General features: G+C 39.3%; 2 protein-coding genes across 3 annotated transcripts in view; both read left to right on the forward strand.

Moving 5' to 3' along the window:
- Positions 1-37,295: 37,295 nt before the first annotated feature.
- On the forward strand, positions 37,296-102,521 carry gabrr2a (gamma-aminobutyric acid type A receptor subunit rho2a). The gene is made up of 9 exons (XM_067479433.1): positions 37,296-37,756; positions 45,518-45,624; positions 63,061-63,128; positions 68,721-68,944; positions 74,967-75,049; positions 90,853-90,993; positions 92,243-92,395; positions 95,158-95,366; positions 102,183-102,521. The coding sequence occupies exons 1-9, from the start codon at positions 37,635-37,637 to the stop codon at positions 102,516-102,518; spliced, it is 1,443 nt and encodes a 480-aa protein (XP_067335534.1). The 5' UTR covers positions 37,296-37,634; the 3' UTR covers positions 102,519-102,521.
- A 28,407-nt stretch (positions 102,522-130,928) lies between these two features.
- Positions 130,929-144,179, forward strand: part of syne3 (spectrin repeat containing, nuclear envelope family member 3) — a 42,448-nt gene continuing 29,197 nt past the window's right edge. For both annotated transcript variants that reach the window (XM_067479430.1, XM_067479431.1), the window contains exons 1-6: positions 130,929-131,064; positions 135,511-135,668; positions 136,742-136,914; positions 137,583-137,892; positions 140,870-141,025; positions 142,009-142,368. In XM_067479430.1, coding sequence (XP_067335531.1) covers positions 135,525-135,668; positions 136,742-136,914; positions 137,583-137,892; positions 140,870-141,025; positions 142,009-142,368 — 1,143 coding nt within the window. In that variant the 5' untranslated portion in view covers positions 130,929-131,064; positions 135,511-135,524. The remainder of the gene's footprint in view (positions 131,065-135,510; positions 135,669-136,741; positions 136,915-137,582; positions 137,893-140,869; positions 141,026-142,008; positions 142,369-144,179) is intronic.

The following is a 144,179-nucleotide window of genomic DNA, read 5'->3' on the forward strand; positions in this document are numbered from 1 at the left end:
AGGAGATGCAAAGCAAAAAGAAAGGGCTAAAGGAAAAGGCATATGATGAGATGTATGAGAATAGATGAACACTAAGAAAGAAGAAAAGAACTTGACTGCCCAGAAAGAGGGATCAAGCTGGGAGGGATGTGATGTCACTCTAACCTTAGAGTGGTAAAGGATGCAAATGGAAATGTGCCGATAAGCTAAGAGAATGTGTTAAACAGGTAGAGGGAGAACTTTGAGGAGCTGAGGAATGTAGAAAATGAGAGAAGGTCTGAGGAGGCAGATCAAGTGGAATCAAAATGGAAATGTTTGAGAGATGGCAGTGGAGGGACCAACCAGATTGTTTAACAAAACTCTGCAAAATGAGAGAATCAGAATCAGAAATACTTTATTAATCCCTGAGGGGGAAATTGCTTTCATCCCAGATGCTCCTTGCCAGAGTAGAAAATTGTGCATAGGAACATGAAATATAAACATAGAAAGAGAATAAGATAAAAAATTAAATACGCCTGAGGAGTGCACAAGACTTGTTACAATTTTTAGAACTAAAAGGGAAATGTTCAGAGCTGCAGCAACTACAGAGGCATACAGTTGATCAGACACACCAGGAAAAGAAGCTGTGAAATGTCGTAGCAAAAACTGTAAGGCAAGTTAGGAGGCAAAAAGGCAACTTACAAGTGAATGATAACGGTGAATTTAATCAGCAAAATAGAGAAACATGCAGAGCAGAACAGAGCTACACTCTAGAGTGGGCCAGTCTGATTGACCAAGATGTGTAGGTTGTTCAGCCTTTTATACATACAACTCAACAGCTGGGTTCACACAAAGAACAAAGGGATGAGTCAATGCAAATCAACCTTCATACAATGTGGTCAGGAGTCTTAATTAATAAGTTCATGTTACTTTGTCCTTTTGTCTTCATTGTCTTTTTAAGTTCTTGAGATCGACTATTTGTGCTGGTTCCCGTGGGCTCCCTTCTGGGAAGCAAATGTTCAGGTGTAGGTAGTTTTATAGTTGATATCTACCTAATCACTTCTTTGTGTGGCCAGAGACATGATGGCTTACTGGGGAGCAAAAGGTGAGGAGGCACTGGTGTAAGCAGGTTTGATAGTGGGTCTGCCAGAAGTGTGAAAACAGTGAAACAGTGTTACCTAGATTTTGAAATTTCCCTCACACGAAAAAGAGTAGTGGAAGCCAGAGGAGAGGTGATCATCAGTGAGAAACAACATGGTTTCATAGCAATAAAGAGCAGCACAGGTGCAAAGTTTGCTTTGAGAGTGTTGATAGAGAAGTACAGGGAAGGTTAGAAGTAGTTACTTTGTATGTTTTTGGACATAGAGAACAGATAAGACTGAGTACTAAGAGAGTAGTTGTGGTACCATATGAAGAAGCCGGGAGTACTGGGCAAGTATGCAAGAGTGGTACAGGACATGTATAAGAACAGTGTGACAGCTGTGAGGCATTCCCTAAAGGGAGCAGCTTGCCAAGATGAGTAGGTACGGTGTCAAGGAGAGGAATGTGGAAGGGCAGATGGTGGTGGACTTTGCAAAGGGTTAGAATGGCAATGGTGAATATAAATTTTAAGAAGAGGGAGCAGCACAGGGAGAACAACAAGAGTTGCAACCTGAAAGCCATCAAAGACTGAAAGGTGGTGGCAGGAGATAGTGTAGCACCAGATGGTGGCAGTGACTTTGGAGGTGAGGAGGAGAAAGAGAGTGAGAACTGAACCTAAAATCTCATTGTGGAAACTGAACACGAGGAAGCCGGGAGTACTGGGCAAGTACAGTATGTGGGATTGGTACAGGACATGTATAAGAACAGTGTGAAAGTGAGCAGCATGGTCTGGCTGGTCAAATTCACTTCCTGTTCTGGACTTTTATGTTGTAGCCCTTTTCCCACTTCCCATTCCTAGTTGATTCCACTAGTTTCACCACTTGTCACAATTCTTTACACCTGTTTCCCTGGCTATTTAGACCCCACAGGTTCTTACCAGTTCCTTGTCTTTTCTCCCCGATGGAACACCCTGACTTCTGGTTTGCCTTGCCCCGAGTTATTTGGACTTATTTGTTCACCATTGGTCTGAAGTTTGGTAGTTGTGTTCTTTATTTACTCTGTTGTATGCTTTGTTTAGTTTGTCATCGTTAGTCATGCTCAATCTGTCCGGGATGTCCCTACACCTGTTTTATTTTTTTATTTCTGTTCCAATGGCCTCAAAGCAAACCAACCCTTATTCAGTCCTATCACATATACCGTGTCAGCGAACAATATTTTAAAGACAGATTTTTAGGGATTCAAACGAGCCATCCAGCTGTGTTTTTTTACTGTGTGGAGTTTGCATGTTCTTTCTGGTACTCCAGTTCATTCAATTAACCAAAGATATGCAATTGAGTTAACTGGTGAAAGTAAATGTTAATAAAATTGTAAACCACCTCTCACTGGGGGACTGACACAGGAGATACAGGAGTCGTCCACCAATGCCAGGGTTGTTGGTTCAATCCCTTGGTCCTTCAGTCAAATGTCAAAGTGTACTTGACCAAGACACTGAACCCCAACTTAGTCATTCCTGGTGAGTGTTGTTGTTCTATCGGTGTGTGATTGTGAGTGCAAATGGGTGAATGAGAAGCAGTGTAAAGTGCTTTGAGTACCCATAGATAAAATAAGAGCTATATACTGCAAGAGTAGACTATTTACCATCCACCCAATGCCAGCTGGGATGGACTACAGCACCTCTGACACCTAAACAAGATAAGCGGTTTAGATAATGAATGTATTGATGAAGTACATTTTATGGGCAAACACAAAAAGTTATACTATGATACTATAAACAAAAAGTAGAGATGGTGATTTTTACTTAGTTTAAAGTTCATTTTTGGGTTATTTTATGGGTCTATGGAATCATGTTTTCATTTATTTATTTTATGTTCTCAGATTATTTTGACATGTTATTTTTCATTACTTTGAGTTTTGTTTCCCCTTCTCTTTTTTCTTAAATTAAAGCGACTCGTGTGGCAACTAATTTCCTCTGCCTTTTTTTGTCTTAGGGAACAATCTGAAAAAATATGCTGGGGGGTTATGGCCTAGCCCTGCAAAACTATTCAACACCAGAGCAAATATGATAATGCTCATTCACCAACACTGTATGTAACAGAAATAATCCACTAAATCCCCCCACACACACATACAAAATAGCTGCATTTTTCTTTAAACCATGTCTTTATTATACTCTTATAAAGCCAATTTTACTGCAGATGCTCAGCACCATATGATTTTGGTGTGGGAAACATACAGAGAGAAATCCAATTTAGAAGAGAGAAATACCAATTTCTGCACTAATGACTGTTGCACATGCAGATTGTATTTTGACAGACGTGCTGTGGATAGCACTGTATGTAAATTCCACTTCTTGTTCAAGCAAATATTTTGTAAATGAAACCATAATACAGCAAAGTTCTTCCTCTGCCCTCAATTTGTCCTTGCTGAAAAAAAAATCTTAATACTTTCCCAATATGCTTTTCACTATAAAGAGAGATATTCTGGGAAACCTAAAATCTCTCACTGACGTGGAAGGAAATAAGGAAGGTTGAGGGACAGTGGGTAAAATGAAAAAGTAAATTAAAGCACTTAATCATAACTCTTGGACATGAAAACTCATAGGCTAGTGATGTCTAACACGCACCCTTAAGTGCAGTGAGCAGAGCCAGAAAGGTGACCTCCAGCTGTGATATGAGGAGAGATTTTAGTCATAGCTCTCTGCTTTGGAAATAAATATAGCCACACGGCTGGGGTTCATGTTCAACCGAGTAGTATTTGGCTCGCTCATGTTCCCTGCTGCACAGCTCCAGGCCTGAACAAAGCTCTCAGAGGAGGAGCACTCATCCAGACTACTGAGTAGGTTATTGTCACTATGGGAAACACTGATATGATATGTATAATGCTTACAGGATAGAGTCTTACAACTAGAAACTGATTATACAACAAGTTATCAGTTAACCAGCACCTCTTTTGGTATGTGGCAAATGTCTTTGACATTTTATTCAACAAAAGTTCTTTAAAACGGTGGATTAAGAATTTAGTGTAGTGCACTTACAGCTCAGTTTAACCAAAAAATTTCATAGATTAATATTTTAGATGAACTTTTGATTTAGTGTATTTCGTACAACTAAATTGTGTTTTCTAAACAACAAATTTGTTAAAGTTGTCACTTTATGAAACTTTTTTGCATTTTAATTTACTTGAATAGCAGAATAATTCACTGCTAAAAACCTGTTACTCATGTTAATTCAGTGCCTCAAATTTCTATTATGCAATGATATTATTTTCATTCTCATCCCCTTTAATTGCAATTCACTACCATACATTACGGTAGCAAATGCAACCACGAGGTTGCAAGAACCAGTGTCCTATTGTGCCAGTCCCAAGTCTGGATAAATGCGAAGGGTTGTGTCAGGAAGGGCATCCAACATAAAACACTTGCCAGATTAAACATGCGTTCTAATCTTAACTTCCACATTGAATCTGACTTCCATACCAGATCAGTCGCAACTTGGGTGCCGCCAGTGCCGGTTAAAGTTAGGCTACTGTTGGTCAAAGAAGGAGAGGTGAGTTCATAGGCAGAGAGACAAGAGGAAAGCCAAGAGTGTAGGACTGACAGTATGGACTTTGAATGTTGGGACTATGACAGGAAGACTAGAGAGTTGGTTGACATGATGCAGAGAAGCCAGGTGGATACTGTGCATCCAGTAGACCAGGTGGAGCGGTAGCAAGCCTCAGGAGCAAGGTTCAAGTTGTTTTAACATGGGTCAGATAGGAAGAGAAATGGAGTAGGAGTTATGCCGAAAGAGGAGTTTTTGAGGAATATTCTAGAAGAGAAAAGAGTATCAGATAGGTTGATGAGTCTGAAGCTGGAAATTGTTGGTACAATGTTGTTAGTGCTTATGCAGTGTAAAGCACTTTAAGTACCAATAGGTAGAAAAAGTGTAGACCATTTTGGAATAGGGAACTGGTGTGGACCAGTAAGTACCAAAGATTAGTAAGAGTGAAGTGAGGAGGGCTATGAAGATGATGAAGAGCTGAAAGGCAGTTGGTCCTGATGACATACCTTTAAAGGGATGTTTTCTGTTTTGGTTTTGTTAGGTTAGTTGGATATGTGTTAGGTTAGTGGGTAAGCCAGAATCAGATGGCCCTTTGTGTGGCTTGGTCCGGGGTTTCCCTGTATTTTGTTTCTTCTGGTCAGGGCTCCCGTTTACCCCTTTTATTTTATATGTTATGTGTTCCTCTGAGCCATGGTGATATTAGAGCCATAGCATTATGTGATAAAAGAGTATCAGCGAGAATGAAAGGAAAGGTTTTCAAGACGGTGATGAGACCAGTAATGTTTTGCTACTTAGAGATAGTGACACTGAAGAAAAGACATGAGGCAGAGCTGGAGGTAGCAGAGCTTAAAATATGTTGAGGATGGATAGGATCAGGAATGAGTATATCAGAGGGAAAGCTCATGTTAGATGTTTTGGAGATAAAGTCAGAGAGGCCAGATTGAGGTGGTTTAGAGATGTTCATAGGAGAGATTATGAATATATCGGTAGAAGGATATTGAGGTTGTAGACATAAAGTTATTTGGCGTAAGAGAAGATATAATACATTATAATACATACAAGTATAATACATTTCTCTATTGGCCATGATACAGATAATCTAAAAGGGGCTTACTTGTAGGCGGAGACAGCAAGCAATAAAGAATACTGAGTGTAGTTGGAGGGAAAGGTGGGTGAGTCAGGAGCCAGACAGAAGGGGAAACCAGGAGGGAAGTTAAACGAGGGATGACCAGGCAAGTGGTGAGGAGAAAGATATTGGGGCACCAGGAATGAATGGCAGGATGCAGGTGCATAGTTCCTGTAAAGGAGCTCAGGATATGTTTTTTCATGCAGGACAACAGGTAAGTAACAAGTAGTAAACATTCAAGTCATCACAGTACCAGAGTAAATGTCCAACACAGAATCCCAAGATTCAAGGCTTTCGTAATACAGGATCCAAATAGACTCAATGACACCTAGAGAATGATACTATGAATGCTAAAGAACCCAGACTTCAGCTGTATGAACAGTCTCCTCCATCTCAACTGTTGTAGCTTGTAACTCATTCCGATGAGTCTTAGGTGGCCTCCGTTACCTAGTCTCCTTCTTTTACAGTCAGTCAGAGCCATTTTTGATGAAGACCTTATGTGCCATATTCCTTCTATTTCCTCCATGAGATATTTAATGACTAGGAAAATAAATGTATCCATCCTCTGACATGTGTTTTTCAATAATTTGCTTGGAGGGTTCTTTTGTCTTAATGGTTTAAATTTTGAGCAGGATATTTATTCATCACTAACTGGACCTTCCAGGTATATGCCACAATCCTTTAAACACATTCCCTGTGGGACTGTGGGAAACCAAGTCGCTGCATGAGTGACGACTTAGGTGAGTTACACTTTACACAAAGCGGTAAATCTTTATGCAATCACTTTTTTCAGATTTATATTTTTAATAATTTAGATTGCATTTTAGAGGTCTGTTTCACCTTTTTTGTCTTCCTGTTTGTTATGTAAAAAAAGGAAAACTAAATTGATGACCATGATTTAATGTTGGAGAAAACTTAAAGGTGACAACTTTCACTTATTTCACTTATTAACCGGTCGAGGCAGATGGCCGTCCACCCTGAGCCTGGTTCTGCTGGAGGTTTCTTCCGTTAAAGGGAGTTTTTCCTCTCCACTGTTGCCTATGGCTTGCTCCAGGGGGAATTGTTGGGTTCTCTTTATATATCTTTATAATCTTGACTTTATTCTGTAAAGTGCCCTGAGATGACTTTGTTGTGAATTGGCGCTATATAAATAAAGTTGAATTGAATTGAATTGAAATGCTAACGGAGACAAAGATGAGCCCATGCTGAGCTAGAATTGACAATCAAAATTATATTTTTTACCAGTCATAAATTAAGAAAAAAAAAATTACTCTTTTTTTCCCTAATTGAATTCCCCAATTTAAATCAAACTCTAAACCTGTGAAAAGTGGAAACACTTTCCATTCATTAAGGGTTTGTTTCAGTTTTATAATTAATGATATGATTTATTTTTGACAACATGAAATAAGTAGATCTATTACTGCAAAAATAAACTTACCTTATTAACTCTCAAGTTTTAGTCGACTGCAGCTTTGGAAACCGTGGGAGAAATGTGAAATACAAAATGTGTTTTTTGAATGAGTGATTACTGAAAAAGGGTTTGTTTCAGTTTTATAATTAATGATATGATTTATTTTTGACAACATGCACTTTTCCTTTATGCTCTCTCTGTTTGCTCCATTACAGACCGCATGTATTGTGTTTTTAAAAATCAAATAATGAGCATATTATCAGCTGTAATCTGCTACTCTTTATGTTCTCTGGCTACTAGAATCCTAACTGCAGCCTATACTGTTTAGGCTGGTTAAACTTCAGGCCATATGAAACTTAAACAGATCATGTTCTTGTCTCTAGTTTCTAGCTAATAGGATTTAGCTTCCCTGTATACAATAAAGAAAACAAATAAAGAAAACCTTTCTTCAAAGAGTTTTGTCAGAACTTCTTGTATCAAAAAATTTATCACCTCAAGCACTGAGTAGGTGCAGGAGCTCTTGTGCCCCTTTCACTATCTATTGTATTTACTTGTGTTACAAGTTAATTATCTATCTATCTATCTATCTATCTATCTATCTAAGATTCAACTTGTCATTACACATGTACAATGCAACGAAATGCAGTTTAGGTCTAACCAGAAGTGCAAAAGCAGGATATCCAGTTTTTGCATAAATAAATAAGGTTAGTATTGTACAGTATTTTGCAGATGGATATGTACATAAACAGAAATTTAAAGAAAATTGATATATACAATGATGTACAAGGCTGTGGTGAGCTAGATAACATACAACGATAAATAAGCCTATGATGGGCAGTAATGCAATGAATATAGTGCGAATAAATTATAAACAGAGGCTTTAAAGTAATAGTAGTGCAGTGTAAGTTATTGCATGTTTTGTAAGGTTGAGTAGTGACTGTAAATGAACAGCTGGCAGTGCAAATAAGCAGTATATATATATATATATATATATATATATATATATATATATATATATATATATATATATAGGCGACTGTGGTGCAGGAAGGTAGAGCGGTTGTCCACCTCACAGTTGTTGGTTCAATATATATATAGAACTATGGCGCATATTTACAGTTAGTCACGAGAGTGTGTAAAGAGCGAGCTAGACCTTTTTGCCAAACTCTATATGGAGAAAAGTATTGAGAAATCCACGTATGTTGAAATCCCACCGCTCTCTGTGATAATGTCCGGCGGACCTCTGGCATTCCACATTTCATCAAGCGGTGAAGATTACCTAGACTTAAACAATACATCCCAATACACCCGTGTCAAAATCACTAACCCTCACAGATCAAATATTGCAAACGGGGTAAACATAGGATTTGTAAATTATCCGGGAGCATCCCTTTTTTCACAGGTTGTTATAACACTGGGGGACCGACTTATAATACAGTCCTTCAACACTTATCTATAAAGCACTCTGGAAATGCTTACAAACTATGAAAAAGAAACTCTACACATGGAATTCAGTACAGCTCTGTTTTGCATGGATACTTCTAATAACATGGACAATGCAACCGCAAGTGGGCACAAGCCAGTGTCTTCTTGTGCCAGTCCCAAGTCTGGATAAATGCAGAGGGTTGTGGCAGGAAGGGCATCCGACGTAAAACACATGCCAAATCAAACATGCAAAGACTTCCATACTGGATCGGTCGGGGCCCGGGTTAACAACGACCGCCACCGGTGCTGTTGACCTACAGGGTACCGGTGGAAATTGGACTACTGTTGGTCGAAGACGAAGAAGAAGAGGAGGAAGATGTGTTCGTAGGCAGAGAGAGAAGAGGAAAGCTAAGAATGTAGGACTGACAGTAGGGACTTTGAATGTTGGTACTATGACAGGGAAGGCTAGGGAGTTGATCGACATGATGCAGAGAAGGAAGGTGGACATACTGTGTGTCCAGGAGACCAGGTGGAAAGGTAGCAAGGCTAGAAGCTTAGGAGCAGGGTTTAAGTTGTTTTACCATGGGTCAGATAGGAAGAGAAATGGAGTAGGAGTTATATTGAAAGAGGATTTTGTGAGGAATGTTCTAGAGGTGAAAAGAGTATCAGACAGGTTGATGAGTCTGAAGCTGGAAGTTGAAGGGGTGATGTTCAATGTTGTGAGTGGTTATGCCCCACAGGTAGGATGTGAGTTAGAAGAGAAGGAGAAATTCTGGAGTGAGTTAGATGAAGTGATGCAGAGCATCCCCAGAGGTGAGAGAGTTGTCATTGGTGCAGATTTCAATGGGCATGTAGGTGAAGGGAACAGAGGTGATGAGACTGTTATGGGCAGGTTTGGTGTTCAGGACAGGAACGCAGAAGGTCAGATGGTGGTTGACTTTGCAAAGAGGATGGAAATGGCTGTAGTAAACACTTTCTTTCAGAAGAGGCAGGAACATAGGGTGACGTACAAGAGCGGAGGGAGAAGCACTCAGGTAGACTACATCTTGTGTAGACGTTGTAATCTGAAAGAGATCAGTGACTGTAAAGCATTGGTAGGGGAGAGTGTAGCCAGACAACACAGGATGGTGGTGTGTAAAATGATGCTGGTGGTGAGGAAGATGAGGAGGACTAAGGCAGAGCAGAGGACAAAGTGGTGGAAGTTGAAAAAGGAAGAATGTCGTTTAGTTTTCAGGGAGGAGCTGAGACAGACTCTGGGTGGTTTGGAGGTGCTTCCAGATGACTACTACAGCTAATTTGATCAGGGAGACAGGTAGGAGGGTACTCGGTGTGTCATCTGGAAAGAGGAAAGCGGACAAGGAGACTTGGTGGTGGAACGAGGAAGTTCAGGAGTGTATACAGAGAAAGAGGTTAGCTAAGAAGAAGTAGACTGAAGAGAGTAGACAGGAGTACAGGGAGATGCAGCGTAAGGTGAAGATAGAGGTGGCAAAGGCCAAACAAAGAGCATATGAGGACTTGTATGCTAGGTTGGACACTAAAGAGGGAGAGGTGGATTTGTACAGGTTGGCCAGACAAAGAGACAGAGATGGAAAGGATGTACAGCAGGTTAGTGTGATTAAAGATAAGGATGGAAATGTGTTGACAGGTGCCAGGAGTGTGATGGGAAGATGGAAGGAGTACTTTGAAGAGTTGATGAATGAGGAAAATGAAAGGGAACGAAGAGTAGAAGAGGTGACTGGTGTGGAGCAGGAAGTAGCAAAGATTAGTAAGAGTGAAGTGAGGAGGACATTGAAGAGGATGAAGAGCGGAAAGGCAGTTGGTCCTGATGACATACCTGTGGAGGTATGGAAGTTTCTAGGAGAGGTGGCAGTAGAGTTTTTGACTAGTTTGTTTAACAAGATCTTGGAAAGTGAGAGGATGCCAGAGGACTGGAGGAAAAGTGTACTGGTACCAATTTTTAAGAACAAGGGAGATGTGCAGAGCTGTGGCAACTACAGAGGAATAAAGCTGATGAGTCACACAATGAAGTTGTGGGAAAGAGTAGTGGAAGCTCGGCTAAGGGCAGAGGTGAACATTTGTGAGCAGCAATATGGTTTCATGCCTAGAAAGAGTACAACAGATGCAGTATTTGCTTTGAGGACGCTGATGGAGAAGTACAGAGAGGGTCATAGGGAGTTGCATTGTGTCTTCGTAGATTTAGAAAAAGCGTATGACAGGGTGCCGAGAGAGGAGCTGTGGTATTGTATGAGGACGTCTGGAGTGGCAGAGAAGTATGTTAGAGTGGTGCAGGACATGTATGAGAGCTGTAAGACAGTGGTGAGGTGTGCTGTAGGTGTGACAGAGGAGTTCAAGGTGGAGGTGGGTCTGCATCAAGGATCGGCTTTGAGCCCCTTCCTGTTTGCTCTGGTGATGGACAGACTGACAGATGAGGTTAGACAAGAATCTCCCTGGACTATGATGTTTGCAGATGACATTGTTATTTGTAGTGAGAGCAGGGAGCAGGTGGAGGAAAATCTAGAGAGGTGGAGGTCTGCTCTGGAAAACAGAGGAATGAAGCTTAGCCGCAGCAAGACAGAATACATGTGTGTCAATGAGAGGGACCCAGGTGGAATGGTGAGGTTACAGGGAGCAGAGGTGAAGAAGGTGCAGGACTTTAAGTACTTGGGGTCAACGGTTCAGAGCAACGGTGAGTGTGGAAAAGAGGTGAAGAGGCGAGTGCAGGCAGGTTGGAACGGGTGGAGAAAAGTGTCAGGTGTGTTGTGTGATAGAGTATCAGCGAGAATGAAAGGAAAGGTGTTCAAGACGGTGGTGAGACCAGCAATGTTGTTCGGCTTAGAGACAGTGGCACTGAAGAAAAGACAGGAGGCAGAGCTGGAGGTAGCAGAGCTTAAGATGTTGAGGTTCTCTTTGGGAGTGACGAGGATGGACAGGATCAGGAATGAGTACATCAGAGGGACAGCTCATGTTAGATGTTTTGGAGATAAAGTCAGAGAGGCCAGATTGAGGTGGTTTGGACATGTTCAGAGGAGAAACTGTGAATATATCGGTAGAAGGATGCTGAGGTTGGAGCTGCCAGGCAGGAGGTCTAGAGGAAGACCAAAGAGGAGATTTATGGATGTAGTGAGGGAGGACATGAAGTTAGTTGGTGTGAGTGAAGAGGATGCAGAGGATAGAGTTAGATGGAGGCACATGATTCGCTGTGGCGACCCCTGAAAGGGAGCAGCCGAAAGGAAAAGAAGACTTCTAATAACATGGACGACTCATTAAAAGAAAGCATCCCTTGATGCAAGGCCTGATTATACCCTAGATATAGTGGAGTTAATAGCCCCAATACATGTAGGTCTGTTCTTTCAGGATAAATTATTATTGAACGGAGTTGATAGAATAATAAAATGTATAGGTTCAAAAAACGAATTCTGATGACGTCTACAGACACTCAGTTTAATTTCATTTGTTGACAATAAGGCTTTCACAGGGAGCTATGCTCACATTTCATTTAACTTCCTACATTGTGATGTTGAATTTATGAGTCTTTATGCTGACGGGATGCCATCCACGGCAAAAGCGTTTCAGCCATTGTTTAATAGGGGCCAGTGGGTTCGCAAGTACTATCAGCTGATACAGACAACAGGGAGACACCTAAAAGACCGTTTGCTGCCGGTAGAAATGTCAAAAGCTGTATATAAACATTATTAGATAAGAAATAATAAAACAAAATACACACATACCACAGAAATAGGCCACAGAAATAGGTTACAATATACAAATGTTGAAAAAGAGACATTATATTACAGAATACAAATAAATCAATAATATCTACACGTAATAAAAAATGTAACCATACGTGTTTATTCTTTTTACGCCCTGGGGTATGGCTTGATGCAGGATTATATTCACTCAAAGACATTTTAGAATGTGGTGTTTGACAATCACCAATTTTGATCCCTGTAATGAGCCGTCTAACCTGAGTGTCAGGGATGGATGATAACGGCACATTGGGAGCAGCTATGACCTGCAAACACTTGTCCCAACCCAGAGGTCTTTTGTCATCAGAAACACCCTGAAGCTGTGTAAGGCTTTTTACTAAATCATATATGTTCGAACCCTTTAAAACCTCCCCTTCAACAACAAGCCCCCCCTGACCAGTCCATTACACAGAGTTTTTAGCAATGGTGTCATAAAATATCCTCCAGCAGTACTGCTGGCGTCAGCAGTATCACATAGGTGCACATAAAGCCTAATGTCACAACATTAGGAGAAACCCTGTTTCAATAGTACTTCAGTAAAACACCACCGTACTTTTTGGCCTTTTCATATGAAAACAGCACTACCACATGGAAGGAGATAAGGGTTAGGCCATCTAACGGTCAATGGACACAGAAACGCCCGTCGCTGTTGGGATGGGGAACAAACAGGCACTTAACACGCATGTCACATGCACGCGCTTTCCTACCAGTTTTATACTACTAGCCACTGACGCTGTGTTCTGTGGATGACTGCCTTACCAACTAAGCTACAGTTGCTCCTCAGCATATGATGATACATCGTCATATGTTGTCACTACCTTTAGGAAGGAAATCTGTGACATGAATTTGCATATTATAACACTACAATATGTATAACAAGCTGGATTGTAAAACAACTCTTCAAAGACTGATTCAAGAACCAAGGATTCGGCAAAAGTCTCCAGTATATTATATTTTTAATTAGAGTTATTTGTGAGCATTAAAGGATGCACCATTCTGCACACAATAATAATGTAGATAATATTGTAGATGACAAGCTGAGGTACTTTATGAGTCCAACAGAAATGTCTGCAGCATGGGATGATATGTTAAGTACCTGTCATTCAAACAGTCATTCACCATTTAATTAGCATTAATACAGTGTAATCGATCTGATTGGAGTGTCATTTAGTGGCACATATTATGGTCTGCCACACAGATAATTAAAAATTCAGTTTGTGTTGAGAGGAGCACGCTGTGGCAATACCGAATGCACTTGAATGGGAAAACAAGTGAGCTGGAAGCCTTCTGAGAGAGGACTCTGGGTGTGCACCAACCCTAATTGTACTTTGATGGTGGGCAATTTTAAAAGGCCCTATGTACTCATGTAACAGTGCAGCAGAAAGTATTCTTTTGATCTGATCAATAACACTGTATTACTCGTATGGAGTAATAACTGCCAGATGTGCACATGGAGCATTTATAGAACAAATCTGTTTTCTAAGCTGATTAGTGTCTTTCTGTGTATAGTCCACTGAATAGCAAACACACCTGAGATCCCCGTTAAAATAAATTCCTGACCTACCAGTTTTAAAATGAGACAGTGGATTATTCACAGATGTGTAAGTGGAAATGAACATCAAATATAAGAATAAGATTCAGCCATTCCAGCTTCTCCAGACCCCCCTCAGCCAGGAACCTCTCTCCAGTACCACCCCAAAATCTAACTCTCCAGTTATACCAGCTCCGGACGCTAACACAAGAGTTTCAGAGTTCACAAGCTGTCCACCTGAACCCGCTCCAAGTTTGGCCAACACCCCTGAGACTGCTTCTGGTCCTGACTCTGACTTAAACCGTCTTCTGCCACCTTCAGTCGCACGCATCGAGGTGCCTAGTCTTCGTTGCAGGTCTCTAGCTTGAGCCTGCTCCCTTCACCCATGTCCAGCTAGATCCTAGCTGACCTATACATACTGAACGCATATTTTACCTGAGCCTATCAATCCTGACTCCTGAGAATCGGACTCTGTTTTCCCAGCAACTTTTGGTCTGAGGTTCGGCTTGCTTCTATTCATTTATTCCTAGTCTCTCCCTAGTGTTAGTCTGGTTTTCAGTTGTAGTTTAGGTTTAGTGGGTTTAATGTTATAGGTTAATGTTATAAGAATTGTTACTGGTTTGTTCTTGAGAGTTCTTTTTTTTTTTTTTTTTTTTCCTAAAGGGTAAAACTACAAGATTGTTTGTCAAGTGGAAAATAATTTTCCCAGGCAGCACATATAAACTAAAGCATAGAAAATAGAAAACTCTCCCCTGTGAAACTCTTTAAACAAATACTGAACATTGTCACCTTCATGAAGGAGGAATTAATGCAAGACTGTTGGATTAGAGTGACTTAATTTTATTTTAATGAACTAATAAAATAATCCATTAATAAATACATCAATCACAACATAGACTTAATCCTGAATTGAATCCTGACATTAATTACTGGATAAAGTTAAAACATATGAGCACTGAAATCACTCACTGATCCCTGTCTGCTGCTGATGGGAGCTCACTGCTGACAGGTACAGCTGATACAGGTCTACTTCCGTTTTGGGAGTTTGGAGGGGCTGCTGTTCACCACAACTTTCTCAGTTTTAAGATATGTGGTATTTTAGGTAGATGTTAAGTACCGGATATGCAGTTTTGCATAACCCACTGCTTTAGCAATAGTTAGCAGCAATCAGCTTATTGGGTTGGATGTGGAGACAGCAAGCAAAGCTGAAATTACCTTCTTCTGGACGTTAATGATCCTTTTAATGTGTGTTTTGGTAAATTCCTTTTATTGGCGTTTTACTCACTGAGCTTTAATTATTATCTATAGAAACTCAAACTACACATAACCTAATAACTGTTTATTTGGGTATCATGTAATAAGATACTGTTTTTGTGCAAATGATAAATTACATATATTGTAATACCTTGTGATAATAAATGCAAATGTAATGCTTATGTCCAGTGTGGGAATTATTTCATACAAAGCCCTATTCCCATCCAAACCATCATGACCTGCATGTGTAACATATGTTTTCAAGTTTAGTTATGAGATTCAAATGCAAAACACTTACAAATGTACAAATACCCTTAATGTGCCTTTTAGAAGTGTGTGTGTGTGCTGATCAAACAATTGGAAAAGACACTTAAGAATAGTTACAGTTAAGCGATAATGACCTTTTTCTAGCCTCCGATTGTGATGACGTGTGGTCCTTGTACTACTTGATTTAACTGGTGCATTTGATACAGTGGACCATGATATTATAATCTCCCGCTTAGAACAGCGGGTCAGTAAAAAGGGCTTAGCTCTAAATTGGTTAAGGTCCTACTTAAAAGATATAACTTTTTGTGTCCAACAGGGTGACTTCAACTCCTCTTCTGCTCCTCTGTCCTGTGGGATTCCACAAGGCTCAATCTTAGGCCCTATCCTCTTTTCTTTGTATTTGCTGCCCCTGGGCTCCATCCTCAGAAGACATGGCATTTCGTTTCACTGCTATGCTGATGACTGTCAGATCTATGTTCCGCTCATTAAGAAGAATGAGTCAGTTCATTACTGGAATGTTTAGAGGCCTGGATGGCTCTTAACTTTTTACATTTTAACGAAATGGAACGAGCTGCCCTTGCACAGTAGACAGGCATCCTTACCTGTTTTTTAAACCCCTTCTTAAAACCCACTTGTTTTCATTGGCCTTTGACATAGTCTGAGTTGTTGACATTATTTTATCTGTTCGTTGTATTATTCTGCCTGATTTATTGTTATCCCATGTGTTATGCTATTGTATACTTATTTTATGTTTTTGACCTGTACAGCACTTTGGTTAACCTAGTTGTTTTAAAGCGCTTAACAAATAAAGTTACATGTTACAAGATAACATGTTTTCTTGGAACCTTTAGAATTAAAATTTGTGTATGATGTTCATAACAAGGATGGGACAATCAAGTTTGTTAGGCCTGATCTGTTATTTGCATATTTTTACTCTTTCACACTCAAATACTAGAAATTTCACCCCAGTTTACTGCCATGGAAGACAATTGCTACACCTTTTTCCTATCTCTAAAATCTCTGCTTCATTTCAAGCAAACACCTCTTCACTACAGAAATGGATAAATGAGATAGTATCCTATAACAGAAAATAATAAAAAAATATATGTCTTAATTCCTAAATTATTTTCTTATTACTTAAAAAATAAATGACATTAATTAAATGTACATTTGACTGTATTATATTATCTACCGAACATAGTAGATAGTATCTTATATCTTCTAGTTGATTTAACACAGCTTGATCCAATTTTATCCAATCTTGATCCAAGTAGGGCATGGGTACTCAGAGGCAAGGGTTGGGAATCACTGCTTTTCTGCACAGGCATTTAACAGCAGTCTTTACTTAACTCTTGAGGAGGTAGACATAGAATTTTCAAAGTCTACACTCTCTTGACGGCTTAATGAATAAAATGCAGAAGCTGCATTGGTAATGTTCAAGAATAGAGTGGCTGGATTAGAAAGCCCCGGAACATTGACCAAAAAGATTTACTTTGTCCACAGTAAGTTACTTACCAAATGTATTAAACTACATTATTTCTCTCTCCAAAATCACTTCAGAAATAAAGTCCCAGCGCATGTTTTGTGCACTGAGATCAGTTGCATAGCCAATATTTTGAATGAACCATTCAAAGGAAAATAAAGAATATAATAGGAATATAATATAAAGAATATAATAAGTATCCAACTGATAGCTTATGAAAGTGGTCTAAAAGAAAAGAAAAGGGAGAAATTAACTTGTAATGAAAGATATTTTAACAGTGGTTAACCCTAACCCAACCCTAACCCTCCGTGCATTAGATTACACTGATCACAACAATTTATTACAGGGACTGGAACATGAAATTGGAATTCAAAGAACTGCACTAGGTTGGTTTAAATCTTATCTGATAAATTCCAATTTGTTCATGTTAATGATGAATCCTCCAGTTAACAAGCTTCAAGCTTCTCTCCATTTGCTTCCCATTAAATCTAGTATAGAATTTAAATGCTTCTTACATATAAAGCTCTAAATGGTCAGGCTCCATCATATATAAATTACCTCACAGTAGCATATCATCCCAGTAGACTACTTAGGTCTCAGAATGCAGGCCGAATTATGGTTCCCAGAATTTCCAAAGGTATAATGAGAGTCTGAGCCTTTAGCTATCAAGCTCCTCTCCTTTGGAACCAGCTCCCAGTTCAGATTGCTCTTTTCTTTTCTCCACTTTTCGCTCACGGCATGCAGTCAATGCCACCCTGAGCCTGGTTTTGCTGGGGGTTTCTTCTGTTAAAGTGAGTTTTTCCTCTCCACTGTTGCCTAGGGCTTCCTTTAGGGTGGAATTGTTGGGTTTACTCTATTAATCTTTTACAGTCTTGACTTTATTCTGTAAAGGGCTTTGAGATTACCTTGTTTTGAATTGGCGCTATATAAATAAAGTTGAATTGGATTAAATAGAAGTCGCTGCTTTCTGATTTTTCTCTCTTTTTCTCTGTGTGTTTGTGTGTGTTCATGTCACAGCTGAGTGACAGTGCAGAGGTCGAGAAAGGAAGCTGATCGACAACTGTCCACAGAGGGGAGTGACTTTTTTAGACTTCTATGAGACATTTTGTGACATTTAGTAAAATTTTCCGTCAGACCTTAGGCAGACTTTGTTTTAATAATGAGGACTCATTAACCCGTTAACCAGTTAATAATCTCAGCTGGATGAACTTTATTGTCTGCAGCCTTTGGTTATGCACTTGCACAGTTGGAGAAAGCTGATTAGAAACCTGGTTACAGGTATACTGTACATGGTAGTTTAATCTGCGTTCTCTGACAGAAATCTACCTGTGGAAACCAGGTTTCCCTAATCCCCTACCCCGATTTCAGAAACAAGCTTTCCTATTTACACTACACTTAAAAAAATCTGCTTTATCGATAAAGGAGACCGTAACTTGGTTACTTAAGCCCATGTAAATGCACTCAGTAATTTGGCAACAGCCCGTAGACCTGTACACTAAAACCACAGATTACTCTTATTCATGCTAAAAATTTCCATCGTCTCTCTCTGAAAAGAAGCCTACCAGTCAGTCAGTTTAGGAGATATAATAGAAATAGTCACAGCAATGAATCCTATGAAATAAAAAAGATAGAAAGAGAAATTGGTTGGCAAGTCCTGGCTTAAGGTTCTGAAACTGCATAATGTAGACTACCAATAATCATGTATTAATAACAGGAGTAGACCTCTACACTACTTATACTACTAAAACCAGAGATATTAAAAATGTTTTGGAATATTGGCACATTTAACAACAGCATGCACAATTTGAATGAGTCTGTGACATACCAATTATCACTTTCAAAAGATGAAAGAATATAAAGGATAGAATTGTCAAGGTGTTTTCACAACCTCAGAACAAACAAAAAAAAGTTTTATGTGGCTGGCCAGTTGGAAAATTCAAATATGGAAACTACATGAACTACAGATTTACCAGCAACACTAAAACCTTTATCCATCCAGTCACAGGGAAAATAAAAAAACCTCAATGTCTTTTTTATAAAATTTTTACAGATGGCTTCCTTCTACAGTCCATAGACATGCACATTAGGTTAATTGATGACTCTAAATTGCCTGTAGGCGTGAATGTGAGTGTGAATGTGTGTTATGGACCAAGCAGGTAGACACAGGACACAGGAATAAAGTGTCGAAGGAAAATGAGTTTTATTTACCCAAATGTAACATATACAAAGAAATTTTAATTACTAACAAAATGTGGGCCCTAAAAGAGGTCAACAAAAGTTAGCTAAACTCAAACTAACAAACTGAAATTACAACACAAGTTCTAACCACAACAGAGATAAAACTGAGGCACAAGGGGCAACATATAGTATACTGGTTGGCCAAACCAATATAACACACAAGGGGTAGACATAACTGTTTCCTAACATTGTCCAATTTCCTAAATATGCAAATGCAGTAAGAAAATAATGAACCAAATAAAGTTTGATAACCTATAACAACTAAAGAAACATTTTCCCCATATTATTCCCCTCCCTGCATCAAATGGGGAACTTGTCACAGTCTGTTCGCAGTAGAAAGTATTTAAAGTTGATAAGGACCTCAATCCAATCATTTATTTGGATGCCAAACACCCCCAGACTAGCAGAATGGTAACTCAAGAAAAAGAGAAATTAAATTAATACAACTTAAACTTAATAATGGGAAGAAACTAAACTTAAGTTTAGAGAGGCGTTTCAGGCATACATACAGCGGGATATCGCCCCACTAACAAGCGCTCTCAGAAAATCCATTTGATTTCCATGTGCAATCAGTGTACACAGGAGCTACAACTTTATATAAAATTACGCCATCAAGACGCCCACTTGCTCGCTTTTGGTCCTCCCAATGATTCAGGACAGATCAGTATGTTAGGCTAGGATAAAGTTTGGGCTCACACATGCACCCCCTCCTGAAGTCAGGATAATATGAGAATTTCAGTGCATTTCTCAAAGGGGCTTATATTTTTATGTGTTAGCCATGAAATAGACTGGAGACCTGTCCAGGGTGGAACTCACCTCTCACCCAAAGACAGCTGGGATAGACTTCAGCCCCCTGTGACCCTGATCAGGATAAGCTGTTACAGATAAAAAAAAATGGATGGATTGATTGGAGATTTGTCAGGGGAACTTAGGAAGAGTCCCATTTAAATATGCTAAACATTCAGGACAGTACTGGTTGATGTAATGAAGGCCATGCAAAGATAAATAAATTTGTGCTAATCAGCTCTACACATTTCCAAACATGCAGCTATTGTCAGCTTCATTCTTAATTATGGAATGACAAAAATGTGCTGGTTAAAAAGGGCGTTTTACTTCGTGCCACCTGCAGTTTGTCCATTTTTGTGCCCATACCTGTGATCCCAACTTTACTCTTATTAAGTTGGCTGACAGTCCTGGTGTGTCAAGATTTGCATAAGGACTGGAATTAGGTATTGGGTGAAATAAACAGGCTCAAATGCCAAATGCGAAGCATTTCTGGAGTTAGTTGCATACAAGTACATCAATAAATGTGCTTGCTCTGGAAGATAACCAAAAAAAAGATAATGGAACACTACTAACCTTTTTCACTAAAGGACATAGGTGGTAGAGCTGTAACAAATACCAGTATGGCTCTGTTCCATTAAGGTATGTCAGTGGTATGCCCATTAACTGACATGTACAATTAACAGAGCCCTGGACTTTCAGGTGTTATTATTGTTAGTAATGTTTGGGTTTTCACAAAAATGAAAATAGTTCTCTTACACCCAGACTCCAAAAACAGGTGACGACACACATTACAACAGTATTTATGAAGATTTTATTTTAAAATCAAACCACAACATGATAGATCTAAGAGAGTCAACAGTGCTGTGTTAGTATCATTAAGAATAAATCTAGCTTATTTTCACCATTTGAGGAATAATTACAGCTAATTAAAGGAAAAGCGCATATATCATATTATATATCATATTTCTGTGCCCAGGGAGCCCAGGGAGCCATTGCCTCTTAATTCAACCTTGTAGTAGAGTTTCATGAAAAACACTAATGCTTAATATACAGTAAAATTTATGATAACTACATGAAATACTCCTATGGCATATTCCAAGCTGCATGTGTCATTAAAAATTACTTTGTAATTTTTTCATTTATTCCCTCAGGTTTAACTCTACAACAAAGAGGTTAAGCATGGAAGTGTGATAATGTCATTATGATAAAATCAATATCAAACATAGCTATGACCACATTCGCAAAGCAGCCACCTAACATGAAAAGATAATTATATCAATGTAGAACATGTACAGCATTATTATTGTGTATCTAGGCTCTTACCTCATCACACCCCACAGGAAAACACAGGGGTCATCACAGCAGAGAGAGATTTCTTTCCTAAGGATACCTGCAGTAGATCCAAAGCCTAAAGGTGGATGAACAGCAACAACAGTGTTCGTGAACAGTGAGGTACCATGCACAGCAGCTTTTATGAAACAAAAAGCACAAATTAAAAAATCAGAGAGCACAATCATCAAAATAAACAAATGTTGTGACCTTGGTGGTAACTGTATTTCATCTGGTTACATTAGCATTATGCTAACAGCAGATCATTAGTTTTACAATGTGTCATCTGACCAAACTCTCAGTATTGTGGCATCTATGAAACTCTGCATGCTCAGCAAACTCACTCCAAATAATAAAAAAACTGCTGAAAACTCTTCCGCACCTTACTACTTGTACTTAAATCTATTTTTAAAAAGCATTAGTCTATACTTTTTCTGTTAGATCTTAATGCTGCATTTGACACCATTGATCACAATTCTTCTTTTACACAGAAGGAAAAATTTATTTGTGATTAAAGAAACTGCACTAGGTTGGTTTAAATCTTATTTGTCAGATAGATTTCAATATTTTCATGTTAATGATGATTCTTCCATGCACACAAAAGAGAGTGATTAGAAATAATAGCTAATGCAAAGTTATCATAAGCAACATTCTTTCTGCTATTTTTTGCACTTGCATCTCATCAAATGTAAACACTGTTCTGATGGGACTTTGCTTTGATGTTTTGCACTTGTGAGTCGCTTTGGATAAAGGCAGATTTACATTTACATTTAGTCATTTAGCACAGTGTGTCAGATTTTAATCTAAAGAACTAAGATATGCTACAATTTTAAATAACAGCCCTTTACAGAGAAAAGTAAAGGATACATGTAAATAACTGTAATGAACAAAATTACACTTTTACCATTATGGCAATAATTAAGGGGTGGGTCAATCAACAATATAATTGTGAGAATTGAAAGTGACAGAACATGGAAGTTATCTTACAGTGAGGGGATAAGTGGTCCCAGTCTGTGAGCAGTATTAGAGAAGGCTCAATGTTTGGACTTTGACTTAGAAGTTGGACCTGATCCGATGATCTGAGGGGTGTGGAGTATGGACTGAAGAAATCAGAGATTTTAGGTAATGCATGTCCATCCCAACTTTTAAAAAACAAACTGATCACTAGTCAACTACTGGCGAGAATGTTATTCACCATTGGGAATAAAATAATGTACATCAGCAAATTAAAATATGTGCTGTACAATGCATGCATATTTTTAAATGGAATAAAGTGTTACAATCCAGCTGACCTTTAGAATGGTAGTAGAAGAAAATAATATAATTTACCCATTAAAAATGTAACAAGCAAACATTGTAACATGTAAGACAAGCTTGTATTAAAACAACTTCAGGTCAGGTTTGAGATTTTAAAAATGTAGTAGCATTTTACCTGCACAAACTAACAGGTAAATTGCAGGTTGGAGGCTGTTTTAAATGGCTCATTCCACATTTTGGGGCAACCAAAGTTCAAATTCACACGGAATAATGAAGCTTGAACCTAAAAATCAAGATATTTAAAGAAAAGTAACGTTTTTAGTTTAGTTTTTTAAAAATCCTTACAAAAATGTGCTTTGTTACAGTAACCATAATTAATGTAATTTAAACATGAGAGAAGTGTTTTGCCTTGAATGCCTGATGAAATTCTTCTTTTACTTTCAATATTGACATATGCTGAATTTTTGATTTAAAAAAATCCGAGTCTTCATTACAATTCCTCATTATGCGCTGGGCTTTACACCAGCAAACTGGCCTATTAGTGCTCTTAATTGACACAATTGAAACTGACACAACATTAGATGAGGGTTAAATGCCAAACATAATAGTCCTGTGGTCATAATGCATTAGATTGTGTCATATTCTTTTAGCAAGGGGGTTACTAAAGGCAACTGGTTCCAAATGAGAGCAGAACCAGTTCACTGTCGGTCAAAAAGGTGGGTGTTATAATTATTCCAAAATACTTGATTGAGAATTTTTATGAACTTGTTGACCTAAACTCTCCAAATCACCATAACTTTTTACAGTAGTCTCAAGTAAGCCAGTCAACTGTGCATGTGTAAGGCCTCACAAGATCTTGGAATTTAAAGATTTTTGACAAAGCATTTTAGAGTAAGTCACAGAGTGGAGAGGTGTGTCTGGCTGATGTGATTGAATGACTGACAGACTCTAAATGTGAGTTAAGATAAAACAATGAGGGGTTTAGTGTCTTGTGTGAAAATGTTAAGAATATGATTAGGTTAAAAAATGACTATACAAAGTAACTTGTAGTATAATACTATTATATTATTACAGTATTTAAATAATATTATATGGTAAATGGTCTGCACTTATATAGCACTTTTCTACCTATTGGCAATCAAAGCACATTACACTGCTTCTTATTTACCCATTCACACTCACAATCACACACACACTCATACAATTCAATTCAATTCAACTTTATTTATATAAATTCACAACAAAGTAATCTCAGGGCACTTTACAGAATTAATTCGAGATTATAGAGAGAACCCAACAATTCCCCCTGGAACAAACCAAAGGCAACAGTGGAGAGGAAAAACTCCCTTTAATGGAAGAAACCTCCAGCAGAACCAGGCTCAGGGTGGACAGCCATCTGCCTTGAACGGTTGGGGTGAGTGGAAAGTGAAGAGAGAAAAGAAAAAACAACAAAAAAAACAACAACAACAAAACATCGGGCAGGTTGGTAGGACCAGTAGCTGCACTCTGGAAAACACACAGCTTCAAAGCCGGGGGACACCTGCAGAAAGGGACAGGAAGAGGGGGACAGAGAATGACATAGACAACTACGGGAGAAAACACACAGAGTTAATGACATACAATGGTGACAATTGCGGGGTGAGAGGAGAGGAGAGAGGGTCAAGAGGAGGAAAGGAGCTCAGTGCATCGGGGGGGTGGGTCCCCCAGCAGTCTAAGCCTATAGCATCATAACTATAACTAAGAGGAAAGTTTTAAGCCTAGACTTAAAAGTAGAGAGGGTGTCTGCTTCAAGCAGAGTTTTAAATTCTATTCTACATTTAATGGTAAGCCAATAGAGAGAGGCTAGTAAAGGTGAAATGTGATTCCAGTCGGCACTCTTGCTGCAGCATTTTGGATTAATTGCAGGCTCTTTAGGGAGTTAGTGCGGCATCCTGAAAGTAGGGAATTACAGTAGTCCAACCTAGAAGTAAGAAATGCATGGACCAGTGACAGGATGCTCCTAATTTTGGCAATGTTCCGTAGGTGGAAGAAGGCTGTTCTAGAGATTTGTTTTATATTTGAGTTAAAGGACAGATCCTTATCAAAAATAACTCCAAGGTTCCTTGCAGTAGTACTGGAGGCCAGACTTATGCCATCTAGTGTAACAATATGGTCGGACATCATATCTCTGAGATTTTTGGGCCCAAATACTATGACTTCAGTTTTGTCTGAGTTTAAAAGTAAAAAATTGTGGGACATCCAGGCCTTTATATCTTGTAGGCATGCTTGAAGCTTTATTAACTGATTATTTTCATCTGGTTCCATAGATAAATATAGCTGGGTATCATCAGCATAACAGTGGAAATTTATGGAGTGTTTTCTAATAATGTTGCCTAAAGGAGACATATATAAAGTAAAAAGTATTGGTCCTAACACACAGCCTTGTGGAACTCCATAGCTAACCTTTGTGTGCATGGAGGATTCATCATTAACATGAACAATTTGAAATCTATCAGATAGATAAGACTTAAACCAACCTAGTGGAGTTCCTGTAATTCCAATTTCATGTTCCAGTCTCTGTAATAAAATGTTATGATCAATGGTATCAAATGCAGCACTAAGATCTAACAGAACAAGTATAGAGATGAGTCCAGTATCTGAGTCCATGAGAAGATCGTTGGGGTCTTTTACCAGTGCTGTTTCTGTACTATGATGAACTCTAAATCCTGACTGAAAGTCTTCATACAAATTATTCCTATGAAGGTGATCACATAATTGTTTTGCGACTACTTTTTCAATTATTTTAGAAATAACGGGGAGATTAGATATTGGTCTGTAATTGGCTAAAACACCTGGGTCAAGACAGGGTTTTTTAAGTAGTGGTTTAATTACAGCTACCTTATAGGCCTCTGGTACATAGCCTGTTTCTAAAGATAGATTTATGATATCTAATATGAATGTATCTATTAAGGGTAAAGCTTCCTTGAGCAGCTAGTTGGAATAGGGTCTAGCAGACAGGTTGTTGGTTTAGATGAGGTAATAATTGAAGTTAGCTCAGAGAGATCTATGGGTAAAAAGCAGTCTAACAGGGATTGGGGCCTTATTGATGATTCTAGCACTGCTGTACGTGAAGATCTATCTGTAATTTTTGGGGGGAGGATCTGGTGAATTTGTTCTCTAATAGCTACAATTTTATTCATAAAGAAGGTCATGAAGTCATTGCTGCTCAAAGTTAAGGGAAAACTAGGCTCAACAGAACTATGGCTCTTAGTCAGCCTGGCTACAGTGCTGAACAGAAACCGGGGGTTGTTCCTGTTTTCTTCTATTAATGATGAATAATATGCTGTTCTGGCATCACTGAGAGATTTTTTGTACATTTTTAAACTATTTTTCCAGGCTAAATGAGATTCTTCTAACTTTCTGGAACAACACTTCCTTTCTAACTTTCGTGTTTCCTGTTTTAAGTTGAGTGTTTGTGAACTATAACATGGAGATGACCTCTTCTGGTTTACTGCCTTCTTTTTAAGAGGTGCAACGCTATCGAGTATTGTACGTAGGAGGCTGCAGAATTGTCAACAAGATAATCTACTTGTGCAGGAGTAACATTAAGGAGACTACTTTCCATTGTATTAACATATGGTGAAGCAAATGATGAAGAAATAATTTCTTTAAATTTGTTGACAGCTTTTTCACTTCAGCATCTGCTATAGTGGAATTTTTCCCTAACTGCTATATAGTCCGTTATTGTAAATTCAAATGTTATTAAAAAATGGTCAGACAGAAGAGAGTTGTGAGGAAATATGGTTAAATTATCCGCTTCAATTCCATACGTAAGGACAAGGTCTTGATGATCACTTATTAAGTCATTTACTAACAGATTTAGAAGAGAGAGATCTGATATTTAATAATCCACATTTAATAGTTTTGGGGTTTTGTTCTGTAAGAGGAGTAGTCTTAACTTTTATTAGGTTATTATGATTAACTCCTCTTGTTGTCATATTTACTTTATGTAATTTAGGTCGGGGAACAGACACAGTCTCTATAGGTATGTGGGAGTTGTGGGGGGGTGACGGTTGTAAGGACACTGCAGAGAGGCGTGTAGGACTGGATCTCTGCATCCTAGGCTCAACTCTGGATTGTCATTCTGTTGGTTGTCTAATAAAACCAGCCATATTTCTGGATAAGAAAGCTGCACCATCTAAAGTAGGATGGATGCCATCTCTCCTAATCAGCCTAGGTTTTCCCCAAAAACGTTTCCAATTGTCTATGTAGCCCACATCGTTTGCTGGACACCACCTAGACAGCCAGCGGTTGAATGACGACATGCGGGTGTACATGTCGTCACTGGTCAGATTTGGCAGGGGGCCAGAGAAAATTACGGAGTCCGACAATGTTTTGGCAAAGTTACACACCGATTCAACATTCATTTTAGTGACCTCCGATTTGCGTAATCGGGCGTCATTAACTCCCACGTGAATAATAATATTACTGTATTTACGTTTATCCTTAGCCAGGAGTTTCAAATATGATTCAACGTCGCCCGCTCTGGCCCCAGGAAGACATTTGACTACGGCCGCTGGAGTCTCTAACTTCACATTTCTGACTATGGAGCTGCCAATTACTAGAGTTGGTTTCTCAGCGGGTGTGTCGCTGAGTGGGGAAAATCGGTTAGAAACGTGAACCGACTGGTGGTGAACCTCGGGCGTCTGTTTAGCATTAGATCTCTTACGAACCGTCACCCAGCCGGACTGGCTTCCCGGCTGCTCGGGAACTGCCGGGGGACAGCTAGCAGGGGCTACGCTAGGTCGGCCCGCACCAGCTACCGGGGCCTGACTAGCTGAGTTGTTTTCCATGGTGCGGAGCCGTGCTTCCAATCCCGTGAGCCTCGCCTCCAAAGCTGCAAAAACCTTACACTTATTACATAAACCATTATCACTAAAGGAGGCAGAGGAAAAACTGAACATAAGACACACCGAGCAAGTGAGAGAAGGAGAAACAGAGGGAGACAGAGAAGCCATTGCTAATGGATAACTGCTAAGCTAACGAAGCTAATATAAGTGAAATGTGGAATTTGTAAACTTTAGCTGGTTATGTTTTGCAAAAGCAGGTGCTTGTGTAATACAAGCATATGTTACGACTAAGTATTAATTCTTGTGTGAAGAAATCACTTATTTAAGTAAAAATAACAGCTACAATTAATCAGTAAACAATCCTTCGGTAGAAACCCAAGAGTGTGCAGAAACAGGAAGTGACGCAATACGCTTACCGCACGAGCAGCCGATCCCGAGTCAGAAACCACTGCATTGCCATGGCAACTACCCTATTTTTACATAAACACCATTACTCAAGTGAGTGAACTGTTAGCATAGGGCAGTAGGAAAATGTCAATCAATGAGTTAGCAGACACAGCAGCTTCAGACTCCACTTCTCTCACCACAACCTCAAGCTCCAGTATCTCCTCTTGGCAGCAAACATTTGCAAATGCAAGATAGCCAAATAAAAAAAAGTGCAATGAAGGAGAATAATGGACATTGCCTTGAAGCTACAGGAAAAATAACTAAACAACTAAACAGTTAACTATGGTAGTGCAACAGGCAACTCTGCTCTTCTAATGTTTTACACATTACCATTTTCTGCACAGCCCTTCAGGTACTAGTTATAATCAAATTACTATAAATAAGAAGATGGAAAAACTCTTTCTAGAAGGGCAAAGCCTCACTCCAAATCTTTAGACGTGAATATCTAAGCACTGAGTCTGGATCACAGAGGGTGTCCAGAGCACACAATAAGTTTAAAAGAATGTAACACAAAAAAACTGGCATCAAAATATATTTAAAGGACCACAAAGAAAAGTGTTCAATTTCAGAATCATATATACTGTGTTATTGGATTACTTTTACTGGATTTCATCATCTTTCCAGTGGCTAATGGTGGGGCTTGTTTTAACTACTGTACTGTTTGATAGCATAATCTATAATTATACATCATAATTAATCATCAAAGTAATTAGTAACTAAATTTAATCTACTACTTAATGGAGTAAAAAAGTACAATATTTGCCCCTGGCATGTAGAGTAGAACTTTGAATTATGGAGAAAAATGATTACATCTAATTTATTAACATTCTACCTGATAATTACAGGTGTCATTTGTATTGAAATCTATGATGCCGACATGCCAACTTAACTGGGGACAGTAGTTTGTTTGATCCCCGGCTCCTCCTGTCACATGTCAATGTGTCCTAACTTAGATGCTCCCGGTGACTGTTGGCCAGCCGCATAGTAGCTCCTCCATTGGTGTGTGGGGGATTGTGAGCCCAAATGGGTGAATGGGAAGCAGTGTAAAGTGCTTTGAGTACCAGTTGGTAGAAAAGCGCTATATAGATGCAGGCCATTTACTAGTGGAAAAGAGTCTGGAGTCCTGCACTAAATCAACCCATTTTACACTGATCTGCTGCATTTATATCTCACTGAGATATAAATGAGTTCACTGAGTTCTCCTTTCATTTGTACGCATAGGAGGCAGTTCACCTAATACAAGCCTCAAAAAATAACTGGCTAAAAAAGAATCATGAGTTTTTGGTAACTTCCTCAACCCATCATCCTAAAAGAATTGAGGGTCTAAATCAAGGTGTTAGAAGTCTGTCGTGAGTTCCCCAAGAAGATTCATAGTTGTAATTGCTGCCAAAGAGGCTTCGACAAAGTATTGAATTAAGGGTCTGATCACTTGTAACTGAGAGATTTAAAGTTTAGATTTTTAATTGATTTGCAGTTTATTTATTTTTATAATGTCATCTGGTCTTTATAGCTTTGTGGGAAATAACGTTTTGTTTTTAATGTAAAATGCAGTAAAACATGCAAAAGTTCAGGGGTATGAATACGGGTATGTAGTTGTGAGTGCGAATGGGTGAATGAGAAGTGTAAAGCACTTTAAGTGCCAATAGGTAGAAAAGTGCTGTATAAGATCAGACTATTACCATAACTGTTTGCCTGGCTCGGAGTTAGCCAATGTTTTGCTGGTTCAGGCTCTTGTTCATGAGACCATTGACAACCTGCTGAAACTTGCCCCTGCCTTGGTCAACAACCCTGAGAGTGCTTTGGGGCCTGCGTCTGTCTTGGTTCCTGGGTCGTCCCTTCAGTGCCAGTGTCGGAACTGGTCGGCCACTGGTGCCGACCAGTGCCTGGTCCAGTGGGAAACAAGATCTGGAAGGAGTTTTGCATTTTAAGTTAAAGTAGGAGCTTGAATTTGGTGATGCTCTAGCATGAGTTGGCCTGGTGTTCAGAAATAATTAAACATATTTGAAACTTAGCCCTCATTCATAAATGCAGCGGAATACTGATATTCTCTGAGTTTGTCCAGAGGGGCTATGTGAGTCTGTCTGAGATGCTCCCGAAATTATCTAGAGTTTATCCTGCGAGGCCCTCACTTACATGTAGAGGTGATCTTACTTGAATCCAATGCTCCTGACACTCCACAAAATACTTCACTCCGGAGATCGTTGCTAGATAAACATTGAACATTTATTGTACTTGCTTCTCTTCCTGCCCTAAGCTTAGTTTCTCGGTGCTCTAGGGCATTTCTTTGCCTTAACACTTCTTCCCTCGCCAATAGCTGAGCCAAACAACATCTCTATTTAACAAACCCTTAGCATTGCATTGTTCCCACTGGTCAACAAATTTAAAGTGTAAACTATAAAGGCAACCATCAAAGGCAACTATCAAAGCTATATGGCGTCACTAATGACATCATAAGTACACAGACACATTTCACAAACACACATTACATAAAACTAAAAACTAAACTGAGGAACTCTTGATTTGCTCATACGCTACAAATTCTGTATTATGTGAGTGAACCAATGTGTGGAGCACACTGCTCTGTCCTGAATTGTTCTCCCCGATTGCACTGTGGGGCTCAGCTTTCTGATAAAACAGTAAGTCGGACTTTTGAGCTGTCTGCTGTAATAAATCTGACTCGAAGAACATTTAGACTGTACCAACAAAATAGAGTTGTGAGCTGTGAAATGACAACAGGGAGATGAGTTGAATTGTATAATTTAGTGATAATTTAATGAGGGTAATGTTGATGTTTGAGTGTTTAGAGCTTCTCTTGACAAGGACTCATTGCATACATTGTAAATCGCTTTGGATAAAATCACTATACAAGTGGTTAAAATTTTTGTTAACATTTCATGCAGTATTTTTCTGCAATGTAAATGCTGCAACTTATAGTATTCATCATCATGTTTACACTTTGCCTTTCATGGCTCCACAAGAACACACTTTAAGCTTCCAGCATAGTTGTGGTGTGGGTCATAGAGGTGAAGGTGTTTCTATACCTAAACAATAACATTCTCCTTGTCTCCTTTGACATCAACAATTCCAGAGAAAAAGATCCAATCACACTACAAGACACAATTTCAAGGTAGAGCAGCCTCAATGTGTGAGTGAATGCACAGTGCGTTAGGGTGAATGTGTTAGACAGAACAAACAATATGGGAATGTGGTGCAGAATCCTAAGAATATTAAGGATAAAACATCTTGCTATTAACAAATCTGAAAGTAAGTTACACTGAGTATTGTGCAGTAATTTACCAATTACTTTGCCCTAGAATCAGACTCTCTATTCAAAACATCAATTATATTGCAAAATTACTTTTCAAATATTTATATTATAAATAATAATATTAAAAAAAATTCAAAACCATGCACAATCTAACCAACCTAACGTATATATTTAGTGTTTTTAAACTGTGGTTGTTACAGACAAATATGTACATTTGTATAAATGCATAGGATTTTTTTCACAAAATATCACCCTAGAAAGAGTTGCTGTAGCTTCTTGCCAGTCACAGATCCTCATCCAATGTCTGTATTACATGAAGAAAAGTGGTAGTGTAAGTGGATTATATTAGTTGAAATAAATTAAAGAAAATATAAAGTCTTATGAATATGAAGTTGTTGTGCTCTTTAGAACCACATGAAGTAGTCTCAACATTCTCCCTTTTCCCTCCAATATCATACAGATTCTTAGCTAATATGTGTTTACTTTTTGTATGTCAGAACATCTATTTCTGTAGGTTTTGTTATTCTGTGTCTGATTACATAATCAAATAACTATTACTGGGTTACTTAGATACTAAAGAAAATTTAAAACCTGAAGATTTTGAGGTCCTGAAGGGTTTTAATTCCTGCTCAATTAGTCAATTGAAAGTACGTTTCTTAATATACCATCGTTAAAAACCAGATATCACAAAGTGAAATGATCAATGGTCTGCACTTGTGTAGCACTTTTAGATTACTCGTACTCAAAGTGCTTTACACTGATTCTCTTTCACCCAATCACACTCACAATCGGATGCACACACCAATGGGGCATCTGCTTACACTTAGCCTGGACTGATGACGAGCAAATGCTAAAAAAGAAGTATGAGTGAGTGTGAGTGAGCTGCTTTTTGTCGGTGTCTACAATCCACAACCCACACTTCTTGAATCCAGTGGAAGACAGTTTCAGAGTTGAGGAGCTACAACCAAGAAAGTCTCCTTTTGTCTTGAGCCTGAAGCAAGGGACAACCAACAAACCCTAATCTGACAACCTGACATTTCTACCAGTGCTGTAGTAGCTCATTAATCTAGGCAGGAGCCTGACCATGTAAGGTTTCAAATGTTATAACAACTATTTTTGGATTCTAAATTTGAATGGAAGTCTGTGAGAAAGAAACAAAACACAGTAGGTGTAGGTGTGACATGAGACATTTTTGAAGACTTTGTCAAGAGCTTGGCTGCAGTATTCTGAGCCACCTTGTGTTCGATCAAGGAAGGCAAATGAAGGCATGAATAATCATCTTGCTTTATGTCTTAGACACAGTAGGTCTGAGCTTGGCAATGTTCCTCAGCTGGCAGAGACAGATACGATATCTTAATCTTAAAATAACATAGCCTTCTTTATGGACCAGACTTTGATTTCATAAGATTAACAGAAGATGGCAGAAATTTAAACAACGGACTTTAGAACAAAACCAGCTGGAGCAGAGAAAAGAACTTCTGTTTTATCTTCATTTACCTGTAAGAAAATTATTAGCCATCAATTTTTATAGAACTGAGTCAATTACGTAGAACAGTTTTTCAGCTTATTGGAAGCTGAACAAAGGAAAATGTATCATAATTATACCTAAGACAGGGGGGCAGAGCAACGCAAAGCTTATGCTGATACATTCAAAGAAAGGTGCAAAAAAAGGTGTAGGTGATAAATTAAAAACCAACAACAAAATGTCCTGAGAAAGTATTGGGCAAGCTTACCTTAGCATTTATTATAATTATCTAGAAGTCTACTGGAGAGTTGAACTCCTTTCCTACAAAAAATATTCATTGATTTGATCCAGAACCCTCTAAATTCCCCTGGGTGCTCATTTGGGTTGAGAGTTGACGACTGTAAAGGCCATAGCATATGGACAAATATGCATTGTTCACAAATTTTTAATTTGGACTATGCAGGGCATATGTGTGGAATCATCTGCATTTTTTATGTTACTTTATTTAAATCTTTGTCACCAGTCTGTGGTTTTTAATGGTAAGCTGAGACAAGAACCAATCAAGGACAGATCCAGAGATGCAAACCCAGGAGGTCTCTCAACCAGGATACAGTGGTTGACTATCAAAAGCAACACTGAGGTCTAATAGAACCAACACACAAGCATCATCAGTGCATCAGTTTGTGATTTGAGAATCTATAGAAGAGCTGTTTCTCTTGCGGGAAATAACACTTTACGCTTAAACCACTTCACTGGGGCCTATCCCAGCTGTCATAGGGCGAGAGGAGGGGTCTACACTGGACATGTCTCCAGTCTATAATACTAAATATTACATAAACATGAGTGAATGTTGGTGACACATTTTAAAGACAGAGGTCGGGTGGCTTTGAAAGCAAACAAGACATTGGTTTGCATACCATTTGTAATTAATAGTAGATATTCCTGTTTGGACTTTATGTGTTCATAAATGTGTTCAGGTGTGCCTAAACCTGACAAGGTTGTAGCTCAGCATTCATTTTGTAACTCACGGGATAAAGCCGAAAGGAGAGTAGTAGTAGTTCATTTTGTAACTGTAAGAGCAACGTTCACACCATCACACGCTGTTTTCTTCAGCAAATACTGTCAATTTTATTGTAGTCTTCAAATATATTTTCATTTCTTTTTAAATTTTCTTCAAATGCTTCAAGAGAAGGGCCTCTTTGACCAGTACAGAAACTACCTTGAAAAAAGCTTTTTTTAGACCTTTTGTCAAATAATAATAGTTAATATTTAGTAGCTGCGAGCTACACTTGATGGTGGTGGCTAAATAAAAAACAATTGCTAATAATAATTTGCTAATCTCTTTTTTGGGGGAAACAGGTTGTCAGATGAGACTCAATCATATGTGCAATCCAAAAATGTTCCTCATTCACACTGTTTTGATACTTTGATACACAGGGAAATACTGTCACAGTCCCTGGTTTTGGACTAGTTTTGTTTAAATTGATTTCCTGTTTTTGGCTTTTATTTTGTTGCTCCACCTTTGTCTTTTCCTGTGAATCTGTTTAGTGTCTTTACCTTCCTCGTTTTGTTCTAATTGGTTTCACCTGTTCCCCAGTTTATTTATACCCAGCTTTCCCTGCTTCTCACTGCTAGATCATCTCACCTGCTTCTCTAAAGAACTTACCTTGCGAATTACCTCTTTGGACTTTGACTTCCCTAGAGAATATACCTTTTGATTACCTCTTGGACTTTGCCCTCTCGTCCCCACCTATTCCTTTAGTTTTGGTCTGAGGTTTGGTTTTCTGTTTGTTTCAGTGTTTAATGTTGTTCCTAGTTTTCCCCTCGTGTTTGACCCTTGTTAAATGTTTGAGTGTTTGTCTGCCCCTTTAGTGTGGCAGTGCCTTATGTTTAGTTCTTCCCTGTTTGCCTTCCCTTAGTTACTGAGTTTATTCCCTGCACCGCTATTAAGCTTATCATACCCCTCCAGAGTGTTTAAGTTGATGTTCTGTTTTACTTTACTTTAGTTATTGCTGCAAGTGTTTTTCCTACCTTCTCACGAAGTGATTTTCTGTTGTTTGCTTTTCTTTAAATAAACTTTAAGTTACTATAACCCCTTCCCTTGCTGTCTCCTCCTTTTCGGGTCCTACAAAAATCAAAGTAACACACTATTGAAAGTGTGACAAATACTGCAGGCTAGGGTATCACAAAGAACTACAGTGCTGCATCAGTAGCAGGCTGAGGTAGACCAAACCGTAAAGAAATCAGCCCAGATTTAGTAGGTTTTATGCCCTGATCCACCCTAATACTCATACTTATCATTGCCCTGGGAAATCTCTAGATTAGTCTGCACAAAGGCACTCAAAAGCTCCTGTTTAAGTAACCCTTTTTAAAAGATTTATTAAAGAAAATTATACAATTGTGGGTTGTTTTGAAAGATGTGTCTTCAATATAAAGCTATGGCTGAGAGTCAGAGAGGTCAAAGAAATCAGTAGAGAGCAGACAGAGAATAACAATACATTTACTGAGACTGAGCTAACAATATGTCGTCACATAAAGTACTATTTGTTTGTTGTACTGTAGACTACAACTTTACAAAGTGTGATGATTTGATGTTGCTTACACACACACACACACACAAAGTATAACCTGCCCATAATTAAGGATTAAATCCTCTACAACCATTAGATTTATTGTCATCCATAAGATTGAAAAGACGATATGTAAATATGACCAAAGCAGAGTGACTTGTGTAGTATAAAAAGAAAAGAAAGAGACAGTTTAGAGAGGAGCTCTGGGTGAATGAGTGTGTGACAACAGATCATTTCCCACCTTGAGCGGACTAGATTTTTTTAAATATTGTTTTATATTTTAATTTTACCCAATTTGCAACGTTTTCCTAAAACTAACCCAGATGTTTTTATGCCTAAACTAATTAAGTGGTCTTTATGCATTAATGTAACTGTGTAGATTTTAAGAAGATATGCACAATAAAAAGCCCCCCCAAAAAAAAGCACAATAACAATCTACTGAATCTACTAGGAAATAGTTAGTTACCAACTGAACTATAACTGATGGGCTGATAAGATTTGATAACAGCGCATTCAATTGTGGGATAACACTCACCTGCATATTCAGTGTATTTCTAACATAATATCAGGTGTTAATAAGTCAAGACCTCACAAACATCTTCAGGTCATGTATGAATTGCAGCCGAAAGAGGAAAAGATAACTAGTAAAGGCTGGGGTCAGGTTATGTGTAACACATGAGTGGTTGGGCTAACAAAAGCAGACTTCCTGCTTTGGTTGCCTTGTTCCTAAAACTTGCACTCTATAGAGGTCCTTTACAGATATCCTGCTTTTGTCTTATAACACAAACATAGCATCAAACAATACTACACAACACAACTTTGCTTGAGTGGGAGTTGTGGTATATGCTACTTGTCCTCCTACATATCTGGTAAAGAAAAAAACTGGTTCTGTGATCTCATTTAAAAATACAAAATGTGGCTGTGGGACTAGTATGACACTCTAAGTTAGTCCACTTAAGCCTCAAATACTGCAGCTGTCTCAAAGCCTGCGGCATCTAAGAGATACAGTACGTGCAACTTCTCCTTTTGCACTTGTGGTGCACAGGGTTTCATCGTGTCTGATTAGTTAGACAGACGAGACTGTCTCAAAAACCTTAAGAAGAGGTTGTCTCTGCACTGCAAGGTTTGCAGAATATCTCAACTAAAGTATTAGTGAAAAGTTACCTACTGTAGCTTTAATGCCTAAAAATGTCACAATCATTGCCCCCAACCTCCATTTTATACATATATCAAACTGGAACAGACAAGGGAAATTACTACCTCCCACACTTGCATTTTAGTCGGTCAACAATGACACCCCCTCCTCCCCCCACCCCCACGCCAGTATACTGTATATAATAGTATGTATAATAGCCATATTTAATAGAGGAAAACATGCCAGCTAATTCATGCAATAATCCCACTGGGGGCGACTGTGGTGCAGAAGGTAAAGCAGCACCAATCCAAGGATTTTTGTCAAATGTCGAGGTGTCCTTCAGCAAGACACTGAACCCCAACTTAGTTGCTCCTGCTGAGTGTAGGCCAGCTGCATTGCATCTCCCCCATCGTTGTATGAGTGTGTGTGATTGTGATTGTGAATGGGTCAATGAGAAGCAGTGGAAAGTGCTTTGAGTACCAATAAGAAAAGCATTATTTAAGTGTAGACCATTTACCATTTACCTTGAAAAGTCAGTGTAAAGAGGGCTTGTGTTCAGCATCATCATCCCTCCCATCCTTGATCCCTGTGTAGATCAGGGGTGGGAGGGGCACTCCAGAGGAGAGAGATGAGTAGGGACCCTAAGGTTAAGAAGGAAAACTAAAATAAAGAAGATCTTTTTTGATCTGCTTATATCATCACTTTAAAATATGAGTGGATAGCCTGATACTGAGCCTTAGGATCAGCTCAAAACAACTTTATACAAGGTAGAAATGACTTCATCCATTTGTAATGGATACACATTGACCATGAGAGCAGTGTCCAGTGCTTTGAACAACAAACACATTTATGCGGCCATAGCGATGGAGTTGCCGTGTTACACATTCTGTTAAGATGAGCTGGGAATCAAACCAACAGCTGCAACTGTGAAAAAGTGTGTATGAATTAATCAAAACGTTCATACAGTATACTCCACAGGATGAGAGATGAAGGATTCTGTCCATGCCATCCAGAAATGCTTTTTCTGGCCCTGCACTGTGGAGAAGTGAGGAAGCATTTAAACTGCTCCTTCATGTCCCTCCTTCATGCTGAGTGAAACGTGATTTCTATGTTGAAGCTTTTATTTACAAGGGGGAGGAATAATCCGCCTCTGGAGTCGTGTCATGCCAGCCTGCAAATAATCTGTGTGTGTGTGTGTGTGTGTGTGTGTTTATTTTCCCTAGGAGCATTTAGGCTACAGATGTTCATCCTCTCTTTCTCTGTCTCTCTCTCCCTTCTGTCTGTCTGTCTCGTGAGGGGATAAGTGCAGACAGCGCAGAGGAGCGCGCGCATACACGTTTCTCCTGCAGCCTCGCGCAGCAGAGACGATGCCATGACCGAGGAGGTGTCCTTCCTGAGCTAAGAACCATGCACTGCCGGCTGAGCCCTGCTGGAATGAACCGACTGAAAGGAATTTTCAAGGGACTCACCTGTGGATTCGCGCCATCAAAATGCCTTATTTGACCAAACCAGTTATTATACTTCTGTGTCTGGTCGTCACCGGTGAATGCCGTAAGCACGGACACCGGGAGCGGAGATGGACTGGTACTGTGGAGAGCGAGAAGCATGGCACGTAAGTCTTAACAAAATTTATGGGGAAATGCAGAGAAATTGGCACACATTCATCAAATGACAGATTTACTTAACATTGTTAAGTGAATACACATTATCTCAATATTTGCAGGTTAATGTGGACTTTCTTTAACTGGGGTCAGTGGAACAACAGGTTTAAAAGGAGTAGTGGAGCTGGTGGATCACTTTACAATAGTACTTATTTGTGGAAAAAAAATCATTTCCTATAAAAAAATACAATTGTAAAAAACTCATTATGAGACGTCAAAAGGAGGCTCCCCAAGCTCTATCCACTGGATAAAACGTGAAGATATATTATATAGTATATGCTGGGTAAAATGTACAAAGTCATAGCTGTTTCTATTCAATTGTCCACTTAAAGTATATCCAAAAAACAACAGAAATTTCCTGTCTGTGTAATTGAAGAACCGCCCCCCAAATAATCGGCTGCATTAACTTCTCTCTAGAACTGAAAAAAACCTGATGATAATCACCTTGATGAAGGAGGGTTTATCATTATATTAGTCTGCATTTGTTTCAGCCTAGCATTTAAAAAAAAAACAAAACAAAAAAAAACTCCTGAGTGGGTGTATGCATAAACAGAATATTCTTTATCCATAGAGTCAGATTGAACTGGAACTTTTTGGAGACCTATGTTGATCTTTCAGTGTTACTTTAGTCCCTAAATGATGTAGCTTCCTGTGATCCACACAATGTGATTTTATGTGAGGCATGTGAGAGGTTAGAAAGAGGCAACAGATAACAAAATCTAGTGCATTTTAAAAGGCAAATGGATTGGACTTATTACTGTTAAGTGCTTTGGCAAAGATTCACACAAATATTCAGTACACTGATGGGGGTGAAAGTGCCTGCAAGGCATTGACCTGTTCAATAGGAGTGGTTGTGGGTTCAAAAGGACACTTTGACATGCTGCCGGACAGTGGCCACAAAACAACTCTAGTATCCATCATTTGTTCAAATGCCTAAATCAGGCAGCATTAGATTTTATCAGACACAGACAAGTAAAGTAAAGTTTGTGTGAATAACTGAGGTGGAGTCAGTGACACTATCATGCAGCGAGCAATTAGGGTGGAGGTAAGTGTGACACCACTGCTCTTTCTTTTGACTTGTCTTCTCTGGTTTCTCATAACAATGGCCACTCTCATTTACATTTACATTTACATTTAGTCATTTAGCCGACGCTTTTATCCAAAGCGACTTACAAGTGAGGTACACGGCAAGCAAAAATCTAAGCTAAAATCATTCCCCAATACCTTAACCAAGATGTTGTTTTTTTACATTGTTTTTTTGACATTGTTGTATGTTGCAGCAGTCATATGGGATTTATGAGCATACACCAGAGATCAGAAAAAGCAAATATGAGTCTTTTTGGAAGGCAGTGACTCACAATTTCTGTTGATGCTTGGTTTGGAGAATTGTACTGTTAGGAGGAGCTATGAATCACTGCACTTCCAGTTTGTGTCTTTTTTTTTTTTTTTGCTTTTTCAGAAAATGCAAAGAACAACTAAACCATATTTTAAAGTGAGACTGACTGTCTTTACAAATGGGTCCTACAGGTCATCTGTGCAAGCAGGTTATTTTCAGCTCATAACTATATTGCCAAACAGTTGCCAAAAGAAAGTTTACATACACTCGTTATAAACATGACAGTAGAGGCAATTTTGGGCTTTTAAGGATTTCTTTTAAGTATTTTTTTTTTCCTTTTGGTGAAGAAGGATGATTTAAAAGACAATTTAATTGGGTTGAGCTCAGGACTTTGGGAAAGTCAGTCCATTTTATCCATTCCACAAGAACCTTCTTTCTGTGCTTGGGCTCATTGTCCTGTTGTTTTCTGTCAGAATTAAAAAGAATCATGAGTTGAAGGGCAGTACTGTGGGCGTGTTCAAGCTGTCCATTGTAATTGGGCTATGTTCCACTCCCTTTAACTGAAAAAACCTCCATCAGAACCAGGCTCAGGTTGGGCGCCCATCTGCCTTGACTAGTTGGGGTTAATGGAAAGTGGAGAGAGAAAAGAAAAGAGCAACAAAAAGCAACAGCAAAACTTTGGGCTGGTTGATAGGACAAGTACCTGTGCTCTGGTAAACACATAGCTCAAAAGCTATGGACATCTGCAGAAAGGGACAGAGACAGGGAGAAAGAGAAGTAGAAAGACAACTACAGGAGAAAGAACACACAAAGTTAATGTCATACAGTGGTGACAAGAGGAGGAGAGTAGCTCAGTCAGTCGAGGGGTGGGTCTCCCAGCACTCTAAGCCTATAGCATCATGTGTATAACTAACTATAAGCTTTATCAAAGAGGAAGGTTTTAAGCCTAGACTGAAAAGCAGAGAGGGTGTCTGCTTCCTGAATCTGAACTTGGAGCTGGTTCCACAGGAGAGGAGCTTGATAGCTAAATGCTCTGCCTCCCATTCTACCTTTGGAAATTCTGGGAACCACAAGTAGGCCTGCATTCTGAGATCAAAGTGGTCTACTGGGATGATATGGTGCTATGAGATCTTCTATATATGATTGAGCATGACCATTCAGAGCTTTTTATGTAAGAAGCAGGGTTTTAAATTCTATACTAGATTTTATGGGAAGCCAATGGAGAAAACCATTTTGGATTAATTGCAGGCTCTTTAGGGAGTTACTGGCGCATACAGAAAGTAGGGAATTACAGTAGTCCAACCTAGAAGTAACAAATCCATGGACTAGCTTTTCAGCATCACTTTGAGACAGGATGCTCCAAATTTTGTCCGTTCCATAGGTGGAAGAAGGCTATTCTACAGATTTGTTTTATATGTGGGGTAAAGGACAAATCCTGGACAAAAATAACTCCAAGGTTCCTTGCAGTAGTACTGGAGGCCAGAGTTATGCAATCTAGAGTTACAATATGGTTGGATAGCATATTTCTGGGTTTTTCAGGCCCAAAGGGGTTGGCTGTAGCTCAGTTGGTAAGGCAGTTGACCATGTTCCACAGGGTCAGTGGTTCAATCCCTCCTCCTGGCTACATGTTGAAGTGTCCTTGGGCAAGACGCTGAACCCCAAGTTGCTCCCGGTGGGTCAGGTGAGCACCTTGCATGGCAGCCACTGCCATCGGTGTGTGTATGAGTGTGTGTGTGTGTGAATGTGAATCAACATTGTAAAGCGCTTTGGATAAAAGTGCTATATAAGCAACTATTTACCAAATACTAAGACTTCAGTTTTGTCTGAGTTTAGAAGTAAGGAATTGTGGAGCATCCAGGCCTTTATGTCTTGTAGGCTTGAAGCTTGATTAAGTGATGTTTTTTTCAATGGTTCCAAAGATAGATATAGCTAAGTGTTTTCTAATAATGTTGCCTAAAGGAGACGTATATAAAGTAAAAGGTATTGGTCCTAACACAGAGCCTAACTAACTTCGTAGCTAACCTTTGTATACATGAAGGATTCATCATTAAAATGAACACATTGGAATCTATCAGATAAGATTTAAACCAACCTAGTGCAGTTACTTTAATCTCCATTTCATGTTTCTGTCTCTGTAATAATATGTTGTGATCAATGGTATCGAATGCAGCCCTAATATATAATGGAACAAGTATAGAGACTAGCCCAATATCTGAATCCAAGAAAAGATCGTTGGTGGCGATATTGGTCTGTAATTGGCTAAAACAGCTGGGTCAAGACAGGGTTTTTTAAGTAGTGGTTTGATTACAGCTAATTTATAGGCCTGTGGTACATAGACTGTTTCTAAACATAGATTGATTATATCTAATACAAACATGTCTATTAAGGGTAAAGCTTTAGCAGTCTAGTTGGAATAGGGTCTAGCAGACATGTTGTTAGTCTAGATGAGGTAATAATTGAAGTTAGCTCAGCGAGATCTGTGGGTAAAAAGCAGTCTAAGTGGGATTGGGGCTTTATTTGATGATTCTAGCACTGTTGTACATAAGGAACTATCTGTAATATTTGGGGGGAGGATCTGGTGAATTTTTTCTCTAATAGCTACAATTTTATTCATAAAGAAAGTCATGAAGTCATTGCTGCTCAGAGTTAAGGGAAAACTAGGCTCAACAGAACTATGGCTCTTAGTCAGCCTGGCTACAGTGCTGAACAGAAACCGGGGGTTGTTCCTGTTTTCTTCTATTAATGATGAATAATATTTTGTTCTGACATTATGGGGGACTTTTTTGCACATTCTTAAACTGTTTTTCCAGGCTGAACAGGAACGCCACTAATCCTTTTTCTTGCTAACTTTCGTGTTGCGTGATTTAATTTGAGAGTTTGAGAACGATTTCATGGAGATCGCCTCTTCTTTACTGCTTTCTTTTTTAGATTGCCCCTTTACACTATAGATTATTGTACGTAGTGAGACTGCAGAATTGTCAACAAGATAATCAACTAAAGTGCAGGACTACAAGTTAAGGTGGCTACCCTTCATTGTATTGTTATATGGTGAAGACATAATAAATGCTGTAGTCCCCTTTTCATACTCAGACCAGTTATGCTTAAGATTTCTTTATCCCTACGTAAATGCTAAAAGCAATTAAATTAAAGTCTAGAAATGTATCACAGCAAGCTGACAATTAAATTCCTTGTAACCTCATACTCTAATTATTCTATTTTCACCACTTGCTCAGCCTTGTTCAACTAAGTAGTAATGACAGGAGGAACATCAACTCTGTATGTCATATCCATATTTACGTTTTCCAATATTTAAAGTCAAATTCATTAGTCCATTATCTAAACTGCTGTTTCTCTGACGGGCCACAGGGTACTGCATTCTAGTTTCAGGAGTATTGAAACCAGAGTACTAAGAAGAAACTGAAACTCACACAGGCATAGAGAGGACCTGCTTCACAAAGAAAAGCCCTCCACAATGCTGTTTTTTTTTTTTTTTATAATTATTGCCCATCATGACAAACTCTTCATGATGCAGCTCATCTCATTTTCAGATTGTAGCAAAACTTTGTTACATGAATTAAGGTGGCATCTAAAGCGCTGCTAAAAAGGATGATTAGACATATTAGATTTGGAGTTTGTTTTGCATTTTTATTTTTAAATGTAGTTGATTTTAGTGACCACACAGCGAAAGCTCAAATTCTCTGAAAAATCTAATAGGATTTCACATGTTTTCAGGTTTATGTAAATTGTAGTTTATGTACTGCTGAATTTCTAAGCTATTTGTGTTACTACTATTAGAAAGTTATACTATGTCAAGTATGGCACATTGTGTTCTTATTATCAAAATAATCAATAAGCTTTATTTGTTCTTGTGTGTGACCCTTCTGAATATTTCACCAATTATTTTGTGCTTTATTGTTACTGAGAAAAACTCATTAAAGTAAACCATGTTTACACGCACTGAACTGGAAATATATGCTTCATTTAGTTTCAATATATGCATATAGTTTTCGCTATTTTTTCAGACTGGTCACATCCAAAAACAGTATCATTACTATTGCATACCAAAACTATAGATTTTTATATCCCTTATGCCAATACAACAGGGACCTGGTACAAAACTATTTTGGGACCTTTGGAAAACTATTATGATTTTACATTTAACATTCTCATCCACTGATTGACTTGGAAAACAAACAATAAATGAGGAACCTTCCATTTCCATAGACATGTGCTATTGCTAACTTCATGTATTTCTATAATTCTCATTTTAATTATCAAGTACATTGTTACAGTCCATGTATAGGTTAGAAGCCTCTGGTCAAGTTTTGTCCTAAGGGAGATGGACGGCAGTTTGAAACAGTTCAGCTCCAAACACACCCACCACACTGCTCTTCAGCTCATGGTACTGCTATCAAAACTGACAGAAAACACCACATTGCTAATAAATGAGGGTAAAATGGTCAAGCCTATGACCATACAATAAATGAATGAATTTTATGAGGAAGAATGTTGAGCAAGTGGATCTTTAACCACTGTATGAGATGCTGAGTGGCTTGGAGATTCCACCCCCTGATCTATACTGTTTACATTTAAATGTAGCTCTACGTTAGACAGTTTATGGTTGATGCTACATTTCTGTCCATCTATCTATTATCTGTGTTCTCACTGTGCTTGTTTGGGAATCCTCCAGGTACTCTAGTTTACTTCTACAGCCCAAAGACCTGCATGTCAGGTTAACTGGTGACTCAATATTGCCACAAGGTGTGAATGTGAGTGTGGATGGCTATCTGTCTGTGCATGTCTTTCTATGTTGCCCCAAAGATAGACTGGAGACCTGTTCAGGGTGGACGCTGCCTACATTAAATATCTTATTTGTCCAGAAAATCTGCGTCAAACCATTTCTGCCCAATGACATTGTCAAAGCCCAAAAAAATCCATTCAGATAGAATGCAACTGGGCATGGTGGATGCAATTGCTTTTGGCATCAAATATGTCCAATATAGATTGTGAAGTTAAATCTACCATCCTTTCTCAGATCTGCTGTAAATTCCTTTTATTTTCTGATTGTGTGCTGATCAAGTCAGTGAGTGCTTTCAAAGTAATTATTTTATGTGGCCCAGAAAAGCCACCTGCTGTAGTCAACTATGATCACTAACAGGAAGTTAAGAGACCTCGGGGTTGACAAATTAAAAGATGTTTCAGATCTTTCAGCACAACTAAAGTAATTTTCTGAGTGGGTTTATGTGTAGTTTCAGCACTGTATGTATAACTTTGAGACTGTGTTCAGTCAGAAAAGGGAAAATAAATTAAACCCTTTGCACCAAATTCTGCAATAACAGTCGTGTCCATCATAAGTGTATGAAAACCTTTGTACAGAACTTTAGCTTATGTCAGTTAAAAAGTGAAAAGTCTTTAACTAAACATGGTTTTAACATGGAAAGTGTTGTAACAAAAAAATTGTTTCTATTAAACTGCAAATGCAAATTTGTTACAGTAGAAATTAGTGTAATGTTTTTTAAAGTAAAAGAGTTTGTCTTTATGAAGGACAGATACAAATGACATGTTCTGTTTTGTTCTGAGGAATTGGCATCAATTATTTCTCAAAATTCTGATAAAACTCGAGGAAGGTCTCACATGATAAATAAATGTCATTGTCAGGCTAATCGCAACAGCTACAAGGCAGCTGTTCAAAGACTGACAGATATGCATTTTTTTGTTCCAGCCTCTTCACTACCACTGTTAAACACTGTGCCAGTGATAATTATTGTCTCACAGCATGACATTGTGTTCAATCAGAGACACTGATCGGGTTGCATTGCTTAATCTAAAATTTCTAATATGCATTGAACATCCACAATATGATGATTAGTTTGCATGTTAAATTCAATCAACGTCTTTCAGCACAGCGGAACATGTTCCACATGTTGATTTAGCACATGTTTTTATGCTGGATGCCCTTCCTGCCGCAACCCTCCCTTTTTTTTTTGTCCGGGTTCAGGACCGGCACCAAGGTTGCCCTTGATGGCTGGGTGGGGCCACACCTGGTGGGGTGGGATTTGAACCCACTGCCTTCTGCATCCCAACAAAATTCTCTACCACTGAGACACCATGCCCCCCATTAGTTTGTATGTTAGTTTCTGCTTATTTGAAATGCAGATTTTCTGAGGAAAGAGAGAATTATATTCAGTCTAATACACTAATACAAACACTGCAGGTAAGAAAAAAAGAAATGATTCTATGTAAATGTTCAATTTATGCAGGTTCTGTTCTCACTTGTCACAGCAGATTGAATTGGTATTCCGCGTTGTTGTCTCTTTAAAGCCAAACCTGTCTATGAGCCGACTGTGCTTTGACATTGAATGTCACCCTGCTCTAGCTCTCTGACAAAGAAGCCTCCAGATGTTACCAAGTCCCGCAAAATGAAGACAGAACACCTGCTCAGAGTAGATGATCATGACTTCACCATGAGACCAGCATTTGGAGGTAGGTGTGGAGCATATGCATTATTTTCTCAACATGCATCACCAACAGATGTAGACACAGACTCTGTTCTCTTGAGTTTTCCAAACACATGTCACCTGCTTATTTGAGATGCTAATGCACAAATAAATTTAAGATTTTTTTAATCCTTCTCCGCTTTAAGCCATTAAATGTTGGTCTCAAGGGATTCAGAATTCAATTTATTTGTAAGAAAGGCAGAATAAAAACATTTTAAATGATTAAACATGTTCAGATAATTCATTTTTTAATAATAATTCATTTTATTTATAAAGCACTTTACATTTGCTAACAAATCTCAAAGTGCTACACAAGTGGATTAAGACCAAGAATAAAACATAATAAACATGTAAAGCCTAAAAACATATAAAACATAGAATAACACAGCATTAAGGTAAAAAGTAATGATCACTTTAAAATGTTTTTCTAAACAAAAAAGTCTAACTGTTTTTTAAAACAGTCCACAGTCGGTGGTTCCCTCAGGTTCTCAGGCAGAGCATTCCATAGCCGTGGAGCAGCTTCTGAGAAGGCTCGGTCCCCCATTGTATGGAGTTTGGATCTGGGGGGGTAGAGGCGATAGGTGTTGGTGGAACGGAGGTGTCTAGTTGTAGATTGCAATGTGAGGAGTTCCTTAAGATACTGTGGGGCATTTCCATGAATGCACTGGTGGGTGAGTAGACAGACTTTATAATCAATGCGAAGGTGGATGGGGAGCCAGTGAAGTGTCCGGAGGACAGGTTTTCGAATGATAGGTGGGGGTCGAACTTGACCCCCAGGTTGCTAACAGAGTTGGCGTGGGTAATGGTGTGACCAGAAAAGGAGATACAATTTATGGGTGAGGAATGAAGCTGATGAGTGGTGCCAACTAGAAAGGCTTCGGTTTTTATGCTGTTTAGCTGAAGGAAGTTCTCTGTAATCCATGCCTTAATGTCCTCCGGGCAACAGGTGAGAGTTGACGGAAGTGTCGGTGGGGTCGGGCTCAGTCTCACGTAGAGCTGAGTATCATCAGCATAGCAGTGGAAGGAAACTCAATGCTTGCCAATGACGTGGCCCAGTGGGAGCATGTAGATGTTGAAAAGAGTCGGCCCAAGAACCGACCCCTGTGGCACCCCACAGGTGACCAAGTGTAACTGAGATTTGGCGTCCCCTAGGACCACACACCCAGCTGTATTTGTGAGATACGAACTGAACCACCCTAAGGCAGTGCCAGTAAAACCAACAGTATGCTGCAGACGATGGAGGAGAATTTTGTGGTCAACTGTATCAAAAGCGGCAGTGAGGTCCAGAAGAATTTGAAGAGATACGAAGCCCTAGTGACCCTGACCAGGGTTGTCTCTGTGCTATGGAAGGGGTGGAAACCGGATTGAAATGTTTCAAACAGATTGTGTCTTTTGAGGTGATCCTGAAGCTGGGCTAAGACAGATTTTTTTCCAGGACCTTTGATAGGAATGGAAGATTGGACATTGGACGATAATTTGCCATGACTTCAGGATCCAGGGAGGGTTTTTTTAGACGTGGTGTAATTATAGCGGTTTTCAGTGATGTAAAATGAGAAAATAGTTATTATATTTGAGTAATATTGTGATCTGGCAGTGGCAAGTGCTTTGGAGTAGTTTTTTTGATGATCCCGGTAGGCAATTTTATGGACAGTTAAGTTGGTTGAGACAAAGCGACGCTCAAGGGCCCGCCCAGCTGTTTTCATCTGTTGGAGCTCCCTTGTAAACCACGGTGCAGATTTGGAAAAAGTGACCACACATGATCTTAGAGGAGCATGGGCCTCAAGGATATTCTGGAGGCTGTTGTTATAGTAGTCCACTAGGTCTGTGACTGAGGGGAGTTCCGGGACAATGGAGAGATTTTTGATGTCAGCATTTAAGTGAGAGAGATTTATGTTTCTCAGATTCCTGAACCGGATACAACGCTGTGGGTTTGGAGACAGTGTAGACGAGGGGAAGTCCATTGAAATGATTTTGTGGTCCGAGACACCCAGGTTGTATACTTGGAGGTTAGAAATGAGGATAGAGTCAGTAATGACTAAGTCGAGGATGTGGCCCTTATGGGTGGGTACCTCAACTTTCTGCTTCAGGTTTAAGCAGTCCAGCAGTTCTAAGAACTCAGCAGCAGAATGGTTGGAAGGTGTGTCCACGTGGATGTTCAGATCTCCCAGTATCAAGACGTTGGGTGATGATGTGCTGAAAGTTGAAAGGACTTAGTACATTTCTGTGATGAAACCCGGGTGTTGCTTTGGTGGCCGGTAAATGAGAAGTATTACTATAGAGAGTGGATGTTTACATTTCATTGCCAAACATTCAAAGGTAGACAGTTAAGGAAGAGGGAGGGGTGACAGTTTCAGATTATGACTAGGCCCCCACTGCGGCCAGTGGTGCGGGCTTTTTCAAGGTAGGTATATCCGGGGGGCAGGACTCATTCAAAACTGAGTAGGCCTCGGGTTTATGCCAGGTCTCAGATGTTGCATCTCCAACGTGAATATGTGATTTAAGCAGCAGAACATATAAAAGTTTGATCAAATATCTCTCTTTGAAAGAGTTTTTTAATGATGTGTACTGTGCTTTTTTATATTATAGTATATTTTTGTTTTATTTTTATGTAACTTTCAGCAATATAAGTGGTGTACAATTCTCAGTTTTTACTTTAAACCAATACATTAATAGGAAATGTCTACTTTTATGTAAAAATTCAAATGCAGCACCCATTTTTTGTTAACCACAGAGCAGTAAAATATCTCCAGAGATTCTATTCAAACTGTTCATGTTATGGCTTTGTATAATAGTACAGTATAGTATACAGTTTAGCACAGTACAGGTTATTTAAATAATAAAACAAGATATTATGTTGCATATGTTGCAGGACTTCATGTGCTTGCAACTAACTATAGTTATTTTGCTGATTTGGCTACATTTTGGTTGGTTGTCATGCTGCAGAATGAATTTAAAACAGATCAGACATGTTCTTGTTGGTATTGTGTGATGGATTAAAATCCAAACATTTGAACGGCTAAAAACTTTTACACAGTACTGCAAATGATAATATCACATCATCATCAGGATAATTTTCTCATACTTGACAAAAGTTGCTAGGTGTTCAACATGACAAGTAAACTGACCTTTATATGTAAAGATTTTGCCCCTTTTAGCCTGTGATGTTAAGCAGAGATTTAGAGGCAACCTCCATGGGGCAGGAATGTGTGTGGTTGACCTGAGTGTGTCACAGGTCCTCCCTCAAGCCTAAAAACCAATTGCATTTCAGCATTTCCATCTAACCTCATGTCTCATAATTGATTGGTCTTTTGTGTCCAGAACCTCTGATATGAAGGGCTCTTTGATGTTAGACCAATTGAAAGTATCGACCCCTCTTTTGGAATAATTGCAAAGTATGAAGCCTCTCCAGTCTACACCCTCCACATTAATCCTGTTCACTCACCAAGCTGGAAACAGACAGGTTGAATAAAGTTTTAGATCAAGACTGGAATTAACATGACATTCTAACCAGTGTCTCAGTCTGGGTCAACAGGATGACTTTCTTACTGCTGCACTTGTATTAAGAGATTATTCTGTAAGTTACAAAGCTTTTAAAAAATCTCCCACCGGAGTTATTCCATATGCGAGCTAAAGGCTTACAAGATGTTTTATACACTTCAAGCTGCATGTCTTAATATCTTTTCAAGGCATGGGTAATTCTAAAGATAGTAGTGTTTTATCAATGTGCTATGTCAGAAAGTAGCTCAAGGCTAGGTCTTTGTTAATATGCTTAGATGTGTAGGTCTCTTGTGTCTTGTTTGTGCAATCAGATGAAACTTGTAGGATGTGCTCAAAACTCAACTGAGCTTTCATACTAATATTCGCATACTAAGAGACACCTCTTCTTCTTGAAATAGGATTGGTAAATAATGCATTTTCTTTTTACTCAGCTTCTTCATCTGATGTTGTATCTTGTTAGGAGAAGAAGATAAAATCATCATTAAGAGGAGTTGTGTTTCGGCTGTTGAATTGATTGGTACGTTGGAGGTGGAGGTGGGACTAAAAATAGCCTGGTTATAGACACAGAGTACCAGAAGAGGAAACCTGACTTTAGTCATATTAGTATAAAAAGTCTTATTTTCTACCTTTTTTCCATACAGCTGGCCTTTCTCTTGTCTGTAAGCCCATCTCTTTTTTATATTCAATTATACTTAAACATGGATTTTTCACCAAAACAGATCAGTAACCTACTGGCTTAGCTGCATCAATTAAAGAAGCTATAAATTGAAAAGGCCCCTGACAAAACCCGCAATTCCTCCATATGAGAAGCTCTAACGGCAGCTTCTTGTTGACCAAATTTAAGAGTGAATGTTTGTGAGTATATTAAGTTCCATTTAATGAAGTAAAAGTGTTTGGTTATTCATACTTCTGAATCCACACAGTCATCAAATTGTAAGAGATAAATGACTGGGTCAGAGCACCTCCAAAACAGCAGGTCTGGTGGGGTGTTGCCAGTTATGCAGTGGTCAGTACCTACCGAAAGTGGTCCAAAGAAGGAGAACCAATGAACCTGACAGGGTCATGGGTAACCCTAAGGTTAAATGATGCATGTGGGAATGAAGGATAGTGCATCAAGCTGGATTCCACAAAAGAGATATCAGAGGACACTGTCAGAGGTCTTCTGGAATTCATCCCTTGATTTTAATGTGACTGATCTGTGTAACTGCTTGACAAAAAACATCCATTATTGAACTCCATAGACTAGTTTTACTTGAAATGTCAATTTCTTCTATTGTTAGCTAAGGGAAAATCGTTACCTAGTGTAAGCACTGGTTGAAGGAATAAGCCGGCTGTTTTTATTTTCAGTAAGCCATGAATATTATATAAAACAAACTATCATAAAAGTGGATGTCAAGGCATCTTGCTCAGGCTCAAGTGTTAGACAATGGATGATGAATATGTCCATCCCCAGGACAGGATTTGAATACACCCAATATCAAAGATAATTTTAATTAAAGGGGTTCTCTAGCAATTGAGTATATAATTCTGTCAGTTTTAGGCCACTCAATGCTCTCACAAGAGTCATGTATTTTTGAAACATGGTCAAAGGCAAACTATCAAAGGCTAAGATAGCATGACTTTAGGTCCCTACCCAATAACACCCCCTCCTTTCCCCACGTAGTAAACATCCACACCTTTAAAATCTCACACTTCCAGTATATACATATACATGTACTGTATACCCACTGCATATTATTACATAAATTAATACATCTATGAGGTTGTACACATACACATTCACAAAGATCTAAATCAAAGTTAGAAACATGCATGCATTTCAGTGGACAAAAGGGACGTAAGGCTGTCTTATTGCTTTTAATCCATGGTAATATAACACATTAAGCTTCTAAATCCTCCAGAATGGAAGGAGAGAGGAAGCCCGTCAGCCATACTATATCATTTGATGCATGGGTTTGTGGCTTTGGTAAACAGTTAACAGATCATAACATGACTCACCGTATGCTTTTCAGAAAATGTGCTGGCTTAGCAAAGCTATGGATTGACACAGGATCACAAAGTCAGATGTGGTGTCATTTCATGCAGCCTGTAGCTTTAATACATTATATCACACACTGCTGGATTTAATGAAAGTAACTCTGTCTTCAGTTGAAAAATATCCAGTAACACAAGATGAATAGAACTGTTTTAGACCTTTCTGATGAATACCTTCTTTTATTTGACCTAAAAGCTCTAGCCTTCATAATAAAATGGATCAGATGATATATTTCTGTTCATTCACAAAAGGGTAACAATGCAATGTGTGAAGCAGTAATAAAAAAAGTAATATTTGATAAGAATATAGATGTATACTCTCAGCAGTCACATTGCTGGTCTCACTCTGACACATAAATCTGCAGATGGAGGAACATGGTGTAAGTTGCTGCTAATTGGTACAATAACCTACATGATCAGTCAGATGCCAGGTTTACTACATTTCACCTAGTTAATGTTTACATGATATACAGTAGCAGTTGATGTATATGGACACTAATGCACTTGAAAAACAAATGTCACTTATGTATGAGTATTGAAGAGACTTCTGTAATATCTAGTTATACTAAAGCTGGAATCACACACACAGTTGCAATGTATTGCCTGTAGCTGGTTTCTGGTGAAGCTGCAGGTCTGTGAGTGTCTTTGGCTGAGCATGTTATTTGCATGCTCTGCTCTGACTTGGGAGTTGTGGTTTCCGCCACCACCAACAAGGTGTGTTCAACATGTTACTTTCTTAGCATGTTAAACCCACAACTTTAATGATCAAGAAATCACAGTAATCAGCTTTTTCTCTTTTTTATTTAAACTGTAATTTCCCAAAGTGAGTAGTAAACTTTCTGCTTTGGTGTCTGCTGTAATGAAAACCCGTTCCAGGCTGTATCAGAACTGTCTCAGAGCATATTTACATAAAGTTCAGCTTTTTTCAACTTTCCCCTGTTACACAGCACCTGAACCACACAGCAGGGGCTCCTCAGCAGCACAGCTGATTTTCAATTGACAATGAATGGGCAGCTTTAGCTGGCTTAGACTTTTGTAGTCGTATTTGTAAACACCCAAACACTGTATGATGTATTTAAAAGTGTCTGAGGTTAATTTTTAAGAGCTTAGTTTCATTTCATGTAATTTTATGTACAGTAGGGCCCAGATTTACATACAATATACTGTAGGTCCTAGTTAAAAAATGTAGCTTCTACTGTGCTCATTGTTTATTTTTCTACTATCCATGACTCCAAAACAGCAATAAATATTAACTGACAAAATCTCCAGAATTTCCATGCTGCTCACAAATTTCTAAGGTGATATGTCAGATTATGTGTTTTCAGCTTGTTCTCCCATTGCTAAAGTAAGCGTCGAAAAATCTATAAATGCAGCTTTAACTTTTAGTTTATGATTAAAGGCCAAAGGACAGTGGAGATAATCTTGATAATAACTTGAAGATTTGGCCTTATGGAATACTGTATAAAAAGGAGGGGAAAACACCACAGAAATTCTAAATGCTTTTTTGTTCTTCCTTTATCCAGAGAAAGTCAGTAGAGCTCTGGGTCTTTTCCAGCAATCCCCTGCTGCCCCTTCATCCACACATTCATTCTGGGAGCTTTGCCACTGAGCAGTTTCTAATCTTTTAGTCTTGATGAAGAGGTTAAAGGGCCTTTGACGCATCACTGAAATGCGCAGAAAGCCATAAAAATTTAGTATTCCATTTAGAGGCTCTTAAAACTCATATTATAAATGAAGTGATTGAATATTATCCCCTGCAAGTCTTAAAATAACATGACATGATATCCACCATACATCAGGGCTATGACTGGTGCTGTCATAGTTTGATGTCAGGACTGTAGAGATTCAATTAGAAGATTGTATCAAGCTTGCTACATCAAAGGAAATTGCAGTAATCCATTGATTTAGGCCCACTGCTGCTTTATTACTTCCACCCAAATTAAATGTTTTCACTTTTAAATATGTGCATAGTTGAAGGCTTTGCTTATGAAATGTCAGAAAATAGTTTTATCCAGGAGAAACAAAGTGCCATGCTGTCTCCACCTCTAAACTCAGAGGAACATCACCATAATCACCGAAGTTTTGTTTTCTCTTTTGTAGCTAAAGATTTAAGCAGTGCTCGGTGATGGATGGGTCACTATCACCCTGATACCATCTGGAGATGTCAGCTTAATTTGAGGTGATGACTATCGTGTTAGCCGCTAGTTCTGCCCATTTTATTTCAGCTTGGCCTCAGTGTTAGCGTAGCATAGATCTGCCTCGCTGCATGGCAGGCCCCACTCCAGCAGTGATGAGCAGATTAAGCTGGCAGTGGTTCCTCCTGCTTACAGCTTAGATTAGCACAGGCACCAATCTGTTACGCCATCAAACAGCTGTTACCCAGCAACTGACACTGTGTCCAAACTAAAGAACATATGAGATGATGTCTAAAAGATACTGTAAAAGTACACTTATTATTACTGAAGATTCTTTAAAATTCTGTATACTGTTCTGTATTATCACCCGAGCTGTATATATTTGTCCATTGTGATAATTGATCTTGATAACATTTTACTCATAAATTTCTGTGTATCCTCTCATATTGTATTCAATATGTGTTCTGTGTCTGTTTTAGTTTAGGATAATTTATTTCAAATTTAAAGTTATTCTAAAAACTAGCTTACTCTCACTTAATGTGATAGGTCACACCACATGATGTAACCACTGGTGGTAGGCTGAGGCCAGGTACATGTCCTTCTTTAGTTATGTAAAACGAAGCTATAGACATTTTTCATGTGAAATCAACAGGTCACATGAGACCTCAATGTCCCGCCACATAAGACCTGTGACCATCTGTCCTGACATTCTGCTGTTGGTACTAAATATGTAATGCTGCATATTGCTGGGTATTTCTCTATACATGTGAGGTTAAAAGATCTTGTGTTCTTTTTATAACTGATTTGTGTATGAGGGTTGTTGAGTCAGCGTGTTCCCATTCTCAAAGCATCAAACATTGCCACTTTGTTGAGTCCCTAATGCATTACATGCTGATGCTTAAGATAATTGTTTGAATCCGTGATTGACACTCAGAGCTTCCAGTGTAGTATAATGGAAATCCAGATGCCTTAATATTTCACACCTAAAGCAATGACATAGAATATTAAGTGGAAAAGTGTCATTGGGAGGTGGACGGGTGGAGGATGGTATGACTTTTTCAGAGTAGTCCAGGGTTCGACTCTAATATGAGACTTCATGGACTTTAGTGAAGATGGTAACAAAACGTGGCCGTTTGGTTACTATAGTAAAGAAGTACTTGTGTGCTTTTTACCTTACCTTGAAGTTTTTGTGCCTGCACTAACCCATGTTGTCCTTTAGCGTATAGTTAAGGCATTAAGTTGTTTTCCCTAACACTAACCAGTTTTTTTGTGTATATAAAGTTGTTCCTGTGGCCTCAAATGGTGATGCTCCTGGAGTATCCAAGAGTAACACTAGGGTACCTGTGTGATACGCCAAAGGATTTCAAAAAGGCATCATTATCTATACTGTGGGATGAGAGTGTTGGTTGAGCATGACAAAATCATACTAATCAAGGTAGTCAAAATATGGTACATCTGATCATTTCACAGAATTTCAGTAAGTAGAAAGGAAAAGATAGGGGTCATCTTCTTTAACTGTTTGAGGTTGAGTGGTTGAGTTTTTCCCCATATCTTTGCTTGCTTTCACCATTCAGATGGATGATGTGGGTGACTGTGGCACAGGAAGGTAGAGCGGTTGTCCACCAATCTCACAGTTGTTGGTTCAATCCCCGGCTCCTCCGGTCACATGTCGAAGTAAAGACACTGAACCCCAACTTAGTTGCTCCCGGTGAGTGTTGGCCAGCTGCATAGCAGCTCCCCCATCGGTGTGTGTGTGAATGGGTGAATAAGAAGCAGTGTAAAGCGCTTTGAGTGCCAATAGGTAGAAAAGCGCTATATAAGTGCAGACCATTTACCATGATAAAAGTAGAGAGTTCAGCCTTAGTTAGTAACGTTAATCTCCCAAGAGGTCCATGCAATAGTCCTTTGAGTGATAATTCCCATGCCACAAGTAAATGTGAACCACAGGTCAAATAACTCAGCAGACAGTGCAGCCCAATCAGCTATATGTCCAATATGGCAGCCAAAACAAAGTATCATGTGACTTGCTGAAATGGATGAAACATTTTCATAGAGAAAGTTCAGTCAGGAGGACTTGACTGTATACTCCTCCAGTTTTTCTCTCATACACTCCAAACTTAAACAGCCTATCAATATTGGGCACTAAAGCCACCAAATTCTGCCATGTCCTCTGTGAGTCAATCATCTCACAGTTGTCCAGTGCTTAAAAATGTTCCTCTCTTTGATGATGTTCGCTTTTGTTTCATTATCGGATGAGTATACACAGACAGTGTATAATAATATACTGTCTATAATCATCACATAAGACAGACCAATTTTTGTTGAGTTTTAAATAGTACTATGCTGGTCACAGCCACAGAATAAGGCTTGTAAAACACCAAGTCATTTAATCCAAAGTGATACATTTCATTTCATAAAAAAAATAAAAAAATTTGAAAATAAACTCTGTTTATTTTCCCATTCAACTGAGTTGTTGTTGCCTCAGCTCTTCCCATTGTTCCCTGGCACCTAATTCTCCACACCTGACTATTCTTTTCTGTCTATATTTCCTGATTAGTGCCAGTCCAGCTCTGTTCTTTCCCTGAGAGATTATCTATTGTACTGGAGCTTTCCAATTTTTTTCTGCCTGATTACCCACCTGTTCCAGCCTTTTTCATTAGCCCATATTTTAAGGCGTTATCTAAAATCCAATTCTTAATACAACTGACCACCCCAAATTCAGTTTACTAAAAGACCTGTAGTCTACATCATGATCATTTAAAACAAAGTTATACCTCAAATTCTGTTCTGGCCAAATGTTGACACTCACATTGACATTGGTCACTAGGTACCGAGGCTGTTAGCATTTATCAGCCTAGAACAAACACTGTTAGATATGTAGTGGTATAACAAGCAGTTTTGATGGCATCTTTGTTTGTTCAACTGTGGGAGACAGAAATATATTATCTCTATTTTTGAGAACAGCCAACAGACAATGCAGTCATGAATTGGTAGTTTTTCTAGTAATGTCAACAAGACTCTTAAGTACAGCTTTTCGTCAACGTAACAGAACGTTCTTCAAAAATCTGTTCAAAATGTGTTAAATCTGTTAAATGTCATGTTCCTCAACAAAAACGAATACCTCACCTTAATTATCTGGTGAAAGATTTTACATACATGTACTAAATCATCTTTATTTTTCATTCTTACTGTTTGCGCGTCCTGCTACTGTACAGGTCTTCGACTTCCTACTAATCCTTTTCCATTGCATTATTTATCCCTTTGTCCCCTGTCTTCTGATCTCTGGCAACCCCCCCTATTGTAACACAAACTGATGCTGAACATTAAGACCCTCCAAAAACGTCAGTGTAGGATGAGGGGACACACTGATGACAAAACTCCTGTTGGTTTCTCTATGTGTGTGTTTGTGCGTGCGTGCTTGCGCGTTTTTGTGTTTGTGAAATTCGAGTAATCAATGGCCAAATGGGTTTTTTGGTCATTTCTTGATCAAGAGAGAGCCTACTGTCTCCAATTTGATGTGTGGTAAACGTAAACATGAACCTGCATAAACATTCTACAAGAATAGGACAGCAAAGCCTTGTCCTGCTCGTCATTTCACCAGAAAACCGCCATGAACAGCCTGAAATCAAACAAGGTTCTTGCTGCAGTCTTGCAGTCCTCTCAGGAGATTGAGGAGGATGTTACCAGCAGTGAAGATTTATCTGAGAGCCAGGAGAGACCCGGGGAGAATTCCTGCCAGGCACAGAGGGCCCTGCAGCTCGGAGCAGGATGAGGAAGAAGAGGAAGAGGCAATGGAGTATGACACCTCTCCATGGAGATCAAGAAATGGTGAAATGATTTTTCTTTTGCACTTTTATGGCACCTGCTCTTGCCATCGGCAGACATGCAGGTGGCCCATGTGCCTGCTCTACCACATGATAGACATATCATGCTATAATTCCTATGTCCTGTTCTCTTCAGCTAGAACAGCGGCAAGTGCTTCTGGGCGCGTCTCTTCTTTGAGCAGGTTGGCAGTGCTCTCACTGCTCTGGCCATGGCAACAAGGAGCAATTTGCCTAGAGCCAGGCCTGGTCGTACACAAGCCAGGGCCTGGTCCATGGTCAGAAAGAGTAAGAGAAGGAGGAGGAGGAAAAGGAGGAGCCACAGCCAGTGACCTTTAGAAAGCAGAGAAAGTATGTCCTGTGCCCACAGCGCAGAAGGGTGTGGTAACACTGCACAGTCACATTGAACCAGTGTCACCTCACAGTGACCTGTGGTTGAACATACACACAACACAACACATAATATTGCATATTTTGTGTTTTTACCTTTGAAAAATTCAGGGGTTTTTATGAATTCTTATATAGGTCTGAAATTGTTGAAAAGATTTGCTACAGTGAAAGTGAAACAAAATATATATCATTTTTATTACACTTTTATGAGAGGGACTACTTTGGGATCTAAGGGTAAAAAAGATTTTTTTTTTTAATAAACGCTCATAGCATGTTGTTATCAATTACCTAGTCAAAGCTGTTTAACCTAATCCAAAATATTCCATATTTAGTGTGAAAAAAATGCTTGTTATGAAAAAAAAGGCAAAACATAAAAAATGTAGTAGTTATATTTATGGTTAGAGTTGAAGTTGTTGAAAAGTTTTGAAAAAAAAAATTTTTTTTAAATAAACTTGGGTGTAAATTTGGGGGTGAAAAGTGTAACTTCTGTTTTAAGTTGCCTCGTGGCTTAATATTATGGGACTTGTGGGGCTCTATATACCCTTCATGTCTCAGGGCAGGTGTGGTTCAGTAAATAGAGCATGTTGTCAAGAAACTGCAGGATTGGTGCTTCAGTCACTGGATCCTCCTGTTCGTATATGGTAGTGTCCTTAGTTAAGGCGCTAAACCTCCCAAATAGTAGTACTGTAGTAGTAATGCGGTCAGCTGTCCTGAATATTTATCTTGTTTCATGCCAGTTCAGTTGCCCCAGCTGACTGAACTCAAGCTATTGGGGGCGACTGTGGCGCAGTAAAGGAGAGCGGTTGTCCACCAATCTCACAGTTGTTTGTTAAATCCCTGGCTCCTCCGGTCACATGTCGAAGTGTCCTTGAGCAAGACACTGAACCCCAACTTAGTTGCTCCCGGTGAGTGTTGGCCAGCTGCATAGCAGCTCCCCCACCGGTGTAGGAGTGTGTGTGTGATTGTGAGTGCGAATGGGTGAAGAAGAAGCAGTGTAAAGTGCTTTGAGTGCCAATAGGTAGAAAAGCGCTATATAAGTGCAGAACATTTACTAAATTGATATCTATATAATCACACAATTTAAATCTCAGGTAGAGACTTTGCACAAACACTGGGCATTGCCAATACACTACAGAAACAAAAAAAAGGAACCACTAGTTTACCAAGTAAAATACACACTACTAATCAACTTTGTAAGAAGTGTGAAGAAAAACTCAAGAAACATAGTGAGATCACCAACAAATGCGAAGCGAAGGCAGACTGAAGGGACTGAAAAAGGCTCCAGTAAATATATTTTTTTATGTAGCACCCTTAGCCTTGCCCTGTTTGCACTCATCGGCTTCTGTGATGAATTTATCCCAGGCTCATTTATGGCCATTTTGTGGAACTAGATCAGACCTCTCCTTGGGATGTTTTCAATGTCCTATGATTTAATAATATTCTGAAATTCATATTGACCCAACTTCAATTATTTTCTGCTATCTCTTCAACGACAGGTAAATTTGTACCTTTGCATGCAGACCAATTCCTTAAATCCCTATTGCTATATTTAACCATCAACATGATATGATACAGATTACCTGGGTGGTTGTAGCAGGGCTGTCTATGACAGCTTTACAGGCATCTATGATCAAACAACAGCTATTTCTGTACTGTTGTTTCAGCGTCTGACTTTCACATGAAAACATTTCATGAGATATTATTTGTCTGAATAACATTTACCACTACCATGGTATCACTGCACATTTATTCATTTAGAAATTTGTGATGCTTCATAGTTCTATATTAAGAAATGCCACCACAACTTTTCCTTTGATGGGTCCCTTTTTATTTTGCATAGTTTTGGCTCATATCAAGCATCTGCTGTAGCAGTAAGGTTTGGGCAGGACTTAGACTCCATCCAAAGCATAAACCAAATACCATAGTTTTTAACAAACCAAAGTCAAATATCAATGCAATTCTTTCAAACTTGTTTTCATGTTGCTTTTGCTTATTTGGCTTCACTTTAGCATGTCACATCACAAAGCTGCAATCTCAGAAGCATTTATATTTCAGATAGGCTTTCTGTTTTACAAAATACTTTTTGCTCCTCTAGATTTACTGAACATCTGTACTTTTAGTCCCCAGTGGAAGCCCTCATACAGTATGGTGACTAAGTAAGTAACTATATAAAATATATCAAATGTAATGTGCACATTGGTTATTAATCTTTTTAGGTAGACTGGAATCTTTTTGGTTGCTAGATTTCTTACCTCAACATACATAAAATTACCCTGGTTTTCCTTCACACATGCCCATGTGACACTGACAGATTTACTTTCCCAACATGTAAACTCTGAGGAAGGGTTATTTTTTGCTCAAATGTGCAGCTCTGATTACCTCAAATGACCGTACCATTTCAATCAGTCATTGTCACCTGCTGAGCTGAATCACAGATTTCCTGAGGCGTCTTGTCTTGTGATAAGATTTTGGATCACAGAGTATTGGGCTTTTGTTACATGATGTAGAGCCTTTTTTCTCTGAAGGTTACTGATATCAAGCTATTAGTTCTCTGCCAAAGTTGTATTTTAGCTGTACTTTTTTTGTAGACAGCTCCTCTAAAGCAGAACAGATGGAAATGTCACAATCACTTTCAGCCATGTCTGTTGCTGCACAATTAATATAATGACATATTTTATTTATTTATTTATTTTATTTTATTTTTTATTTTTTTCTTTGTTTTTCATCCTTTCTCTGCCTCTTTGTATTATGTTCATATGTTTATATGTTTACTTTTTTCTCTTATTTTTATACATCGCACTTCATCGCAATTAATTTATTGCTTTATTTTTGTGTATTTTACTAACATTAAAACTTTAATAATTTTTTTTTCTTTTAGATGAAACCTGGTCTCAGCGCTCTATCCTTCTGAGCATGATTTGTTGTCAGAATGTGTACCTGACATGCCTGACTTTGAAAAAAGGTTCAAAGAAGGGTGTTAAGAGTAACCATAGGTTATAGAGTCTTGCAGAGGAGCTGACTCACACCTCCCAAGTCTCTACAGCACATAGTGCAGACCTGTGTGTTAAGCGAGCTGATTGGTGGATCCAACATCCTATCGGAGGGTTTCCTTTGTTTTTAGCAAAGCATAGGGAGGTGATTCCTTTTGTTGTCACGTTGTCATTGTCCCATCTATTCCCTGAATGACTGGCTTTATATTGATGAGGTCACTGCTGGGGCAAAAGAGCATTTTTAATGTGACAAGAAATGCATCACAATTGATGATATTGTTCCAATAAGTGAAGAATAATACAACACACAAAGATCCTCCAAAACCCTTCATCTGAAGGGCTTTGGTAAATCTAATCTAGCATTTAGCATCTGTGTTAATCTGTTTGGATTACAGACCATATAGAAATGTGATATAAAGTGGTTCAAATAGTCTGTAAACCTCAACTCCTCTTTGGATTTATCCATGCAGTGAATCTGAGGGAGGATCACATGTAATGATGTTACCTTGTGTAGAGTGTCTAGAGTTCATAACAGAGATGATAAACATGGTTAACATTTATAAGAGTCCAGTTACTGCAAAGCTAAACATGAAATTATAAATTTGTCAAATCATATAGGTACTGTTTATGGAGTGGTTGTTAAATTAAACAGACATAAAAGAAAAACAACTTGACCCAACTTGTAAAAATGTAATGATGCAACAAAAGAAATCCTAAAAGTTGATGCGGATAACAGTTAATGGTTGCTGCCATCAAATTCAAAATGTGCTAATTTTTTTCCATGAAATAGCAAAATATCTGTTTCAACATATGAAATATTGTTTATGTTCTATTGTGGAAAAAATAACGAGATTTGCAAATCATTTCATTCTGTTTTTATTTAAGTTTTACACATCTTCCCAGGTTTTTTGGAATTGTATTTTGAACTTTGTGTCTATGTCTACTGAATGTCGTGTCTATATCTACTGGACATTCAGAAGATGTCCTGAAACCTTTCATTTTGACTACTCATGAAGGCAGCATAGAAAGTTGTGCATGGGTTTTTTTGGGGGTACTCAGTTTCCCTCCCACAGTCTAAAGACATGCATGGTAGACATACACAGACAGGTAACCATTCACATTCACATTCAAACTTATTTAGAGTCACCATTTAACCTCACATGTATATCTGTGGACTGTGGGAAGAAACCTATACAAGCACATAAAGAATGTGCAAATGCCATACCCAGTGGGTAGATATGAACTGGTGACCTTTTAGCTGAGCATTAACCACTCCACCATCATGGTGCCTCTTAAATTACTTGAATTGGGATTGTGAAAGTTTTGCAACTTTTTTGGGACATCTTCTGAACATGTACACATCCACAAAAAGTTCGAAATAAGCATTTTGTGTTAAATTTAATCATCCATAGGACATCCACAGCGGTGTTGTAGGAATGTGAGTTATCGATATTACTATTTTAATAAGCCAGAGCACCAGAGCATCAAAATAATGTAGCAAACATGGACATAAACGAACCAATACCAAATTTAAAAACTGGAAATGATGTAACTCTGCCAAATGTTTACCAATTGAAGGCAGATCTTGCAAAAATATAAGTCCTCGATAATTTAATCTCAAACAGGAATTTCTATTAGGTGAAGAAGAAGTTACACTTGGCTTGCAATAAAACCATACAAATTCAACAAAGGACAAGCATAGGGTTCCAAAATGGTCCTAGTGAGACATCCTCGTAGATGCAGAGGAAGAGGAAGATGCAGAAGAAGTAAGGCAGTATTATTAGGAATTTATTTAATTTCATCTCAGTGTTTGGAAAATGTTATTTTTTTTATATTCTAATAATAATGCATTTATCCAATCTGAGTGTCATCCATCTTTAGCCAAGGGATAATAGTTGCTACACTATAGCCATTTTTACACATGCAGATGAACCCTGAATTCCTCTAGACTTTACCCCAGGAGATGCATATGACAATGCATGTGAAACCTCAGACGGCCCAGAAATTAATCCATAAACTGTAACCACCATCAGCTTTGACATGAACGTCTTGGTAATGTGAGCGGGCCTGTGTGGAAAGATCCTGTCACTCTCTTCTAAAACTTCTGGAGTATTTAAAGCAAGCAAATGGGTGTGTTAACCTCACTTTTGGTATTGGCAAGAATTGTTTGTTTTTGAGCATGAGATTTGTGGGCCATAACTATTTTTTTTTTTTTTTTTGGCCACAGCTCGATATGTTGTGGTCTTGATATGTAGTATACTTTTTCTATCATGTTGTGCCTCCAGTATGCCCTGTCCACCATCACTCCTCACTGAAATCACGTTTCTCCATGTGAGACACTTTGACTCAGTCTTCAGCTGTGTCCTACAAATCACTACTTGTCTGGAGTTCATATGTAAAAAAAAAAACAAAACAGGATTATGTGTCTCACTGAAATGACAAAAGTAGCTTGATGTTAAACTTTACCAAGTTTTATAAACCAGATGAACCACATGCTGCTATATGACAGTGTGCTTTTACATTCTTAAGTTCATGATGTACTTCTTTTTGGCAGGTCCAGCAATTCCTGTTGGAGTAGATGTTCAGGTGGAGAGCTTGGATAGCATCTCTGAAGTTGATATGGTAAGCATGTCTGTGTAGGGGGCAAGTTGAGGAGGAGGGATGAGTTGGAAGAGAATTGGAAGGTAAACATCAAAGTTGTTTGTTTTAACCATGACCATTTTCATTATATTTTCTCATGTGACAGTTTCAAATGTTTTTCCTAGCTTAAAATGAGAAGGAGGTGGTACCAGCCTGATCATGTGAACTCAAGTATTTGCATGTATGTGCATGTGTCTTTGTAATTCTAAACTCTCCTAAAATAAATGTTATATAAAAACAACTTTGTTTAATATGTATTTACAATCATATCTGCTCACTTTTTGGACAGTTTGGAAAGTTCACAGCATGAATTTAATTCTGGTCTACACTCATTAGCCACTTTATTAGTTACTGTACACCTGTACAATCCAAGGCAATAGCACCTCAGCCATAAAGTCTACCTTTTTTTTGTTTTAAGTTAAAACAATCATTAAGGTGATAATTGTATTTTTGGTTATAATTAAGGTCACAGCCGGTGGTGGAGTGCAGTAAATTTTGAGGCATTTTATTAAGAATTGGTGCTACAACATCAATAATAAACTTAAAATTATTGGCTTGAAGATAGTTTCAACTAAATGACAGTTTCAACCTGAGAAATCATAATCCTGTAAAAGTAGAATTCATGGCAGAGCTGCATTATGTTGTACAACTGTACAACTGTATTGTGAGAGAAATTTCAAAATCTAGGTAACAGTTTCATTGTTTTCAAACTTCTGGCAGACCCAGTATCAAACTTGCTTACACCAGTGCTTCCTCACTTTTTGTTCCCCCGCAAGACATCCTGTCTCTGGCTCAAAGACGACGAAGAGTGTTAGGTAGACGTCAACCATAAAACTACCTACATCTGAACATTTGCTTCCTAGCAGGAATCCAGTGGGAACCAATACAGATGATTAGTCTTAGGACTTAAAAGACAAGGAAGACAAAAGGAGAAAGTGACAAGAACTTGCTAATTACACTCCTGACCACATTGTATGAAGGTTGATTTGCATTTACTTATCACTTTGTTATTTGTGTGAACCCAGCTGCTGAGGTAAATGTTTGAAAGGCTGAACAACCTACACAGCGTGGTTAATCCGATTTGGCCTACTCTTTGTTTTGCCATTTTGGTGCTTAAATTCACCTTAACATTTACTTGTGAGTTGCCTTTTGGTTAAATTAATCAATAAATAATGTCATTTATTTAAATGGCTGATAGTACTAATTGATTACGGATTCATAACTGATTATAATTTAATTTTATTGACAGAACTGCACCATCAGCTCACCGATGCACTACGGGAGAAACATGATAAAATAGAGGTAATACGTAGAAAATAAAGCCCCTCATTTCTTCCATGTGTGGTTCTCTCTTACACACCCTAGCAAGGCTGGATGATTAGAACTTAAACAAAAAGAGGTAGGTAGAGAAGAGAGGCAGTTTTGAGTGGCAGCTTAATAGGTGGTCACAGCCTGCAGCTACACCCTAATAATGAGATCAGACTTAACATCCCCAAAGAAACATGCATTTACACATTTACAGCCCACTTAATTTGGCGAATTTTATTTTTAACTGCTCCTTGCTCTAAATACTGAAGCTCCTGTTTCAGAATTAAACACTGATCTGAAAAAAAATATTAGGAGTTTACAGTACAGACAGTGGTGTGGTCAGCTTTTCCACTGACTGACAGAGAGAGAGCAGACACATAAACGGCTACTTTGATAGTCACCTCACATCAGTTAAAATCAGAACTTATGTTAGTGACACACAATTCAACCTGCTGACATTAAGGTGCAATATGAAGGATCTGTTTTTGTATTTTTGTAGTTTTTGTGTGAGGACCCAAAAGCAATGCAGTGAAAGGGATGTGAAATATAAGTTTATTTAACCGGGATAACAAGAGATGAACAATGAATAAGCTGAGTGGGCAGAGAATACAGAATATGACATGAACCAAGGAAACTGGGTGACAAACAGCTAACAACATAAACAGTGAGACAGAGCTAAAGTAAAGAAGGCAAAACAACAACCAAACCTCAGACCAAGATGCAGGTGACAGACGTCCACATGAAAAGAGCCAAGAATCCAAGACAGGAAGACAGGGAGACAGGGAGACAGGGAGACAGGGAGACACGGAGTTACATGCCTGAATAAGATGAAACAAAGAAGATGATCTGACAGGGAACAGAGGTGAGCACTTACTAAAAACCAGAAGATGCTAACTAAATGTTTTCTCTTCCACAGAGCTTCATTAAAAGGGGAGAAACAGAAGTACCTAATAACTCAAGACTATAAAAAGATGATGTGAGCAGTAGCAGCATGATGTAACATCTGTACATTACTATTACTGTAACGCAGGTGAAGACGATGAACATTACCACTGACACTTGGAATAGGGTAGACATTAGTTCCTAAAGCTTGGGAGTACAAGTCATAATGGCATATCATGTCATGACCAACCATCCAGTACTCCTCCCCCAAATGCAGCTCAGCAGCAACTTGCTGCTGTTGTTCTTCTTTCATGTGCTGCTGTGGCTCCTGTTAGTTTCACAGCAAATTGCTGTACCACAATCAGATGACTGCAGACTCATCAGCTGAACATGATTTCTTATTTTTATCTGAAAAGTAACTAGTAACTAGAAGTACAACATTTCCAGCAAAGTATGGAGTAAAAGTATAAAATAGCACATTAGAACACACATTAGAAATACGTAATACACAAAGTTCCACACTGCAATTCTGCATGTGCTGCATGGAGTACATGCTGCTTGGTCATGTGACATAACGTTGTGACTTACATACTCTCGAGTCTTAGCCCCACATCCACAACACTCTACACTAATCTGTCAAATGAGTGAGTACTTCCCGAGTTCTTCCCAAACGCAAGTGTTTCTTCTTGTGTTGTGTTTAAGTCACAGTCAGCCAGATACTAATACCGGATGATGTTAGTCACAAGCTATTCTCAGGTGGAACCTCCAAAGATGGTGTGCTGAAAGTTTACAATGTGATAAATACATTAGGAAGTATAACTCCAGCACAATGTTGGCAGTATGTGATCTTTGTCTGTGCCTATGTCCCTCTTGGAGGCCAACACTCACCGGGAGCAAGTAAGCTGGGGTTCAGTGTCTTGCTCAAGGACACTTTGACAATGTGACCAGATGAGCCGGGGATCAAACCAACAACTGCGTGATTAGTGAACGACTGCTCTGCCTCCTGCACCACAGTAACCCCTAATGGAATAGATTGGAAAAAACTTTGTGAAGTGGCATCCCTGAAAGTACTTCGCAACTTCCCACAGTCAGCTGGTCAACTCCAGTTGTTTTGTTGCCCCAAACTATATAGCTATATATTATTATACAACTATACTATATCTTGTCTAAGTGTTGTTGTCCAGTCTTATCTCCCAGTCAGCAGCTGTTTTTAGCTACTTATTATTTCACAGCAGCTTTATTTCTGTAAAGACTATTACAGTAGTAAAAAAAATTAGTAAATGGAAACATTTGTGATTCAACAGTGGAGTTAAATTTTATAGGAATTCTCACAATATTACTTCAGAGGTAATTAGATGATTAGCCTTGGTAAAATTTAATAAAAGCTAAAAGGCTAAAATCAAAGATACCTAGGTTTCATACAGAATTCTAAACATGTTGGAAAGGATTATGTGTGCAAATGGTCAAGGCCAATAATAAGAATATATGGTTAAGCTTTTGGAACTGCTGTATTCTATTTCAAATTTACCTTATTGTGACTTTAAATCCATACAACTTAACACATGGGATTTGTTTGGAGTGTAGCAACTGCTTATAACACAAACTCACCAGGAAGGGAAGCTCAGAGCAGTTATTATAGCTGTCTGCAGCCAAGAATACAATTATACTGTAGTAAACAGCATCCAGTGATTTTAGGGGAGTAGCAGCAACAGCATGGGCACAGTTGACATCTCCATAAAACCAAAAGTATGATCATCGCATAGTGTTTTTTGTGTGTTTTCTAAGGGAAGCAACCTTACTTTTGGTATTGGCAAGATTACAATTACAATTGTTTGTTTTTCAGTATGAGTTTTGTGGGAGAATCCTATTCATTCATTCATTCATTTATTTTACACATACAGTTTGTTCTATTACTTATCTTATTGTGGAGAGGTTCTCCCTATTTAACCAGTCAGAATATTTTGACTATTTCTGCTTGATTAATAGGTTTTGTACCTACTAATTTATTGTATTTTCGTTAATGACAAATATCTGAAAGTGTAACAGGTGGTAGTGGAGCAGGTAGTGGGATCACTGGGAGCCTCAGTAGTCTGTTTTTCTGCCATTGTTCACATTTAGTCTCTTTGGAATTAAAATAATTTATTTAAAAAGAGAGGTCTGTAGGTCATTGAAAGCAGTCTTTAATCTAAAGAGGATCTGGTTTGTTTAGGGGCCAAAGGCAAAAACGATGATGGTCATTTGCATCATGTGACTTAACAATGTCCTCCACCACAACAGCTGTGGCAGTTATTGTGCTATGAGCAGGTCTAAAACCAGACTGCTGAAGAAAGTTTTTTATCCTCCAGGGAGTTCACTGGTGAATCTAGGACTGTGGACAGATGGGACAGTGTGGATATAGGTCAGTAGTTTGCCTGAAGCAAAAGTTGAATTATAAATATATACAAGTGATAAGGCACGGTGAAGCATTCATAGGTCAAAGTCAGTCCTTGCCAACTCTGACGATGGAACAATTTTACTAACACATACAGACAATAAATAAATAAATAAATGATGGCATTTGTGGCTAAACTGGTTGAAATATCCCTCAGAATTCAGACACTTTTACAGCAGCAAATTGTTCTATACCTCCTTTTGCCTCTCAACAGCTCAAAGATATGATTTTCTTTAATTAACTTTATTAAATTTTCTCTGATTTCCTATTGTTTTTTAGTTACAGTATTTATAATCCCTATCTCAATGTAATGTTTTGCTTTAGGTCATTGTTACTGTGATTTTTACTGTGATTTGTTTTTAATGAATCAATTTATTGTCGCTGATGCAGTCAGTTGGCCTGTTGTTTAATAGTCTTCATGTTAAACCTGTAGGGGAGGATCGCACAACTGTGAATCTGATGGTCTTATTAGGGTGGAACGCTCCTGAAAGCACATAAATGAAAAAAAATTGTTTTGGCACTGCTGTGTTATGTTGTGAAATATCTATAAAGTTAAAACAAAGTCAAACCAGTGTGTATTTCACAAGGCGGTATTTTCTGTTTTCTGCCCCACTCCCAATGCGTTTTTTTTTAAGCAATTTACTCACAAAATGTTGGTAAATGGTGGGAAATTCAGTATGCCATTATCCTACAGCTGTGCCCACAGTGGTAAATGAAAGCTGAACAAGTGGATGGAGGAGGGCAATTTCATCAAATCATCAAGAGTCGATACTCGAGAGCTCGAACATGGGACATTTATTTTTCTTCCTTTACTTTATATCTTTGTTTAGACAATACAATTTCCATTACTAACTAAATGCTCTTTTACATATGTTCATTAAAAAATATAATGATAGTGTATTAGTGTTTTACATGAATATGAGTCTACAATACAGTCTTTCTTATGCCACCAGGACTTCACCATGACACTGTACCTGAGGCATTACTGGAAGGACGAGCGTCTGTCATTCACCAGCAGCACTAACAAGAGCATGACATTTGATGGTCGTCTGGTGAAGAAGATCTGGGTGCCTGATGTCTTTTTTGTTCATTCTAAGAGGTCCTTCATCCATGACACTACCACCGATAACATCATGCTACGTGTCTTTCCTGATGGGCACGTCCTCTACAGTCTGAGGTGTGTAGCATTTTAGCACCTGACTTAATGACATAAATGTGAACAAAAGTTTACATACACACATCAGCCATATAGCTCGTAGTTTGAGGTTATGCTAAATAGTTCTGAGGTATATCTTTCTCATTGTTTCATCCACTCTGCACAATGCACCAGGTTCTTTAGAGGCAAAACAGTCTCAAAGACGTCCTGAAATCTACCATTGTCTTCTTTAGGTCTGCACTTAGTATGTATGGATGGACTTTCCCATGGTAGTATCTGTTGGTCAATTCAATGAGTGCAAACTTTTTTTTATGTTGGCACAGGCCTTGAATCTCACTTCAAGGGAGGCAAGGACAGCACTTCCCCACAATAAGACATACTTCAACTAAAAAATAATTGAAAAAAGTTGCATACTATGACGATAACTGCGTTGATCTTCCTCATGAGACCTTTGCAGTTTAGTAGAACATTTTAAAATAAAATTCCCTCACAAGGTAACCTTCTTCATAAACATGAAAAAATGAAGAAGCACAGGTCTAATTAATAACTAGAAATTGGCTCAGTTTTAATGAATATTTTAGAAAGTGATACCACTGAGCCAGCACAACCACAGACCTTTCTGCATTAACATAATGTTAAACGGTAAATGGTCTGCACTTATATAGCGCTTTTCTACCTATTGGCACTCAAAGCGCTTTACACTGCTTCTTATTCACCCATTAACACTCACAATCACACACACATTCATACACCGATGGGGGAGCTGCTATGCAACTGGCCAACACTCACCAGGAGCAACTAAGTTGGGGTTCAGTGTCTTGCTCAAGGACACTTTAACATGTGACCGGAGGAGCCGGGGATTGAACCAACAACTGTGAGATTGGTGGACAACCGCTCTACCTTCCTGCGCCACAGTCACCCCTAACAATCTGTCTCTCTTTACAGACAGCAAAAAATCTTGTTCTGTGGAATATTAAACTGCCACAGTTACATTAATATTTTATGGTAATGCTGTGCCAAACAATAACACTCCAAATATTAATTTTCATTAAGGTGGATTACATCACTCTAGCAGGATATAACAAACTGCTGATGATTTCTGACCACTGGATTCCTGCAACCTAAGAAAACATATGTATAGCACTTCAATACAATATATACAGTATACAAGATTTGTAGTACAAATTCTAACTACTGGTGCAGTTGTTAAAATCCAACACTTATATGATGCCATGCATCAAATTTCAAAACCTGCCTAAGTTCACCCTGGTTCAGAGCATATTCGACACGATGTTCAGAACAGACATGATATTGTCCACATTGACAGCCCAAGCCTTCATTTTGTGGCCTTATTCCCTCCTCCTGTTGGGTCACTGTGTCTGAAAAGGCTGCTAAGCCTAAAAGAATTTCATCAGCCACAGCTTTATTAGCTAGTTTCCATCACTGTACAAGTGCCATTTCAGTGGCTCTTACATCAGTAACATTTCATAGACATTGAACTTGTAATTTTTCCTACCACTGAAATTGTGTCATGGGAAAACAATGTTGACACAAAACAATGTTTACTTCAGACAAAGGTTCCTGTTTTCATGCTGGCAAGGTCTGGCAGGTAATTGTATCTGAATTGAGTAAATGATTTCCCACTTCCAAAGCCACCTTGTAATTTAGCAGTTCACCATGACATTGTTTGTCACACCAGGAGGAAGTCAATACACATCAGGCTGTCCAGTACATATTTGCTTCTTAAAGATGTTTACAAAAATACAACTTGGAGAGTCATGTACAGGAATCGTTGTACTTTTTGTTTTCAGCTGGTAAATACTGGGCAAATACTCTATTTAAGAGCCATCAGATATAAAGTAAGTGGAAAAACCACTTTTTCGTATTAATGCAATGGTTGCTAATGGCTAGAACTAAGGATGTCCAAATACTGACACCAGTGCTGTGTATTAGGTCAAATACTGCCCTTGTTTACTCGTACTTGGACAACTTCTTTGATACTGCACCCAATAAAACATTAACTCAAGATTTTCAAGATTAATTTAAACTTGTTTATTTTACAACTGACATCGGTGTGGACGAGCTACAGGAAATAAAACTTTAAAACATAATTTTACCTCTATATTCCCATATAGACCTTACCGTTCATGTTGTCCTCAACTATCAAGTAAGATGTCATCATAAATCTGTGCTTAGTTTGTATTGTTATTCTTTTTGTTTTATTTTTTGAAAACATTCTTCTGTTTATAAAAATCCAGTTGCTGCCATATTTGTTTTGACAGAAGAACATGTGAGAACATCTGTGGAAAATTTAACTGATGGTAAACAGTTTAAAAAGATATACACCCTGATTTCTTTCAATTTTGAAATAAGGCTGTAACATAACAAAATGTGGAAAAGGTTAATACTTTCTGGATGCACTGTATATTAAAGCGCCAACACAGCTTAAACTGCATCTGAGGACAAAAAACTAAACAAGAAGACTCAGAGCTGTAAGCACTGTGGAAAGGGTTCTACAAAATACTAAAGGGTCTGAACCCTTATTTCTTATTTCAGCTTTCAGCTTTCAGCTTTTGAAACAAAACAATAATAAATTAAATAAAACCCAGTGTGCAGAAGCTGAAGGGGTGTGAGTTTTTGCTGAAGCAAATGTTTACTGTATGTTTTTGCTTAGTTTCTGAAACCTATTTCATCACCGTTGGGCAGCATTTGGAGACTTTGACATTTTATAAATAGATGGACTTGTTGTTGTTACACACCCAGTAGACCAAGAACAACATAAGTGTTGGTTTAAAATCTGGTTGTGTCCACCTGATCTAAGTCTATCTGAGAACAGTTTCTATCTTCTTAGCTGATAAATGGTCCTATCTCCAGCCAGTCTCTTTGCCACCACAGTTAGTGGAGTGTGGGTTCATCACTGCTTTTTCACTGTACACAGCTGCTTACTGCTGCTCCTGCTCAATGTAGGCTTTGCTGCTGAAATCATGAGTTGAGCTGTTCCATTGATCCATCATAAGATAACAGATTATATGATTATGTGAGCTTAAACTACACAAATTTACTGTATCTGAATCATAATTGTACAGACAACAGAACATTTTAACATACTGATACTTAACATTGCATGATTTGTGTTGATAGCTTGTTGATATGCTTAATGTATTTGTATGTATTTTTGGGTGTAAATCTTTTCCTCTTAACTCATTTGATACATATCTTGATGCCAAAACCATACAGGTATGAAAAATACAAACACAGTACAGTAGAAGAAAAACAGCAAATATATATTAGTGTGTGTCAGATTCTTCCTTTTTCATAATGAAAGATACATCTCTGATATACACTCAGACATAGTCTTTAAACCTATCCCCTCTGAAAGACCAAACCTCTCTGCATCTGGAGCTGCCTGGAAAAATTTTGTATTTAAATTTTTAGTATTCATGGGTAAATCTCACAATGTTAAATTTAGCAGTTATCATACTACAATAATGTGATTGTAGTAAAAGTGTTCGGCCTTACTTTTATGTTACTCATCCCCTAACTAATGTATCTAATAACTTTCTTTTGACAGTACTTTTATTGTCTGGAGTCTTGTTCTTTATTTAAGATATGGATCCTGTTTTGGATAAAACTGATGCCATTTCCACAAAGTTTGTTGGAGCAATGCACTGACCCCATAGAAACCTTCAGTCCAGCCACAGTGAGACTCTTAGAAAGACCCTTTTTGCTTAGAGTAACAATCAGACTTCTGAGACTTTTAAATAGTTTGTGTGTTTTTACAATGCTGCTTAGTCAGCAATATTTTACAAGTGAACAATAGCTGCAGGTTGATTTCACTGAACAAGCTTCTCACGGGTCAATCAAAACTACCAGGGTGTCATCTGAATGCCAGCTTTAGTAGATTAACAGAAGAACATCTAATATTTAGCACTAAGGAATAAAAATGATTAGTACCACAAATTTTCTTTAATTTTTGCTTTTTTTTGCTTTTTGCCTGACTATTATAAAAATAGTGTAGAGCCTGAAAATGTTCCTGTCTGATTTTACTTGTCAGAACTGCTTGTGTTACAATTCCCTAAATGTTTTACACTTTACTTTTAAGTGATGTCTTTATGCCTTTTTAAAAGATCCTCCCACAGGGCAAAGCCAGGAAAAGATTGAAGCGATGAGCAAAGCTATGCAACAAAGTTTCCCCCAAAAGTGCCAAATAACATATATAACCCACTTACATTTGAAATTAAAGGTAAAGTATTTGATTTTTTAATAGGTTTTTACAAGAAGTATGTTCTATTACCTATGTTAATTTAGGGGTACTGTCAGCTCCTCCTGTGTCCCAGTCTCACTGAACTACAGTGGCAGCAGTGCAGATATTCACTTCTAAATGTTTTTGACAAGGCTTGCCCTTCAAACCAGAGAATTTCAATTATTTTTGCTTTATCAGTGAGTGTTGCAGCTTCTTATTTATTGTAATTTAACTGGCAGAGTATAGCACAGTTTACGAGAGCAGAGAGATTTCTTCTATTCTTCTATTTCTTCTACAATCATCACTTATTATTGAAGTACGGTAAACATATCACTCTTGAACATACTTGAATATAATATAAATAGAATATGGTCATAAATAACATTAACAGCAACATTAACATTAGCATTTTCTTCCAGAAGTAAGCTGTAACACATCACATCTTCTATGAACACAGTTTTTGCAGACATTGTTTGTGAATGTTATGATGACAATGTCTGTGGCATCTTTGTGATTTTTTATGTTTTATTTTTATTTTAGTATTTGCAACAATCTGGATACAACAGCATCTTTGGTGGGGGCATAGAGTAAATTTAGTCATATGGTTAGGTAATTAGCAAACAAGAAAACAAGATGGGCTTATTGAAGAGGTCACAAAGAGGACAAGAGGTCACAGGGTATATCATGTTTAAAGGACTGCTTAAGATCACCTTTGGCACTTTGTTGTTATAAGACCCAAAACAATGTAGTAGATAGTGGGTCCTGGGGTCACAAGATTTACAAGAAGGTCCAATAAAAGGATTTTATTGCTCCACAACTGACATTAACAGATAAGCTAAAAAAGGACAAGAATGATGACTTTCAACTGCGTGCACCTGGTTTATTCATTCATGTTTTGTGAGGGTGGTTCCTTTCTTAGGTTTGAGTATAAATTGAAGTTTTTTGAGAGATACAAGTCAGAAAACATTCATGTGTTGTTCTCCATGTATTAAACTGAGGTGGTTCATCACGTTTTGTTGTCAATTCTTCCAAAATCTAGTAACACTTGACTAAGAAGGTGGGAAATTTTCTATCACACTTTCACAGTGATTTGTCTTGTGTGTTTATTCACATGTCTTTTGTGGTAGAAAAGTGGTAGAAAAGTGTCAGCTAATGTGTTTTGTGTGTTCCACCACAAGGTTATACTGCATGTGGTGTAAAACATGTTATCCCTGTTTTCCTGTAGAGCATCAGGAAATTGCCTTGCATGGACTGATTTTTCTAGCAGTTACAGAAGTTACCTGCATATTAATTGCAGCTTTCTGACCCATGCAATTTACATTTACATTTACATTTAGTCATTTAGCAGACGCTTTTATCCAAAGCGACTTACAAGTGAGGTACAAGGCAAGCAAAAATCTAAGTCAAGGAGAAAACATCAAAGCAAAGTCCTATCAATTCATATACAAAATGCAGGAAAGCAGATATTTATTCTCTTTGTGTTGTAAGTCTAACATTTGTCTTTTGCCATTGTGTTTCAATTTTAAGAAAGCAACATGGTGTAGTGTGCTGGATGCTCAGAGACAGTACAGAGTGTAGATTAATAGTTGCAGTGATTGAATAAAATTGCAAGGTTGCCCAGAATTCACAGGGATTGGTTGGATATGCGTTACATGTTGTGATCCAATATTCAAATTCCTGGAGGGTCTGATAATATATTACTCTGCTGAATTATTTGCACAAGTACAGTAAGTAAAAGCTAAATAAAAACGTGAGAGATGTTGACACAATGTGCCTCTTTTTGTATCTCTTGTTTAACAGAGTGACAGTAACCGCAGCCTGTAATATGGACTTCAGCCGCTTTCCTCTGGATTCTCAGACCTGCTCATTGGAGCTAGAGAGCTGTAAGTAAATATTTCAAATATGACTTTGAAAAAAATAATGGGGTTATAGACTGTAGGCCCGTCAGTGGCATAATTAAGGACACAATTACAGTATGACTCAACACCTAAATACACACAATTCAATTCAATTCAATTCAACTTTATTTATGTAGCGCCAATTCACAACAAAGTCATCTCAGGGCACTTTACAGAATAAAGTCAAGATTATAAAGATGTATAAAGAGAACCCAAAAATTCCCCCAGGAGCAAGCCATAGGCAACAGTGGAGAGGAAAAACTCCCTTTAACGGAAGAAACCTCCAGCAGAACCAGGCTCAGGGTGGACGGCCATCTGCCTCGACCGGTTGGAGTGAGTGGAAAGGGGAGAGAGAAAAGAACAGAGCAACAAAAAGTATCAAAACATCGGGCAGATTGGTAGGAACAGTAGCTTCACGCTGGAAGACACACAGCTTCAAAGCCGGGGGACACCTGCAGAAAGGGACAGAGAGAAGGGGACAGAGGAGGACAAAGACAACTACGGGAGAGAACACACAGAGTTAATGACATACAGTGGTGACAATTGCGGGATGAGAGGAGAGGAGAGAGGTCAAGAGGAGGAAAGGAGCTCAGTGCATTGGGGGGTGGGTCCCCCAGCAGTCAAAGCCTATGGCAGCATAACTATAACTAACTATATGCTTTATTAAAAAGGAAGGTTTTAAGCCTAGACTTAGAAGTAGAGAGGGTGTCTGTTTCCCGAATGTGAACTGGGAGCTGGTTCCACAAGAGAGGAGCTTGATAGCTAAAGGCTCTACCTCCCATTCTACTTTTGGAAATTCTGGGAACCACAAGTAGGCCTGCATTCTGAGAGCGAAGTGGTCTACTGGGATGATATGGTGCTATGAGGTCTTCTATATATGATGGAGCCTGACCATTCAGAGCTTTATATGTAAGAAGCAGGGTTTTAAATTCTATTCTACATTTAATTGGAAGCCAATGGAGAGAAGCTAGTGAAGGTGAAATGTGATCTCTCTTGCTAGTTCCATTCAGCACTCTTGCTGCAGCATTTTGGATTAATTGCAGGCTCTTTAGGGAGTTACTCTTTAGGGAGCATCCTGAAAGTAGGGAATTACAGTAGTCCAACCTAGAGGTAACAAATGCATGGACCAGTTTTTCGGCATCACTTTGAGACAGGATGCTCCTAATTTTGGCAATGTTCCATAGGTGGAAGAAGGCTTTTCTAGAGATTTGTTTTATATGTGAGTTAAAGGACAGATCCTGATCAAAAATAACTCCAAGGTTCCTTGCAGTAGTACTGGAGGCCAGACTTATGCCATCTAGTGTAACAATATGGTTGGACATCATATCTCTGAGATTTTTGGGCCCAAATACTATGACTTCATTTTTGTCTGAGTTTAAAAGTAAAAAATTGTGGGACATCCAGGCCTTTATGTCTTGTAGGCATGCTTGAAGCTTTATTAACTGATTATTTTCATCTGGTTCCATAGATAAATATAGCTGGGTATCATCAGCATAACAGTGGAAATTTATGGAGTGTTTTCTAATAATGTTGCCTAAAGGAGACATATATAAAGTAAAAAGTATTGGTCCTAACACAGAGCCTTGTGGAACTCCATAGCTAACCTTTGTGTGCATGGAGGATTCATCATTAACATGAACAAATTGAAATCTATCAGATAGATAAGATTTAAACCAACCTAGTGCAGTTCCTGTAATTCCAATTTCATGTTCCAGCCTCTGTAATAAAATGTTATGATCAATGGTATCAAATGCAGCACTAAGATCTAACAGAAAAAGTATAGAGATGAGTCCAGTATCTGAGGCCATGAGGAGATCGTTGGTGACTTTTACCAGTGCTGTTTCTGTACTATGATGAACTCTAAATCCTGACTGAAAGTCTTCATACAAATTATTCCTATGAAGGTGATCACATAATTGTTTTGCGAATACTTTTTCAATTATTTTAGAAATAAAGGGGAGATTACATATTGGTCTGTAATTGGCTAAAACACCTGGGTCAAGACAGGGTTTTTTAAGTAATGGTTTAATTACAGCTACCTTATAGGCCTGTGGTACATAGCCTGTTTCTAAAGATAGATAGGTAATAATTGAAGTTAGCTCAGAGAGATCTATGGATAAAAAGCAGTCTAACAGGGATTGGGGAAAATCTGTAATTTTTGGGGGGAGGATCTGGTGAATTCGTTCTCTAATAGCTACAATTTTATTCATAAAGAAGGTCATGAAGTCATTGCTGCTCAAAGTTAAGGGAAAACTAGGCTCAGGGGTTGTTCTTGTTTTCTTCTATTAATGATGAATAATATGCTGTTCTGGCATCACTGAGAGCTTTTTTGTACATTTTTAAACTGTTTTTCCAGGCTAAATGAGATTCTTCTAACTTTCTGGAACGCCACTTCCTTTCTAACTTTCGTGTTTCCTGTTTTAAGTTGCGTGTTTGTGAACTATACCATGGAGATCACCTCTGCTGGTTTACTGCCTTCTTTTTTAGAGGGGCAACACTATCGACTATTGTACGTAGTGAGGCTGCAGAATTGTCAACAAGATAATCTACTTGTGCAGGAGTAACATTAAGGAGACTACTTTCCATTGTATTAACATATGGTGAAGCAAATGATGAAGAAATAATTTCTTTAAATTTGTTGACAGCATTTTTACTTAAGCATCTGCTATAGTGGAATTTTTCTATAACTGCTTTATATAGTCTGTTATTGTAAATTCAAATGTTATTAAAAAATGGTCAGACAGAAGAGAGTTGTGAGGAAATATGGTTAAATTATCCGCTTCAATTCCATACGTAAGGACAAGGTCTAACGTGTGACTAAAACAGTGAGTGGGTTTATTTACATTTTGGGAAAAACCAATTGAATCTAAACACACACACAACTATATAATAGCAAAAGGAGATAAGGTGCAATAGAGGGCCACATCCAACCAGATAAGGCCAGACAAGAATCCATGATTGCTTCATTTCACAGTTAATCTAGCTAAATGCTTACAAAAATAGCAAATTAATTAAAACCTGGAGGCATTAGCACTCACTCAACACTGACAAAAAGAGCACAGCTGAATAGATGAGGATAGGTGAGAAAAATCAGGGAAAAAAACAGTGCAGTTTAGCAGTTATAAAATCCTAAACTGAGAGGTACAAAGTCAAACTCTACTTTTCATAAAAATTTAAATAAAGTTCAGACATACTCAGTAGCAACTGTCTAGTAATACCCAAATATTTATCTAATAAATCAAAACACATGTCTATCATGGCTATGGACTGTGCCAAACCGTTTTGGCAGAGAACACTACTAGCGGTAACACAGACATTGATTTTGGAATGGTGTGTCTGTACCCTAACATTTATTACTACCAACAAGACCTTATGTCACACATGTTGCTAGGCAAAATACATATATTTGAGAGTTAGATTGTCATGATCCTGCTCCTTCAGTTGAGTTCAGTTTGTCTTCTTGTTTCTGGCTTTTATTAAGTGAGCCTCCTAGCCTTTTATTTCTTGAGAGATTTGTTCCTGACGCCAGGCCTACCTGTTTACCTGCCTGCCCTGTTTGTAGCTGTCTGTCTGGTCTGCCTCTTCTTTGGACTCCTGTTTGTTGGAGTGTGAATTCTCTTGTTTTTTGCAATGAGGTTTGGTCATTTGTGTATCCCTCTTTTTCTGCCTCTGTTTTGGCATGTGATTTGAGATATTTTTTACCCCTAACCCTGGATATTTTTGTATGTGTCCCCCCTTTTGTTAGTTATTATTATTTATTAGTTATTGTGTAGATCGTTAGTTTTTGCACCCTCTCTTCAAAAAATCCCTTCACCTTTATACCTACTCTTGCCATCTCCTAGACAACACTGTAATGTTAATCATATTAATACTATCTACTACTACCTCATTTGTACAGTAAGTATAAGATCAAGCTAGCAGCTAAGTTAGCTTCCTAATAGGTGAACAAACAGACTTACTACAATATAAAAATGTTGCTTTATGATGCAGCTGCCCATTCAGTGTGGGTCAATTTTGTATCAATTAAATGTAACGTATGATAATACCTACTACTACCAATGACCACTATGAAAAATAAGCCACCAGTCCTAAGCCCAGATCAAATGGGAAGGTTTGGGCAGGAAGGGCATCCGGCCTCAAAACACTCATGCTAAATCACCATGCAGAATTCCACTGTGGCAACCCCTGAAGGGACAAGCCAAAAGCCATTGATCTTGAAATAAGAAATAACATTCAATAATCCATAGTATGTTGAATAACTTAAAAAAGACAAACCAAAATACAAATAAAAATATAATAATTTAAATAATTAATCAACATATGTGAACTGAAAAAATAACACTTTTGGCTGAAATTGAAGTGATTTAAGTATATGTTACTGTGTAGTCTCAGGAGCTCACACACCCGCATGATAAGAATTAGTTAGATTTAAGCAGTGCAGGTGGTGTGTGACTAACGCAGGGTTTCTTCTTTGGGCTGGCTGTAGCTCCATTTAACTGCTGACACTGTTCAGTACTACAAAGCCATACTGACTCAACATGGCTGCTGCCAGTACGAGCTCTTGTACAGGTTTCCTATACTCCACACTTCTTGTACATGCAGAAGCTAACCATAAGCTGAAGAATATTGAAGGGAAAACAACCTAAGGAATTCAACCACCAGAATCACAGTAGCTAACTCTTTGTGTCCCAGAGTCACAGACTTGGTGGTTAAGTAGCACAGCTTTTAGTGTTAGTGGTAATGATTGTTTGACAGTTAGATGAAGTGATGCAGAGCATCCCCAGAGGTGAGAAAGTGGTGATTGGTGCATTTTAATGGACATGTTGGTGAAGCGAACAGAGGTGATGAGAATGTGATGGGCAGGTCTGGTCTTCAGGACAGGAACACAGAAGGACAGATGGTGTTAGACTTTGCAAAGAGGATGGAAATTACTGTAGTGAATAGTTTCTTTCAGAAGAGGCAGGTGACATATAAGAGCAGAGGTAGAAGCCATCAGGTGGACTACATCTTGTGTCAATGTTGCAGTCTGAAAGATATCAGTGACTAAATATTTGTAGGGGAAGAACATTGCCAGACAACACAGGCTGGTGGGGTGTAAAATAATACTGGTAGTGAGGAAGATGAAGACGATTAAGGCAGGGCAGAGGACAAAGTTGAAAAAGGAAGAATGTTGTGTAGCTTTCAGGGAGGAGTTGACACAGGCTCTGGGTGGTCTGGAGGTCATCTGGAGGTGCTTCCAGATGACTGGACCACTAAAGCTAATGTGATCAGGGAGACAGGTAGGAGGTTACTTGGTGTGTCTTTGGGAAAGAGGAAAGTGGACTACGTGGTAGAATGAGGAAGTTCAGGAGTGTATAGAGAGAAAGAGGTTAGCTAAGAAGAAGTGGGACACTGAGAGGACTGAAGAGAGTAGACAGGAGTGGAGGGAGTACACGGTGGTGAGGCAGAAACATAAAGATGAGAATGATGTGCAGCAGTTTAGGGTGATTAAAGATAAGGATGGAAATGTATTGAAAGGTGCAAGGAGTGCAATGGGAAGATGGAAGGAGGACTTTGAAAAGTTGATGAATAAGGAAAATAAAAGGGAACGAAGAGTAGAATAGGTGACTGGTGTGGAGCAGGAAGTAGCAAAGATTAGTAAGAGTAAAAGAGAGTGTGATTAAAAAAGTATCAATTCAATTCAATTCAACTTTATTTATGTAGCGCCAATTCACAACAAAGTCATCTCAGGGCACAGAATAAAGTCAAGATTATAAAGATGTATAAAGAGAACCCAACAATTCCCCCGGAGCAAGCCATAGGCAACATTGCAGAGGAAAAACTCCCTTTAACGGAAGAAACCTCCAGCAGAACCAGGCTCAGGGTGGACGGCCATCTGCCTCGACCGATTGGGGTGAGTGGAAAGGGGAGAGAGAAAAGAACAGAGCAACAAAAAGCAACAACAAAACATCGGGCAGATTGGTAGGACCAGTAGCTTCACGCTGGAAGTAACACAGCTTTAAAGCCAGGGACACCTGCAGAAAGGGACAGAGAGAGGGGGGACAGAGAAGGACAAAGACAACTACGGGAGAGAACACCCAGAGTTAATAACACAGGGTGACAGGAGAGGAGAGAGGGTCAAGAGAAGGAAAGTTGCTCAGTGCATTGGGGGGTGGGTCCCCCAGCAGTCTAAGCCTATGGCAGCATAACTATAACTAACTATATGCTTTATTAAAGCGGAAGGTTTTAAGCCTAAACTTAAAAGTAGAGAGGGTGTCTGCTTCCCAAATCGGAACTGGGAGCTGGTTCCACAGGAGAGGAGCTTGATAGCTAAAAGCTCTACCTCCCATTCTACCTTGGAAAATCTGGGAACCACAAGTAGGCCTGCATTCTGAGAGCGAAGTGGTCTACTGGGATGATATGGTGCTATGAGGTCTTCTATATATGATGGAACCTGACCGTTCAGAGCTTTATATGTAAAAAGCAGGGTTTTAAATTCTATTCTAGATTTAATGGTAAGCCAATGGAGAGAGGCTAGTAAAGGTGAAATGTGATTCCAGTCGGCACTCTTGCTGCATCATTTTGGATTAATTGCAGGCTCTCAAGGGAGTTACTGGGGCATCCTGAAAGTAGGGAATTACAGTAGTCCAACCTAGAGGTAACAAATTTTTTTGGCAATGTTCCGTAGGTAGAAGAAGGCTGTTCTAGAAATATGTTTTATATGTGAGTTAAAGGACAAATCCTGATAAAAATAACTCCAAGGTTCCTTGCAGTTAGTACTGGAGGCCAGACTTATGCCATCTACAGTAACAATATGGTTGGAGAACATATCTATGGAGTGTTTTCTAATTATGTTGCCTAAAGGAGACATATATAAAGTAAAAAGTATTGGTCCTAACACAGAGCCTTGTGGAACTCCATAGCTAACCTTTGTGTGCATGGAGGATTCATCATTAACATGAACAAATTGAAATCTATCAGATAGATAAGATTTAAACCAACCTAGTGCAGTTCATTAGTTGGAATAGGGTCTAGCAGACAGGTTGTTGGTTTAGATGAGGTAATAATTGAAGTTAGCTCAGAGAGATCTATGGGTAAAAAGCAGTCTAACAGGGATTTGGGCCTTATCGATGACTCTAGCACTGCTGTACATGAAGATCTATCTATCGGGGGGAGGATCTGGTGAATTCTTTCTCTAATAGCTACAATTTTATTCATAAAGTCATGAAGTCATTGCTGCTCAGAGTTAAGGGAAAACTAGGCTCAACAGAACTATGGCTCTTAGTCAGCCTGGCTGCAGTGCTGAACAGAAACAGGGGGTTGTTCTTGTTTTCTTCTATCACTGATGAATAATATGCTGTTCTGGCATCACAGAGAGCTTTTTTGTACATTTTTAAACTATTTTTGCAGGCTAAATGAAATTCTTCAAAATTTCTGGAACGCCACTTCGTTTCCAACTTTCGTGTTTCCTGTTTTAAGTTGCGTGTTTGTGAACTATACCATGGAGATGACCTCTTCTGGTTTACTGCCTTCTTTTTCAGAGGGGCAACACTATCGAGTATTGTACGTAGTGAGGCTGCAGAATTGTCAACAAGATAATTTACTTGTGCAGGAGTAACATTAAGGAGACTACTTTCCATTGTATTAACATATGGTGAAGCAAATGATGAAGAAATAATTTCTTTAAATTTGTTGACAGCTTTTTCACTTAAGCATCTGCTATAGTGGAATTTTTCCCAAACTGCTGTATAGTCCATTATTGTAAATTCAAATGTTATTAAAAAATGGTCAGACAGAAGAGAGTTGTGAGGAAATATTGTTAAATTATCCGCTTCAATTCAAGGTCTAACGTGTGACTAAAACAGTGAGTGGGTTTATTTACATTTTGGGAAAAACCAATTGAATCTAATAATGAATTAAACGCAGTGTTCGTTTATCTGTACTAAGCACTAAATCAGATAGAAAATCAGAAAATTCAATCAAAAACTCTGAAAAAGGGACTGGAGGATGGTACATGATAACAAATAATAGTGGTTTTTGAGTTTTCCAGTTTGGGTGTGAAAGGCTAAGAGTAAGGCTCTCAAATGAGTTATAGCTATGTTTAGGTCTAGGGTTTATTGATAAGCTACAATGGAAGATTGCTGCAACTCCTCCACCTCGGCCTGTGCATCTAGGAACATGATAATTAATATGACTTGGGGGGTTTGACTCATTTAAACTGACATATTCTTCCTGCTGCAACCAAGTTTCAGCGAGACAAAATAAATCAAATTGATGATCACTTATTAAGTCATTTACTAACAGAGATTTAGAAGAGAAAGATCTGGTATTTAATAATCCACATTTAATAGTTTTGGGGTTTTGTTCTGTAAGAGGAGTAGTCTTAACTTTTATTAGGTTATTATGATTAACTCCTCTTGTTGTCATATTATGGCATATTATTCATCATTAATAGAAGAAAACAAGAACAACCCCCGGTTTCTGTTCAGCACTGTAGCCAGGCTGACTAAGAGCCATAGTTCTGTTGAGCCTACTATTCCCTTAACTTTGAGCAGCAATGACTTCATGACCTTCTTTATGAATAAAATTGTAGCTATTAGAGAAAGTATTCACCAGATCCTCCCCCCAAAAATTACAGATAGATCTTCATGTACAGCAGTGCTAGAGTCACCGATAAGGCCCCAATCCCTGTTAGACTGCTTTTTACCCATAGATCTCTCTGAGCTAACTTCAATTATTACCTCATCTAAACCAACAACCTGTCTGCTAGACCCTATTCCAACTAGACTGCTCAAGGAAACTTTACCCTTAATAGATACATTCATAGTAGATATCATCAATCTATCTTTAGAAACAGGCTATGTACCACAGGCCTATAAGGTAGCTGTAATTAAACCATTACTTAAAAAACCCTGTCTTGACCCAGGTGTTTTAGCCAATTACAGACCAATATCTAATCTCCCCTTTATTTCTAAAATAATTGAAAAAGTAGTCGCAAAACAATTATGTGATCACCTCCATAGGAATAATTTGTATGAAGAGTTTCAGTCAGGATTTAGAGTTCATCATAGTACAGAAACAGCACTGGTAAAAGTCACCAACGATCTTCTCATGGCCTCAGATAATGGACTCATCTCTATACTTGTTCTGTTAGATCTTAGTGCCGCATTTGATACCATTGATCATAACATTTTATTACAGAGACTGGAACATGAAATTGGAATTACAGGAACTGCACTAGGTTGGTTTAAATCCTATCTGTCTGATAGATTTCAATTTGTTCATGTTAATGATGAATCCTCCATGCACACAAAGGTTAGCTATGGAGTTCCACAAGGCTCTGTGTTAGGACCAATACTTTTTACTTTATATATGTCTCCTTTAGGCAACATTATTAGAAAACACTCCATAAATTTCCACTGTTATGCTGATGATACCCAGCTATATTTATCTATGGAACCAGATGAAAATAATCAGTTAATAAAGCTTCAAGCCTACAAGACATAAAGGCCTGGATGTCCCACAATTTTTTACTTTTAAACTCAGACAAAACTGAAGTCATAGTATTTGGGCCCACAAATATCAGAGATATGATGTCCAACCATATTGTTACCCTATATGGCATAAGTCTGGCCTCCAGTACTACTGCAAGGAACCTTGGAGTTATTTTTGATCAGGATCTGTCCTTTAAGTCACATATAAAACAAATCTCTAGAACAGCCTTCTTCCACCTATGGAACATTGCCAAAATTAGGAGCATACTGTCTCAAAGTGATGCTGAAAAACTGGTCCATGCATTTGTTACTTCTAGGTTGGACTACTGTAATTCCCTACTTTCAGGATGCCCCAGTAACTCCCTAAAGAGACTGCAATTAATCCAAAATGCTGCAGCAAGAGTGCTGACTGGAACTAGCAAGAGAGATCATATTTCACCTTCACTAGCTTCTCTCCATTGGCTTCCCATTAAATTTAGAATAGAATTTAAAACCCTGCTTCTTACATATAAAGCTCTGAATGGTCAGGCTCCATCATATATAGAAGACCTCATAGCACCATATCATCCCAGTAGACCACTTCGCTCTCAGAATGCAGGCCTACTTGTGGTTCCCAGAATTTCCAAAAGTAGAATGGGAGGTAGAGCCTTTAGCTATCAAGCTCCTCTCTTGTGGAACCAGCTCCCAGTTCAGATTCGGGAAGCAGACACCCTCTCTACTTTTAAGTCTAAGCTTAAAACCTTCCTCTTTAATAAAGCATATAGTTAGTTATAGTTATGCTGCCATAGGCTTAGACTGCTGGGGGACCCACCCCCCAATGCACTGAGCTCCTTTCCTCCTCTTGACCATCTCTCCTCTCCTCTCACCCCGCAATTCTCACCACTGTATGTCATTAACTCTGTGTGTTCTCTCCCGTAGTTGTCTTTGTCCTCCTCTGTCCCCCTCTCTCTGTCCCTTTCTGCAGGTGTCCCCCGGCTTTGAAGCTGTGTGTCTTCCAGCGTGCAGCTACTGGTCCTACCAATCTGCCCGATGTTTTGTTATTGCTTTTTGTTGCTCTGTTCTTTTCTCTCTCCCCTTTCCACTCACCCCAACCGGTCGAGGCAGATGGCCGTCCACCCTGAGCCTGGTTCTGCTGGAGGTTTCTTCCGTTAAAGGGAGTTTTTCCTCTCCACTGTTGCCTATGGCTTGCTCCAGGGGGAATTGTTGGGTTCTCTTTATATATCTTTATAATCTTGACTTTATTCTGTAAAGTGCCCTGAGATGACTTTGTTGTGAATTGGCGCTACATAAATAAAGTTGAATTGAATTGAATATTTACTTTATGTAATTTACTTGGTCGGGGAACAGACACAGTCTCTATAGGTATGTGGGAGTTGTAAGGGGGTGATGGTTGTAAGGACACTGCAGAGAGGCGTGTAGGACTGGATCTCTGCATCCTAGGCTCAACTCTGGATTGTCATTCTTTTGGTTGTCTAATAAAACCAGCCATATTTCTGGATAAGAAAGCTGCACCATCTAAAGTAGGATGGATGCCATCTCTCCTAATCAGCCTAGGTTTTCCCCAAAAACGTTTCCAATTGTCTATGTAGCCCAAATCGTTTGCTGGGCACCACCTAGACAGCCAGCGGTTGAATGACGACATATGGGTGTACATGTCTTCACTGGTCAGATTTGGCAGGAGTCCAGAGAAAACTACGGAGTCCGACATTGTTTTGGCAAAGTTACACACCGATTCAACATTCATTTTAGTGACCTCCGATTTGCGTAATCGGGCGTCATTAACTCCCACGTGAATAATAATATTACTGTATTTACTTTTATATTTACCCAGGAGTTTCAAATATAATTCAACATCGCCCGCTCTGGCCCCAGGAAGGCATTTGAAGGCCATTGGAGTCTCTAACTTAACGTTTCTGACTATAGAGCTGCCAATTACCAGAGTTGGTTTCTCAGCGGGTGAGAAACCGCTGAGCGGGGAAAATCGATTAGAAACGTGAAGCGACTGGTGGTGAACCTCGGGTGTCTGTTTAGCATTAGATCTCTTACGGGTGCTCGGGAACTGCAGCAACTCTATCCAAAAGTCAGAGTTGGTGGAGAGAGTAAGGTCTCCCTCTAAAAAATAGTATTTCTTTGATGTTTACCATCTGATCTCCACTCCATCTACCAACAGGTCATGGCTTCAAAAAATTCGATTGAAAATTGAGAGAGGGCATGAGAAGGAAGCTGAAAAACAACTACTCTCCTGGTCAAAGGTTCCACCATTCTGCACTGCTAGACTGGGGTTGCGCTCAGTCTCTTGTGCAGACCAAGTTTATTCCCAAAGAGCTGTGGAATATAGAGAAGGTATTACCAGTGGTTTGTGTGCATGGGCACAGTTCTGTGCCAAAGTGCTGGTGTCTACATAGAAGTGCATGATCAACCATTTCTTATGAAAGTAGGAGTAACTCCAGAGCTGCCTTATCCTGTGTTGCTGAGGATTGACTTACCAACCCTCTTATCTCATTGAAGAGAACAAGAGTAAGTTGTGTGGTGTATTCACTAGAGCTAGACCAAAGGAAGCACAATTAATGTTTGAAGATCCAGGGTGGGTTCAGCCAAACCCTGTAGTTTCCAATTCGACTGCGCTTGATGCTGTTTTGCCAATCACTCTTGAGCCCACTACTTCAGATATGCCAACAGAGGTAGTGTTTGCTGGCAGTCAAGTTACTGATACATCATGCCAAAGCCCCCTTCATCAAGCACTAGCTACTATCAGTGACACATTACAACTTTTGCCAGTCCACAATGAACAAGTAGGTGAGGGGTCAAAGGTCACACAAGAGGAAAGGCTTAATAAGTGCAGAGAGCAGGTTGAAGAGCTGCTATTTCATTCAGCAGAGCAATCGGAGCAGGAAGTTGAGCCTCCAGAGCTAGCTGATAGGGATGTTTCTTTTCCCTGTAATCTTTACAGCCAACAGAAAAATTATTCCACACTAGCTGAATGTTTCAGGAAAGTATAGAACAGTTCCAGCATGCTTTCAGAGTATTTTGTATTGGAATAAGGTCTCCTGTCAGACAGTCTGATGAGGGTAAACAGCTTGTTCTTCATTAAGGGTCAAGGGCAGAGGTCATGAAGGTCGGGCATACTGTATACAGGCCATTTGGGTTTCATGAATACACATCTAAGAATAGGAAAGAGATTTTACTGACCTGTAATGTAAACACAAATCAAAGAGAACTATAAAACATGCTCAGAATGTCAGTTTGCAGCAGGCAAAAATGCAGCGCCTGTACCTCTTATCCTAATGTCTGTAATTTCTACTCCTTTTGAACGTCTTGGTGTTGACATAATTTGCCCAGTTGAAAGGAGTCAGTCAGGTAACAAGTTTATTTGGTTATCTATGACTATTCAACTAGGTACCCAGAAGTATCTGGTTAGAGAAGTCACAGCTAAACAAGTAGCTACAGCCATGCTAAGGTTTTTCAGTCAGGTGGGCATTCCTAAAGAGGTTCTTACAGACCAGGGACTCAATTTTATGAGCCAGTCAGTTCTTTGGAATTAAGAGGATAAGAACCACCCCTTACCGTCCTCAGAGTGATGGTCTTGTAGAGCGCTTCAACAAAACCCTAATACACATGGTGTAATTTTGTCTCAGAAACAGGAAAGTACTGGGACAAGTGGCTGCCTTTTCTGCTCTTTGCTTATCAGGAGGTTCCCCAGAGCTCAACTGGGTTTTCGCCATTTGAACTCATGTATGGTCATCAGGTCAGAGGTCCGCTCGATAAACTGCGGGAGATGTGGGAGGAGTATGAATCATCTGAAAGCATGAAGATCATTTTATTCGTAATGTTGTTGCTTGACCCACTGATGAAGACTACAGCCATGGCTCAGGAAAACCTTCTAAAGTCTCAAGCCAAGCAGAAAGGCTGGTACAATCGGTCAGCCAGGAAGCGGAGCTTCAAGGCTGGTCAAGTTTTGTTACTTTTGCCAACATCTGAGAACAAACTGTGAGCAAAATGGCAGGGCCCTTATCAGGTGAACAAAAAGGTGGGAGAAATTACTTATTAGATCCTAATGGCCAGAACAAAAACAACTCCAGACATTCCATATCAACATGTTAAAGAAATGTAAATGGTAAATGGTCTGCACTTAAATAGCGCTTTTGTACCTATTGGCACTCAAAGCGCTTTACACTGCTTCTTATTCACCCATTCACACTCACAATCACACACTGGTGGGGGAGCTGCTATGCAGCTGTCCAACACTCACCAGGAGCAACTAAGTTGGGGTTCAGTGTCTTGCTCAAGGACACTTCGACATGTGACAGGAGGAGCCAGGGATTGAACCAACAACTGTGAGATTGGTGGACAGCCGCTCTACCTTCCTTCGCCACAGTCGTCTACAACACATTTCCTTTTTTTTTAACTGTAAAAGAAGAGACGGGATTAGTGGAGCAGTTTCTTCCAGTGGGCGTGGAGGAGAAACAAGTGGATTTGGCCCACCTATCGGATGAAATGAAGAGGGAGCTTCTTGAGATCCTGCCTTTTGATCTCTTTCTGCAGACCCCTGGAAAAAAAGTCCTTGAAGGATCCCACTCCTTTGCGACAGCCTGTGTATAGGGTCCAAGAGCGGCTGTTACCTGTGCTGAAATAAGAACTAGACATGATGAGGAAAATTGGGAGTAATTGAAAACCTTCAAACAGTGAATGTTTGAATCCAATCCAATCATCCTGGTACGCAAGAAGGATGGCACTCTAAGGTTCTGTTTGCACTTTAAAAAGATCAATGGAGTGAGTAAGTTGGACTTGTATCCCATGCCAAGGTTGATGATTTGATTGAGAGGCTTGGCAGTGCCAATAGCATCAGTACCCTGGACTTATGGGGATACTGGCAGGTCCAGCCACATTCCAAAGGATGATGAAAAAACCTCTGCAGCATCTTATCTGGTTGATGTTATTGTCTACAGTACTAGCTGGAAAGATCACTTGGCTCATCAAAGTACCTTAGATTTGTGTTGGGACAGGGAATGATCTGGCCTCAGGTGGGAAAAGTAGATGCCATCGTGACCGCAGAGAGACCGAAAACCAAGTTACAAGTAAAATCTTTCTTGGACTCGGTAGGATGGTACAGAAGGTTCATTTTCCACACTATCAGTCCCTCTTATAAATCTGACAAACAAAATCAGCCTAAAAAAGTTTAGTGGACTGATGCATGTGAGGAGTCTTTTAAATCTTTGAAAGCAGCACTGTGCAAAGAATCTGTACTGAAGAGTCCTGACTTTTGACAGACTTTTACCGTGCAGATGGATGCTTCAGAGAGGGGAAATGGAGCTCCTCTGCTGCAAGCGGAGCCGGAGGGTCTCCAGCCTGTCTTGTACGTCAGCAGGAAGATCAACAACCACAAAGCCAGTCATTCAGTGGCGGAGAAGGAATTCCTTGCCATAAAATGGGTTCTGGACTCTTTGTTACTACTTGCTCGGAAGGAAGTTCATGCCAATTCTCCAGTAAAGTACAAGTGCTTTAAGAATTACATCTAAGTAGATTACTTGATTAACTGTACGTTTTAACAAGTACGATTGTATATGTGTATAAAATTCTATTCAAGTTTCAGGCTGCACAGTGAGGTACTCAGTAATTCAGTCAGTGAATTTCTATTTTCTGCAGCTTTGCAGGTGAGGCTGAAGGGAGCTGAACACACGTGAGAAGTATTCTTACAACAGTGTGTGATGTCTTGTTAGAGTGTTTGATTAAAATAGTTTATTTACAAAGTGTCCAGTGGGACTTGGACATGCTTTCCTAACAATACAGATATGCTTTTACCCATCTGAAACAAACCAAGGGTCTGTGGCAAAGACCTACAACATAATTTAAGGCTGAATGAGACTTTATTTGCCACTGTTATCTGTTGTTACTGAAAGAAATATTATACATCTGCTACTTTCACAGTGCAGATTGTATACACTTCCTCAGGCTGCTGCTCAGTTACTGACCATCAAAAGCCATTTCTTTTTTGCCCCTGGAACAAAGAGCAGAGTCATGAGCTGCCAATATCTTATACACATAACACACATAGTCTAATGCAGCCCTAGTGTACTGTAATCAAAATATCAACAACATGTGGATGATATAATGTGTGTTTTGCACATATACAACTAACGCATTAAAATGTCTGCATCATAAGTCTAATAACCAGCTTATAACTTCTTTACAGCGGTCGTGACATGACAGCTATTTTGTAAATATTGCCATATGAAACAAGGAGGTTGAGAAGCATTAGTAATGCTATAAAAACATTGTAAATCCTGAAATTTGACAGGACTGTATAATGTTTTGCAGATGCCTACACAGATGAAGACCTGATGTTGTACTGGAAAAGTGGCGATGAGTCTCTCAGCACTGATGATCGCATCTCCTTATCACAGTTCCTCATTCAAAAGTTTCATACCACATCTCGCTTGGCCTTCTACAGCAGCACAGGTACAAATAAACGCAAATTATTTTGAAATAAATATGATTGAAAAAACTTTTGCCATTACAAATAGTTCTTATTTTGTCTAAACAAATCATGTCAGTTGCCCTTTCTAAAGCCATTGAATCTAAATATAAGGTTAATGTTACTACAGAAAGCAGGCCAGGACTTTTTTAGTGGTTTATTTTGACTGCATGACCTTTTGTCCAGCATGACCGTCAGGGCAAACTTGATATTTTTAAATCCACTGCTGCTGCTGAGTGATTAAAACCTGCTAATTCTTAATCACTAATTATTACATTTTTATGCATCCTAAAATAAAGTTACTACTACTACTAGGTGCTTATTTAATGGTTATTGAAAATAAAAATGAACTAGTGAGATCTTGCTGAGGAGAATTCATTTTTAAATAATAAAGCAGAGACAAGAAGATCATAAAAACAGTTGTAATCCTCATACTAGAACCACCTATAAGTTAATATTCATATCCAGTTTGATTTTGACGTTTAATGGATACATTTCTTTTATCAATATGGTGGTGATGATAGTGATGATATAAATCATATTTTATTTATGTGTGTATGTGAGTTTCTAAGTTTGGAACAATTTAAATGAGAAAAACATTAAATTGCAGTGTAGAGAGACACAATAAAGCATGTGAGAAAATTAGATTTGCAAATTAACACATGACACGGACAAAAAAACACAACTGTTTTTACATGATTGGACACCTCTGGTTCTCTCCTGTTTGACTTGTAATGGTTCACAGCACGTCAGAATGCAGAAAACAGTTACATCCTAATTATTCTGTTCAGTAAGTTGTTCACAGGAAAAATCTTCCACATTGTTTCATTTTAATATGAATAATCTTTTTAATTGGTATTCCAGGTAAAGTACCAAAAAAATTAATAAATAAATTAAACATGGATCCGGAATTGGATCCTATTTAGCCACATTTTATGCAAAATAATTGTAGAAAAAATACTGTAATTGTGCTCAGTCAGTAAATTGACACATGCAACTAATAACATTATGCAAACTGTACCTATTAAAGACGGAAAAGCATGGTACATTAAAGACATTATATTTCATGTACCGGGGGACAGATTTTACGTATCCTGTGTATATTACAGTAATAAATACATTTCATCCATTAAATGAAGAAAATTAAAGAACATGTAAAATCTGTGTCTGGTGAAAAACACTTTTGAAAATCTGAATCTTGGAGTCTGAGCTGCTCTCATGTTGTGTTGGCAGGCTGGTACAATCGTCTCTACATCAACTTCACGTTGCGACGGCACATCTTCTTCTTCCTGCTGCAAACATACTTTCCCGCCACACTCATGGTGATGCTTTCCTGGGTGTCGTTCTGGATAGACCGCCGGGCTGTGCCGGCCAGAGTTTCCCTGGGTAAAAATACATTCATGTCAAATGTCTTTTGAAAAGACTGTCTGCTGGGGAAAAATCTGTCTGTGTGAAATGATGAAAAACCTCTGTGACACGCTACACCAATAGAAAACATATAAACCTTTCCCACTCTACCACTCTTTCTTTTGAATTATTTTCTGTATTGAGCTTGTTGTAGTGCTTACACTGTGCTTATACAGGCATCTGTTTCCCTCATACTGAGATCCTCTTATGCATCATCTCATTGCTCTTATTAAAGTCAGCTTTTAAGAAGGCATGTTTTTACAATATCCATTTGTCTTAACTGCATATTGTGTTTTCTCTTCTCCTTGCAGATTATAGCATTTCTGTTTTCTCTTTTTAATTTATTCAACATAATGGATGATAAAGACTGGGCAACATAATAAAAGTTGTAGTTTGCTCGCCTTCATGATCCCCTGTGTGTGCATCCAGGTCATTTGTCCTCAAAAAGATCACGTAGTTCCACCTCCACTACCGCTGTTAATGCTGTGTCAGTGTCCTCATTGGTGCATAGTTATTGTTGTCAATAACTCCAACAACTGTGCGTGTAATGAGTGTAGAAGGTTTGATCATTTTAGAACAAGAATGTTTCTATTTTGGTTAGCATGGCCACTTTCTAATGAAGGGTCTTAGCTGGAGCTAATGGCTTCATAGATCATTTACAATAAAAGTTATTATTTTTGTGTTTGTGAGAAATGGTTCTGTGTTTATCCTCCTCCATCCTGTCACTGCTCCTTTAATTTACGTAGCATACCATTGACATTCAGTGAGTGCTTCTGAGCATTTCTAACTAAATTGAATGGTACACTAATTTATTAGTAAAAAATGTCTATGACCTCAGGTTAATAAGTTTATTGACACTTAGAACTGCTGAGTTGATTTATTTAACAGAAGAATATTAGCCTTTATCAATTTGGAGGTAAAATCAAAGAGACTTTCACAACTTTTCATCCTAGAACTTAATTTATGTGTAAAACATTAAGCAATTTGGGCATTTTAAAACCTTTACACACTTTTTCTGAAAATTGTTCCTATAATACCCAGTAATTATTGTAAACATGCTGTCCCTAATAATCCACAATGAAAAGCTTCAGGTAGCCATAAAGTGTAAGCATTTAGAAAACATATAGCGATATTGCTCCTCTTCCTGGTTCTCGGATTGATTGATGTTACACAGTCATTGACTAGTGTGATTGACAGAATTAGATTTTTTAAAAATCTAGTTGGTTCTGTAGCTTCTGTAACTTCAGAGGTAAAACACAAACAATCACAGTCTTTCTTGTCTTTTTTAAACACACGCATTAAAAATACAAAGTGATGCTGGAAAAAGTTAGGTTTAATGGGTTGGGTCAGTAAAGATATGAATGACATGAATGTTTTGCCTCTTATTTTATTGTTTTATCTACTGATATGTTTTGAGTATTTATTGAGCATGTCTTCATGTCACAGCAGTCAGTGAGCTCATACACCATCACTGATTTTTCTGGGTGACAGAATTAGAAGAAAAATGCAGTTTTTTCAAAAATGTGTTTACTTAAATTGGAGTGCTAATGTAATATGGTGTCACAATAGATTTTGCGCATTTTTGTAAAGGGGGGTCATCATCCTCTCAGTAATTGATATCAAACAAACTATCTCACCTGCAACTAGATAGGCAACAATAGGCTTTCAGCAATCTAGAGGCTGCTAGAAGAGGCTGCTAGGTGTTTGAGAGCAGCCTTCCCACACATCTAGCAGCCTCTTCTTGCCACTGGATTTCCTTTACAACCACTTTCCTTCTGTCGGCTGCTGTTGCTCTGCTCCAAATAGCTGTGATATGTTTAAACCAAACCCCCCTTTTCATACTGAAAAATGATTTCAGCATCAGAAAGTAGAATTACCTAGTCTTAAGAAAAATATATTACTAATAAAACAGCTGATAAATCTAAATATGTTTGCAAACAGGTTACTTTAAGTACCCCATTTATATTAGACATTACATTAAAATAAAACCAATGCTTCATTATCAGTGTTCAGACTGACATTGCTTTATTGCTAAAGAGAAACAGTGTCATGTCGCTTGCAGTGAGCAGCACCTGCCCTCAAGCACACTGAAATTTTGATAGTTACAGTTTGGTAACACCTGCACAACTGCTTCTGCTGAAAATGTGATAACAATTAAACTCCAGAACCCAGCAGTATACTTTAGAAAGTATTTAAAATGACACATTTAACATTTATTGTACAGAGTACAGGGATTCATCAGTAATTCTCATCCGGTACTATAATGTACATCTTTATTCTGCAATAAATAACATATAACATGTATTTTTGTTACTGTAACCAAGTTTTGATTTAAATAGTTATATCCATCGCTTTAGCTTTTTTTGTTTGTACACTGTACGATTTAGTATCATTACTTCTTTTAGTAGTATTACTACTACATCAAGTAAAAGTTCAGTATTTATACCACCCCTGATAGTTGATCTGCAAATTTTGGAAGCCTTGATGCCTGGGAGCCTCACAGGGTGCTGTTTATTAGAGCACAGCTGAATCAAATTGCATCATGTTGTATGATTGTGTTATTGCTTTTACCTCTTATAACTTCAGCTACCCAACAGTGTGTCTGCTTACTGATTCAGGGCACTGTGTAAGTCCATTATAATGTGTCTACACTGTGAAAGTAAACAAACAAACTCAACAAACACAATTCCATTTCATGCATTACTGTAGTTTAACTAAAATGTTGTGTATCTTGTGTCCAGGCATCACCACTGTACTGACAATGTCCACCATCATCACGGGTGTGAACGCATCTATGCCCCGGGTGTCCTACATCAAGGCTGTGGACATTTATCTCTGGGTCAGTTTCGTCTTTGTCTTCTTGTCTGTGCTGGAGTATGCCGCCGTCAACTACTTGTCCACAGTCCAGGACCGCCGGGAGCGCAAGATGAGAGAGAGGGCACGATCTCAGGTTTGGTTCTAATGCATGCTATTTGGTGCTGTGAGGAAAAACGCCAACTGCCATGCAATAATAATGAAAAGAGGCATCATTTTCTCTTTTATGAGCCAGAGCAGTCTCTTGAGCAGTTCAGAGACTCCAGACTCCTAAAGCTTCAGACACTCTTAGTTTCTTTGTGAAATTTCACTTACAAGAGCATCTGTCAGACTGTCTGCATTGCAAGCCAAAAACAAAAGCAACAAAGAACAGCAAGAGAATGTTTGTAACCAACAGTTAACTACTGGGTTTGAGAAAGCTGGTGAAATTCAATCTCTCATCCCTGCAAGAGCATGTTCAGCACATTTGTTTGAAATAGTTGATAATGGCAATAGATTAAGTGTGTTTTTCTGCTGAACTAAAATTTCACTATAGTGAGATCTAAATGACAGTATATAATCCTAAACTTTTAAAATGTTCCTAAAATAAATTTTGATGATTTGATTAAAATTTTTCAAGATAATTTGGAATATAATGTTGTGATAAACACATTTTACACTTCCTGATTAGCACAAAAGTGAAAAACAAAGACAGCACAAATAGCATGTCACAGTTTAAGTTTATTTGCTTTGTTGATTTTTCATTGTCTTGGGTTGTCCCTTGCTGCCTCTTGCTGTATTTGTCCACACCATTTTTTTTAACACATAAACAAGGGATCTGTCTAAAATACTGTACAGTTTCTCAACCTATGTCTTTGCATGAAGAAAATGATGCTTAGGAAAAAAAGAAAACACACATGTGCACACCACTTTTTACATCCTTTGGCGTTTTATATAGTACCCTTTGGCGTTACTATTGATCGCTTAAGGAGCGCCGCTATTTGTCGACCTCTTAACAACTGCATCCAGTAATGAGGCTGCAGGTGCACTTTGGTGTCAGTATTGGATGCTCCATGAGGGTCAACTTATGACGCCAAAGGAACAACTTTATATACACACAAAAAAAAAAACATTAGGGTTAGGGAAAAAACTACAGGGCAACATTATGTTAAGAAAAAAACAACATTTGGGGTTAGGCACAAAAACGAAGAAAAAAAGACAAAGCATGAAAGCTAAATGCTACATACAGTGTCAACAGCACATTTGCAATTCCTTACTATAGAAAACACGTCTGCCACAATCATCAATAAAGCACACAATGACTCACACTAGAGTTGAACCCCAGTCACCCGTGGAAGTCCTGTGTTTTCTTTTACCATCCACCATGCCTGTCCTCTTCGCTATAAGACCTTTTTTCTTCTTGCTCTACGTCATCGATTTAGGCACCACGGTTTCTAATTGACTACACTGAAAGCTCAGAACGTCAGTCACCAACGCAAAGCGGTATCTTAACATCAGCATTTATCGCAGAAGGGACTGTGCAAAGCGGCGTTTCTAATGCCTTGGGAGTGAGAACGGGCAGTAACTACTTGATCACTGCTCTTCAAACCCAATCACTTAACTATCATTGCTGGCTGTCTGAACAAACATCTACATCTAAATAATTAAATCCTAACTGACCTTGAAGAATAAACCTCATTTGATTCTTAATGCAAAACTCTACTGAAACTAATCAGCAAAAACAAGGACACAAGGATGAAAACCCCAGACAGTATCAGTAAACCAGAGTGACATGCTTTCGTTCTTGCTACAGTATGTGGGAAATTCAGTCCCCTTAGCTTAAACCTAAATTTAAACCATGTCATAACTCTAAATTTACTTCTCGACCAGCATCTCGACATAGGGACCAGCATTTGGATTTCACAAGAACATGCATGTCCTAACATGTGAGTGTGTTAATAAACACACACACACACACACACACACACTATCATAGTGACTTTGATTAGAACAAGTAGCACATGATTAACACAAGCACAACAAAGTAACAGCTGTCTCATGAAGCATGACCAAATTAATTAACACCCCAACAAGTCAGCACAGCTTTGTAGGTCAGGATGGCGCATCTGAGATGGAGCCACAAACACTGTAATCAGCCACCCAAAACAGACATTTTGAACTAACTGACTTACTGAATTGAGCAGAAGCAAACATCTGAGTGACACAAACACAGCACCAAACATGAGCATCTTTACTAATAAAGCCACATATGCAAAGTCATATTTATTTTTCCATATCTGCGCCTGGGTGATGTGGCTGAGTTGTGGGTTTTCCTAAAATATCTAAGAAACTGGAGTACATTTGTAATAGTTTTCCTAGACTTTCCAACCCAGTTTGCGCATCTGGTGCGTACACCAGAATTGTGTTACAACCAGGTAGTGAAGGGTGACTAAACAAGCCAATCTGCTTATTATTATTATTATAAAATACCAGATAGGCTTTAGGTAATGGCCTGTAAACAAACAGGCAGTATTAGTTTTATTTTTTATGATGAATTATGGACAGAATCTTAAATGGGGGCAGCTGTGGTTCAGTTGTTAAGGCAGTTGTCCATGGACCACATGGTCAGTGGTTCAATCCCTGGTCCTGGCTATATGTCAAAGTGTCTCTGGGCAAGACACTTAATCCCCCAACAGCCCATTCCCATGTGCAGTGCCTTTGTGACTGCTGTGCAGTGCCAGTCCAGGCCTGGTAGAAATTGGGAAGGGTTGTGTCAGGAAGGGCATCTGGTGTAAAAACTGTGCCATATCAACAACAACACAATGATCTGCTGTGGCAAGCCTTAACACAAAGGATAAGCTGAAAGGACAAAAAAATAATTAAATGGACAGAGTCTTGGAATGTCTGAATGTCTCCCAGTGTCTTGAAACTAGTTTGTGATGGCTTTTGTGATAGTTTTTTGGGTCCTGCTCTCCTAGCTCTTTGATAACTTTCCCTCATCCTCTTTCTTAGCCACTGGCTCAGGTGGTCTTACCACCAACTGTTTGCACTCATCAATTGCCTGTTGTCCAGGTTTTGTGCTTGGCCTAGTTTCTTTCTCTTCCTCCATCTCCTACCCAGATAGTGATTTGTCTGGTGATGGTCAACAAAAGACAAACAGGAAAAGAATAAATGTTACTGTTAGGATATAAACCTGTTAATTATAACCAGGATATAAACCAGGCTAATTTTATTAGTACAATATTACCTTTTTAAATTATGTTTATTTTTTGTAAATAGGAACATTGGTGGGAAAGAAAGAGATGAAAGACGCAGAGTAAACAATGAATGGCCACAGTAGAGCTGTCATTGTGGGAGCCTTCTGTGTCTGACCCTTGGCGTCAGAACCTCAGGCAAATTGCAAAAGTCAAAGTTAAGTCAAAGTTTTTGTGCCATGATAAAATCTTGTATCATATTACGAATTAGACATGTTCATGGTGCACTCTCTGTTCGGAAGCCTTTTCAGTTTTCTCACTCTGAGAAAACCTGGGGAGTTAGTCTAGTATTTTAATAGCCAGTTGTGATTTATTTTAACTGAAAAACAGGAATTACAGTAGTCTTTAACCAAACCAAAAGAAAAATGTTTTGCTACATTCTCACTTATTCTCCTCAGCTGTACATTTTGCACTAGAAACTGTAGCTGCTCAAACAAATGTGTGAGGTGGGGCAGGGAGGTTTCTTTTCTCCGTTTAATTGCAGTTACATACATTTCCCTCTTGCAAGCAGAAACTTAGTAAATCTGCTTTCTGGCCAGATTTTAAATGAATTTACACTTTTGCAGAGAGTAACTCTCTCATTTGCATAGGGATGTAGGGATAGGAAAACCAGCACAACTGCTTCCCAAGGGTTGGAGGTTTTCAGTCTTAAATAAATAAAGTCTCCAGTGTGAGTCAATCTCCATGCTTAGATGGCCAGGGCACCTTTGCAGAGAATTTTGTTTTGGGGACTTTGCCATGACAATAGATTTGTTAGAAAGAATAAATAAACCAGAAACACTGACACCCAGCTATACATGAATTTGCCTATGGTTATTGAATATGTCAGATAGTGAGACAGGACTCGACAGATTTTTTTTGGAAGATGTTCATGTCCATGTAAATGGTCTGCACTTATATAGCGCTTTTCTACCTATTGGCATTCAAAGGGCTTTACACTGCTTCTTATTCAGCCATTTGCACTCACAATCAAATGCACACAGCGACAGGGGAGCTGCTATGCAGCTGTCTTGCTCAAGGACACTTTGACATGTGATCGGAAGAGCCAGGGATCGAACCAACAACTCCGGCATTTGTGGACGACCACTCTACAATTTCTGCTGCTTTGGGTTGGCCTCTGTCCTCCTTCCATAAAGATGACCAGCTTTTCTGGATTTGCCTTCTGCTAGCCAGTGCAGTATTTATTCTGAATATATTATTGAAATTATACAAATGATACACTGTTATACAAGTGGACATGTGATATTTAATTTGTCTGCTAATGTTTGCAAAAGCTGGAAAAATGCAGGAAGACAGAGGCAGGGTTGCATCGTTGTAGTTGAAGCTCTTTCTCTGCTGGGATGAAAAGAACAAAAGCTCTCTCTTTCTATGGTCTTCTAGACAAGTATCCATTTTTATTTATTTATTTATTTATTTAACAACCATCATAATCATGTACCAAGTCATCATCTGCGCGAAGCATGGCTGAGTGGGGTCAGTCAAACACCTAAGCTGCAGGCCATGGAGAACGAGGATGAACAGGTGGCAGCTAAAAGGTGTGGCTCAGCAGCACCTGGGCCCAAATATGAGGAGGAAGCTGATAAACAGGAACAGGCATCACTAAGCCACAGCAGTGATAAAATACCCAGAGGCAGAAACCCAGAACTAGTAGAGTTGTTAATGTTGTTTCAGGTCAGTTGGGAAAATCATTGAGAAGGGAAGAAATGTTACACATACACTGCTGTAAAGCTTCTGTTCAACTTGACCGATCTAAGTCAATGGAAGATCTAAGTCAATGCTGTGGCATTATAACCCCCCAACCCGCATAACCTGACATTATCACCTGATAGAGACAATTCTTCAGGAAGTGAAATGGACCAGGAACATCACAGATAGAATTATGGAGATCCAGGATAGTGTAAACATTAGGCTGGGGGGCCAGCATTTTATGACTTACTTGGAACTAAAAGAAAAAATTGTGTTAAAGAAAAAACTTGGAATGGAGAAGTGTACTGGTGTCGATCTTTACGAACAAGGGAGATGTGCAGAGCTGTGGCAACTAAAGAGGAATAAAGCTGATTAGCCAAACAATGAAGTTGTGGGAAAGAGTAGTGGAAGCTCAGCTAAGGGCAGAGGTGAACATTTGTGAGCAGTAATATGGTTTCATGCCTAGAAAGAGTACAACAGATGCAGTATTTGCTTTGAGGATGCTTATGGAGAAGTACAGAGAAGGTCATAAGGAGTTGCATTGTGTCTTTGTAGATTTAGAGAAAGCGTATGACAGGGTGCCGAGAGAGGAGCTGTGGTATTGTATAAGGACGTCTGGAGTGGCAGAGAAGTATGTTAGAGTGATGCAGGGCATGTATGAGAGCTGTAAGACCCTGGTGAGGTGTCCTGTAGGTGTGACAGAGGAGCTCAAGGTGGGGGTGGGTCTGCATCAAGGATCAGCTCTGAGCCCCTTCTTGTTTGCTCTGGTGATGGACACACTGACAGATGAGGTTTGACAGGAATCTCCATGGTCATTGACATAAATGTATTCCACCCAGGTGAAATGGTGAGGTTACAGGGAGCAGAGGTGAAGAAGGTGCAGGACTTTTAGTACTTAGGGTCAATGGTTCAGAGCCATGGAGAGTATGGAAAAGAGGTGAAGAGGCGAGTGCAAGCAGGTTGGAATGGATGGAGAAAAGTGTCAGGTGTGTTAAGAAGAGAGTATTAGCGAGAATGAAAGGAAAGGTGTTCAAGACGGTGGTGAGACCAGCAATGTTGTTCGGCTTAGAGACAATGGCACTGAAGAAAAGAGAGGAGGCAGAGCTGGAGGTAGCAGAGCTTAAGATGTTCAGGTTCTCTTTGGGAGTGATGAAGATGGATAGGATCAGGAATGAGGACCTCAGAGGGACAAGCTCATGTTAGATGTATTGAAAATAAAGTCAGACAGGCCAGATGGAGGTGGTTTGGACATGTTCAGAGGAGAGACTGTGAATATATCAGTAAAAGGATGCTGAGGTTGGAGCTGCCAGGCAGGAAGTCTAGAGAAAGACCAAAGAGGAGATTTATAGATGTAGAGAGAGAGGACATGAAGTTGGTTGGTGTAAGAGAAGAGGATGCAGAGGACAGGGTTAGATGGAGGCACATGATTCGCTGTGGTGACCCCTGAAAGGGACACGCTCGTTACTGACTCTCCCCTGGCTGTCGCTTATACTACATTGGAAGCATATTATCATTAGAATTTTCCCTGTAATTTTCCCCTGGAATACTTTCAAATTAATCTAGCTCTGTAACAACATGGTCAGTGACTGTTAAAAACAAGGCTAGAAGGTGAGGTGTTTCCCTCAAAGGTCAGGGGCACAGGATAGGAGTGCAGTCCTTCAACAAGACCATACGGCATTTAGCACTGCAGGCAGGAGGTGTTGGAAGCTGTGGGAAAAGTCCCAAGATGAGTACAGATCAGGGCAGACACAGGAGCAAAAGGATGGACCAAGACCCAGCTCTAACCACTCCCAGCTACATCACCAGGGCAAGGGCAATGATTTATCTGGTTATTCTTATGATTCCTAATCGTCATTGTAAAGCACAGCAGTTCATAAGTAACAATGAATATTCATAACAAAGATCAATGCACTGATACATGTTGTTAACGACAATGCTGGCTCTTGACCAAAATGTAAGGTATAAAGTCACTGGACAATAATTTGAAATCCCACGCAAAATAACAATTATATTATATATGTCTTCTCTCTCAGTCACTACCCTGCACCTGCGGCATCTCCCAGACCCGAACGATGACCATGTTGGATGGTACCTATAGCGAGGCCGATACCAACAGCCTAGCTGGCTATACCGAGGAGCCGATGGTCCCTGAGGAGGAGCAGGATGAGATGCATGAGGTTCCAGAGAAACCAGAACACATGGTGGTCCATCTGTCAGTTAGCAGTGAGTCCACCACCACCAAGAAGAAGAAGAGCCTCCGTGCCCTCAACATCATTCAGAACACACACACCATTGACAAATACTCCCGGATGATTTTCCCTGGTTCATACATCTTCTTCAACCTTATCTACTGGTCTGTCTACTGCTGAAAGGCAGTCTGAATGACAGCTGAGACCAGAGTAATGAACACAGACACATGATTAAGACTGGGTCCCAATCTGAAATTTCAGGACAAAATGTAGATGAGCTGTTGTATTATACTGTATATGTAGTGCTGATAGATCATTAGGTTTAAGGCCTTGGAGAGTAAAATTGTCTGAAAAGATGAGCTCTGCAAAAGTACTGCAAAAGTACTCCATTCAGACTTAGCGACTGATTTTTTAATGCTGCAATTTGAATGTTCATTAATGCTCGAAACTAAACCAGAGAAAATAATAATTTGAACAGTGTTTTTAAAGTGTGACTGATTTTAATTCTCCCAGTGTTTTTCAGCTTTGTCAACTGTCAGCTGGTGTATTCCTCGTCGTTCTGCTATGAACGTGATAAAAGCTTGTTTTCATGTTTGAGCAAAGTCATCTGAAAGCAATTTACAGAATAAAGTCAAGGATATAAAGATATATAGATAAAAACCAACAAATCCCCCTTGAGTAAGCCCTGGCCAAAAGTGGAGAGGAAACACTCCCTTAACAAAAGAAACCTCTAGCAGAAGCTCAGAATGGGCAGCCATCTGGCTTGACTGGTTGGGATGAGTGGAAAGTGGAGAGAGAAAAGAAAAGAGCAACAAAAAGCAACAACAAAACATTGGGCAGGTTGGTAGGACCAGTATCTATGCACTGGAAAAACACAACTTCAAAGTGGAGGACTCCTGCAAAAGGGACAGAGAGAGGAGGACAGAGAAGGACAAAGACAACTGAGTGAGAAAGAAGACACAGAGTTAATGTCATACAGTGGTGACAAATAATAGCAACATAACTCCTATACTCTATAACTAACTATATGCTAATAAAGAGGAAGGTTTTAAGCCTAGACTTAAAAATAGAGAGGAAGTCTGCTTCCCAAATCTGAACTGGGAGCTGGTGCCACAGGACAGGAGCTTGATAACTAAAGGCTCTGCCTCCCATTCTACTGTTTGAAATTCTGGGAACCACAAGTAGGCCTGCATTCTGAGATTGAAGAGGTCTCCTGGGACAATATGGAACTATGAGGTCTTGTTATGGAGCTTGACCGTTTAGAGCTTTAAATGTAAGAAGCAGAGTTTTAAATTCTATTCTAGATTTTATAGGAAGCCATTGGAGAGAAGCTAGTGAAGGTGAAAAATCTCTCTTGCTAATTCCAGTCAACACTTTTGCTTCAGCATTTTGTATTAATGGTTGGCTTTCCAGGGAGTTCCTGGGGCATCCCGAACGTAGGGAATTGCTGTAGTGCAAACTAGAAGTAAGAAATGCATAAATTAGTTTTCCAGCATCACTTTGAGACAGGATGCTCCTAATTTTGGCAATGTCCTGTAGGTTCCGTAGGCTGTTCTTTGTTTTAGTTTGTTTGGTGGCCGCATAATTGCTTTGCAACTACTTTTTTAGGGATTTTAAAAATAAAACACCTGGGTCAAGACATTTTTAAGTAGTGGTTTTATTACAGCTACCTTATTGGCCCTGTGGTACATACCCTGTTTCTGAAGATAGATTTTTGATATCTAAGATGAACGTGTCTATTAAAGGTAAAGCTTCTTGGAGCAATATAGTCTGGTATAGCGTCTAACATACAGGTTGTAAGTTTTTATGAGGTAATAGTTGAAGATCTATGGATAAAAAGCTTAAGCATTTTCATTTAAGCACCTGCTCTAGTGGAATTTTTTCTAACTGTGTATGGTCCATTATGGTCAATTCAAATTATAATTTTTTTGTCGTTTCGGCTTATCCCGTGAGTTCAGGGTTGCCACAACAGATCATCGTCCGCATTTTGCTTTAGCACCGTTTTTTTTTTTTGCCAGCTGCCCTTCCTGACGCAACCCTCCCCAATTACTACTAGGCTTAGACTGGCACTGCACAGCTGGGGATGGGAATGGGCTTTTGGGTGTTCAGTGTTTTGCCCAGAGACACTTTTACATATAGCAGGGACTGGGGATCGAACCACTAACCCTGTGGTCCATGGACCACTGAGCTACAGCCGCCCCCACTTATTGTCAATTCAAATGTTATATGAAAATGCTCAGACAAAAGAGAATTATGAGGAAATTATGAGGTAATACTGTTTTGTTATCAGTTTCAATGCGGTATGTAAGGACTGGTGTGACTAAAACACTGAGTGGGATTATTACATCTAATAATGAGATATTAAGCAGTTACTGTCTACATGAATGTTAAAGTCACCTACTATAATTACTTTATCTGTACTAAACACTAAATCTGATCTGGAAGAAATCTGGAAGGATGAAAGGCTTTCAAATGAATTATAAACATGTTTAGATCTAGGGTTTATTGGTAAGATTGAGTGGAAGATTGCTGTTACTCCTCAACCTCGGCCTGTGCTTCTAGCAACATGATCATTAATATGACTTCTGGGGTTGACTCATTTAACCTTATATATTTTTCCTGTAGCAACCAAGTGTCAGTAAGACAAAATAAATCAAAATGATTATCGCTTTTTAAGTAATTACATAACAGAGATTTAAAGGAGAGAGATCTGATATTTAATAATCCACATTTAATTGTTTAGGGGTTTTATTCTTCTTCTTCGTCGAAGACGAAGAAGAAGAGGAGGAAGGTGTGTTCGTAGGCAGAGAGAGAAGAGGAAAGCTAAGAATGTAGGACTGACAGTAGGGACTTTGAATGTTGGTACTATGACAGGGAAGGCTAGGGAGTTGATCGACATGATGCAGAGAAGGAAGGTGGACATACTGTGTGTCCAGGAGACCAGGTGGAAAGGTAGCAAGGCTAGAAGCTTAGGAGCAGGGTTCAAGTTGTTTTACCATGGGTCAGATAGGAAGAGAAATGGAGTAGGAGTTATATTGAAAGAGGATTTTGTGAGGAATGTTCTAGAGGTGAAAAGAGTATCAGACAGGTTGATGAGCCTGAAGCTGGAAGTTGAAGGGGTGATGTTCAATGTTGTGAGTGGTTATGCCCCACAGGTAGGATGTGAGTTAGAAGATAAGGAGAAATTCTGGAGTGAGTTAGATGAAGTGATGCAGAGCATCCCCAGAGGTGAGAGAGTTGTCATTGGTGCAGATTTCAATGGGCATGTAGGTGAAGGGAACAGAGGTGATGAGACTGTTATGGGCAGGTTTGGTCTTCAGGACAGGAACGCAGAAGGTCAGATGGTGGTTGACTTTGCAAAGAGAATGGAAATGGCTGTAGTAAACACTTTCTTTCAGAAGAGGCAGGAACATAGGGTGACGTACAAGAGCGGAGGGAGAAGCACTCAGGTAGACTACATCTTATGTAGACGTTGTAATCTGAAAGAGATCAGTGACTGTAAAGCATTGGTAGGGGAGAGTGTAGCCAGACAACACAGGATGGTGGTGTGCAAAATGATGCTGGTGGTGAGGAAGATTAGGAGGACTAAGGCAGAGCAGAGGACGAAGTGGTGGAAGTTGAAAAAGGAAGAATGTCGTTTAGTTTTCAGGGAGGAGCTGAGACAGACTCTGGGTGGTTTGGAGGTGCTTCCAGATGACTGGACTACTACAGCTAATTTGATCAGGGAGACAGGTAGGAGGGTACTCGGTGTGTCATCTGGAAAGAGGAAAGCGGACAAGGAGACTTGGTGGTGGAACGAGGCAGTTCAGGAGTGTATACAGAGAAAGAGGTTAGCTAAGAAGAAGTGGGACACTGAGAGGACTGAAGAGAGTAGACAGGAGTACAGGGAGATACAGCGTAAGGTGAAGATAGAGGTGGCAAAGGCCAAACAAAGAGCATATGAGGACTTGTATGCTAGGTTGGACACTAAAGAGGGAGAGGTGGATTTGTACAGGTTGGCCAGACAAAGAGATAGAGATGGAAAGGATGTGCAGCAGGTTAGGGTGATTAAAGATAAGGATGGAAATGTATTGACAGGTGCCAGTAGTGTGATGGGAAGATGGAAGGAGAACTTTGAAGAGTTGATGAACGAGGAAAATGAAAGGGAACGAAGAGTAGAAGAGGTGACTGTTGTGAAGCAGGAAGTAGCAAAGATTAGTAAGAGTGAAATGAGGAGGACATTGAAGAGGATGAAGAGTGGAAAGGCAGTTGGTCCTGATGACATACCTGTGGAGGTATGGAAGTGTCTAGGAGAGGTGGCAGTAGAGTTTTTGACTAGTTTGTTTAACAAGATCTTGGAGAGTGAGAGGATGCCAGAGGACTGGAGGAGAAGTGCACTGGTACCAATTTTTAAGAACAAGGGAGATGTGCAGAGCTGTGGCAACTACAGAGGAATAAAGCTGATGAGTCACACAATGAAGTTGTGGGAAAGAGTAGTGGAAGCTCGGCTAAGGGCAGAGGTGAACATTTGTGAGCAGCAATATGGTTTCATGCCTAGAAAGAGTACAACAGATGCAGTATTTGCTTTGAGGATGCTGATGGAGAAGTACAGAGAAGGTCATAGGGAGTTGCATTGTGTCTTCGTAGATTTAGAAAAAGCGTATGACAGGGTGCCGAGAGAGGAGCTGTGGTATTGTATGAGGACGTTTGGAGTGGCAGAGAAGTATGTTAGAGTGGTGCAGGACATGGATGAGAGCTGTAAGACAGTGGTGAGGTGAGCTATAGGTGTGACAGAGGAGTTCAAGGTGGAGGTGGGTCTGCATCAAGGATCGGCTTTGAGCCCCTTCTTGTTTGCTCTGGTGATGGACAGACTGACAGATGAGGTTAGACAAGAATCTCCCTGGACTATGATGTTTGCAGATGACATTGTTATTTGTAGTGAGAGCAGGGAGCAGGTGGAGGAAAATCTAGAGAGGTGGAGGTCTGCTCTGGAAAACAGAGGAATGAAGCTTAGCCGCAGCAAGACAGAATACATGTGTGTGAATGAGAGGGACCCAGGTGGAACGGTGAGGTTACAGGGAGCAGAGGTGAAGAAGGTGCAGGACTTTAAGTATTTAGGGTCAACGGTTCAGAGCAACGGTGAGTGTGGAAAAGAGGTGAAGAGGCGAGTGCAGGCAGGTTGGAACGGGTGGAGAAAAGTGTCAGGTGTGTTGTGTGATAAAAGAGTATCAGCGAGAATGAAAGGAAAGGTGTTCAAGACGGTGGTGAGACCAGCAATGTTGTTCGGCTTAGAGACTGTTGCACTGAAGAAAAGACAGGAGGCAGAGCTGGAGGTTGCAGAGCTTAAGATGTTGAGGTTCTCTTTGGGAGTGACGAGGATGGACAGGATCAGGAATGAGTACATCAGAGGGACAGCTCATGTTAGATGTTTTGGAGATAAAGTCAGAGAGGACAGATTGAGGTGGTTTGGACATGTTCAGAGGAGAAACTGTGAATATATCGGTAGAAGGATGCTGAGGTTGGAGCTGCCAGGCAGGAGGTCTAGAGGAAGACCAAAGAGGAGATTTATGGATGTAGTGAGGGAGGACATGAAGTTAGTTGGTGTGAGTGAAGAGGATGCAGAGGACAGAGTTAGATGGAGGCACATGATTCGCTGTGGCGACCCCTGAAAGGGAGCAGCCGAAAGGAAAAGAAGAAGAAGAAGAAGCAACCAAGTGTCAGTAAGACAAAATAAATCAAAATGATTATCGCTTTTTAAGTAATTACATAACAGAGATTTAAAGGAGAGAGATCTGATATTTAATAATCCACATTTAATTGTTTAGGGGTTTTATTCTGTAGAGAAGTAGTCTTAGCTTTTACAAGGTTATTATGATTAACTCCCCTTGTGTTCAATTTTGGTTTATGTAAATTAGTTGGTCAAGAAACAGACACAGTCTATAGGCGTTTGAGAGTTGTGGGGGGACACAGAGGTTCTTAGGACTGGATCTCTGCACTGAGTTGATGGGTTTCTATATTTAATTTCATTTGTAATAATATTCAAGCAGAGAATCACCATAATAATGCAGTTTTGAAGCCTATTATCTCTTTGGAATGAGTTACTAAACAGATCAATGCCAATTTTAGTATGTCAAGGCAGTACATTTTGACTATTTGTTTTTAGAATTTTATCTCAGAAATGAACTTAACTAGATGAGGATGTTAAGTGAGCTAAGAGTGTATATTCGTGTTGGTGCTTTGAGCTACATGTTAGTCAAAATAATGGTAATATGATCAGCTTTCTTGCTGTTTGGTCCTTTCCCAAAATGTAATCTTACATAACGATGGTACTAGATAAAAACCATAGATTACCAAAGTGATTTCAGCTGTTTTCTGTGGAGAACAATATCTTTTGCAAATTTAATGGCAAACTCAAGATGACACACATCAAATAAGAATCATCAAAGTCAAAGGGAGTCATCTTCTCTGTAGGTAAAAGAAATGTCATAGTGATTGCCAAGATATATCAGTGTGGACCAAAGTAACCATTTTGAGAGCTCTACATGTAGCATGGAAAAACCTTGTTTTTCAGAGACATGTCTAATGTGTCAGAGGATAATTGGCTTCTTTGCTTCTTTAGTGTCATCTAAAGAGGCTGTATCATTATTTTTTTTTATCTCAGATTTCCTGCAAAGTTTCCAAAAGAAAATCTAAATAATTGTATGAGCTAATCTTGTATGAGCACATTGACGGAACCAGTAATCACTGGTTCTACATTAAGGTGCCAATAAATTATTGCAGAGACGGATAAGATGAGGTGAGGCAGTTAAAAAAATGGGTGGAGACACCTGGCTGCAGAAAAAGATCAACTTTATCATCACTCTTTTTTTTTCACTTTTTGGGATGTTTCTGGGGCTTATCAATATGACTGTGGCTTTCCCTAACCCTAACCAATCAACCTTATTTACCTAACCATGTTCATCTCAAGGTCCATCTAATGTTGAAATTCACGTCCAGCTAATATCTGCTGGTTCCTGTTGAAGTTGTTAGTCAGCCATATTTGTCTGCAATTAGAAAAAAGACCTGTAAAAGATAGAAAGATGTGGAAAATATGAAATAAATTACATTTCTGGCTGTTCAATGAAATTTGAAAAATGTTAGCGATGTAAAGTGTATGTTATGATTTATTTACTGTGTTTCTACTGTGTTGCAATTGCAGATTCAACTTTTCCATGTCCATAAAATGTAAAAACACTTTTGTGCTTCCCTTTTTTTTAATTGGTACTGTTTCACTTTGTATTTTGAAAGGTTTGCAGTTTGAAAAGACACAAGAAAAAGTGATTGGAAACACAGATATAGAAGTATTAAATTATATAGCACAAAGAACATAACGTAAAACTATTTATTTAAGGATGAAATGTTCAAGTTGTGATACCAGAAATAGCATTTTAATATGTTAAGATGAGCAGAACTATCCTCAAGACTAGATGATTTGGGGAAGTTTGTTAGTGGTAATTACCTTGAGATAACAGGCCTAAAGATATTAGAAGCCATGTTTAACTTATGAAGTACATAATAATTTACTTTTTGGTTGATTTGTTCACACACACTCAGCTACAGTTGCTTTTTGACAAACTGGTCCATAGGAAAACTGTGTTCTCTGTTTCTTTATCAGAATGGAATTTGTCTGAAAATAATAATTAATGCACTTCTCAAACATGATTACCCATTTTTATTAGTTTTTATTTACTTTGGTGCTAAACAATTACTTGTATGTACACACAAACTCTTAAAAAGCTACTTAACTACCCCTCCACAGCTTGTAGATGTTTTCTGGTTGTTGATCTAAGCTTTCATTGTAATTATAAGTTTATGAAAAATTGAATCTCATGAAAACACAGATGTAGCTTTGTAGTTTGTACAACATAAACTAAGTGACAGAAACTATGTGACACAAATTTCATTAAAATATTGGGTTTGAATATATCTGGGTTAGATTCATTTAAGTGAAGTTAAGTGTCAATGACCAAAGTTCCCCAGAGTATCAAAACCATGGTTGTTCATCATTTGTACATTTGTGAGATGTGGAAATGGCTGAATATCTGAGGTTTCCTAACCAGTACATTAAAAGGCATTGATAGGCACTAAATAAATATAGAAATATTAACTGACAACAGAAATGTAAATGAAAATACATTGTCTGCTTAAAACTAGTAGAGCAGGGGCGAGCAAATGTGGGCAGAGAAAGCCCCTATGTGGGGACACAGAGATGCCAAAAATAACATTTCAGAAAGCAACTAAACAAAACTGTGAGGAATGGTATTTCATTAAACATGATATTTCAGAAGGAACCAGAAACTTTTAGGATTTCATAAAGAAATGTGGGGGATATGGCAAAGGACAACAGACTCAGTGTGGCTATGAGTAACAGAACAAAAAAAGATTTTACAGTCCATTTCAATAATGCAGGGATGATGTGTATTTACATCTTTATTCCCTACCATACTTGACTGTTTATTAAATGATTCCCTTTGATAATGCTTTGCCATTGATCTTGAGAGCACTTATAGAGTTTGATGAAGATAAATAAAACAATGCAAAAACAAGTTTAATCTGCATTATGGATGAAAAGCTCTTCTGATTTCATAGCTGTCATGTTTTCTGATGTTTTCACTTACACTCTTCTTGAATCAAACCTACTATAGGACGTCATTGAGACAACAGTGTTCCCTATGTTGTTTTGCATTTCAGTTCTACCATGTTGAAATATCAGGAAATACCAGCAAAAACCAGAACCAAAATTGGGCCATTGTGTAAAATATAAATAAAAAAGAAATGCCATCATTTGTGGATAATTTAAAAACAAGGTTTAATTGAAAACATAAATTGACAAATGTTAATACTTGAAAAACATGATGATTTTGAATTTAATGCCAGCCACACCCGGAAGAGCATATAGCCTTTCACTGCTTCTAAGAATCTATAGTGTTGGACAGAATATGAAGATGACTCCAGTGACATTCACAGAGTAACTATGAATCTTTCTACAGAACTGTGAAATCTTGGGGCATGTCCAAAGTGGATGTCCACGTGTTTTTAGGAGGATGCAGCATCTTTGAAACCAAGTCTAAATTGTTTAGTTCAAAGTGGCAGCTGTAGCTCAGTTGGTAAGGCAGTTGACCACAGGGTTAATGGTTCGATCCCCGCTCCCGGCTACATGTCTATGTGTCCTTGGGCAAGACACTGAACCCCAAGTTGCTCCTGGTGGGTCAGTTGAGCACTTTGCATGGCAGCCATACATTCACTGGTGTGTGAGTGTATGTGGGAATGGGAATCAACATTGCAAAGCGCTTTGGATAAAAGCGCTATATAAGCGACTATTTACCATTTTAGTGGATGTCCAGTATTAACAGTTTAGGGTTTTTTTACTGAACGAGTCGTACATTTAAATCTTTAGGCATTTTACTTGAGTTACTACAAATTTCACCAGCTTATCAAAAGCCATACCTACAACTTTTCCTAAGAAAGTCCCTAACATCTGAGTGCTCTAACTATTTTATATCTCCCACATCCCAGAAGCACTTTGTAATATGTAGATACTTCCTCACCAATGACCTTAAATATTTTACTCAACACTTTGCTGACCTCCAAACATACCCAAACTTCTTATTTAACATAATAGAAGATATTTCCAAAACTGAGGTCTTGAAAGGTCATATTGTTGTTTTATATCTTCGAATTACTTTATTATTTTACCCCAATATAGTTCAGTTAATGTAAGGATACCTTTCTCCACCCATTCCTTCCAGATTCCCTCTGGGCTGTTTATCAATGTTTGATTTTGGATTTATTCAGATACTGCATCCTCTCTTTAGGGATTGAAATTGTTCAACCTTGCAATTTTCTTCTATATGTTTGAAGGTGAAATATAATTGGGTGAGACTGTTTCGATGGCTTTATGGACAGACAGGATAACAGAGGGAGAGGAGCTGAGACCAATCACTCAATAAAGTATGGGGGAGCTCTATCAGGGGCAATAACCAGTTTCCCATGTGCCTTAAACTAAATGCATAATAATAAAATGAAGGTTTTGGAAGCCCCAAACCTCCATCATCGCTGCAGTCATTGCTGCAGTTTTGTGCACCTGGCTGCTTTCCATTCCAAAAAAAACGGGTGTACTTAAATGTATTGTAGGTATATTACTGGAAGTATTCATAAGTAACTGTTCACATTATAGAAAGTTTCACTGTATTTATTAGGGGTTATTATTATTATTATTATTATTAAAGGGGATATATCCTGCAAAAAAATCTGTAGAACACAGGGAAGAGCTTCCAATCCTGCCACACAAGGCTGGTGTGGGGTATTGAAATTTAGCTTTTTCACACTTGCTCATCACACTGCCAAGCTTCTGACAGCTGTATGAAAATTGTTCATGTCATGTCTTGTCCACCAGACCTACAGACTTGGTAATTGGTGAGACTTTGGGGTAATTGGGATTTCACTAATCCATTGCTATAACTTAAAACTGAACTAATCAAGATGTCTGTGTTACCAATGAGTTGAGTTATGTAGTGCAATGCAAAAGATCTGTCACTGCAGCTGATATTAAAGTTATAACACCATTTAATGCATTATTACCAGTTCTTACTTTTTCAGAATTTGGTTCACAAGGTGACGGACTACATCCTGGTAAGTTTAAGAGATTCTACCTGGTTTCGATTAGATACAAAAATGTCTGAATTATATTTAGGAAAAGATAATGCTTAAATACAAGTGTCTACTGTCAGTTGGAAGTTGGAAACAAACTCTCTTACTTGCAAGTGTTTGATTACCTTTTATTTTGCAAAAGTAAACTTTCTCTGCCTTAAAATCTGTCACCAACAGTCACTGCTGCTGCTCACAGACTTAGTTGTTGCCCCTTTATCAGACCTTTAGAAGGTATATTCAAGATGGAGAGTATTCATAATCTTTAATTTTTGCTCATTTTAGTCCATCCATCCATTATCTTAACCACTTAAATGGGTCGTCAGGGGCTGGAGTCTATCCCAGCTGTCACTGGGCGAGAGGCAGGATCCACCCTGGACAGGTCTCCAGTTTATCTCAGGGCCAACACAGAGAGACACATACAGACAGACAACTATTCACACTCAAATTCACACCTACAGGCACTTTAGTCACCAATTTACCTAACATCCATGTCTTTGTACTGTGGGAGGAAACCAGAGTGCCTGGAGGAAGCCCTTGTAAGCACAGGAGAACATGCAAAAGAACTCCACACAGAAAGGCCACAAAAAAAGTTCCATTGGGAGTCGAACCTTCAAAGTTCAAAGTAAAAACTTTTACATTTTTCAAATTTTTAAAAATAAAATTTAAAAAGTGGAAATGACTTTTAACTGTCATCTTAAAGTGGTTCCACAGATCTTCCGTGGGGTTTGACGTTTGTGAGGGCCACTTAATAACAGTCAGAGATTTTTATTGAATGTTTGCTCCCAAAACCTGATTAAAGATGCAATGTTGCTTTCTCCTCTGTCCTCTGATCATGTGATTGTGTCCGTCCATGACATCATTAACTTTATTCAGCCATTATTTTCAGATAAGTTTCCCCTGTTGGCCAGAAAGCTGATCTCTATGAAGTTAAGTACTTAGGGTCAACGGTTCAGAGCAACGGTGAGTGTGGAAAAGAGGTGAAGAGGCGAGTGCAGGCAGGTTGGAACGGGTGGAGAAAAGTGTCAGGTGTGTTGTGTGATAAAAGAGTCTCAGCGAGAATGAAAGGAAAGACGGTGGTGAGACCAGCGATGTTGTTCGGCTTAGAGACAGTGGCACTGAAGAAAAGACAGGAGGCAGAGCTGGAGGTAGCAGAGCTTAAGATGTTGAGGTTCTCTTTGGGAGTGATGAGGATGGACAGGATCAGGAATGAGTACATCAGAGGGACAGCTCATGTTAGATGTTTTGGAGATAAAGTCAGAGACGCCAGATTGAGGTGGTTTGGACATGTTCAGAGGAGAAACTGTGAATATATCGGTAGAAGGATGCTGAGGTTGGAGCTGCCAGGCAGGAGGTTTAGAGGAAGAGCAAAGAGGAGATTTATGGATGTAGTGAGGGAGGACATGAAGTTAGTTGGTGTGAGAGAAGAGGATGCAGAGGACAGAGTTAGATGGAAGCACATGATTCGCTGTGGCGACCCCTGAAAGGGAACAGCCGAAAGGAAAAGAATAAGACTTAATCTGAGACAGCCATGCCAAGAAAAATTGCTAGCTTACCACCAAACTAACAGTGCAAAAATTTTGCGCTACAGATCTCACTGCACCCTTACTATGGAGACATAGTGGACAAACCTAAAGAACGCCTAAAGAGTTCTTTGGGTACCAAGTTGGGGAATATAGGTGGTATTAAAAAGACCTTTACCACTTCTGTAAGGCAAGTGACTACTCAGAAGGATGTGAGTGCAGAGCCTGGCTTTAGTAAGACAGACTCTTCCAGTACCATCAAGGCTTCACCCAAGCCTTTCATTACTGTCAAAGCCTCACCAGAGTCTTGTCTGTTTTGCCAAGAGGGGCATACTTTTGAGTACTGTAAAAAACTACGGAATTCTTCTCACAAGAAAGACAGGAAGGCAGTCCGTGGATGGTGATGAACCGGCAATGTTCAACAGATTCGTGAATAGCAGACGTAATCGAAACTTCGATGACAGGTCTGAGGGCACCGAGGGCATCGTTGCCATAATTCCCGTCCGAGTGAAGGCAAAAAAGGGCAACAAAGTGATTACTTCGTATGCATTCTTGGATACTGGAAGCACAGCTACGTTTTGTACCAATAAGCTTCTAGACGAGCTGAATCTGCATGGGAAAAAGGTTAGCCTTCTTCTTACAACCATGAGGGAAAACAAAGTTGTGACTAGTAATATGGTGACAGAGTTGGAGGTAGGCCACCTGGAATCGGTTAAAGTCCTGCACCTTTTTCACCTCTGCTCCCTGTAACCTCACTGTTCCACCTGGGTCCCTCTCATTGACACACATGTATTCTGTCTTGCTGCGGCTAAGCTTCATTCCTCTGTTTTCCAGAGCAGACCTCCACCTCTCTAGATTTTCCTCCACCTGCTCCCTGCTCTCACTACAAATCACAATGTCATCTGGAAACATCATAGTCCATGGAGATTCTTGTCTAACCTCATCTGTCAGTCTGTCCATCACCAGAGCAAACAAGAAGGGGCTCAAAGCCGATCCTTGATGCAGACCCACCTCCACCTTGAACTCCTCTGTCACACCTACAGCACACCTCACCACGGTCTTACAGCTCTCATACATGTCCTGCACCACTCTAACATACTTCTCTGCCACTCCAGACGTCCTCATACAATACCACAGCTCCTCTCTCAGCACCCTGTCATACGCTTTTTGTAAATCTACGAAGACACAATGCAACTCCCTATGACCCTCTCTGTACTTCTCCATCAGCATCCTCAAAGCAAATACTGCATGTGTTGTACTCTTTCTAGGCATGAAACCATATTGCTGCTAACAAATGCTCACCTCTGCCCTTAGCCGAGCTTCCACTACTCTTTCCCACAACTTCATTGTTTGGCTCATCAGCTTTATTCCTCTGTAGTTGCCACAGCTCTGCACATCTCCCTTGTTCTTAAAAATTGGCACCAGTACACTTCTCCTCCAGTCCTCTGGCATCCTCTCACTTGTTAAACAAACTAGTCAGAAACTCTTATGCCACCTCTCCTAGACACTTCCACACCTCCACAGGTATGTCATCAGGACCAACTGTTTTCTACTCTTCATCCTCTTCAACGTCCTCCTCACTTCACTCTTACTAATCTTTGCTACTTCCTGCTCCACACCTGTCACATTTTCTACTCTTCGTTCCCTTTCATTTTCCTTATTCATCAACTCTTCAAAGTTCTCCTTCCATCTTTCCATCACACTCCTGGCACCTGTCAATACATTTCCATCCTTATCTTTAATCACACTAACCTGCTGCACATCCTTTCCATCTCTATCTCTTTGTCTGGCCAACCTGTACAAATCCACCTCTCCCTCTTTAGTGTCCAACCTAGCATACAAGTCCTCATATGCTCTTTGTTTGGCCTTTGCCACCTCTACGTTCACCTTACGCTGTATCTCCCTCTACTCCTGTCTACTCTCTTCAGTCCTCTCAGTGTCCCACTTCTTCTTAGCTAACCTCTTTCTCTGTATACACTCCTGAACTTCCTCGTTCCACCACCAAGTCTCCTTGTCCACTTTCCTCTTTCCTGATGACACACTGAGTACCCTCCTACCTGTCTCCCTGATCAAATGTTAGCTGTATTAGTCCAGTCATCTGGAAGCACCTCCAAACCACCAAGATTCTGTCTCAGCTCCTCCCTGAAAACTACACAACATTCTTCCTTTTTCAACTTCCACCACTTCGTCCTCTGCTCTGCCATAGTCCTCTTCATCTTTCTCCCCACCAGCATCATTTTACACACCACCATCCTGTGTTGTCTGGCTACACTCTCCCCTACCAATGCTTTACAGTCACTGATCTCTTTCAGATTACAGCGTCTACACAAGATGTAGTCTACCTGAGTGCTTCTACCTCCGCTCTTGTACGTCACCCTATGTTCCTGCCTCTTCTGAAAGAAAGTGTTTATTACAGCCATTTCCATCCTCTTTGCAAAGTCAACCACCATCTGACCTTCTGTGTTCCTGTCCTGAACACCAAACCTGCCCATAACAGTCTCATCACCTCTGTTCCCTTCACCTACATGCCCATTGAAATCTGTACCAATGACCACTCTCTCACCTCTGGGGATGCTCTGCATCACTTCATCTAACTCACTCCAGAACTTCTCCTTCTCTTCTAACTCACATCCTACCTGTGGGGCATAACCACACACAACATTGAACATCACCCCTTCAACTTCCAGCTTCAGACTCATCAACCTGTCTGATACTCTTTTCACCTCTAGAACATTCCTCACAAAATCCTCTTTCAGTATAACTCCTACTCCATTTCTCTTCCTATCTGATCCATGGTAGAACAACTTGAACCCTGCTCCTAAGCTTCTAGCCTTGCTACCTTTCCACCTGGTCTCCTGGACACAAAGTATGTCCACCTTCCTTCTCTGCATCATGTCGATCAACTCCCTAGCCTTCCCTGTCATAGTACCAACATTCAAAGTCCCTACTGTCAGTCCTACATTCTTAGCTTTCCTCTTCTCTCTCTGCCTACAAACACACCTTCCTCCTCTTCTTCTTCATCTTCGACCAACAGTAGTCCAATTTCCACCGGTACAGTGTAGGTCAACAGCACCGGTGGCGGTCGTTGTTAACCCGGGCCCGGTATGGAAGTCTTTGTCACGATTTGCATGTTTGATTTGGCATGTGTTTTACGTCGTTTTACGTCGCCTTCCTGCCACAACCCTCTGCATTTATCCAGACTTGGGACTGGCACATGAAGACACTGGCTTATGCCCCCTTGCGGTTGCATTGCTGTCTCAGATTAAGTAACATTACTAAAAGTGTTGTTTTCTTAGTGTTAGGCCCAATACTTTTTACTTTATACATGTCTCCTTTGGGCAACATAATTAGAAAACACTCCATAAATTTCCACTGTTATGTTGATGATACCCAGCTATATTTATCTATGGAACCAGATGAAAATAATCAGTTAATAAAGCTTCAATCCTACCAGACATAAAGGCCTGGATGTCCCACAATTTTTTACTTTTAAACTCAGACAAAACTGAAGTCATAGTATTTGGGCCCAAAAATCTCAGAGATATGATGTCCAACCATATTGTTACTCTAGATGGCATAAGTCTGGCCTCCAGTACTACTCAAGGAACCTTGGAGTTATTTTTGATCAGGATCTGTCCTTTAACTCACATATAAAACAAATCTCTAGAACAGCCTTCTTCCACCTACGGAACATTGCCAAAATTAGGAGCATCCTGTCTCAAAGTGATGCCGAAAAACTGGTCCATGCATTTGTTACTTCTAGGTTGGACTACTGTAATTCCCTACTTTCAGGATGCTCCCTAAAGAGTAACTCCCTAAAGAGCCTGCAATTAATCCAAAATGCTGCAGCAAGAGTGCTGACTGGAACTAGCAAGAGAGATCATATTTCACCTTAACTAGCTTCTCTCGATTGGCTTCCCATTACATTTAGAATAGAATTTAAAACCCTGCTTCTTACATATAAAGCTCTGAATGGTCAGGCTCCATCCTATATAGAAGACCTCATAGCACCATATCATCCCAGTAGACCACTTCGATCTCAGAATGCAGGCCTACTTGTGGTTCCCAGAATTTCCAAAGGTAGAATGGGAGGTAGAGCCTTTAGCTATCAAGCTCCTCTCCTGTGGAACCAGCTCCAGTTCAAATTCGGGAAGCAGACACCCTCTCTACTTTTAAGTCTAGGCTTAAAACCTTCCTCTTTAATAAAGCATATAGTTAGTTATAGTTATGCTCCCACCCCCCGATGCACTGAGCTCCTTTCCTCCTCTTGACCATCTCTCCTCTCCTCTCATCCCGCAATTGTCACCACTGTATGTCATTAACTCTGTGTGTTCTCTCCCGTAGTTGTCTTTGTCCTTCTCTGTCCCCCTCTCTCTGTCCCTTTCTGCAGTTGTCCCTGGCTTTGAAGCTGTGTGTCTTCCAGCGAATTGAATTGAATAATAAAGTTCACCTATATCATAAATCCCTCTAACTGTGTTACTTTTGGGTCCACATACAGAAACTTAACAATTGCTGGAAACTGGAAAGGGTTATAAAACCATTTCCAAACAATTTGGAATTCATGGATCTACAAGCTATAAAATAATTGGGTTACTTAGTATTGCACGTTTGTTTGTTTTTTGGCTACACTTTTGTTAAATACATAATGGCAAAGTGACAAAAGTTATTGTTGTTCATCTTAGGTTCTATTTGACTACTTCTATTTGAATACTAAGATCTGTTATGATCAAATGATTATGATTATGGTTTTACACACACAAAAAAACACATAATTAAAAGAGTGGGTACTAAATATTGCAAATGGCTGTAACAAGTTAACCTAAAAATAAGAACAAGCCAGAAAAAAACTCACTTCTAGAGGTCAACTTACAACAGTCAGAATTCTGGGGGAGAGTCCGTAGCTAGGTGAGGTGTAACTAAAACTAAGAAGCAAGAAAGGATCAATGGCAGAACTCTGTCACAAAGCGTAATTACCCTTTATGTCAGCTGTAATCTAAAGTGTTGCCCAGTATTATATAGTAAGTCTACTTATAACTTGTAATAAAATCTTAGTAACAAGTTCTAAAGATAATTAAGGACAAAATGCTTGAAACAAGTCTTGTCAGATAAACAATCCATATTATTTCATCTTACTTAGACTGACTTTAGCAGTGTCACTGAAAGGGCATCTCATGTCTCTTAAAACATTATCTTAGTACCTCTGTCCTTGTGGCTTTTCCTCGCTGCCTATCACTGCTTGATATGCTGATCCTTTTATATTTATGCTAGACAGTCTATAGAGGTATCAGTTTAGTGTTGGAAAAGGATGCCTTACTTGGCAGGAGAAAAAGAACTGCAAAAGTGTTCAATGTTTGTTAAAGTCACCAGTTTCAGAGCCAATGAGGCACAAACATTCAGCCCTGGGATTAAAGCTGGCACAGTGTGATGTTGCATTGTGACACAGCAGCATTTCTGACAGCATGTCAGTGCCCTAACTGTAGATCTGCAGAAAGAAACATAAATGTGCTCGTGAATATGTATTACCTGGATACATTTACGGTTGAAATAGAGCTGCTTGTGGGCAAACAGAATGCAAAAAAAGAAGACAGTGGTCCCTTTCTTACTTATAAGTCAGTAGCAACTGTTATCACACCTACTCTAAATGCTGAAATTTGAGTTGACTCGGTAATTATTAGCTTTAGACATGAAATGTCGAATCATGTAGAATGTATTTACAGTTGATGTGGGATGGTGTGTTACTGACAGGGTCATAACTAAATCCGTTAAAGCATGTTTCTCTTTTTAGGAAACCACAGATCTGAGTTGATGTTATGAACAAATGGGGTGTTCAAAATAAGAAAACTAATTCTCTGATTAACATGAACAGTAAATTTATTGTAAATATGCAGTTTATTTTGGGCTACGTGGGCAACTACATTTACTATGTGGCAATTTATGTTGTTTAGTTTGTGGTTACTTTAAAAATTACAGTTTAATGTTAATGTAAATTCTCAATTAACCCACAATATAAAATGAGATCACCTTTAGGCAACATCTGCAGTATTACCAAATTCTGAGGCGCCTTATTATTAAAGGGGCCTGACTTAAAAGTCTGTAAGTGCTTTGGTATTTTAGTTTATATTCTGCTACATTTCACTAAATACATATGTGCTTATTTAAGTTACGTTGAGCAGGGTGAGTTAACTGTGTTTATATTTGTGTGTTAGACACATCATCAAACCACCATGAGGGAATATCATTTGGAAGAATGATGTTCCATTCCTCCAAGATACTTCCATGGGACAAACAGTGATTCTATGTGATTTTAATAAGGACAATTTGGAAAAAACGTATTATCCTACAAGCGTTTCCGTTTTTCTGTTCTTTGGCAAGTGTGATGCTACTCTAACTGAACCTGCTAGTAGTTTCTAGTACTTTCGCTTATACTTACTCGCTTATTTCCTTACAGAATGCTGCCAGCTAGATTAAAATAATTGATTTTCTATCTTGGCAGTCGGATGAAAACAAATCAATTTAATTGGAGTGCCTGTGACTTTAGTGATAAGCCTGCTGTTACTCTAAATTTTTTTGGTTTCATGAAAAGACCTAATTAACGATATATTATATTCCTGGTCTCAGTACTTTGACTTCCCTCTTTGTGGCACTCAGCTTTAAGCCCATTGATCATTTTTAGTGGTGGGTTCATCACATGTTGCTCTGATGAGTTCTTTTAGGAGCAGGATCCTATGAGTGAGTGAAATAAAACTACAGTTTTTGTGTAAATGTCAAAAAGGAAAACATGACCCAGTTTTTCAATACCAATGAAGTTTTAAACATTGATATTCTGTATATTAGGCTTTAGATCCACACAATACTGGTTAATAATAAATGTATTGTTGGTTTGTGTCTTTCATTAGATTTGTTGCAAGCAAATTTAAACTCAAAGATGTAAAAGACTGATTAACAGTAAAATCAGACACAACTGTCTATAAACATCATACCATAGTCACTAACAACACTGACTGGAAGGACAAAACTAGATGTGCATTTATTGCTTGCATATGCATAGTGTCACACTTAAACCATGTGTACACGCAATTCTGGGCACAGAATCAGATCTTTCAGTTTGACCTTGTACTGGGAAACGCTGTACATTTAGAAGCTGAATAGGTAAACCAACAAATTCCCTGTAAGAACAAGAATAATGATTTGTAAATACAAAAACCCCAACCCTACTGTCAAGCATTTAGTTATTTGTAGATTTTCTTCCTTTCTTTCCTTCATTTGTATTTGAAAAACAAGCTAATCCCTTCTTTAAAGTAAATTATGCTATTAGTGCTATTGCATCAGGCTCACACATAAATTATATGGTCTGCACTTAGGGCTTTTCTACCTATTGGCACTCAAATTGCTTTACACTGCTTCTTATTCACCCATTTGCACTCACAATCACACACACACACACACACACACACACACAGATGGGGAACTGCTATGCAGCTGGCCAACACTCATCGGGAGCAACTAAGTTGGGGTTCAGTGTTTTGCTCAAGGAAACTTCGATATGTGACCGGAAGAGCCCATATATGAGGTGTGAAAAGGACAAAAATCAGGAGTTATTAAATGGCAACTTATAAAGGAAATTTATAATGATCAGTGTATTTGTGGTATTCTAGGTTTCCTTTTAGATACAGAACAAAAGACAAAATAAATAAATAAAACTAAAGAGAAGAAAGTGCAAAAAAAAGTAGGAAAGAAAGAAAAATTATATTCTGGTCTAAAACAGCCAACTGAAACTTATAATTACACTTGATTGTACATCTTTATTTTAGGTTAAAGGTGGGTAAAATAATTAGGAAGAGAAATATTAAATCCTACATACTTTATTCAATTTCAGTGCACAGTGATGACAGTTTCTGATGACCTCTGTCAGAAATTCTCCTTTGGTGTGAGACACCTGCTCCTAGGCTTTCAGACTCTCATGGTGCCTAAACAAATGTCAAATAAGTCACAGCCTCAATTCCAATCCTTTATGAAAACTTAAAGAAAAAAATGTAGTAAATATTCCAGCAAACAGCATTTCAAGACATGAAGAGTGGGTTTTTATTACTGTATAACTTCTGCACCATATTGGATGAATGAGCATACATCTGTATGCATGATCCTCTTTTGATAAACCCCTTTACTGTATGTTAAGTTTTCCCTCATTTACTTTAATTACTATAAAAAACTAAATGTACATCAAACATACCATAGTGAAGCAACAGTAGAAATTGGCGAAGCCAAGAAAGCGCCGGAGCTGCTTGCGTCCTGCAGGGTCCGGCCATTCGAGGATTGCCCTGATCTTGGCACAGTCGTAGGGCCCATGAGGTGATAAGGACTGTGCCTTAGTTTTGCTGAAGACGGCACAGAGGTCATGATACACAGCAAAGACAACACAGAGGTCCGGAGGAGCTGGAGGAGACTTGGGCAAGGGAGAACAAACACAGTAGCAGCATGCAAACAGTTCAACAGACAGTATGGGCTCCAGAAGAGTATTCTACCAGAGGGCAAGTTTATGTGTTTACACATCTGAGGGTAGCCCAAGATTACATGGGCCTGCACAGAATCGACAACATAAAAGGACGCAGTCTCACTTTGGTTTTCTTGACAAAGTTATTTTGACAGCTACTGTGCCTGCAGAAATGTGGTGAATAAGGGACCCGTTTATTGCGTTAACCACCAGGGGAGGGTTAATGTTTATAGTGGGAATACCCAATCTCTGAACTACCTCTGAAGACATGAGATCCCCATCTGACCCGGAGTCAATGAGTGTAAGGAACTCACCCGTGCACTGCTGGTGGGAGACACGGAGCCTCACAGAAGGTCTTGGCAACTTAAAGGTTGACATGCAGCTTACTAGGTGCCCCCTCACTGGCGAGCCTTTTGGTGGACAGGATTTGATAAGGTGTCCGGACTCTCCACAATACAAAGACCTCCTCCCACTCTCCTCTGCCTTTCTGATGCCAACAACTTGCCTGTGCCCACCTGCATGGGAGGGGGAAGGCTCGGATGTAGTTCAGGTTTCCGCAGGTTGGGGCGGATAGCGACGTTCCACATTACGACTGCTACGGCGCTCCCGGACTTGCTCCCTTATACGCCGATCAATAGGCCAGCTCAATAAGACTCTCTAAATCTTCAGAAAACTCCCTACCGACCAACTCATCTTTGATGGGGCCAGACAAACCCTCATAAAAGACATCAACGAATGCCTCTCATGTTCACCGGCTGCTGACAGCCAACGTGTGGAACTCAACCGCGTAGTCCTTTTAAGTCTAGGCTTAAAACCTTCCTCTTGGATAATGCTTAAAGTTAGTTATAGTCATGCTGCTATAGGCTTAGACTGCTAGGCGGTCCACCTTCCCTGATGCACTGAACTGCTTTCATCCTCTTGTCCCTACCTCCTCTCCTCACAACCCACAATTGTCACCAATGTATGACATTAACTTAATGTGTGTTTTTTCCCATTATTGTCTATCTTTCTCTCTATCTCCCTTTCTCTGTCCCTTTCTGCAGGTGTCATTAGCTTTGAAGCTGTGTGTTTTCTAGTGTGCAGCAACTGATCTTACCAATCTGCCCAATATTTTGTTGTTGCTTTTTGTTGCTCTTTTCTTTTCTCTCTCCACTTTCCACTCACCCCAACCGGTCAAGGCAGATGGCCGCCCACCCTGAGCCCGGTTATGCTGGAGGTTTCTTCTGTTAAAGGGAGTTTTTCCTCACCACTGTTGCCTAGGGCTTGTTCAAGGGGGAGTTGTTGGATTCTCTCTATACATCTTTATAGTCTTGACTTATTCAGTTCATCATAGTACAGAAACAGCACTGGTAAAAGTCACAAACGATCATCCACGAACGTTCTGTTAGATCTTAGTGCTGCATACCATAGCACTGATCACAACATTTTATTAGTCTCCTTTAGGACATTATTAGAAAAGACTCCATAAATTTCCATTGCTATGCTGATGATACCCAGCTATATCTATCTATGGAACCAGATGAAAAAAAAAATCAGTTAATCAAGCTTCAAGCCTACAAGACATAAAGGCCTGGAAGTCCCACAATTCTTTACTTCTAAACTCAGACAAAACTGATGTCATGTATTTGGCGACAAAAATCTCAGAAATATGATGTCCAACCATATTGTTACTCTGTATGAGCTAACCAAGGGTTTCCTCAGTTTTCGTTTTTGTTTTATGTAGTAAGTAACTGTAACTGTACTGTATTGTGTGTTGTGTTATGTTTCTGTGCACTGATGATGTAATTAGTGACATCATATAGCTTTGATAGTTTGCCTTTTAAGTTTGTTGTCCAGTTGTCAAGGAAACAACGGATAGCAATGATTTTGTTACGAAAGTGCAGTTCAGCTCAGCTACTGAAGGGTGCACACATGACACGGTAGCTGGAGCAGAGGAACTGAATACAAAATGGTGTGGACCGCAACAAGGTAGAAGAAAAAAGTTCAGTGTGTAGCTGTGGAGGCACACGGTTTATTACAGAGTTCTGCAAGTTCTGTGAGTTCAGCCATACTTTTAGAAACTTGGTCGATGAAGCTGTTTGCGAACGTTCTTGTGAGATTACTGTACTTAAACCTATGTGTATGTATACACTTATCTACGTACAATTGATTCGTCATCGACTAAAATGAGAAGAAAGTACAATACACGTTTAATGTTCGTCATACAACGAGTGAAGTATTTGCTGGAGCCTCAGATTCGAGTAAGATCGCCTCCACACTCTAGATGGCATAAGTCTGGCCTCCAGTACTACTGTAAGGAACCTTGGAGTTATTTTTGACCAGGATTTGTCCTTTACACATATAAAACCAATCTCTAGAACAGCCTTCTTCCACCTACGGAACATTGCCAAAATTAGGAGCATCCGGTCTCAAAGTGATGCTGAAAAAATAGTCCCTGCATTTGTTACGTATGGGTTGGACTACTGTAATTCCCTACTTTCAGGATGACCCAGTAACTCCCTAAAGAACCTGCAATTAATCCAAAATGCTGCAGCAATAGTGCTGACTGGATCTAGCAAGAGAGATCATACTGTATTTCACCTTCACTAGCTTCTCTCCATTGGTTTCGCATAAAATCTAGAATAGAATTTAAAACCCTGCTTCTTACATATAAAGCTCGGAATGGTCAGGCTCCATCATATATAGAAGACCTCATAGTAACATATCATCCCAGTAGACCACTGCGATCTCAGAATGCAGGCCTACTTGTGGTTCCCAGAATTTCCAAAAGTAGAATGGGAGGTAGAGCCTTTAGCTATTAAGCTACTCTCCTGTGGAACCAGCTATCAGTTCTGATTGGGGAAGCAGACTGCCTCTTTACTTTTAAGTCAAGGCTTAAAACCTTAGTCCTTGTATTAGATTTAAGTGCATAGGAAGCTTTCTGTTTTTAGCAGTTTTTTGAATAGAGTTTTGCTTGGTGTCTTTTGTGCGGTGCTGTGACAGCCAGACGTTGTTTATTGGCAGACCGCAGCGAACAGGAGGGATTGTAGACCTGAATGAGGGAGTTGAGGTAAGCAGGACCCGTTGAGTTGATCATCCTGTAGGCAAGAGACAGAGCTTTGAACTGATGCGAGCAGCTACAGGAAGTCAGTGTAGACATCTGAAGAGTGGTGTGACATGAGTCATTTTTGGCTGATTAAAAATTATACATTCTGCCGCATTTTGGATCATCTGCAAGGGTTTGATTGTGCACACCAGTAACCCCATTAACAGAGCATTGCAGTAATCAAGATGAGAAATGACCAGCGCCCTGTTTCCGCACCCTCATAATGACCTTCATTCTCATGTAGAGCTGAGTATCATCAGCATAGCAGGGGAAGGAGACTCCATGCTTGCCAATGACGTGGCCCAGTGGGAGCAGATAAATGTTGAAAAGGGTTGGCCCAAGAACCTACTCCTTTGGCACCCCACAGATGACCGAGTGTGACTAAGATTTGGCATCCCCTAGGGCCACATACTCAGCTCTATTTGTGAGATAGGAACCAAACCACCCCAAAGCAGTGCCAAAAAATCCAACGGTATGCTGCAGACAATGAAGGAGAATTTTGGGATCAATTGTTTCAAAAGTGGCAGTGAGATCCAGAAGAATGAGAAGAGATGGGAAGCCCTGGTCAAGAGCCATTAGGAGGTCGTTGGTGACCCTGACCAGGGCTGTCTCTGTGCTATGGGAGGGGCGGAAGCCGGATTGAAATTTTTCAAACAGATTGTATTTTATGAGGTGGTCTAAGACAGCTTTTTCCAAGACCTTTGATAGGAATGGAAGATTGGAGATTGGACGATAGTTTGCTATGACTTCAGGATCCAGGGAGGGTTTTTTTAAATGTGGTGTAATTATTGTGGTTTTCAGTGATGTTGGGACTGTTCCACTCTGGACGGAGTAATTAATGATTATCACTATGAGGATGGTGATGAGTTGGCTTATGTTTGAGACATTAGCTTTTACCAAGGGAATGGGGAGAGGGTCCAGGGTGCATGTTGAGTTTTTCATCCTCTGTATGATAACCTCAACTTCTTTCACAGTAGTAGCCGTAATGAGTAATGAGTAATATTGTGATTTGGCAGTGGCAAGTGCTTTGGATTAGTTGTTTTGATGTTCCCGGTAGACAATTTTATGGACAGTTAAGTTGGTTGAGACAAAGCGACGCTCAAGGGGCCGCCCAGCTGTTTTCATCTGTCGGAGCTCCCTTGTAAACCACGGTGCAGATTTGGAAAAAGTGACCACACATGATCTTAGAGGAGCATGGGCCTCAAGGATATTCTGGAGGCTGTTGTTATAGTAGTCCACTAGTTCAGTGACTGAGGGGAGTTGTGGGACAATGGAGAGATTTTTGATGTCAGCATTTAAATAATGGAGATTTATGTTTCTCAGATTCCTGAACCGGATACAATGCTGTGGGTTGGAAAACAATGTATATGAAGGGAAGTCCATTGAAATGATTTTGTGGTCCGAGACACCCAGGTTGTATACTTGGAGGTTAGAAATGAGGATAGAGTCAGTAATGACTAAGTCGAGGATGTGGCCCTTACTATGGGTGGGTACCTCAACTTTCTGCTTCAGGTTTAAGCAGTCCAGCAGTTCTAAGAACTCAGCAGCAGAATGATTAGAAGGTGTGTCCACATGGATGTTCAGGTTTCCGAATATCAACATGTTGGGTGATGATGTACAAAAAGTTGAAAGAAGTTCATACATTTCTGTGATGAAACCCGGGTGTTGCTTTGGTGGCCGGTAAATAAGAAGTATTATAATAGAGAGTGCATGTTTATACGTTTAATTGCCAAAACATTCAAAGGTAGACAGTTTAGGAAGGGGGAGGGGTGACAGTTTCAGATCTTTATAGTGGATTATGACTAGGCCCCCACCGTGACCAGTGGTGCTGGCTTTTTTAAAATAGCTATATCCAGGGGGGCAGGACTCATTCAAAACTGAGTAGGCCTCAGGTTTATGTCAGGTGTCAGTCAGGCAGATGATATCAGTCTCATTCTCCAAAATGTGATTATGGATCAAACAGGATTTATTTGATAGGGACTGGACATTAAAAAGGAAAACCCACAAAAGGGCATACGGGCAGTGTCGATGGAGGTAGATGTTAACTTGTAGCGGCTGTTAGCTTGTCCATTGTCTTGCCCAGAAATTAAAGAAGAGAGTCAGGTCGGTAATTCTCCACAAGGGAGGGATCAAGAGAAGTCTTCTTGAGCAGTGGGGTATTCTGGGCCTGTTTGAATGAGGTCGGAAATGTGCCAGTTGTGAGAGATGTGTTGATGATTTGTGTGATAGCTGGGATTAATGTGGGTCCAACTGCTTGAAGGCGAGTGGAAGAGATCCGATCCAGAGGCCAGGTGGTCCGATGGCTAGAGAGAAGGAGGGTGGATACGTCGTCCTCAGTCAGAGTTAAAAATGAGGAGACCGATGCAGTGTTGGAACAAGTTAGCAGGATGTCATCAACTGTAGGAGTGAACTGTGAGCTGATGGCTGCCAACTTAATATTGAAGAAGCTGGCAAAGTCGTGGGCAGTGAGAGATGTAGATGGCGGAGGTGGAGGTGGGTAGATGAGTGATTTGAAAGTCGAAAACAGCTTTCTGGCGTTGCTGAGCTTCTCCTGGTAGTAGTCACTCTTTGCCCTGGTGACACTGTGAAAAAAAGATCCAAGCAGATCCTGACTCAGCAAGAGCAGATAGAGTCTTGGATTTGTGCCACTTCCTGTCAGCACTCCTGAGCGTGGTGCACGGCTTACAGATTCCGTTGGTGAGCCACAGATTAGAAGCTGAGGGACGAGCAGGTCTAGAAGACATGGGGCAGAGACTATCCAGACACAATGAAAGTGTAATGCAGGGGCTGTCCGTGGCTGCATCTGCATCGAGCGTGGAGAGGTCCTTTGTTGGGTGCAGAGTCGCAGATACCAGTGAAGAGAATTGGTCTGGGTTGAGAGACCTGAAGTTACGGCAGAAAGTTACAAGTGTGATGGGGGAATGCGAAGGTCTAGGGATGAAGACTGTGAATTGAATAAAGAAGTGATCCAATAAATTCAGAGGAGTGACCAAGATGTTGTCTGTGGTGCAGTTCTGGGTGAGAATGAGGTCCAGGTTGTTGCCTGTTTTGTGAGTTGGAGGAATGGAGACCAGTCTCGGAGAATGTGTTTAGAAGAGCAAACACGTCAGTCGCCTGAGGTTTGTCCAGGTGGATGTTCAGGTCTCCTAAGATGAAGAGAAGAGTGCCGTCTTCATGGAAGTATGACAGCAACATGTCAAGCTCATCGCAGAAGTTCCGCAGCTGGCCCGGTGGTCGATATATCACAGTCATATGGACTGTAATCGATGCTGTGATACTACTACTACTCTCCTTTCGGCTTATCCCGTGAGTTCGGGGTCGCCACAGTGGATCATTGTCCGCATGTTGATTTGGCACAGTTTTTACGCCGGATGCCCTTCCTGACGCAACCCTCCCCAATTTCTACCGGGCTTGGACCGGCACTGCATAATCGATGCTGTGATACTAATGGCATGATATTCCAAAGATGACAGATTGTTGAGGGGTGCTGTCTGGGAAAATGTCTGAGAAATCCAGTTCCACTGTGTATAGTAGAAATGACAATAAAAGCCACTTGACCTGACTTGACTTGACTTCCACCCCTCCAACCTGATGAGCGAGGAGTCTGAGAGAAGGAAAAACTGGCGGAGAGTTCAGCTGGGGTGGCCGTGTTCTGTGGTGTGATCTAGGTTTCTGTAAGTGCAAGCAGCCGAAGAGCTGACTGTGTAGCAAAAGCTGGAATTAAGTGAGCCTTGTTTACTGCAGACTGGCAGTTCCACAGGGCAAGAGAAAAAGAGGCTGGTGACAAAGTGGTCCAGGTGAGAGTGCACAGGTGGGAAACATGTCGTCTTCTGGTAGGGTGTTCTGTGTCTGCAGAGGAAAACATGGCTCCGCTGAAAACACTGGCTTTCGGGAGTCAAAAAGGGGTTAATGTGAAGCAAAGTAATATATTGTTTTAAGTTTTGTTTTAAAGTGTCTGTTGTTAAAGTGTTTGTGTTATTATTTGACTGGGTGGGTACAGTACTTTGGGTAGCTGTGGTTTTGTTAAATCGCTGTAGAAATTTAGTTGAGTTAAGTCCTTTCTTACAATAGGAACAAACTTGTGTTTCACACTCTGCAGCTTAAACTAGTGACGTGTCAGGCCCTGGGTCAGCAGCTGCTCTGAATTTGTTTCTTCTTCTGGTTCTGTCTGATCTACTGATTAGTTTAAGTGCTGCTGGAAACACTAAAATACTACATAAATACAACTAGGAGAAATACCATTTGAGTTGAACATAGAAAAAGTAACATAACTGTTTTGTATGCTTTGTGTGAACAAATATCAATATCATGGAGCACTTCCTGTTCACTGTTTCGCACATTCTTCTCATGTATCTTTGGAGTTCCATTCATATGGTTCATTTGTGTGGCTAACAAAATGGGATTGTTAATAATAATAATCAATGCAGTATGTTGAAAATTAACTGAGACATCTTAATTTTCCCTTATTCAATGGCAAGCTGAATTATAAAATACACACTTTTAAAGTCCAACAAAATGCAGGTTGGTCTTACACCCCACTCTTTTTAGGAAAAGTAGACTATGTCCAAAAATATTTGACTTGACTGACACAGAAAATATCACTTTCCAAAGATTTAGAAGTTCTTAATAAACACTTTTATAAAACATGTAAAACCTCCCATTATTAAAATATACCGGAAATACTTGTAATAATTACAAAGTTCTATACTATGCTTAACCATTTTCTAAAAAAAAAGCTACATTTTCCTTGTCTTTTTCATGCGTTTGCGAAGGGTTGCATTTCTGCTGCATTGTCGAATGGTGGAATTTACAAAGAGTCGTGAAGGCAGCATGACATGCAGTGTATAGACTCCAGCCCCCGGCGGCCTCGGGTGTGTGCTACTTCCTGTTTGCCCTACCTTAACTGTACACAACAGGACACATTTACGCCAGCGGCTTCTCTCACTCGATGAACACAACTCTGTAAGTGCTTGTATTTATTACTACTTAAGCTACACTTGCAATACGAAATGTCCAGGGTTGTTCAGCTAGCTTAATTATAACAGGCCCTCCTAGCTACATACAAACACGGATAACTTTCCGTAGCCTCTTAAGCCTAACGTTGCACCACATTATGATAGCGTTATTGTTACTATAATGAGCTACGAAACGTTAGAGCTGCCGCCCACCCATATGTTTTGTATTACCGCGCATTAGTGCAATTCTAAATACTTGCCGTTACGTTGCGCTAAATTTGAGTAACATATGGTGTAAGTCGTTAATATCAGACTGAACTCATGTCTCTTAAGTTAAACCAACCGTGGTGTATACAGTTCAACGATGGATATTCAGACATTTGGCTAAGTTCATCTTCTATAAATTTAAAGGGAGAAAACTAATCACCAGATTTGTTGTGTATTAAGGACAAAAGGCTTCTCTTTACCCCACGATCCGTGTTTAAAGCATAGTTATTGTAAAAGTTTTTGCGCCAGCCGAATTCTCACAAGGAAATGACAGACTGACGATAGGGACCATCTCCAAAGTGCATGCAGCGCGGCCAAAATGTTTTTTTCTTCTCATTCCCCCCATTTCCGCCTTTTTTGTGTTGTTTGCTAAATATTTCAAACCAATTACATAATAATTTTAGTCTACTCATTACATACATAGGATTTGGTTTTGGAATAAAATCATGCAACATGACTATAAAGTGTTACAACATTTTTTCCCCAATAGCTTCCTAATTTTTGGACTGACAAAGACCAAACAACTTTTATTGACCTCTAAGCCTCCTCCTACAACATGCATAAGCTTCAGATTTCTGATGAATACGATACAACGTGGCCTTTTTAGACAATAGCTCTGTAATAAAAGTATTGATCCGATCTAAAAAGGTCACTTTGAGATTTAACACAATTGTTGTTTTCTAGATATTTCAGATCAACTTTATACTTATCTGAGTTTACTCAGTACATGGACAGGTCCTATTTTTTGGATAGAAACATGCAATATGTACTGATAAAGTGTTACAAGTTTTTGCTTCCTAAAACTTTATTGGACACACTCAAAACAGTATTTGTAGGCGCTGTTAAATTTGAAATGAGCAGGGTAACTGGAGTTAGCGTGACAGACAGACAAATGTGTTAGGGCTGTTAGTGGCACATGTGGTGGAGATGGATTAAAGTTAGTGTTAATGTGGGGTTAGTGCGCGAGCTGTCAGTTGGAGGGAGGAGGGGCTTCAGCATTTGTTACACACAAGTTGGTATGATGCGATACTGAGTTGGAGCTGCAAGCTCGCTATATTTGCTTGTTTTTGGAGTCAGTTAGATGAAGTAATTTAGAGCATCCCCAATGGTGAGAGAGTGGTGATTGGTGCAGATTTCAATGGACATGTAGGTGAAGGGAACAGAGGTGATGAGAATGTGATGGGCAGATTTGGTTTTCAGGACAGGAACGGAGAAGGACAGATGGTGGTAGACTTTGCAAAGAGGATGGAAATGGCTGTAGTGAACACTTTCTTCCAGAAGAGGCAGGAGCATAGTTATTGTTGATTAGTGGCCAGTTTCCCAGATCTTACCAGTGAACGTAATGACAAAACAAACCAACAAACTTCAAACTACACAGTATTAATATTGTGGCAATTGAGATCTTTAAACTTTAGCGATCCCTTCGGATAAAGCAGTCTCTGCTTGGGTGATCAGCAAGAATTGATAGAAGTCTTAATATCAACAGCCAAAACATCTCATGGTTCTTAGTTTTGCATGCTGGCTAAGAGGACTGGAATCTGAAAAAATATGAGCATATTATCCCACAGTTGGTGAAAATCAGGCCTTCCTAAGAATGGAGACAAGTCACACCAGTTATAAATGATTCATTTAGACACAATAAGTAATTACTAGTTTACTAATCAAAGTTATTACGGAAAAGGAAACCTAAGAATGTAGGACTGACACGAAGTATGTTAGAATGGTGCAGGACATGTATGAGAGCTGTAAGACCGTGGTGAGGTGTGCTGTAGGTGTGACAGAGGAGTTCAAGGTGGAGGTGGGTCTGCATCAAGGATCAGCTCTGAGCCGCTTCTTGTTTGCTCTGGAGATGGACAGACTGACAGATGAGGTTAGACAGGAATCTCTGTGGACTATGATGTTTGCAGATAACATTGTGATTTGTAGTGAGAGCAGGGAGCAGGTGGATGAAAATCTAGGGAGGTGGAAGTCTGCTCTGGAAAACAGAGGAATGAAGCTTAGCCGCAGTAAGACAGAATACATGTGTGTGAATGAGAGGGACCCAGGTGGAACGTTGAGGTTACAGGGAGTAGAGGTGAAGAAGGTGCAGGACTTTAAGTACTTAGGGTCAACGGTTCAGAACAACGGAGAGTGTGGAAAAGAGGTGAAGAGGTGAGTGCAAGCAGATTGAAACGGGTGGAGAAAAGTGTCAGGTGTGTTGCTTGATAAAAGAGTATCAGCCAGAATGAAAGGAAAGGTGTTTAAGATGCTGGTGAAACCAGCGATGTTGTTCGGCTTAGAGACAATGGAATTTATTAAATGCTGAGTTCATTTTTGTCAATATTGTTTTTTCAATTACTAGAAAATGTACACAGTAAAGCAATAAGTTGTTTTCAGTCCTAATAATCAGTGATGTCTTCAGTTTCAGTTTATTTGTGAAAAAAAAATGTATATATGCATCTACACTACATATACATTCCTACCTGTACACACACATCATATATACATTATCATTTTACAGTGCCGAGACCAAAAATGGGTGTAGGTAGAAGATATAGCTTATTTTACCAAACTTTAATAATACACAGACAGCTGAATTTACAATCACTCAAATTAATTAGCCCAATCAAACTGACCTATCTTCCAAGTTTTACATCCCGTAACCATTATCAACTATTTATATAATATCAGTTATTTAGCCTAATTTAATTGTAAATATCAAGTTAACTATCAAAGAAAGCACCAAAAAAGTGTAAAGGGGATAAGATTACTGCAAGTTCCGTAAAAGCTTTAATTAGGTTTAAAAACAAACATGGATAAAAAATAAAAAGACAAGGAAACATAAAAAATTCTATGGAGCATTAAAATATTTAACATAAATTAAATTAACTGTAATTCTGGCACTTTATGGTGTTAAGGCTCAAACACAGCATTATCCTGCACACTGCAGTAGTGCGTTAATGTGCAATGATCACAAATGACCTGAAAACACTTCCTTGGTAAAGGTCTGTGCTTTGCTAAGTCCATTTTCTAGTTTTCTCCCAAGAATTTATTTTTAATTCATAGTTTTTATAAATATTTTCATTGTTATTAGTGTCACTTATTTATTTTATTACTTCAATTCAGCTTATTTTATATTCAACTTCATTTATATATTGCATATTCACAACAAAGTAATATAAAGGCACTTTAGATATTAAAGTCAAGCCTACAGATCAATAAAGAAAACCTAATAATCCCCAATGAGCAACTACTAGTTAATGGTGGACTCCTATGTTGTAATATTGTTTCAGTACTGATATTAAGATATTTAGGCAGTTGGTAGTATCAGAGTCATACGTATAAAAAATGAGCCATTTATATCTCAATATTAATTCATTTTTCGGCTTCACTCTAAAATGTGTTGGTCATGATAATACTGAAGTGTTGTAATTTTGGGTAAAAAGACTTATGCATGTCATATCTCTTAATGATCATGAACCACAGATGATGTAATCCACAAATATTTTACAATGGGTTGAAAAATGGTAATATTAATATGTTGAATGTGCTTTTTTCATACAATGATGAACCTCACTCCATCCATATTTCTGCAAATCTCATCTTCTCAGGAATGTTTTTTTATATCCAATCATGATGTTTATGAGGCTTTGTAATTCATTCATACTGTCAGCAAACAATATAATCAGGTAATTGATCATATTGTCTTTTGACTTATTTGTGCATTGTTTATGCACAAATAAGTTTATATTTTATTAATTTAGATGCGTAACTTAACCAATGAATGTAAAATGTGCAGGTATTATGGCAGTATACACGGAACACTATGTAACATGTTTATAAAGAAGTCTAACAGAATTATAGACTGACCTTTTTGCTTGTCTTGGGTCACTTTACATAGACATTCAATAACATTCACTTTTTTCAGTTCAACTCTGTACCAGTGTAATATCTCTTTATCTGTGCCAAAAAAGGCAAAATGAGAAAGTTAAGATGTCCATAGGTCTACTTTTTTGCAGTTTATGTTGGGCTACTGCAGGATGGAGTAAGCTGCAATGGTTACATTGTGTTGGGAATATTAATTATCTCTGTAAAATGTCAGCAACTAGGACTGAATGCATATGGGAAAACACTTCAGGCTTGTTGGCAAAATTATTTAAACATTAAGTTTACTGGTTTACTATCTGACTTCTGCTCTTATATTCAGGTGTAGGACTAGTCATGACCCAGCAGGAGCAACAGGAGTTCACAGAGAGCCTGGAAACAGCTCTTTCCTGGATGCAAGCCATCCAGGAGAGATTGAAAGCCACTGACAACACCCAGGGGCCCCGTGATGCCCTGGAGGCCCGACTCAGAGAGACAGAGGTGAGATACTTAATTTTAGGGCTGCACATAATGATTTTTTTTTTTTGTGTCGATTAATCTATACATTATTTTCCCATTAAGCTCTTTTTTTATTTTTCAAATATAATATAATAACATAACAATTTACTAAAAATAAAACCAACAAGCTTGTTGTGGTGAACACATGAAACTGTGGGCACAGCTGAAATTATCGCTTTTCTGCACATTTATGATCGTTTGAGTGTTTTGAAAATGTTCTCTTATAGATAGGTAAATTACGGAGTGTTTTTATGCCAGTGCTGATTCTTTGTGTGCCGTCAATTTCTAGCCCAACTTGCAACTTGTCCATGCACGTTTCGTAACACGACGTATTCGATTATTTTGATGCATCGCCCCACCCCCAAGCATGATTCTAATTAACTTTAAGCATTATCAAAGTGGAAGGTTTTAAGCCTAGATTTAAAAGTAGAGTCTGCTTACCGAATCTAGGACCTGGTTTCACAGGAGACGAGCTTGATAGCTAAAGGCTCTGCCTCCCATTCTTCTTTTGGAAGTTCTGTGAACCACAAGTACGCCAGCATGCTGACCATTCAGAGCTTAATATGTAAGATTTTAAGGGAAGCCAATGAATAGAAGCTTATGGAGGTAAAATATGATCACTCCTGCTACTTACTAATTCCAGTCAGCTCTTGCTGCACGATTTTGGAATATTAATAGGCTTTTTAGGGAGTTACTGGGGCATACTGAAAGTTGGGAATTACAGTAGTCCAAACTAGAATTAACAAATGCATGGACTAGTTTTTCTGCATCACTTTGAGACAGAATGCTTATAATTTTTTGAAATATTCAGTAGGTGAAAGAAGGCTGTTCTAGAGATTTGTTTTATGTGTGAGGTAAAGGACAAATCCTGGTCAAATGAACTCAGATTCCCAGCAGTAGTACTGGGGGCCAGAGCCCCAGTCATCTCAATGAATTCTGGTTTGTTTAAAGTCATCTTTTGTTCTGGCAGTAAAATAGAAAATTATGAATGCCTTAACATCCAGCTACAGTATAAACACTTCTGTATATTAAAATGCTTCTCCCTGAATGTGTAGAAAATCTGTCAGTCAGAACATGAAGGCCGTATGAAGATTGACTTGGTGTTGGTGGCAGCTGAGAACCTTTTGCAGAGCGCAGATGAAGAACTGAGGAACCATACCCACGCTAAGCTTAAAGACCTGAAGAGCCGGTGGGAGGAGACATGCACCTACATCCTCCACTGTCACAGGTACAGATTCAATTCAGAGGTACAGTGTTTTCATTTTCTTTTTAGTTTGGCTTGAGGGTAGCTTTGGTTATATTTACACTTGCTCTCTGTTAAAAAGCTGTGTTTGCACTAAAATGCCTACACTATGTACAAAGTTAATTTTCCCTTATTTTAAAATGGCAATAAGAGTAAATGATAGAACATTTGTACTAGCTGAATGTGCTAAGGTAATATGTTAGTTTTAGAGTTTGCATCCCCTTAGGTTGAAACTGCATGTAGGGGGAATAACAATGTACATTTGGTTATTACAAATTTGTTTTTATCATCAAAACCAACAAAAATGGTCAAGTAGTGTATTTATAAAATTTAAATTAAATACCGATTTTAAAAAGTGCAAAAGTTGCACTTGACAAATTAATTTAAAATTAATTTAAAATAATTTCTGGTGAAAAAATATGACTTTCTATCATTTCAAGATAAGGGGCCACTAATTTTTTTCATGTTTGAGGTTTTGACTTAAAGTTAGTACCTATCTTAACTAAGGTTAAGGTCAAGCTTTACCTTGATACTAGTAAAAAAAATAAGACACAGTTTTTACGACACATTGATGTGTACAGTGCTGAAACATATTTAGATGATGTAGTATATGATTCAATTTTTTTTCTTGTATTGTTTCATCTCACCCCCAGTCGGATTGAGTGGGTGTGGCTCCACTGGAGTGAGTACCTGAAAGCTTACGAGGAGTTTGAGTTTTGGCTGACAAAGCAGCAGCGCAGTCTGGATGTCAGGGTGGAGTTGCAGCTCGGGGTGAAGGAGAAGCTTTGGCAGGTGGACCAGCAGAGGGTGATGATCAGTGACATCCAGGGCCAGTCATTGCTGCTGGAGAGGCTGCTGGACGAGGCTGCTGCTCTGCACAACAGAACCCAGGACCCCAGCGTCGACACCCAGGTCCAAGAGAGGCTACAGGAAGCCTACAATGATGTGAGGGACAGAGCTGAGGTTAGACTTTTTTTCTTTCTAATATGGTTTAACTTTTCTGCATTCTTCAACTATAACCTGGAATTGATCATATTCACACTTTGGACACACAGAATCTTGTATACAAAGTACAAATATGCTCAGAGCTTTCAGAATGGGTGTATAAGTGGTGTAGCAGCACGGAACATCATACCTTTAGGGAACTTGCAATACTGCACATTTTTAGGAGGTATTGGTTTCAATCAAATTTAAGAACAAGGGAGATGTGCAGAGCAGTGGCAACTACAGAGGAATAAAGCTGATGAGCCAAACAATGAAGTTGTGGGAAAGAGTAGTGGAAGCTCGGCTAAGGGCAGAGGTGAACATTTGTGAGCAGCAATATGGTTTCATAACTAGAAAGAGTACAACAGATGCAGTATTTGCTTTGAGGATGCTGATTGAGAAGTACGAGAAGGTCATAGGGAGTTGCATTGTGTCTTCATAGATTTAGAAAAAGCGTATGACAGGGTGCCAAGAGAGGAGCCGTGGTATGTATGAGGACGTCTGGAGTGGCAGAGAAGTATGTTAGAGTGATGCAGGACATGTATGAGAGCTGTAAGACCGTGGTGAGGTGCTGTAGGTGTGATGGAGTTCAAGGTGGAGGTGGGTCTGCATCAAGGATCAGCTCTGAGCCCAGACAGATGAGGTTAGACAGGAATCTCCGTGGACTATGATGTTTGCAGATGACATTGTTATTTGTAGTAAGAGCAGGGAGCAGGTGGAGGAAAATCTAGAGAGGTGGAGGGCTGCTCTGGAAAACAGAGGAATGAAGCTTAGCAAGACAGAATACGTGTGTGAATGAGAGGGACCGAAGTGGAACGGTGAGGTTACAGGGAGCAGAGGTGAAAAAGGTGCAGGACTTTAAGTTCTTAGGCTCAACACTTCAGAGCAACTGAGAGTTTAGAAAAGAGTTGAAGAGGTGTGTGCAAGAAGGTTGGAACGGGAGGAGAACAGTTTTGTCAGGTGTGTTGTGTGACAAAAGAGTATCAGTGAAAATGAAAGGAAAGGTGTTGAAGATGGTGGTGAGACCAGCAATGTTGTACACCTTAGAGACAGCGACACTGAAGAAAAGACAGGAGGCAGTGCTGGAGGTACCATAGCTTAAGATGTTGAGGTTCCCTTTGGGATTGACGAGGATGGACAGCATCAGCAATGAGTACATCAGAGAGACAGCTCATGTTAAATGTGTTGGAAATAAAGTCCGAGGCCAGATTGAGGAGGTTTCGACATAGTCAGAGGGCAGATGGTGAATATATCTGCAAAAAGAATGCTGAGGTTGGAGCTGCCAGGAAGGAGGTCTAGAGGAAGACCAAAGAGGAGATTTATGGATGTATGGAGAGAAGATGTGCAGTTAGTTGGTGTGAGAGAAGAGGATGCAGAGGACAGGGTTAGATGGAGGCACATGATTCGCTGTGGCGACCAGTGAAAGGGAACAGCCGAAAGGAAAAGAAGGTTTCAATCAAATACTAATTTCTAGTCTGTAAACGTCTAAATCCTCCTGAGACTATATTGGGTGTACCTAATATAGTGGCCAGTGAGTGTGTATTGCAATATGAAACATACAGGGATCTTCACTTGTTAACTTGCATAGCTCAATTTGGAACAAACTGATCGCTTTAGAATGATTGGGAGGATGATTATAGTTGAAACACAACTGACCTACAGTCAGTGCGGTCCTTCAATGCCTCACTAAGGGAGTGGGATGTGTTAGAGCTAGTGGCTGACCAGAGACAAGTTTTGTTTTTATTTATGTTTTACACTGCATCCTGCAACTTTTTTGGAAACATTTTTAAGCTTTAAGCATAGGACTAGAGAAGTTAAAGAAATTTGATAAACTAAGCAAATACTCAGAGAAAGAACATTAAATGATCCATTGAGGTAAAGCGTGATGCTGTTCTTGAGTAAAACAAAAGTAAATTCTGTTGTTTAAATAAGGAACAGATTTGTTTTAAAAGGAAGCACAAAGATTAAGAAACATTTGACTTTGCAATAAAGGTATTTCCATAATGCTCTTATTCCACATGCACAGATACATATACACACCTACACACAGATACAGTACATACTGTTGTCTAAGTAAAAGAATATGTTTGGCAGAGAATCTAATGAGAACATACTGTATTGGTGCCATTAAGGTCAAGTGTATCTAAAGAGATGAAGATTGGGCTATTTTCCCTTCGTAAAAAAAAAATAAAATGTGAAAATTGAGTGTGATTAAATGTGACACAAATCAGTGAGACTTAATTCATATCAACAGTTTGGTCTTTAATCTTCAATCTGTGATTGTTTCTTCTCTCTACTCCTTCCATTAGCAAACCCCTTAGCCACACAAAGTAAACGGTGGAAAAGAAATTATTATACTATTCTCTGCATCTATAATCAGATCCAGACACTGCAACGGGGGAAAACAGTTGTCAGTTTTTAAGACGGCAGTCATTTGCATTCAGTGCAGTGATACTGTTGGATTAGTCACCATTAACAAATAAACAGACTGCTTTTTCCTCTGTGAGTAAGGAAAAAATAAGGCTGCTCATCTCCTTCTCCTTTTCAGATGTCAGATAGATTTAACCATACTCCCAGTTTTTACAATTTTTACCTCCTATGCATCATGCTTTTACATGAACAAATTTAGCTTTGTGGCAATCTGTACTTGTGATTCCAGATGGTAAAGTTGTGATTTGAATAATGCTTACTGTTCTGGTTTAATGTGCCTTAAAAGCACTACCTGTTGGCTGACTCACTAGTTTTCTCAGTTTACATGTTGTCTAAACTTTCAACATGTAGTTCAAGTTAAAGGCAGCAGTGAGTTTTCACAGATGAATTAAAATTCACATTTATATTCATGCTCCTCACTCAGAAACCCAAATGTGAAGTCTGTGATGTGTGCTGAAAGATCCTGATTTGTTTTGAACAGTACGGTGCTAAAAATTACCACGAGGTATGTCTCCCACTGTGCTAGGAGCGCCTGACGCTGCTTCAGAAGATTGCTGAGGAGCACCAGATGTACCAGGGCTGTGTTCAGAGATTCCAGTCCTGGCTGCTGTCAAAAACCAAGGAGCTAACTGATCTGATGGAGAAGGAGGATACAGGCGAGAACAAACTTAAAGCCTTACAAGTAAGAGTCGCCAAGACTAAATTAAGAAACTGCTATTGCCATATTCATAACGAAACCTGCATTTGTTATATTGAGAAGTGAAAAGGGTAATCAGGCAGAGGCCGAGGAATAAATATTCTCAGGTGTATAACACATAGCTCTTGTCCTTAGCTCTCGTTGCTCTAGTAATATTTAATTGTCTTATATTAATTAAATATTTATAATACTTGTATTGTAAAGTGTAGTAAAAATAATAATAAAATGTAGTAATTATAGAATTATTGTGATAGTGCCAGTGGTGGTGGAACTAGCTAGTATATAACACAGAATTCACATCTGCGGTGGCTTTAAAAAAACAATCTTCCACCTTTTTAAAAAAATACAAAGCTTCATTTATACACATTGTTTTTCTACGACATTCAGCAGTCAGGGCTTTTTCTTCAATTCCAATTGAAATACATGCAGACTTTGTGTTAAGCTTATAGGATTGTTGCCACATGCATAGATTACTATTTGCTGACTGTGGTATTGTATGAGTAATACAATACAATACAATTCAGATAGGTAACAGTACTCAGCAGGATAGTTAAAGCCTTTACAAGCTGATTGTATTATTCTACTAAATTTTGCCCTTCCACCAAGCTATCTTGAGGCACTTTTGAAAGCAACTTAACAACCATTGTGTCTTTGCATTGTCAAGCTAATTGTGTGACTAGGTGCGTGATTGATTGTACCTGAGCAAGTTTATTATGTTTACTCTGTAAGGGGTTGATCACTAGTTAACAATTTTTACGCCCCCACTGCTGTACTGGGGCAGATTTGCATGGCAGAGGATTACATACCTCTGATGTTCTTTGACAAGAGCGAGGACATCATCAGAAAGGTTACGTGAGGCACTGTATTAAATGGGACAGACAAAAACGGAGAAATAAAATATTTATTTTTCTAACTCTGCCTTTGTAATTCATGATAAGATCTTGTTAATGCTTATGTCTCTGTGTCAGGCTTTAGATGACAGTGTGGCCAGTGAGGAGAAGACCCTCCAGCATATCGAGTGTGTAGCAGAGATTGTGCGGGGCAATACCTCTCCTGCAGGGGCAGAGGTGGTAGTGGAAGAGGCAGAGGAGCTGAGGCTGGGCTGGCAGAGGCTGAGACAAGGCCTGTGTGAGGCAGAGGAGGGACTGCGCACTAGCCTGAATTCACACACTCAGTATATGGACAGGTGCCAGCAGCTGGGAGAAAACATTGGCCGCCTCAGGTTATTGTTGCAGGGGCTGGACCAGGAACTCGAGGGGGTTTGTGAGGCTGGAAACCGAACTGACTGCACTGAAGAGCAGATAGTGGGACAGTGGAGGAAGTACATGGTAGGTCTTGTATCACATGGGCAGTATTGTAAAAGTGACTTGAAACATTGTCAAGATGCATGAATGTAAAACATATTGTGGTCTTGGAATCCTACTCATATCTTTCATTTAATTCTCACTTCTGTTTCAGATTAAGTATATTTGAAGGATAATTTTGACAATTTTCTAAATCAATCATATATACATGGTATATAAACCAAAAAAGATTGAGTGTTGGCCTAAGCATCTGTATGGTGATTGTGGACAATACGATTACTTTAGAAAACAATTGTAGTTATCTAATACCAGGAACAAGGTGAAGTCAAAGTCAAGAAGTCATTTGATATAATCGAAATGTTGCTATAGAAGAATTTGGCTAAATGAGTATCCTTAATGTCTGAGCGTAATTGAAAGGTTTCTTTCAAATAGTTTGAACATATGGGCAGGACCAAACAATATGTTAGAGATACTGTAGTGGTACTGATAATAGCTGTTGCTATTTGGGCTAAACCTGCATAGAAATTAGCTAGGCTGGATTTTGTCCAGTTTATTTGGTGTACAAAATCTGTGACATACAGAGGAATGAGAGAGAGAGAGAGCGCTCCACTCTCAATGTCAGAGCAAATCTATTTTTGTATTTTAAAAACTAAGAAAACTCTTTCACTCTATCCATCCAAGTATTCTGTTGTTAGCTTCATATGACTGTCCTTGGCCCGCAGTGCTCAAAGTCCTCCTATGCCTAAATAACTCTGGTTCACAGTTGATTTAGCTGCTTCAGCAGTTACATGACTGTAGAAGCATCTTATTCATTAATGCTCAGTCTTTGGTATCTGACATTACTGGCTATCTTTTTCTTTCCAGCTGAACCAATTGAGCTCCATTTTTGTCAAAACTTAATTGACTGATTTCATGCTCTGCAGAGGGACAGAGACACTGTAAACAACCTTTTCCACTAACCTCACAATACCCTAAAACAATGTCTGTAACAATGGCAACTATACACAACAAAGATGGTGACAGCTGCTGCCAGAAATTCCTCGATATTTATTAATATGTAAATCTATAGATATAGATTTTAAAAATACACGCCAAAAAAACCCCAAAAATATGTAATGGATGAACATTAGACTAATATATTTAAATTTTGTTTACCAGAACTACAGTATAACTATAAACAATAGTGGAGTGTTTAGATCTGCTGTCTAACAACTACCATGTCCCTGGTTAAAATCTATGTTGTTCCAGTACTTGTGTGGGTTTCCTGGTACTCTGCTTTTCTCCCACAGTCCAAGACATGCAGGTAAGGTAATCAATACTGTAAATTGCCCATAGATGCATTTGTAAATAGCTGTATGTCTCTTTGTTTGGCCCTGAGATAGACTGGTTACCTCTCCATGGTGTATCCTGCTTCTTGCCCAATGACAGCTGGGATAAGCTCCACAACCCCCGTGACCCTGAAACAGGATAAGCCGTTAAGATAATGTATGGAAATGGGGTCAGATGATGCTTGATTTAGTACCTAAGAGTTTAAAATTATTTCCACTGTAGCTGCGCTGCCCATCTCCTTCAGTTTTCTGCTTTTTGCACACCTTTTCTCTTACCATTCACTCCTTACATTAAAATCATCCCAATGCTAGCCCCTGCTTGAGGTGGTGAAACCTATGTGCCCTGAATTGATGTGTCTTGACTGAATCATTATGTCATCACAGTATACTTTATAACCTGTCTCACACAGCTGAAACTCTGCAAACCTGTCAATAAATAAACTAAATACCTGATTAAGGTGTGTTAGAGACATAGTGAGATGACTATTTTTATCTGGGTGCCTCACA

Source organism: Channa argus, chromosome 16, assembly GCF_033026475.1.
Source record: "Channa argus isolate prfri chromosome 16, Channa argus male v1.0, whole genome shotgun sequence".
Lineage (NCBI taxonomy): Eukaryota > Metazoa > Chordata > Actinopteri > Anabantiformes > Channidae > Channa > Channa argus.

What these genes read in the sequence shown, in the direction of transcription:
- gabrr2a (XM_067479433.1), top strand. Translation starts at nt 37,635, where the DNA reads ATGCCTTATTTGACCAAACCAGTTATTATACTTCTGTGTCTGGTCGTC. An exon ending in GCATCTCTGAAGTTGATATG is followed by an intron (nt 63,129 to 68,720) that starts GTAAGCATGTCT and finishes TTATGCCACCAG; the next exon opens with GACTTCACCATGACACTGTA. An exon ending in CTCATTGGAGCTAGAGAGCT is followed by an intron (nt 75,050 to 90,852) that starts GTAAGTAAATAT and finishes AATGTTTTGCAG; the next exon opens with ATGCCTACACAGATGAAGAC.